We start from the raw sequence: 119,211 nt of genomic DNA on the forward strand, positions 1-119,211 counted from the left end.
TGAGGACAGAGCCAATATAATTTGTGATTTCTACTGAGAACACACAAAAGCATCTATCTCATGGTAAATAGAGGTGCAATGTATATGGGGAAATTAATTTGGGTCTTAGGGTGCTGGGTGACAGATGGAAAGCCCTATACACTGTGCCTGAATGAAAGGAACACTGTTAGGTACATATGGGGAAGCCCCTTGGGACCAAGGCTGCAGGATTTACATGGATTTAAGATGTTGATTGTGTAACAGCCATGAAATCTGTCTACAAAACCCTTTATATCTGTAAAATCTTCATTTAGTCACAGAATGTGATTACTGTGGCTGGCAATTTTCACAGTGGGTGCCTCTCATCTGTATTCTACCTGGCTGAGAAGAGGATGAACCTACCTGAATCAAAAGCCAAGTTTCCCTAGAAGAAAACTCCCATGGCAATAGAAGAGGAAGGAGTGATGAATCTGCCTATATTGAGATTTTTAACCAACTAGTTCATTGTCTTTGAGATGGCTATTCTTGGTGGTCATCTCAATTACATCTGGAATTAACTGGAATCCTGAAATGGAGAGCACACCTGTGAGGGATTTGTTTTTCTTTGTTTGAAATGGGTAGGTCTACTTCTAGTATGAGCCTTTAAGGTAAGAGGATACACGCCTTTGATCCAGATCTTGAGACTTAGAGATATATTTCTAATCTGAGTCAAACCTTCTGTTGGAAGCCGATATAAGAACATGTGAGACGGAAGCTTTTGCTCTTTGTCTGCTTGGCCTCACCTTGCTAGAAAGTTCATTCCTTCACTGGCATTAGAGTCTATTCTTCAGGATTCCATGATCTACTGAAGACCATCTGAGACACCCAGCCTTGTGGGCTGAACAACTTCTGGACTTTCCACTCATACCCAGTCATTGTTGTATTCACTGGATCACAGCCTGTAAGTCATTATAGTAAATCCCCCCTCCCTCAGTACCGTATATATGTATACATATGAGAGATTCACTTTCTAAGTTCTGTTTCTCTAGAGACACCTAGCTAATACCCTCTTGTATTACAACACTGTTTTTTTCACTCACTCAATAAATAGATGAAAAAATACTGCTATCAGTTCTTGAGTACCACCATGAAACTTCATGCCCCCATTACACAGAGTTAAGCTCAGAGAAAGCTTAGAGATAAGCATGCAGACTCAGCTTCATCAGCAAGACCAAGTATCGGCTTGTATGAAGAAATGGGAAAATAAAAAACAACAATGAACAAATACAAACAAACCAAGCAGATGGTTCTAAGTTTTAATGAAGTTGTGAAGATTTTTGACAAGGAAGACTAATTACTGGTAGCTTCTGTGAATCGTGCTTAGATGTCGCTTTGATAACTACTGTCCCAGCCCCTTGGAAGCCAGTTTTGACTTTTAAATATACATCTCAATTAGTGGCTCAAAAATATACAATAAGGCAATTAAATTTTTGTGATTTCTTTACAACTTTCGGTTACAGTAGTGGATAGTGAGTTCAGGATAGCATCATCTTGGTTATTATGTCACCTACAAAATGAGAAATGCATCAGGGATCATTTTGTTTCTAGTTTAAAAAAAAAGTGTGTCCCTTTGGAGTTTTGTGACTTTTGTGAGCAAAATTGTTTAGAATGCATTTTAATAATTGCAGCATGTTGGGATTAAGATCTCTATTTCTGTAGATTTTAATTATCCAGCCTGGTTGGTGACTTTATAGACCAATAGGAACTATTTGTATTAGTTGGTTATTGCACAAAATCTTTAGTAAACAAAATCAGGAAGTAGATTCCTAGCAATATTTTATTATTTTTCAAGTAAATGATTATTTCCTCTAAAAAAACCCACAAAAAACCAGGCTTTGACTGCTTTATTACAGTTTGTGAAAAGTTGTGGTGTTTGCTTCCAAGGTTTGGTTTGGGGATCAAGGAGTTCTTGTGCTTCTTTCTGACTTACTCTGTAGGACAAAGGTTACAGTAATGACTTGTGTGCTTTATGCTCCATTACATAACCATGTCAAATCACGTTTAAATTGATCGTGTTTATTTGCTTGTAAGGGTGTTTAGTCTGCACATATGTCTGTGCACTACATGCATGCTTGGTGGGCAAGGGGCTAGAAGAGTGTCTAATCCCTGGCACTGGAGATATAGATCATTATAAGCCACCAAGTGGGTATTAGGAATTGAACCCAGGTCTTTTGAAAGAACAACCAGTGTTATTAACCTCCGAGCCATTTCTCCAGCCCCTGTTACACCTGTCTTAACATCTAGTATGGATCCTTGGAATGCATGAGTTAAAATGAGTCAGTTCTCATTTTAATAACATTACATGGTTTGGGTTTTGTATTCTTAACTAAATACAGAGTTAGAATGAATTAGAAAAAAATCAAATGTTTACATTTCCCATTTGTATTTTATTTTCTGAAAATTTCAGACATTAATTTAGAATAATGTAAATGTTATTTATTTTGGCCATTAAAATAATAAATATAACAATAAGGGTGTTTTGAGACTGGCTTTATACTGCTGGAGAAAATAACACACAGAAATTTTTGTTACTACAGTCTGAGAAATAAGCAGTCTTAGCTAGTATTTCTTTAACAAGAAGCACACATATACAAACAATGAAACAGCAAACAATATTTTGTCACTATTATAAAGTAATGGTCCCCTGAAAGTGTTTCGGATTCTCCCAGCGGTCAGCAAGCCACTCAGGACTGCTGCTTAGTGGCACTCTCCTCATTGTCCAGAGGGTGGCAGTAGCTTTGACTCCAAGATTGGTGGCTTGGCTGTAACAAAGCTTCCCTCCAGTTTATTTTGGAGCGATTTCCTAATCGCCAAGGCAGCGTTTCTTTAGCAAGCATATTCTTGTGTTTTTAGCAGAGAAATCTTGAGCCCCCGCTATTTCGTTGGAGAAAAATACATTGCAAACTGTGCTACTCTTGCAACTAATCCCAGTATTTGTTTTAATCCATGTGTTCATTCACTAGTATTCAGCAAATACTTTCCTGCACTCCTTCCTGTCCTTTCTTACACCTTCCCCTCCCTCTCATCCCATCTCCTCCTCCTTCCTCTTCTTCCTCCCCTGACACCCACATTGTCCCTGAGAATGCCTCATGTAGGCCAGGGTGTCTTCAAACATGCAATGCTTCTTTGTCTCTGCTTCTTACCTGCGGGGGTTACATTGGTGCTTTCTGATTGACATATCCACAGACTACTGGGGCTAGTAATCCATGCTGTGTGCTGAATAAGTTCAAAGGTAGCTAAGAAAGAATAGGAAAAGATTAAATACAGACACCTCTTCCCCTGAGCTGTGTCTTCCCTTGGCTATGGTGACTTGGTTAAGCATTAGGAAGGAGATTTGCTCTTGGCCTAGGAAATTTCAGGCCAGATATGTTTTACTATTTGTGTAACATAGAACCTGTCATTAGGCATCAGTTTGTCTCACAGAGGGGAAATGGATACACACTGATGGTTAACGGAACTCCCACGGTGTGTTAGACTGAAACTAGGTCTTGGCCTTTGCTTTGCCTTTGATTTTAATATCCACATTTTTAAAAATTCAAAAATACATTTATTTTTGTGTATTAATACTTTGTTTACATGTATCTGTGTATTGCATATGTGTCTTGTGACCCAGAGTTCAGAAGAAGGCATTGTTTCTCCTGGGACTGGAATTACAGATGGTTGTGAGCCACCACGAAGTTGCTGGGAAGTAAATCCAGGTCCTCTGTATGAGCAACAAGCGCTCTTAAATGATGAGCCATCTCTCCAGCCCCAACCTCTGGATTTTTTTCTTTTAATTTTGTGAGTCAGTAAATACCACTATTTGCATCATCAACTTTGAAATTTCTATCATCTCAAAATAATTCTTGTATTTGTTCATGCCCTACGTACCAGTTTCAAAACCCTCAAGAGAGGAAATGGGGTGATTCAAAATGCATCACACCTGAAAACCTTCCTGACTTCCTTAGCTTCTCCAACACTGGATCTATCTTCGCCATATTGCCCTGGTACTCCATAAGTACCCCAAGTTAAGAAACTTAGTATCTTATATTGATCAAATATGTTCCCAGAGCTTGGAATATTTGAGCTGCCTAAGATCAGGAATCACCTCCCAGTCATCTTCATATCTAGCACAGTAACTAGTGCATTGGATGCCCAGTATAATCACTGCCACATTTCCAGGGGGCAATAGATGTGTGACAATGGTCTTGCACCTCTGGAGATCTCCAGTCCAGCCTCACAGTGACCCACTTAAAGGAGAACCACCCCAATGGGTACCACCACTGAGAAAATCTAGACTGCTCTCCATATTTCTCTGCCTCAAGCAGGGTTCCCGAGAGGAGCTGGGCTTCTCAATAATAATGATGAAGGATGTGGTGACGATAAGGATGAGGATGGTCTTCAAGCCTACCTAACTTCAGGTGTGTGGCCAAGGCTCCTAGCCTACCACTGACTCCAAGTAAGGATTGTGGAGGCTTACTGATCTTAGTAATCTCTTGGTTATCTCCTTGTCCTGTGGTTTTGCTGGGTTTCGTTTTTGCTCTTTCCATTACTTTTGGCATTAATTACAAGTATTTGCACCCACCATCTGAAATATTGAGTAATTTGTGCCTTCCTGTGAGAAAACATTCATCATGTAGAATTGTTTCAATGCTAACACTTACGTATGTGCAGCTAAGGCCCCAAGAGGTTCCCTAGACCTCCAACTCCTTCCATCACCAGTCAACCACAGATGACTGGAATCACGTGCATAAAGGTGTTCTTTCCAGAGGTCCTCATCAAAATTACAGACCTTCCATCAGAAACTTAAGGCTGACACCTTCTGAATCCAGGAACACATATGCTCACCAAGAATTTCTTGGACTCTCCTGCTGTGAGCATAGCTAAGAAAACCAACTCCACCCAGAATGCCCTGTACTAAAAACAAACTCCTTAACAGGAATGTTTAATGAACCCACACATTCCCACTGGGTGGTTTCCTTTAATGGGTGCAAAGCAAGGAATTACGAGGCTCTGTCAGGAAGACTTCTCTCAAGCCACAGCAGGACTGGAGGATTCATTGCTGGTATAATTCCTCTTCAGGGAGTCAAAGCTGAGTCTCCAGCCACTCCAGAGAAAAGCCCATTTAATTCAATACAAGGAAGGGTATTTTCCATTGAACAACATTGAGAATTTTGTGCTCTTCCCTCAAGTCCCAAAGCATGAGGTTATTGGTGCACATACACAGAAACTGTAAGGACTTGGGATGGAACCCTGCGTTAAAATAATCCAGGGGAAATGGTTCTGTTTGCTTTGCATTGTATTTGAAATGTGTAAATTTGAGATTATTTCCTTTTAAACAGTTTAAAATATATAATTCATTTGTTGCATATACAAAGCCTTGCTACTAACAAGTGTTTTTCTCATTTTCCTTATTTCCAATTAAATTTTTTAATTTGAATTGAAACAAGCTTGTTTTACATGTCAATCCCAGTTACCTCTCCCTCCCCTCCTCCACTGGCTCCCACCAACTCCCTATCCTATGCCCTTTCTGCTCCACAGGGAGGGTGAGGCCTTCCTTAGGGGATCTTCAAAGTCTGTCTTATCATTTGGAGCAGGGTCTAGCACCTCCCCCATGTGGTTAGGCTGAGAGAGTATCCCTCTATGTGGATTGGGCTCCCAAAGTCCATTCGTATACTAGGAATAAATACTGATCCATTACCAGAGGTCCCATAGATTGCACAGGCCTCCTAACTGACACTCATGTTTAGGGGGTCTGGATCAGTATGCTGGTTTCCCAGCTATCAGTCTGGGGCCCATGAGCTCCCCTTGTTGAGATCAGCTGTTTCTGTGGGTTTCTCTAGCTTGGTCTTGACATCTTTGCTCATCACTCCTCCATCTCAAACACCAATGACAGTTTATGCATGCTGGAGAGGATGTAGAGAAAGGGGAACACTCCTCCACTGCAGGTGGGAGTGCCAACTCGTGCAGTCACTTTGGAAATCAGTATGGCAGTTCCTCAGGAAAATGGGAATCAGTCTACCACAAGACCCAGCAATTCCACTCTTAAGCATATACCCAAAAGATGCACATTCATACAACAAGAACATCTGTTCAACTATGTTCGTAGCAGCATTATTTGTAATAGCCAGAACCTGGAAGCAACCTAGATGTCCCTCAACTGAAGAATGCTTGGGGAGAAAATGTGGTACATTTACATAATGGAGTACTATTTAGCTGGTGGGGGGGCAGGGAGGGAGAGGGTGATTGAATCTTGAAATTTGCAGGCAAATGGATGGAACTAGAAGAAACCATCCTGAGTGAGGTAACCCAGTCACAAAAAGACAAGCATGGGATGTACTCACTCATATATGGATTTTAGACATAGACCAAAGGATTACCAGCCTACAATCCACACTACCAGAGAAGCTAGGAAACAAGGAGGACCCTAAGAGAGACATACATGGTACCCCGGAGAAAGGGAAAAGGACAAGATCTCCTGAGCTAATTGGGAGTATGGGGTGAGGGGAGAGGGAGTTAGGAGAAAGAGAATGGGAGGAGAGGAGGGAAGAGGAGGACATGGGGAAGCAGGAAGACTGAGTCAGGGGAAGAACAGAGAAGAGCAAGAAAAGAGATACCGTAATAGATGGAGCCATTATAGGTTTAAAGAGAAAGCTGGCACTAGGGAAATGTCCAGAGATCTACAAGGATGGCCCCAACTAACAATCTAAGCAATAATGGAGAGGCTACCTTAAATCACCTTCCCAGATAATGAGATTGATGACTACCTCATATGCCATCCTAGAGCCTTTATCCAGTAGATGATGGAAACAAAAGCAAACATTCACAGCTAAACACTGAGCCAAACTCTCGTTTTCTTTATTAAAGCTGAATCAAATTAAATTATAATATAAAATACTTAACAAGAAAAAATCAATAGGTAATGTGGGAAATAAGACATCCATATGAGTACCTTACATTTCTGTTGAAAGAGACTACTATGACAACTTTAAAGCACTGACCATCTACCTATAAGAGATCTACATAAGCAGATGAACTCCAAGGAAATCAGTGTTGGTGAATAGTTTTAGTCCATTGTGGTGAGATGTACACCCAGAGCAGACACCATGCTGCAGTGAAAACATGAGTTACCAGTTGTTTAACACTTAGATGTCATTAGAGTCCCCACTTTTACACATTCTAAATCCTGATAAAATAGACTCCTTCTCTGACTAGAACACTCCCCTGCATGTGTTTCCAAACTAAAGAAATACCTTCCCACCCAACACTGATATGCTTAAAACCACTAGGATCTCTGGCTATAAAGAGTAGATTAATAAATATTGCCTTTAGAAAACTTTCAAGAGATATCCTATTTTAATTGTTAAATTAACTTGGCTGCATTGATCTCAGAATTACCAGAATTATTAAATGAATCCTTTAACTATATAACTCATTAAATATTTACGGTATGTGGGTCTTCCTCCAGGCGGAAGTTGGACACTGAGAGGGGAAAACAATGGCTGAGGTGTCCGTTCTAACCTTCAGGCTCTTGTCTTATGTGACAGTAGACTTCATCATACAATTTTCTCAAAATGAAGTTATTCTACCAAGAAGAATACAAAGAACATTTTCAATAACTAACTTTACATTTAGAAGATGAGAGAGATCTAAAGCAAAGCATTGAAACCCGGGGACATTTTCTGAGAAAATAGCGAAAATTCAACCAATAACTCACTCGACTTAAGCATAGGTATTGAGTTAATGATGGGGTCATTCCATAGTGGAAAAGCAAAAGAAACATAGCACCCATCCTCCTTCACCAAATGCAAACAAAAACCTCTCCAGATAGAACATGTTAAAATTAGTACCAAATGGCATCTTATTAAACGTGTGAGACACTTAGTAACATGTACAAATGAGAAATGAGCTGTACCAGGTAAGTGCACTGGATGCCTTAGGCATCTATGTGAGACTCAGTTCTGTTTTTTCACTAGAGATAGAAAAACACAACGGACACGGGACAGCTCCCTGCTCTGTTAAAACACAGGGCAAACGCAGGAACCTGCTCACCAGCTCAGGGCAGTTTTGCTGCAGTAGTACTGTGTAACCTGACAGTCTGAACCGTGTTAATGCCATGAGCCAGCCAACACTGCCACACAGTGTCAGTCATCACTTTGGTAGTCATTAGCATTCTTAGGTGAATATATTTCATGAAATACTGCCTTAAATAGCTGTTTATATGCTGAAGAATTCCTCACTAAAGCTGTATGTTACCTTGGTCAGAAAAGTAAACACAGTATTCATTCTATCTTAGTTTCTGTGTACCTCATGTAGCATACTATATCACACAGTACACACAAGGAGAGTTTGAGGAAAAAAATACATTAAAGGAAATATATAGTCTTGATTAACAGGAAAAATATTAAAAAACTGTAAGAACTACTTGTTTAGGAATTATAACATTTTCAAAGTGAATTTAAAGTCTTTAGCAAACACCATTTAAAATGTGGCAGGATCAGTCAAAGGCCACAACAAACTTTTAGTGCATTATGAGGTTTGAAAGGTTGACCATATGGTCATGAAGGCTGAAGAGGTGTACATTGTGATATTAATGTACACCCAACAACGTTTGCCAATTGGACATGTGTTGGTGTAAATCTAGGAGACAAGATGAGCTAAGTTAGTTCAGATCTCTGGTTTCCTCTGTGGTGCCAAAGATGCTGGGAAAGTGGAATCTATAAGCTTGAAAGTCTAGAAAAGCTGTTAGTAGGAATGTCTGAGTTCTGTTTTGTTTGCTGACCCAATGGTGGCAGTTAATAAAAAGATGCTCTCACTCTGCGACCCTTCAAGGGCTGTGGAGGACGATGATTACTCAACAGGAAAGCCGCCGTCTCACCCTCGGCTGTACACAGGAGGCTACGGAATCTGGCCAGCTGTTGAAAATTAGAGCAGAATTAATTTCACCACAGAAAGTCAGACTGATTTTAATTAGCTGTGTGGAAAAGATAAAAGAGTTGTAATCTTTCCTCTACCAGCATCTAAGAATATTGCAATGTAAGTTTCTAAGTTACAAGTCACAAATCATAAAGAATTGTTCTTTCAGTTCTCTTCATATATAAACAATGATGGATCTAAAATAAAGAATATAAACATTCTGCACTTGAGAATCAAAGTTGTAAAAGTAGGATGTGCTCTAAATAGTGCACACTGGCATTCACAGAACAGTTTTCCATTTGTCCCCTCTCTACTCTCCAACACACAGCTGACATTTTATGACAAGAATGTGCTCAAACATGCCTGATATTTGAAATCTGTTTTTCCATATAATACATGCTATAAGCATTTTTTGCATATCAATAAACACAAATTTACACACTACTTGTTCCAGAGCCCTGTACACATATTGTCTGTTATAAATGTGATTTATGAAATTCCAATTATCTGAGGGAATTTAATATTGTTTACGATTTTGAAAAAGCCTATTTCTGCAAATAAAGACTGGATAAATTGTCTGAGTAATCTTAACCTCATGCTTTGCAAAAAGAAACTGCTCATTAGAACAAGGTTTGCCATTTGGATTTTTGCTGTTTTGATGAAGACAAGTTAGTAAACTGTTATATTGGGAGCCTTTGTTATCTATAAAGTTTTAGCCCTTTAAACTCAGGGCCACATAAGTTAGGCTTCCATCCCCTTCATTTCTTGTACAGTATCAGCCAGGAGAGAGGCAGAGAAGAAAGAGACTCTCACTATTAACACAGCAGCTTATAACCATGGCCTGTGGATGCAGAGTCACCTACTCAGAAGCAGATTGGGTCTTCAAAAATGATATTCCATCATATCTTTTTAAGAAGCCAATAAGGAGACAAATGATTACAGCTTATGAATAGTCATTTGCATTAGAGTAGATCATTCTAGTTGAAAACTGGTAAGTCTTATGAGAAAGAATCACTGATGAAAGTCAGTGACAAAGGCTAATGTAATCCTGGTCATAACTCCAGTCAAAGTGATGGTGCTGGGAATGCATTTCAACTTCAAGACAGTGACCTATGAGCCTTCCAGAACAACACACTTCCCTGGTGACATCACTGATTGTTCAGAGGACCTGAGTTTTGTTTACACACACACACACACACACACACACACACACACACACACACACACACACACACACACACACGTGCCCTCCCGCACGCATGCACATACCCCATACAATTCCTCTGGAAGCTTGTTATGGATTCCTACGCCTGCATCCCTTTAACCTCACCGGTGGAGAACTGCATCTTACTGTGAACCTTTCTTCAGTCAGCATGCTCATTTACTAAGATTCCTAAGCCTCTCAGTACTCTCCATCACCTTGCCCAGCTAGGTAGGGCCTGGCAAGCCCTGCTGAGCTTGGTTTCTCTTGGCTTCGACATTCCTGGCTTGCTCAGATATCTTATCCCCTCACGTAGGTACAAGCCTACTCAGGCAGGAAACTTGCCCCTCTTTCACCACGGCTGACTCAGCATCCTCCCATTCTTGGCAGAGACATCCCAGCATTGCCTGGAGGCTGAGGTAGGTGTGACTGGCTTTGCTGGTTTCCTGGCCTCCACTACTAAGATCTTCATTTCCTGTAGTAACAACCTCAGCAAGATGAAATCCTTTTTTTTTTTTCAGAGTCCTCTAAGTAATTTTGTGTAACAATTGTGCTCAGTCATCTTTAAGAACTCTCCACTGCCTGCCAAAGTTGAGTAAGAATGAAAATAAGCTCCTTTCTGGAGCATAGTGATCCAGACACTGTGCTAATTGCCTTACTGTACATTATTTTACTTAATCCCCCAAATAACTTATCAACAATGTAGTTACCCCATCTCAGTAATGGCAATCTCAAGAGGCAGCTGGGGTATTTCAACAAATAAGTTATCTGTCAACTAAATCATCTACTACCACAGAAGTAAACTGCATTAAAATTTAAAAACAACCATCTTACTTTAATCAGCTTTCACTTAGCTTTTATTGTGGAAACATTAATAAAGTAGCAGGAATACTTCAAACACCGACACATGCTCCCTACTCAATCCACACTCCTATGGCTCAATGCGCTGACTTTGAGGAGAAATGTGGACATTGTATCATCCCAGTGCAAACATTTCAGAATGTATCTCTGTAAGAAGTAGCACTTCGAGCACTTTAATAGGAGCACAGTGTAACTGTGCAGCATCATTTCTGAGCCTTAGACTACCACCATCCTACTAACTTTTCTAGATCTTTCCAGATCAACATCTGCAGGTACCACACAGATACCACTTTTGTGAAGGTGATCTCAGAACACCTAAATGACAAGACTAGGGTAATTCCAAAAATCCAGACCTGGATCTCTGAACAAGAATTTGTAATAAGGCCTAGGGGTGCGCATTACATCAGTTTCTCCAAGGGGATTGCTTGACACACTCAACACTGACATCTACAAAGCAGCAGTCATATGTTCACATGCTCTTACTTCCAGAAATGCCCTTCTTTCCTTTACCCCACTCCACACACAACCATTTGATATCATTTAACTTTTAACCATCCCAATGCCTATTATTCATGACATGTCCCCGATGTCTCTCCCCTGAGAAAGTGTCTGATTAAGATTTCCACCATCCTGTCTTCCTAATGGTGGTGGTAGACACAGTCCACAGTGTAACAGTTCTGCACATATATTTTATCTTGTTAGATTACAATTTGTCAAGGATGAGGACCACCTTTACACATTATTTTATTCCCTGAACCATAACTTACAAAAAAAAAGCTCTAACATTTGGGAAACAATATTCCATAGCTTAGTATATTAATTTCAAAGACACAGAATTTGATATATGATCACAAAACACAAATTTTTCTCATAAAAATGGAATACTTTGGGTTTGCTTCTAGATAGGTCTTCCTAAGATCCTGAAGGTGATCTCCCTGTGGACAACTAAATATTCAGACACGCTATGAGAAAAGCAGTAGGAAGAAGTTGAATGTGGAGGACCACAGGTGGGGAATGCATGCTTGCTTAAAGGGGAAAAGAGGATGCTCCAAGTGAGGTCTGCTTCTCTAGCTAAAGGTCAGTACAGCGTACAAGGTATACACAAATGCAATGTGCACTTCTCTTGCAGGAAAATGACCAAATAGAGGAACCTCAAATTCTCTGCCCATATCTCTGACTCATCTATTAACTACACTTGGGGGACAGACTCCAAGCCAATCCACTGCAGTAAGACCAAGCCTGTGGCACAGGAAACAATATGATCTTCTGTCCCACCTCAAATAATTACTTGCTAAAGGTACAGAAAAAGACACTCATCAGAGGAAAACAACAGAATATAGGGTTTCTACAACCTAACATATCATACAATGAAGTGAAAAGGCTACATGACACCCTGATTCAAGACAACGGAGCACTTTCTCAATGAAAGAATAGCTAAACACTGTAACTTGTAACTTTACTCCAGGTTATAGGAACTTAAACGAAGTAAAGGAGAATTTCAAATAATTAAAATAAAAATAAGATTGAGAACCAAATAGAAATTTTAGAACTAAACATATGTCCTCAAAACTAAAATTTTCCCAATATAGAACTTTCTAGAAAGACTGACATGACAGGAAATAAATGTAAATGCATACAAACAGAAAACATTTATGATGGTTAACACATAAGCAACAATACTGAAGTGTGGCCTCTGGCTTCCATATACACCCACTCTCAACACTCATACACAAACATACATACTTGCAAACACACACACAGCAACACACACACACACACACACACACAGAGAGAGAGAGAGAAAGAGAGAGAGAATGGCAAGCGATTTGAACAGAGATTTCACAGGAGATACACGCATACACAATTAGTGTATACATGAAAAAAAACTCGGCATCACTAGTTATGATACAGGCAAACTAAAATCACACACACACCTGTCAGATAAGCTAAATTAGGAAACTGAGAGCATCAAATGCTAGCAGGGAAACTGAGCTACAAGAAATCTCATAAAACACTGATGAAAAGAAGGTAAAGCGATACTGTCACTTCAGAAAACAATGTGTTAGCACTTTATAAAATTAAGCATTCCTGGCTTAGTAATTACAGTTGTTAGCACTGGTTCAAGATAAATGAAAATGTGCCAATCCAAGTGTGTATATCAATTACTCCCATATTCAAATGTGAAACAAACTTGTTCATAGTAACACGGATTTGAATGTCCAGTTGCTGCACAGAATTTTTAATGTGATATATATATATCATATATATATGATGCAATTGACTTTACACCAATAATAAAAATGAGTGAATAAAACCTGTAATTATTATACTAAAGCCAAACACAAAAATTTATCTACTAGCCAGGCCCTGTGGTGCAGACCTGTAACTGAAGCAATTTTGAAGGGAGGGGTAGGGTGTGCTCATAAATTCAATGCCTTCGTAAGCTATAATGTGAATTCAATACCAGCCTAGGTAACTCAGTGAGTTTATCTCAAAATTTAAAATATACATACAAATAATATTTGCAGACTGAGGAGATTATACTTAGGAGTATATATGAATACATGCATATATACATACAGTAACAATGTAAAAAGAGATCATGAATTTAAAGAGAGCAAGGAGGAATATATGGAAGAGTTTGGAGGGAGAAAAGGGAGGGGAGAAATGTAATTATATAATAATCTTAAAACTGAAAGAAAGAGAGAGGGAGGAAGGAAGGAGGAAAGAAAGAAAGAGAGATTGAGAGAGAAAGAAAGGAAGGAAGAAAGAAAGGAAGAAAGAAGGAAAGAAGGAAAGAAAGAAAGAAAGAAGGAAGGAAAGAAAGAAAGAAAGAAAGAAAGAAAGAAAGAAAGAAAGAAAGAAAGAAAGAAAGAAAGAAAGAAAAGGAGGTGAGAATGTCGTTCAGTGGTTGAATGTTGGCCTAGCATGAGTGAGGCCCTGAGGTCTCCTGTCACAGCATTTAAAAAATCAGATCTATGTACTGTTTGATTCAGTTAAATGAAATCCTAGAAAATGAAAAACTCTAGTGACAGCATAAGAGTGGTTGATGGGCCTATGACAGGAAAAGAACAAGTGCAAAAAAAATCCCAGTAAGCTCTTTGGCCAAGAGATCTACCCTGTCTTCATTGTGATGGTTGAAGTATAATCACCAAAATCAGTAACAGGCACTCAAGTTTGTGACTTTTATAACATACAAATAATGTCATAATAACTGTTTTTCAAGAAAAAGATCAAAGCCAAGTATTTTTCACACTGAATTTTAGCAATTCGGTACCCTCATCAGTTAGGCTACTCCAAAGGGGCACGTAAGAAAAAGCCAGGTTTCAAAGAAATGAGAGAAATTTATTCTAAGTGCCAAAAGCAGTCTGTTTATTACTGCATACAGTTAAGCCAGGGAGTCAAAACTCAATAAATTGACTCTAAGAAAGAAAAGTTATTTAAATTAAAAATAAGAAAGTTTAAGAGATTTAAGAAAACTATATCAAGTTTAATTTTCTCTTTAGGTCAAATAATAACTTCACAAGAAATTGTAACAGAAAACCCTTGGGGGCAAGTAATATAGCAACAAAGTAAGGTGTACACTTCAAAGCTGGTAGCATTATGTATTGGAATTGAAAAACTAATACAGACAATATTTCTCTGTGATCTTCAAAAGAAAGAGATTCCGCCGGGCGTTGGTGGCTCACGCCTTTAATCCCAGCACTCGGGAGGCAGAGGCAGGTGGATCTCTGTGAGTTCGAGACCAGCCTGGACTACCAAGTGAGTTCCAGGACAGCCTCCAAAGACACAGAGAAACCCTGTCTCGAAAAACCAAAAAATAAAATAAAATAAAATAAAATAAATAAAAAAAAGAAAGAGATTCCAACATTGAGATTTAAAGCTAGTTGTAGACTGAGAATATGGCTCAGAAGGTAAAGCCATTTGCTACACAAGTAGGACAATCTGGGTTCAAGCTGTAGAACCCACAAATAGGTAGACGGAAAGATCTAACTCAACAGAGTTGACCTTTTTTCATCCACATGCACACTTCGGCATATACGTGCCCCCCAACCCCTCACATCTGTCTCACACATACATAAATAAATAAAATTTTTTACAGAATTAAATGTTTTAAAAATATTTAGATGAGTAACTTTAAATGAATAATTTAGGACATTTTGTCTATATACATAAATGCTGAGCAACTGAACAATTCTTCCATTTTTTTGCATTTTATAAGTTTCATATTTTTGGAAAAATTCAAATTTACAGAACTACTTCAAAGAGGCTACAAATATTCCCCACATATTCCAGACTCAGCATCCCTATTAATCACGTATTACATTCTATGCTGCACTCTTCATAACTGTTGATGTGACAGCAACTTGGCATCATTAATTTATCTCTCCTGTACTCAGACTGCCTTTGGTTTTGCCAAATAATGACTTTTCTCTACTTTCTTCTGTTTTTCAGCCCTGGGGGTTGCACTCCAAGTCTTGCAGGACACCAGACAAGTGCTCTTCCACAGAGCTAAATCTCCTGGCATTCTTTTGACATTTCTTGTTAGCTTCTCAGTCTCGTATCGCTTTTGACAACCCTGACATTTGGGAAGCAGTCCAAATTAAGTGTTTTATGTTATGGCCCCTAACAGGGCTTCGCCTTAGATTTTTCTTTCCCCATGATTAAGTTGAGATTGGAGTTTTTAAAATATATTTTTCTTCATTTCTTAAATTCCTTAAATAATCATTTGAATGGTCATTTAATATCTTCCTCAGTCTGGTTCATTGAAATATCTAACAGTGTCCCAGTTGCAGCCAATTTAAGTTAATGTTTCAAAGGAAATTGCCAATCCACAGGAGTTCTGAAATTAAGCCATTCACTCACATACTCTCATACATGAAAAGTCACATTAACAATTTTAGTTCAATGAGCCCCAAATATAACACAGCAGTGAATATACAGTTGAGGCTAGGGAATTACTTTTAGTAAGGTTCCTTTTATTATCAGTAAGAAATTAAATTATATATTTTCGCTAATGTTCTCATCTAAATCATTCACGGATTGGGGAAAAAAACAATAACTCAGTTATTTTGCAAGTGCCTTCAAAGAATAAAGATGGTCTTTAACTATGAAGGAAAGCATTATCCATGCGTCATCAGCCATCTTGAAGTTATAATACTTAACTAAGTTTTTGAAGTTTAGTAAATGAGCAAAAATCTGGAATTTAGTCAGTGAAAGGAAGAAAATTCACCGCATTTATAAGGCCACTGAATCAGAAGCAGGTCCTTGTTTTTCTCATTAGACGATGGACAAAATTCATAGGTCTCCTGGGTTTTTAACTGCATAGGAGTGCTTTGTCTGCATGTGTGTCTATGCATCACTGGCAAGCCCAGTCTGTCAAAGGTCAGAGGAGGAGGATGGATTCCCTGGGCCTGGAGTTACAGACCACTATGAGCTGCCACGTGGGAGTTGCAGCCAGTACTCTTAATTACTTAGCCATCTATCCAGTCCCAGGAGTCCTGGATTTTATCCAAACTTTTATGAAGTATTTTAATAAGTATGCACTAGGTTGTATTTGTCTGTAAACCTAATACAAAAGTAATAAGAGGAAACACTCAACACAAGCTAAGTGTTCACCCCAAGGGAAAAACGTGTCCTGAGATGACCTTGGAAAGCGAAACCAGACTTAACCTGACAGAGGTGAGCTGGAGAACACATAGCCAGGCAGATACGCAGGCCCAGAGCAGGAGGGAATACTAACTCACTGCAAAAATAACTAGACCTGCTGCTGTGAAGATTTCAGTGGCTAGCTTTAAAAAGCTAGACAGACATGAGACAGTCTACTAAGAATGTAACGTTTAGGAACATGCTGCTAAGGACTTACAACATCCTGAGACTCCCTTTATTTGACCCCATCCCTGTGAAAGAGAGATAAAAATTTACAAGGAAAAATGCCGAGTAAACATTTTGCCAAGGAGGGCGCAGGTGAGAGCAGCCTCTCAGCAATGTTCACTCAGGCAGCCCCACAAAAGTTCTGTTAACAAAAGCCAAAATGCAACCGTCATTACTGCAGTAGAAACATGTTTCAGGAGAGCTGCCCTCCTGAAGGTGTAAGTATATAGCATTTCCTCTCCTTGAAGCTATTGGGTATGCATATTTCTCAGGGTGCGGTGCCTGACACTGATCTCAGTGTTCACTGCTGAATCTGTGGGAGCAGCAATCTAGGGACTGAGGGGAGAACAAAGGATTGCCTTTCTTGAGGTGCCTCGATACTAGCTGTCCTCTCTGTATGGGGCTGTTTCCTTGCCAAAAAACTGAAACAAACAAATAACAAAAACCAAAAGCAAATAATCAGGCCTTCAAAATGATGCTTCACCCTCAAAGAAGCTTACAGGCAGTGGTTCTCAACCTTCCTAATGCTTTGATCCTTTAATGCTGTTCCTCATGTTGCAGTGACCCCCAACCATTATTTTTGTTGCTACTTCATAACTATAATTTTGTTTCCCTTATGAATTGTAATGTAAATATCGGATATGGGACCCTGTGGATGTCATGACCCACAGGCTAAGAACCACGTATAGGTTAAGAACATAACATTTCTGAGCAGTGATTAAAGTAAGGACTTATACAAAAGGTTATTTAAGAGTGATCAAAACTATGTGCCTCGAATAGTGGCACATGCCTGTAATCCCAGCACCTGGGAGTCTGAAGCAGAAAGATCCTATTTCAAGGTTAAGCTAGGCTACATAGAAATATCTGGTGGGAGGAAAGAATGAAGGAGAGAGAGAGGAAGGAGGAGTACAAGTCATATTTAGTCCAACCATTCACCTAATTAATCAAAGAAAATATCAGACTCCAAAATATGAGAGAAATACAAAACAGCATTTAAAAAATGACTCAGCATGCTGTTTCCCCTGAGAACATCACACTTGACTTGGAAGAATTGCCATACCTGTTGAGAGCTGATATTTATAGGCTGTTTTAAAACAATCCACGTGACACTCTCAAGGAGAGGTGGAACCGTTAGAGAACCAGGGTATGTCCAGTAGTCCCAGGATGGTGGAAGCAGGGATAATGGGTCAAAATTTGTGAATCGTGTTTGTTTACCCTGTAAAAATAAAGAGAATTAATACAGATTACAAATCACATACACACACACACACACACACATTCAGATTCTGTGTGATTACTATCATCCACTAATATTTTAGTAAAGCACATTTCTGCCTTGATCCAAAAAGGAACAGATGCAACAGCAAATTCTATGGATTCATTTAAGAAGGATAAGAGTCAGGCATATACCTATATCCTTATAGTCAAGAGGTAGAGCAAGAGGATCATGAGTTCAAAGTCAGCCTGAGCTTTAAAGGGAATAACAGACTAGTATGAAATATGTAGAGAGATCCCAGGTCAAGAAAAATTTTTATTTTACATAAATAGTCTTTTAAATAAGTTAAAACATAAATCTTGTTTATAAAATTATAGTATTAAGAACTTAATTTATTGGTGATTATTTTAGATAATGGCAGACTCTACCACATTGAAAAGATAAGTGACAGTAAATTTTTTCTTCAGTTTTAGACTGGTAAGTTGAGTCTTGCTTCAAAGAAAGCAGGAGAAGCTCTGTCTAATGTGTAAGATTTCAAAAGAAGGCAAAAGAATTCAGGAGCGAAGCAAGCTGTTAGTCATTAACAAGTAGTAATTAATTTTACCTTTTCCTTAATGGAATCCAAAATGTCAGGGATCTTTTGTAGTTGGGGATTGTGTTCCCCAATCTAAAAAAAATGTAAAATTTCAAAACAGAAATAGTTACAGTAGCACATCAAAAGGAGCATTGCATTTCAGTCCTTTAGTCTTAATCACTTTCTAAAAGCCAGAATCAGCTCAAGCCTACAGTGACTGTCCTAGAACAAAAGTTCTCTTCTACCTGACAAGTTAATTATGCCAGAAGAATTTGAACAAGATATTATGGGTATCCTAGACTGCACCTACAGTCTGGTTCCAAAGCTGGGAGCAATCGCTTCACATGTTTCAGACAGTTTACAAAAGATTTGTTTTTATTTTTATTTTATTTACTTTTGCATATGTGTGTATGCGTATTAGCCATGTATATGTGGATGCCCAAGAAGTCTAGAAGACGGTGTTGGATTCTCTGGAGCTGGAGTTACAGGCCCTGGTGAGCAATTTGACTAGAGGTTGAACACTAGTCCCCTGGAAGAGCATAGAATACTCTTGATTTTTGAGTCACATTTAAGATACAGGTTAGCTTGAGATAAAGCCTGTTTAGGAAAGTGGCTGATGATTAACAGCTGTAACATTCGGATCCAGACTAACTGGGCTACTACCAAATCTTTCATGAAATTTTCGATCTCCTACTTGCAGTCTTAAGTTACTTGAAGTCCCGGATCAAGGGGCTTTACCTTGAAGAGCAAATGCTTCCGAAACATATGCTTTTCACAGATAGGAGTGTTTTCAATCTACCTAAAGGTTTAAACCCTGTAAGATTTGAGCACCTTCTCTTATCACACCTGTATCCTCTTGTTACCACCTAGGGTTCATAGAAAAGTCCTGGCTTTTCCCAACATCACTCCCGGTCTCTGCCTCTCAGCCCCACCCCAGCTCCACAAGTTACAACATCACACTGATAATGAGGCATGGAAAACTAACACACCCTAAAGAAACTGTCCCCAGGCGTGATAACAAGACTTGCCTGTCCCCATGCAAATATCAGAAAAGGAGAAGTTGGAGACTTTTTTTTTTCTAAGAAAAAAGGTTTGAGATGATTTGCCAATATGGTCAAACATGGGCTTCAAGAATCCTGAGCTTGAATTTTCCGCTGTTCTAGGTCTCTAAACATTGAAGTCGGGAACCAGATGAGCCTACATTTCTTCTTGAGATTTCAGCTGTTACTTCTGCTGCTATTCTTGCTGACGCATCACTTGCTACTCATATACAAATCCTCAACTAGCAATATGGAAAAATAGTGAGATACTGTTTCCAAACTATTATGGAACTTTTTACTGGTCACTTAAAAAGGGAAATATTAAATTTAGAACTAGCTTGCTATCTAAAGCTAGTTGAATGCTATTTAGAACCAGTTTGCTCTTTAAAACTAGTTGAATGATATTTAGAACTAGCTTGCTCTTTAAAACTATTAAGGTGCAACAGCAGATTCTCACCTTTAGAAATACTCCCAGGACAGCCAGTCCATCTGACGCATGAGCTGCCTCTACAAAGCTGGGGTATTTGTCTGAATTCCAGTGGACAACATGGAGCTAGAAAGAAAGCACACGACATAGTTCAAACATTCACATAAGCATGGCAAAAAAATGTAAATGAAAATGCAAATGAAACACCGATGTAACTGTCTGAAGCTGGGGCCTCAAGTAGGTAAGGAGTCTGTAGTAGTCTGAATGTAACTGGCCCCCAAAAGCCCATAGGAAGTGGTACTATTAGGAGGTGTGGCTTTGGTGAAGTAGGTATGGCGTTGTTGGAGGAAGTGTGTCACTTTGGGGTAGGCTTTGAGGTCTCCTACACTCAAGCTACACTCAGTGAAACAGTTCACGTCCTGTTGTTTGGAGATCAAGATGTAGAACTCTCAGCTCCATCTCTAGCACTATGTCTGCCTGCATACCACTATGCCTCACCTTGATGATAATGGCCTGAACCTCGGAAACTGCAAGCTAACCCAATTAAATGTTTTCCTTTATAAGAGCTGCCATGGTCATGGTGTCTCTTCACAGCAACAGAAACCCTAAATAAGACAAAATCCTTTGTCCTCCAAATCTACTCATATAAAATGGGACCAGAATAAAAATTGCAGGGTCCTACCTATCTGTGGTAAACTATTTGAAAGCTCCCAGTTTCTCCAGTCCTACCACACTCCAATATTGTTCTTATGTGACCTGGAGCCTCTGCCCCTCACTGAAGTTACTGCAAATGATCAGGCATGAGTCAGATGGGGTTTACTGAGGTTCCTATAAAGTGGCTGCTGATAACAAGGTTACTTCTGAAACTGACCTATCATATATTTGTCATTGTAGTCTCACATTTTTGTTGCTGGGAAATGCAAATTCTCCTTATTATAAACTATTGTGGACCTAGTCATGTTTTTATTATTAGATTATTTGTACTGTTAAATGATAGCTACATACATCTGTAGGGTACCATGTAATGTTCTGATGTAGGGATACAATATTTCCATGATCATATTGAGCTGACTGACATAGGCATTTACTACCTTATATAAATATATTCAGATCCTTTGCCAAGAACAAGTTTGGATGGGGAAAAGAATGCTTTAGGTCAAAGAATCACAGGTGTCTGAACATGAAGAGAGGCAGCTAGTGCGAGGAGAAAGGGAGAGAGGTTTGAGAACTTGAGACTCTTGAAAAGGCTCTGCCAACTTTACAACTTAATTATCATGCAAGCAGACATTTGCAAAACCCAACGAAAACCTACATGTCGGAGCACATGAGCAATAGAGTATCCTGAACACAGAGGAATATAAAAAAACTGTAGAATAACCAAGATGACTACCACTTCAGTTCTTCTTGAGAGAAGGACAGAGAGAAGCCAAAGGGCATTATGCCATGCCCAGAAGATTTAGTTCCTATCATAAACATTGAAGGCCAGCCCATGTTGTTACAAGCAAGAACTGATGATACCAGGGACCACCTTAGATAAGAATCCTTAAAGATCTGCTTGGTCATTCAAAAAGGGAGCAATCATTCAGCCTTCATGCTCAAATCACCCTCACAATCAATTGTGTCACAGAGAGGATTTGGCAAATATAAATATATACTTTCATCCCCATCCTTAAAATTAAATTCCTCATCTTACAGGAAACTAATATGAAGAGTTTCTGATTAGATAAGAATTATCATACACACTCAACTATAAAACTATAAAATAGCGCAACAATCATGTGTAATTGAAGGAAACAAAGGGATATTCAGAAAGACACATACCAAGGTGGATTCTAGTTGGTGTGAGATAGTAGGGGGAAGGAAGAATCCTGAAAACACTGGATGTTGAAACAGGTTCACATGGCTCAGGAGACAAAGAACGTTCCGCTGTGGGGATGGGCCGTTGAGGGCACTAAAGTTGTTTCAAATGGCTTGGTGCCAATTACAACAACTCCTCAAATAGCTCGCTTAGTGAGAAATGGCATCAAAGAGTCAAGAGCGCAACTGGTTAGAAAATGGGTGTGTAAACACAAAGAAAGAAATCTCCTATGCTGACACCCTTCTGCTGACTAAGCAACAACTGTTTGAAATATGATAAGAAACCAGAGCAAGAAAACCTGTTTTTAAAAAAGGCCTCTTCTCCCCCATATAACCTTATAATACCTTCATGGAGTAACTGGTGTCACTTTCATAGTTTGGCTTTTTTTCCACATTAAAAGTAAACAAATTAACAATCTCTACTTCCTGACTAACAGGGATGTTGATTAGGGATGAATAACAGGTAATTAGCCCCCACAATAATCAGATTAAGATTCTTTCCACAAGGTGCAGTAGCACACAACTTTAATTCCAACATTTGAGCACCAGCAGAGGCAGGTAGATTTCTATGAGTTTGAGGTCACCCTAATCTATATAGTGAGTCCCAGGACAGCAAGAACTACGTTGTGAGACTCTTTAGGAAAACAAAAAAGATTCTTACATAATGGCAAAATAATTTCTAAATATAACTTAACTTCGGTGCTTTTAAGATGAACATTTGTAATATGCTGCCAAGTAGTATGACAAAAATCTACCATTAATGTGGAAATCTGAATTGTGCATCCCCTACATCAAGGTGTTAGCTTTCCATCTGTCCTGAGGTCATCCCTTTATAAAAAGCAAAAGTTTATTCAGGCTCACAGCCTCAAGGGTGTCAGCACACCATCAGCTAGCCCCTGTTTTTGGTCTGTGGCAAAGCAGTATATCTCAGCTGGAGTGCCTGGCAGAGCAAACTGGTCACCTCATGACCGGGAACCAAAAAGTCAAATAAAGGAGCAAGGTCCTACTATGCTCCTCAAAGGCACTCTGGTAATGATCCAAAGACTTCCTCTGAGGCTGCTTCTTTCAAAGGTTCATCAGCCTCCCAATAACACCACCCTGGAGAGGAAACTTTTCAATAAGTGGGTTTGTGGGGGATAGTTCAGATCAACCATTACAAGGATGGAGGATCCATTACCAAATACAGTTTCCAACACAGACTTTTAACCTATACTTTATATATCCACATGAAAGGAAAAAGAGTTTATTTGGGCCTAGGGCTCCAGAGAGTTAGAGTTCATGATGGTAGGGAAATACAACAAGCTGGTACTAGGCGTGGTGGCTGGAGCAGCAAGCTGGGAGCTCCTATCTCAAACTGTAAGCACAAGGCAGAGACAGTAAACATTAAATATGGCAAGACTCTTTGAAACCTCAAAGCCTGCCCTCAATAACATTATCCCCCGCCCGCAAGGCCAAACTTCCTAGACCTCCCCAAATAGCATCATCAATAGGGAACCAAGTGCTTAAATGCATGAGCCTATGGGGTTATTCCCATTCAAACCAGCACTACATGTGTTGGCACAAAATTTTTCATGATGAGATTTCTTTAACCTCTCTGTAATGCCACAAATCATAGTTGAAACATTACATTTTCATGTGTTGCGATTTAAAATGCCTGTTTTCTTTCCTGTTTCAATTTCATGATGGGACATAACTTGATTACAGCTATGTTCTTAAGCAAAGGTGTCTAGAAAAGCTAATAACACATTGGCGCCATCTCCAGAACTGAGAATGAAGGGATTTTTCTGAACTTTAGGCCAAAAGTGAGAGACTCCCATACATTAGCATTTCTAGCATTGACATCCTCTTTAAATTCCAGGATTGTATCTACAGCCTGCTGAAGCTCAGCATCCTGGCAATAGGCAAGTACCACTGACATGGCCTTCCAAGTCTATCATAGACCTCCCTAGTGACGCTAACTCCTGCTCAAATTATCGCTGTCCACCTCAACTCTTCCGCAATCTTCTGCTTTGTCTCCTCCTCCAACATCTGCCCCACAACAGCCTGTTCTCCACTTGGCAGTCAGATACGTTTTAGCAAGTAGGAAGCAGACCAGGTCAGTGCTATGCAGGGCAGGATTCTCCCCCTTTTCTCTCTTACCAAGCCCAGTCCTGGAAAGCAAAGCCTTACCCTTTCTCTTCCTTAGCTCGACGACCTCATGCCTACCTCACAGCACTTTTTGCTGCTGTGTTGCCTTTCCCTGGGAAGCCCTGTGAGTCAGGATTTTTCTCACAGTGCTTTCTCCTTGTCCCTTTGTCTCAACTTACACACCATCTCAAAGAAGCCTTTCCTGCCCTCCCCCACCTCCAGCTGCTCTTCAGATCACATGCTATCATCTTTGCCGGAGAATTGAACACCTATCACTTCATTCCTCTCCCCTGAGGACAGAGCAAGTACTGCAACACAAAACCCTGCAAAAACGGACACATGGGATGGCAGCCTCAGAGGCCAGGCACACATCAAACAAATATGGAAACTGGAAAAGAAGATGCATTTGCTGCATTTTCTGAACAGCGTTGTCCTGGGTGTCTAACAAAACCTCGGAAATATTAAAAGCTTAAGGGAGACTGTACCACCTGGTAACTAACTGCTCAGTCTTGCCTAGATAATTCACAGGCCAAGGTTGGTTCACTCATATAGACTTTGTTGAGTCACACAATACTTGGCTTTCATCTCTCAGTAAAGTTCAGAGCAATTTCATGGTATTAAGATGAGGGGTATATCACACTCTGTATTTTAAGCAGAGGGTTTAGTCAGAGCATTGGCAACGAATGAAGTTTTAACAAAAAGGACTACCTTACCAGAGAAAAGGGAACAAGACAATGGATCATTAAGTTTCTGCTTGAAAGGAATAGTGTCAGCTCATAACCCCCAGACTTGTTATTTTTTGTGTTATTGCTGTTTGGTTTTGTTTTATCAGATAGAATCTTGTCATATATCCTAGGCTGCTGGCCCGGAAGTCCTGATCCTCCTGCCTTGACCTCCCCAGTGCTGGGATTACAGGCACACAACACCGTATTAAGCTCAGTTTACTCTTTTCTGAATATATAACCAACGCTAAGCTCTCAGAGTTGGTTCAAGGCTATGAAAGGCCCTATTTGAAGCTCTCCTGTGAGGTGAGCGATGCTGTCTCAGACACAGGTGTCTAAGCAGTTGCGGAACTGCTGGGCTCTGGGAGGCGTCCCCTATGGAGCAGGCTGTGTGTGCCGCTTACCTCTGCAGCGTATCTCACTCCGTCGACCACGTGCTCAGAGCCATGGTCATCTGCGGACCCCCAGTGCAGGTGGAACTGGCGCAACCTGTAGCTTCCGGTGAGAGGCCCTCCACGCAGAACTAAATACCAGCACATTTTAAATGGTTAGCCAGAAAAACTACTTTTACCCAGCCCGTCAAAACCCGTAACTTCTCCCTGAACCACTAAACACATTCCTGTTCTTAAAATTTGCTCACTTTGCAGACACCGATACAACTTGATATATATTAAGAGTGGAAACAAACACTGGAAACAGAGCCCACCATGTAGATTTTGTGAAATTCTTAGCAAGTTACAACACACCCACAGACGGCAGAGAGAAATGAGTAGAATTCTCCAAAGTGAAAATCCGCTCTGTTTAACTGAAAGCAAGCCAGATTCTCTGAATAAGAATACGAAATGCAAAAAGGGTTCCTTGTGAGCTTGGGAGAGCCAAACAGCTTGTCTGATTCGATACAGGCTCTGCAGGATGTCTGGACGGCCAAGGTCTGAACTTTCTATATCTGCATGGTCTTGGACAAAACCTAACTTCTAAGCTGTGACTTGTTCATCTAACTACTGGAGACAATGACACAATCTCACTACCACTACTATGAAAATAGAAGAAACATGGTAAGCAAGGCACTTTCCAAGGCCGGGCACACAACAATACTGGGGATGTGCTACCCACTGCTACCATGGCATGCCTGTGGCTATAACCATAAATAGGGGATCACCTTCTGTGCTTAGAGTCTGTATTTGTGAAGAAACATAAGATATAGGAAGATATTAAATTATTTTTAAAACTCTAATATGTCTTTATCACTTTGAAGAAGTATATTTCAGTGTTTTCCTTCAGCAAATATAATCTCTAAGATTGTGTTAATAAAATTACATCACAAGTATGTAGAAACATACTTTATTACAGAGCAGCCCTAAACTAGGCATAGGGGCACACGCCTGTAACTTGGCTTACTGGGCTATTCAGAGAGTGTGAAGCTAGCCTGTGCAACCAACTAAAGAGAAAGAAAAGAAGGAAGGAAGGAAAGAAAGGGAGGAGAATGAAAGGGAACAGAAGAGAGTTGTAAACGATTTCTGCCTAATTCTGTTGTATGCTGCAGACATAGGGACAGAAAGGAAAAACATTGTATGCTAAATACACCATAAACATCACTAAACTCCACCAAGATACAGCAAGATTGGGTTAGACTGGGGAAACAAAGACTTAGCAACAGATATTTAAATTTCTCCTTAGAGAGTTACGAGTGATTTGTGTGCACACATCACACACACTCATTCTCGTGCACACACACACACACACACACAGTATTAAGTTTTAAAACTTATCCACCTTATATGAAAAAGCATTTAGATGTAGATATCTTTATAAAACATAAGGGTGGGTTAGGAGGGATGGCTCAGAAGTTAAGAGTGCTTGCTGCTGACCCAAGTTCAGGTCTCAGCCCCCATGTCAGGTGGCAGGCCACTCCAGGGGATCCAGTGTCCTTTTCTGGCCTCCACTAGCACCCACATGCATGTGGCGCACAAACACACACACATAAAATTAAAAATGATGCTGCCAAATGATACCTGTTTCAAAGCACTCTGAAAAATAAAGAAGAGACCACCTTCCATCAGTTGGTGAGCTTGCTCCTGCTTTCCTTGGTGAGACCGTACTTTTATTGCTACTCCTTGTGCTGTGCTGAATGAATGAAAGCAGAGACGGGGATCCTGCTACCACCACCACCTAGCTTAGTAACTGTCAGAGGAGATGCACAAATGTCTGATTGATTTGTCTTTAAATGATTCACCGTGATTGCCCTGAGTGACGCCAGTCATACAGTTGTTGCCCAGCCCTGCACTGACTGAGGATGGAATGGCACCTGAAGGAAAGTAGTCAAGGGCTCTATTGTGCTTTTCTTCGTTGCTGTTGCATAACAAAATCTGAGCTGGCCAAACAGCCATTCGCTTGCAGATAGAAAGGAGATTAGAGAGCCTGAGTAATCAATGTGGAATTGACTTTGGGAGGAGGCTCAGGCAAGCTGGCTCTGGAGAAAGAAAATGATACAAACAACACACATTGTTAGGGAGACATCCAAGAATAATGGCTGTAGAGTTCACAGTTACAGTCAGGTTAGCCGGCTTTGCCTGGCTAAACAGTGGAGATCTCTTTACAGGTTACATATTCAGACTGCACAGGTCAGTATTTCAGAAAAATATCCAAGTGAATTCATGATAAGCAAATGCCTAATTGTGGAGAAGACTATTTTCTGAATGGGAGTCTTCAAAGAAAAATCGGGTAAGGAAAAGTGAATTTAAAATATCTAGGTTTAGCCAGGCACTGGTAATGTGCACGTCTTTAAAGACAGGATTTGGGAGGCAGGAGCAGATGGATCTCTGAGTTCAAGGCCAGCCTGGTCTACAGAGAGAGTTCCAGGACAGCCAGAGAAACCCTGTCTTCAAAAACAAAACAAAAACAAGCAAACAAACAAAACCCTATATTTTTAGGGTCTGTAATAAGACAGCTAATCTGTAGTACAAGATTAATAGTGATAATTTCTTTCTTTTTAGCTTTCTTTGTGGGAGGGTGGGATGAGACAGGGTTTCTCTATGCAGCCCTGGCTGTCGTGGAACTCAGATCCACCTGCCTTTGCCTACTGAGTCCTGGGATTAAAAGCATGCACCACCACTGCTTCCTTTGGGTTTTTTTTTTTCGTGATCCTCCTACTTTAGCCTCATTGTCAGAAAGTTCAAGAAGGGTCTTAATGATTACCTGGCCCCGCCTTGATGTAAGGGGAGGAGCTGGGTCCTTCCTCAATTTGATGGGTTATGCTTTATGAAAGCCCATGGGAGGCGATCCCTTTCTGAATAGAGATGGAGGAGGAGTGGTTAGGGAGGGCGGGTAGATGGCAAAAGGGAGGGGAGAGGAGGAGAGGAGAGAGGGGAAACTGGTTGGTATGTAAAATGAATGAAACAAAGGTTATTTAAATAAAAAATCAGATATCAAAAAGAATAGAGTCGTGTGAGAAGATTGAGTGCTTGTGAGAAAACCCTAAGAAAATAAGACAAGTCTTGTGACCTCAATTTTTTCAAAAGCATAGAAATGTTCTTGGAATGTGTTGTGCTCCTCCCGGAAGTAGCAGTCATCATTGCTTGCTGCCCTTACCTCTATATGCCTCTGGAGAAAAGCATGTTTTTTCTAAGTGAGGCTCGCCCACCACATGAGACTTGCCCTTCCCACTGGACATTTTACTCATGTGGCTCCTCCTAACCTTCAGAGAATAAACTGTCTACCGCTTTGAATAACGTTGTTTATTGCATGAGATTTTAGTTCACCTTATTTACTGGCTCCATTCTCCCAGGTCCCATGGACAACTAGACTGATAAATACCTCACAAGGTATTGTGCCCAAATTCTGAACCCCCAAATCACCAAGAGGCCCATTTTGATGCAAAAGCAAAGAGTCTTTTATTGTAGATGTTTAACGAGCTAACCCTATTAGCTTGGGCCCTTCACCCCGCCACCATGGGGGATAACTGGAGAAAGACCCCAAGCAACCTCCAGGCAGGGACCTTAAAGGGCAGCGAAAGGCGAGTGTCTAAGGGTATGAAACAGTCTCAGGATTGGTGCACTTCACAGCCCAGGGCGGTTGCTATGCTCTGCATGTCACTGTTGTGCACTGTCCGTAAAGCACACCCAGAGCCGTAAAGCACAGCTCTGCAAGCTAACTTCTGATTGGTTCCTTGCCATGAGGAGGGCATCTGACCTTAGTGACCAGGACAGGAGCCGCAAGGTCATGCAAGCACATGTTAGCCTGTCATGGCTGCTAAAATGGAGGACTGGTCACTACAAAGGGAAGGAATTTGTGGGTATGCAGCACAATGGTGGGCTACCATCTCAGATGAGTAAATAATAAACTATTGCCTAGTGCTGGAGAAATGGCTTAGAGATTAAGAGTACTGACTACTCTTCCAGAGGTCCTGAGTTCAAGTCCCAGCAACCACATGGTGGCTCACAGCCATCTATAGTGAGATCTGATGCCCTCTTCTGATGTGTAGGCATACATGGAGGCAGAATACTATACACATAACAAATGAATAAACAAATCTTTAAAAATTAAAAAATAAATTATTGTCTCTGTTTTATTCCTTAAAACAAGTAATGATTTCTCCAAAGTCCCACATGCTATTATTTACTTTCATTCAGAATTTCCAAAAAGAAATCTTTTCCAAATGAAACACTAATGTAACCGGTCAAGAGATGCCAACCTGCCAGCTACAATGGAGTGGAAAGCTCTGGATGAAGATATCCTAGAACACCACAGGAGCCAGATTCAGGGAAGACCCCGAGAAAAGTGAATTCTGAGTCTAGAAAGGCAAGTATCACAGGCAAGAGTGGCCCTGTCTCCCCTATCAGGTTTTTCTTTCCTCATCACTCTCTTCTATATCCAGTAGGTACTCTTCCTAAAGAATTTCATGCCTATTTGTTCCTTTTAAAGGACTATTAACATCTGAAGTGTGAGTACCTACAGCTTAGGCAATGCTCAAGTGTGCATCTGTTCAACCAAGTAAAACCCTCAAGGACCACAAGGACAATTCTGTGCCCCGGCTGTGTTCACTGATAACATTCAGGGTTAATTTTTGGTCAAGAATGGCTTCCTGGAGCTGGAGATGAGGCTTACTGGGTAAGAGCATTTAAAAGTCAGGGCTAAGAAAGGTGACTCCCACCTTCAATCCCAGTACTCTGGAGGCAGAATTAGGCAGATCTATTTGAGTTCAAGGACAGCCTGATTTACATACCAAGTTCCAGATCAGCCAGGACTTCACAAGATGACTCTGACTTAGAGTAACAAACAAACAAACCACACACACACACACACACACACACACACACACACACACGCACACGCACACGCACACGCACACAAACACACACACACACACACACACGCAAGAAAAGAAAAAAATGTAGATGTGGCCATGAGGCACCTGTAACCCCAGGGGGTGAGAAGAGGATTGCTGGGACTTGCAAATTAAATCCTTGCTCCAGGTTCAGTGACTGACCCTGTCTCAAAGTTAAAGAGTGGGGAGAGGAAGGAAGGGAGGGAAGGGAGAGGAGAGGAGAGAGAGAGAGTGGGAGAGAGGGAGGAGACAGAGAGGGGGAAGACCTAGACTACTGCAGATTGAATTGAGTTGGGGATTTTTTTTCCAATAAAAATAATTATATTCATGAAGAAAATCTTTTCAAAGCATGATCTCAACACTTTTTATTCTAATATTAGATGTGAATAGGATTAGACTTTTGGTGGGGTTTTTTGTTTTTTTTTTTTTGCAAGCATTAGAATTTTTGAAATATTATAAAAGTATCCTGCTGCAGGCTGGGTGTTGGTGGCACATGCCTTTAATCCCAGCACTGGGGAGGCAGAGGCAGGCAGATCTCTTTGAGTTCGAGGCCAGCCTGGTCTACAAAGCGAGTTCCAGGACAGCCTCCAAAACAATACAGAGAAACCAAAAAAAAAAAAAAAAGGATCCTGCTGCAAATTATTCTGCTGCAAATGTGAATGGTAGCAACTTGAAATTTTGGATTGCTTTTCCAAACTTCTCAGTACAGCAAGCACACCTACTAACAGATTGACAAAACTCAAAACTGTAAGCCTGGAGGAAATACAGTTGAATGCATGTAATAAGGTAGGTTCTCCCTTTCTGCTTCATGTAAAAAGCAACATCAGGTTCATCTTTCTTTAAATATTTTCTGCAGCTCTCCAGAAAGGTATCACTGAGATGATCTAATCAAGGTGAAGAAGACACTTGTATAAGCTTACATTTCTTTACTAACAACAATGCTTTCTACAAAAGCAGGATATTGTGATTTCCATTATAAGCTGATGAAGGAAATGATTAAACTTTATAAATCCTTAGTAGGGAGCTAATGGCATGTCTCAGGATATAAAGGTGCTTGCCAGGCAAGCCTAATGACCTGAGTTCAATCCGTGGAGCCTACACTATACTCCATAAGTTCATTTATTGTATAGGTGCATACAAACACAAATGACAGGAAAGTTTTCACATATTTGCGTTTGGATATATATCTTTAACACAGTAGCATCTATACTTGGCAGCAGATAGGTTCAAAGAGTATTAAATATTCATTTTAAGTAAATAGTATTTTATTCTCCCTTTAGGTAATAAAGTGCCAAGTAAATTAAAATTTTACTTTGTGAGTCCACAATTCATATTGTAAAGGATATGACCCATGAACAAATTAAATATAATTTTTATTACAAGTAATAACAAATATAAGGATAGATGCTATAAATATTTCTATTTTTAAATTAAATCTCTACTTTCCTTCCTTCTTAAATGTCCATTATTAGGACAATAATCCATAAATTATGATAAAAGAGTAGTTTATATATCGCATCTATTAGCAAGAGTGTTAGAGTTATACATTTTAATAGAAAAAAATCCATAAAATATTTTGACAGGAAAAATTTTCAGAGTAATATAACATTAGTCAAACATATTTTAAAAAGCAAGTGCAAAATAATATGGCATGCCTGTGTATACATGTGTGGCCTTAAAATATATATATAAATTATATATATATTTAAATGCTGAGGAAGAGTGTCACACTGCTTACATAATAATAAACTGTAGGGATAGACTTAATTTTTATCCTACATTTCTGCATGTTTCATTTACTATACATACATATTATGATTGCAAGCACAAAAAAATTTTAAAAGCAAATCTCTTAGTACTATAGGTTTACTGAAATTAGTTAAACAATCCTGACCAAACACTTTCCAGAAACAGGGGACTAGACAAATGACTCAGTAGGTAAGGTTAAGAGTATTTGTTGTTACTATACAGAGGACCTAGGTTCTATTCCCAGCACCCACATGGGGACTCATAGCCACTATAACTCCTAGAAATTCCCACAGTACACATTCTTACATATAAAAAAATTAATCTAAAAAAATTTAGAGTTTCTAGAAAAAACATTAAAATCATTTATGAAATACTATTAAAACGTCAGTATTTTCACAGTTAAGTAATAATAACCTAAAACCATTTTTTAAATATCATCCAGCATACTTTTCCCCACAAATTTTCTCTACTATTTTATGGTAACCTTATCTTAAGGTCCAAATAGATAACATTTGAATTCACGAGAAAAAAATATGCTTCAATTTTGAAAATTCTAGAATGAAAGATGAGAGAATAAATCGAACTATCCAAAGTTTTACCACAACAAATAAACAAACAGAGCCAACCTGATTTGTCCTCTGAGTCATCGAAGTCAACATTGAAGGAATGGCCACTATTGCTGATGATTTTAGCTGAGGTAGGATCATACTTGATACTGAGCGGTCGGAGGGAGGAGTCATATTTCACTTCTTTGGTTTTAATCTCAATCGGAGACTGCTGATCACCATCAGCAATGGGGAAAAATTCGTTCCAGTGAATAGGGCCTGATATGTGTAGGACCAAAAGGAAAGAGCTAAGTAAGTTCTTCATTCAACAAACTGAAAGTTGATAACAAGCACCTTATCCATGCAGAACAAAGGTTTGGGTCCTCATCATCCACATGAATGCCTGGGGAGTGTGGCAGCTCACTTGTAATGCAGCACCTAGGAGGCAGGGACAGAGGGTGTCTGGAGCAAGCTAGTTAGTTAGACTAACTGAATCAAGGACCTCTAGACTCAGTGGGAGACCCTGTCTCAATGCATAAGGTGGTAGAGAAAAATGAGAATGACAGCCAAGGTCAATCTCTGGTCTCCACATACACATGCATATACACCCACATACAAAAAAACACTCATGTACACAAACAAGTCACCTACATACCCCCACCCCCCAAAAAAGATTAGTAAAAGTAATAGCCTCATTGTCAGGGCCCTGCTACCTATAGTTTAACCAAGGCTAGTGTTTTATGGGTATGAAAAGAGTTTTATTCCCTTTAAGTTGTTTTCAGATTTAAGATGTACTTATAGGTAAAAGAATATTTACATTTCATAATGTACTTCCCAAAGGTACCCAACTACCAAACGAAAACAAAGTACAATTCGTTGCTGCAAACAAATCCCATCTCAGAATCAAGAATGTGCCCTGGCTGCTCCAGAAGCCGGGAAGTGTCTGGAGTAGAGAGATGAAAAGATGATGTTAAGCATCAAAAAAGCAGTCATTCTAAAGATGCTGCCTGTTAGTTTTTGCTTATTACACCACTCACAGATATCCTCAGGTATCACTCTGCTTAGCTCAATTACCTGTGATGTACAACTGATCTACCCAATACAAATCTTTCACAGAGAATAATCCAAATACAATGGCTATGCTGTGTCAATAAATATAGCATTGTTTCCCACATGTGTTTCTGGAAAAAAAAAAGCTGCAACATGAACACATGACAACACACACTGCTCTGTGAATCAGATACTTTGGGTCATAGCAATTTTGCATTAAAAATCCTCAGAAGACACTGTAGAAAGGGCATTGCCTTTTTTTATTAAACCACTTCACTTATCTTTCTGCATGAGTACTCTTTCTGTTCACATTTTAGTTTTCTTATTTAATACAGAAAACCTTTCTATTTCATGGTCACCACATATAAATTAATCTAATGAGCACTAGATTTCAAATATTCGACACATGCATCACAATGTACAAACATTCTTACAAAAGGTAAAGGGTTGCTCTCACTTCCTAATCACTTTCTTCATCAATTCCTACCTATTCACGACCAGAGCTGTTTATAGGGAAGTCAATACTATGCAAGATAAAAAAAGAATGCTTGGATCAAATGGTCAACTTTACCTATTCACTTGCATTATTGTACCTCTTAAAAGATACCTACCTTTGTACATTTTCTAGCACATTTAAATTTAAATCCACTTAAATATCGTTCTTAAGTGAAAGACAGGTAGCTCCTCAGTGGTTTGGAGGATTTTTTGAGCATCTATAGTGATAACTAATGTTTGGTGATGTCACATGGCCAAACCATTAAAAATAATCAGAGGTTAGTGGAAGAAATGACAAATTGCTTGGGGACCAGGCACTCTGTCGAGAGTTCTCCTTGGTTCCATTTCATCACAGCTGTTCTCTCTTAGCTCAAGATTCCCTTAATCTGCCCAGTCACTGGTTTTGCCAATGACTAAACAAGAAAAAGCAGCATAGCTTGCTTAGCTAGGATGCAGCACATTTCAACAGAATTTTCCCAACAAAATCTACCTTCAAGGCGTGGTCCTCTTAAAACCACTGTATCTAAAAGAGAAGAACTGGTCTACAACTCCTAGCTAGAATGTCAAATGGAGACTGGAGAGAGGCTCAGCAGTTAGGAGCACATGTTCCTCTTGCCAGACACCTGTGATGGCTCACGATCATCTGTAATCCAGTCCCAGGTGATCAAATGCCCTCTTCTGACTTCCTCAGGTACCAGGATGCATGTGGTACACAGACATACATGAAAGCCAAATACTCATAAGCATTTTTAAAAGAAAATGAATAAATCTTTTTTCAAATTAAAAAATGAATAAAATGTAAAAATGACTCCTTGTTAATGTCTTTTCTAAGATGAACTTTTAAGTTTTCTGGAGGAGAATTTTATTGAAAACATCATTTTCTACCTATTAGGGTGCAATCAGGACCTACTGGGTAACACAACCTTATGACTGTCAAATAACAATAAAAGTGCTTCTATCAAAGGCAAAAATAAAACGTGTGAAGATTGTGTTTCCAAAACACAGACTAGAAGATAGTGAAATATTAGGATTGCTATTGTGACTTCAGTTAAAAAGAAATGAGACATAAACTTTATTCTTAAAATTCTAAAGTTCATCCTGTGCAATCTTAAAAGTAACATTAGTCATCACAGTCTCCATCTATGTCAGGGAAATGACTATGTCCAAGCTAATGAGTGAGACCTTGTCTTAAAACACAAAAAGGAAAAAATAAAAGAAAGGAAAAATGTCAGTAAACTTTGCATAAAATGTGCTGTAGAATCCTGTCCAATAATGCATATGCTAATTGAAGTTTTTAATATTATTCACAGACTCCATTTTGGCAGGCTTCTATCAGCGCGTTCTTGGTGTGCCTTTGCAATTCTTTTGAATAATTACTTGAAGCAATCAGTTCAATTCATTAGACCTAGAAGAAAAAGTGCTTTATCGATAATACATTAACGATATGAAGAAAAGTACATACTGCCAAGCTTATCAATAAGTACACTTAGCGACACATTATGATTTCTATAATCATTTGCTAAGCCTTGGTCTCTGAAAGGGTAGATATGGCAGGAAAGAACAGTGAAGAACAAGTAAGTTTCATGTCAGTATGCAAATTACAAGTTACTAAGATTTCTTCAACAGTTTCTGGAAGGCGTCCCGTGACTTAGGGATCAGTGCTCGTGTCGCCCTGAAGTTGTCCTTGTTTCCTCACAAGTATTTGACTTGTGACCTCTCAGGCTTTCTCCGGACTGTGGTGGGCTCTTTGAGTGAGGTGAATGAATACCCCAGTCGGCTCCGAAAGAGCGCATGGGGACCCCGGCCCCTGACTCCCATCCACCCACCGAGTTCAGAGCTCCCGCCGATCTGCACATGTCCCCGCTGGAGCCCTTGCTCACCGTTGTGCTCGCCGTATCCCCAGCTCAACCTCGCCATGGTCCTCGATGGAGAGCGCGGACCCTGTGGCCGAGCGCCCGCTCCAGGGAGCTGGGCGGGCCAGCGGGTGGAGGGCGGGGCCGCCCTGCCCAGGAACCCGAAACCGGAGGACACTGTCGTCACCCGCAGGGGGCGCCCGCGTGGGGTGGGGGTCCGTGCCCAAAAGCCAGAAGGGTTTCCAAAGGGGATTTCGTGCCTTCTGGGAAGTCGACACCCGGAGGACGCCCTTCTAGAAATGACCCTCCCAGGCAGGAGCTGCTGGCTAGAGGTGAAGAAAGATCTTGACTGGGAAACACAGGGAACCTTGATGGAAGTGGCAGTGGTGATTACACAGGCACACACATCAGTGCTGATAGCGGTAATAACTACCACTTAAAACAACTACTAGTTAGGAAGTGCTAACCTCTCGGGCCAGCCCTCCCTGCCCCTACAGCTCCATCCTTGGCAGTCTGCTTTACTTATTTCTCTGGTTCCTTTTTGCTTACTCCAGCATCTTGTAGGCTTGGCTCTGCATAGAAGAAACCAAACCTACTATATTCTTGGTGATTAAATCCCACTACACTTCTGACTGTTGAAAAAGGAAGGTTTTCAGACCAGATGTGTGTTCTAGCCTCCTACTGAACAGTAAAAACTAGCGCAAACACCTTGATGGGCAGGAGCCTGACATTAAAATAAGATGAGTGGTTGTTTAAATACAATCTTTCTCTGCTATCCACAGAACTGCTGCATGAAATAGGAATCCAAGTCACTGGAGAGCTGTGCGGTAATCATTGCAAAATACACACCACCAAATAATGATCCATTTAACTATTGCTTTTTGGTACCCCCTCCCCATTTAGTACCACATACTGCAGCCTGTCCCTCAGTATAAAAAGCATCAGAACAAGTTTTCAATGTACCAGTAAGTATAGTAAGCTTAATGTGCCCCCTGAATGTAAGCTGAGGGCTAACTTTCTGTTTTCTTCATTGTTCTGGAAGAATTGAGCTAGGTTTTGGTAATAACTCAGCAGTGTGTAATTTTTAAGAATAAAAGTTAACTCATATAAACTCTTACATAAAATATAACAATACTTTTATTGGAGAGGAGTATATACAGTATGTGCAGGCCTGTGAGATGGCTTCCCTTCAAGCCTGTTCACCTGGGTTCAATTCCCGAATCAACTCAAATGCGGAAGGAGAGAACCCATTCCACAAAGTTGTTCTCCGACATTCACATGAAGGCACCTGCATGCAAGTACCAGCACACACACTAGTAACAATAATAATAATAATAAATGCTTTAAAAAATACATTAGGACTGGGGAGGTGGCTCAGTAGTTAAGGACAACTTTGCTCATGCAGAGGACTTGGGCTCATTTGCCAGCATCCACACAGTAGCTCACAACAATCCATAACTCTAGTTCCAGGGGATCTGACACCCTCTCCTGACCAGGCATGCACATAATACACATGCATAGATGTAGGTAAAACATTTATGCACATAAAATAAGTCTAAAAAAGAAATTTAAAAGAACATACATTTTCCCTCAGCATGTATAGGACTTTTAGCAGACGCATTTTCATATTTTCATATGAACTGTATACGACCTCCCATATACTTCAAGATATTTTCCAGATTTGTTTTAATGCCTAATACATGTAAACATTTTGTGAATGATGGTTAGGGTGTATTTTCAGGGGTTAAGTCTTTTAATGTTCTGTCCAGATATAATTAATTTATGTATATTTTTATTTTAAGTTATTTAAATTCACACATCTCACAGATAAAGAGATAGGACTGTGTGTTATATGTGCACATATATACATTATGAATGTGAATGAATTTTTCACCCTATATGTATTTAAGATTACCAACATAAAAAAGTAAGCCTAGGTGTGTGATAGCTAACCTTGGTGGTCAACTTGAGCCATCTAGGAAGATGGAACCTCAAATGAAGAACTGGCCATGTCAGATGGGTGACCTGATCACATCTGTGAGGATATTTTCTTGATTGCTAGTTGATGTAGGTGAGTCTACCTCGTTGTGGGCAGTATCAACCCTAGGCATGTGGAATTGAGCTGTATAAAAGGCGGTCTGGGAGCAAGTCCGGATCATATTTCCCCGGGGTCTCTGCTTCAAAGGCTTTCACCTTGAGTTCTTGCTTTGGCTTTGCTCAGTGATGGGATGCAACCTGTGTGCTGAAGTTTCCTCCGTGAGTTGCTTTTGGGCACGGTGTTTATCACAACAGCAAAAAAAAAAAAAAAAAAAAAAAAGGCAGGGGACTAGGTTACTCAGCTAAATGAGTCCTCCAGTTCTGCCTCAGACCTGTGGGCAGAGACTTTCATTATTGATGACATAATTATTGGACATGTCTGCCCTAGTTTGCTTTCTATTGCTGTAATAAACACAACTAAAAACAACTTGGAGAGGAGAAGATTTATTTAACTTACACATCCAGACACAGTCCACCGTTGAAGGAAACGGAGGTATGATCTCAATCAAGTCCAGAACCTGGAGTCACGAACATGAAGCAGAGACCACAGAGGGACATTGCTTACTGGTTTGTTCTGCACAGCTTGTTTAGCCTGCTTTCTTTTTAAAATGTTTATTCATTTATTATGCATACAGTGTCCTGTATGCATCTATCCCTGCAGGCCAGAAGAGGACACAAGATCTCATTACAGGGTTGTGATCCATTATGTGATTGCTGGGAATTGAACTCAGGACCTCTGGAAGACCAGCTAGTGTTCTTAGCCGCTGAGCTATCTCTCCAGCTCTAGCCTGCTTTCATATATAGCCCAGAACCACTTACCCAAAGGTAGCACTGCCCACAACATGCTGGGCCCTCCCATATCAATCACTGATCAAGAAAATGCCACCACGGGAAACAATTTGGTGGAAGCATTTTCTCAGCTGAGGCTCTTTCTTCCTGTATGATGCAAGCTTGTGTCAAGTTATCAAAAACTAATGAACATGGTATCTCTGCAGTAAAAGAAGTGATGAAAAAATCAGTTTCCTGAAGCAGTTCCCCTAATATTCTTACTTCGCACCAACTGCCTATGCTTGTAAACCCAGACAACTTCTCTGGGAGGCAAGCCAGGTTCATTAACTCAAGTGACTTAACACCTCATGGTGACAAGTGTTCTAATATTAGTTCCCAATAATAGTTGTCCAATGAACGGATCAATGAATAAGCCAGAAATTTGAATTGGAACTTTTGTGCTTTGAATTTTTCTTTGGGTAGTCTGTTCACACTCCCAAAACTTCACTACATATAACCGAAAAAAAATTCAAAGTACCACTCACAGGAAACTGGGTAGATATACCAAAGAACATCTGCATAGTGGTCAGTCATCCAGCTGTAAAAGGAACAAACAACTCCATGAGCAATATGGAGTAAGTCCAGAGACATACTAGCTAGGAGAAAGAAGAGAAAAGACAAAAGAATGTAAACAATATTTGTTCAGTGGAAAATAAGAAATACATACATTAACAACTTTTTGACAAAAGCCTCTTATGAGAAGGTTCATTTAGTTTTATGTGTATGAATGTCTGCCTGCCCACATGTATGTATGTATGTATGTGTATATATATACACGTGTGTGTGTGTGTGTGTGTGCACTACATGCATGCCTGGTGCTTGGGAAGACTGGAAGAGGATGCTGGACCTCCTCCTGGAACTTTATTTACATGTGATTTTGAGCTGCCATGTAGGAGCTAAAAACTGAACTCAGGTCCTCTTCAAGAACAGCAAATGCTCTTAAACTCTGAGTCATCTCTCCAGTCCTGACCAAAAACCTTTGGAAAGATAAAGTCACAAATTAACAAAACTGGTTTCTCATATAAGGCAGGTATAAGTTGAATTGATGTTGGATTAGGAAAGAGTTAATTTGTACAATATCTTCTTGATATGTTATTCTGTTTTTCATTTAAAAAATGAGATCAGTGCCGAATCATAGCACAGGCCTGTAATTCCAGCTCATGGAAGGCTGGGCAGGAGAGTTCTACATTTAAGGGCATCTGGGTAAATCAATGAGTTGGAGGCCACTAAAGATAACACAAAATTTTGCCTCAGTAAAATAAAATAAAAGTAAAATGGAGGCAGGTAAATTATTTCAGAAGGTGAAGGAGCTTGCCGCCAAGCTGGCAGCCTAAGTTGGATCTCTAGAACTTGCATGATTAAAGGAAAGAATTGACTCCCTTGAGTTGACTTCACAAGTATGCCGTGTTTTGAGCACATGCACACACACACATGCAAATATGTAAGTGTAAAAAATAAGTAAATAAAATAAGATATTTTAAAATATATAATTGAACTGATTATAACTATATATATACATAGATATACATATATATATGATTGTACAAATAATCAATAGAAAATACACTGGAAACACCTACAAAAACCACTAGAATATTATTAGAGTTTTTTGGTAGATATATTTGTTGTGTGATACTGAAAGTATTTATGCACCTGTCATAAGACAGAAAAACTGAATTAGAATATTGACGCATTGTGGCTCATGTAGAGAAGCCTTCCAGCCAGCCTGGTTCCAGAGCCGCATCAGTCCCAAATAAACACACAGGAGGCTATATTAATTATGAAGCTGTTGGCCTTGCTTGTTTCTTACTGGCTAGCTCTGACTTAAGTATTTACCCCATAATTGTTAATCTAAGTATTTCTCTTACCAGAGAAGTTTCCAGGCTTCTTATCCATATAGCGGTTACATCTTGACTCCCTGTGTTTCTCCTACCCAGAGTCCTCTTCGACTCCTAGTCCCACCTATCTTGCTTCCCTATTGGCCAACAGTGCTTTATACAGAGGACTTAACCCCATTGACATATACACAGGACTTCCCCCATCAGGCTCATAAAAACATGAAGTTGTAGAAGCTAAGAAAGGATCATCCATGTGGAAAATTCTGTTCACTGGAGGATATTAAAAGTAGACTAGGACAGAGATGCAGAAAATTAAAGGGACATGGGAAGGAACAGGAATCTCTCACTCTGAAGTCTGACTGAGAGGGAAGAAGCAAGTCTAGCATGGCTAACAGCCTTCTCCAGGAAGGTTGCCTACATAAAGACATTCCTTTTAAGTAGAGCTTGCAAAGAAGTATGCTATAATAACAGTGATCCATGCTCAAGGCCTAGATGTATATGACCACACGCCGCCTTTTTTGTTTCCCCACTGTAAGCCTACAATTTTCTAGGCATCTCACAAGCAAAACAAGTAACTCTGTTTACATAAGAGCTATGAACGAGCTGCCTGGAACTTTTTGTTGTCTACTAGACAAGTGACAAAAAGTAAAAGGCCCCGATTTGTAGAAATTTAAGCTTTTTTACTATTCTCCAGCATAGTAATTTTATAAAACCAAAAACAGTTAGATGTGGTCTGTTAAGAGAAGCTTTTTCTTGCTAGCCGCTTTGGTATATCACCCGTCAGTCGCCTGGGCTCTGCCACATTGTAGTCCCCAAATAACACACAAGACGCTGTATTAATTATGAAGCTGTTGGCCTTGCTTGTTTCTTACTGGCTAGCTCTGACTTAAGTAATTACCCCATAATTGTTAATCTAAGTATTTCTCTTACCGGAGAATAGTTCCGGGCTTCCTACCTCCATGGCATTACATCTTGACTCTCTTGTGTTTCTCCTTCCCAGAATCCTCCTGGACTCCTAGTCCCACCCATCTAGATTCCTATTGGCCAACAGTGCTTTATTAACAAATGTACATGAATTCCCCCATCAGTGGTCTATGTACAGACCTGTATAGCTTAAAAAATAAAGCTCAACTTACATCAAGAATCTTGTAAAAGAAAATAAGACAGAAAGCCAACAAACGTGAGAAGGAGATGTAGCATGTATATACAGATACTGCAAAAAGAAAATCCTTTTGGACCAAAAAGTATTTTATATGATAAAATAGAGTTTTATTCTACACATAAAATATTGTCCAAAACTAGAAATAAAAGCAAGGACATAACCAGATGCTTGGAATTTGTTAGTTTGTAAAAAGAAATATAAGTTTGTGAAAAATAGGACTTAAAGATTGCATAGATGTGACTATTATAATTCCTAAGGCCAAATTAAGTACAACAAAATAAAATTAAAGCCCAATTCTCTATATACAGCAATAAGATTTTCTTAAAATTCTGATGTGTTATGGGAAACCTTTTCCTTGTGAGAAAGCCTTCCCGCCAGCCTGGTTCTAGAGCCGCATCAGTCCCAAATAAACACACAGGAGGCTATATTAATTATGAAGCTGTTGGCCTTACTTGTTTCTTACTGGCTAGCTCTGACTTAAGTAATTACCCCATAATTGTTAATCTAAGTATGTTTCTTACCAGAGAATAGTTCCGGGCTTCCTACCCCATGGCGTTACATGTTGACTCTTGTGTTTCTCTTACCCAGAGTCCTTCTGGACTCCTAGTCCCTCCTATCTAGATTCCCTATTGGCCAGACAGTGCTTTATTGGCATAAGACTTACCCAACACTGATGTTCCTACTGACATTTAACAAAAACATTACCTTGGAAAACAGATTTTGCACTTTATCTAGACAATTACTTAGGTTTTCTACTAGTTTTTCAGACTGTCAACTACTTAGGAAACAGAGTCTTAACAAAGTGAAGATGTATTCTAAAGTCCTTTTTTCCTAAGCTTTAAGTATATATTATCAAAAATTAAAACTAAAATTACTGTCCCTTCTTCAAGTCTGAAATAACTGCCCTTATGGACACTCAACACTCTTTCTTGGAGGTTGAAGTCAATGATGATAAAGAAACTAAGAAGATAGTCAATACTGTGGCCTTTGACTTAAGTCATTCAGGTCCCAGAAAATGATGGGACATCTATAAAAGGCCTTACAGCTCAGGCAATTCACCCTTCAGAGAGGTCATGGAGACCAAGTTGGACTCTAGCCATTCTACAAAGAAAAGATCATTGCAGAGAAAAATATCCTCAAGGCTCACATGAAAGTCACATGATTAACAAGACCCTGACCTATCCCAGTAGATGACACAACTGGTCATGGAAAAACTAAAGGACCCAAGAGGCTCCTTGTAAGTCCCCCAAAGTAACCCCTAAGGAGGTGCAGCTGAACTTAACAGTAAATCATAAAGGTCATTTTTGGCTATCTATTTGGTCTAAACACACAAAAGGGAAACAAAATTTGAAGACTGGAGTATCTAGAAGTAATACAAACCAAAATGAGCTAGAATTTGTAAAGGACACGGAATACTATTCTAGCTGTTATCGAATCTTCTTCATGGCATGATCATATAGCTTCTATTCTTATGTTATCTGTAGAGCCATAGGGGTTCAGTTGTCATATTAAAACTCTTCTAAATATTCCAAAAGGGCTTAAATTAAATGATACAGCCCAGAATTTCATTTAAATGTGAAGAAAAAACAAAATGGTACGAGTATACAGAATTGGATGGCTTTAAATACCCTTGCTTTGGGAGACACTTGCAGTATTGCTAAGGTGGATTGCTGCATGTGTATTCCAGATAAATTCACTAATGTCATATCTGCTTTACACAATCTACAAAACCACGTTCAAACTTGTTAGATTTGGATGGAATGGGCTGACTTCAAAGGACACTGAGACAGATTACCACAGCTGTGCAGTTTTCTGTAAGAATATTAATACCATGGACAGACAGAAGAGGAGCAACAGTGTGCAGAGGTTCCAAGGAGAATTCAGGTCCCTGTACCAGAGAGAGACAGTATGACAGTGTCTCTAAAGAGAATACACAAGACAGAGGAGAGAGTGTCTTCTTACACCTTTTGAGAATGGAAGATGGTTTCACAGCAAGAGTTTGCAGCCAGGCTCTCTGATTTCCAGGCAAGACGGGGCACCCCTTTAATGGCCTGGGGAGTAGGGCAGGAGATTCTCATTTCTTTAAAGTTCATTATTAGATAATGACTAACTAAACCTAACTTTAGGAGGAAATTCCTTTATATTATTTCTGTTTATTAGGACATTTTCTGATTAAAAAAAAAAGACCTATCAGGGTTCCTTACTGGCAAACCAAACAGGCTTGCTGGCCACCTGGACAGGGCAAGTCCCTCAGGAAAACATGCTTGTTCTAAAGACTGGAAATAAGAAGAAGCTTGCCAAAAATGAAGATTGGCAGGATGGTCCCTTTGTTCTAGCCTGCTTTCTATTGCTGTGATAGAACACCATACCCAAAATCAACTTAGGAAGGAAACATGTTTATTTTAACTTATAGCTTTAATAAGGTATGTGAGGGAAGGAATTCAAGGGAAAAACTAAAGCAGAGACCATAGAGGAATTCTGTTTACTGGTTTGCTCTCCATGGCTTGCTTTTGTGTACAACCCAAAACTACTTTTTCAGGAGTGGAACTACTCACAGTGGGCTGGGCACTCCCACATCAATCATTAGTCGACAATTCCTCCAGACTTGAAAGTGCTGGAGTGGTGGCTGGGCAGTTAGTAGCACTTGCTGATCTTGCAGAAGGTGGGATTCAGTTCCCAAGAATTCACGTGGCTGCTAGCAAGTATCTGTAACTCCAGTTCCATCGCCCTCTCTGACTGCTATGGGCACTACATGCTTGTAGTGTACATACATACATTCAGGCAAAACATCCATGCATGTGAAACAAAAATAAATCTCTAAAAACTAAAAGGAGTCTTCTACTTACATCCATAATTAATTATGCCTATCTTCTACAGTGTATACTTATGGGTCCCAACTGGATCCCCTTGAAGCAAATAATGAAAAAAATAACAAGTAAAGGATAGTCTAGACAAGATCTTGGTGACACAAAGTACCCTTCAATTTTCAATTTGTACCTTGTTTCCTTCACTCATTAAGTCCTGTGATTTGTGGAGTTGGAACTTAATAACCATAGAACTATCTTGTTGTTCATTTCATGGCATCAATAGTGTATAGAATTTTAATTTTTTAAATTTCACATTTCTAAAATTATCCTAAGATTAGGATTGCAAAATGCAGTCTCTCAGGGGAGAATTTAAGTCTTCCAAAGTTTAAAGGCTTGCTCAAGTGACCTAGATGCTATGCCAAAATGAGGATTCTTAACCCATAATTAAAAGGCTAATTTCAATGAGTCACTTGCTTGTCAAGTTTAAGATTGTAGCTTTCACCAGCTGTAGTCAAAGATTTCAGATTATAGTCTAAATTCAAAAATTTAAGTCTTTTATCAAATTACATAACTTTCTAATAGAAACATACCCATATGTTGTTTTATATTATTTCATACCATATACTATAGAAGTAAAATATAAATGACAAAAGAGGAAGCTAAGAGTATAATAAATGGAAATGAATTCATATAAGTGTGGGCTCAATGTTGAAAGGCACAGGCAATTCAGGACAAAATAATTAGCTACCAAAAAATTAGCTAATAGTCCCTTGAATCAGATCAGGTAAGTTAGTATTGCTTATTGCTATCTTCTTTCAACTACAACAGATAAAAATAATAAAGGTTGCTTTGGACATTCTCTCATCAACTCATATAATATTATTTACTTGTTCCTGTTCCCTAGAACAGGGCAGGCTATTCTCTGGCAAAAGGAGATACTGCCTTCATTCCAAGAAATTTGCCATTTGGATATGACCTTCCTAGTGTTGAAGACTTGCTGTACTAGCTTTGCACACCTAGCAACGCCCCCAGTTGTCACCAACGCACCTGTATATCTTGTGTAGCCTACATCACCCTCTCATCCCCTATGCACTACCATCCCCATTAGCATATGCCATATTCTAAGTTCTTCTCATTAGGGGAGAAATCACTTCCTGAAAATATATACATCTCCCATTTGCTAAGCACCCATTTTCCATGGCTTTCCTGTGGCGAATTCCTCTATATTCAGTTTATTTGCTTACGTTCTCTAAGGAAATGTAATGTGTGTGAGACAAGGAGAAGAAAAGAAAAAGGAGGGAAGAAGAAGGGAAGTGAAAGAAAGAAAGGAAGAGGGATGAAGGGAGAGAGAAGGGAGGGAGGAGGGAGAGGGAGGGGTGCGTGTATCCAAGGTATCAGTTCACCTTATTACAGAAGCCAACAAGTCCTAACGCATGCAGGGATGAGTTTGCAGGCTTGACAGGCTTGGTAAGCTTATCAGTTTCCAGACTTAGACAGGAGAATCCAGCATTTCAGTTTGAGTGCCACGATAAGAAAATGACAAAGCCCATCTTGAAAGCAACCAAGAGGAGGGATTCTATCTTGCTCAGGTCACCCTTGCTATAACTCTTATGATTTCAACTGCAGAGGCCCATACACACTAACAAGAACAGCCTGTTACTAACTTACTCTACTAAATCAAACACCAGTTTCTTTCCAGTCACCCATAGAAAGATCTCGGTACCTCAAGTTCCCTTCAGACTGATAAATCAACCATCACACCAAGGTCAGGTATTGAGAAGGTCAGAGTCTGGTCTCTTTTCTCACTGCGTCTTCTTCGATACTGCCGACAATTTCTGTGTTCACAATCTCCCTCACTTTGACCTTTGTTCCAGAACAATCCAAAAGAAACACCTTGTGTTATGAATGCAAGACATACATACATCTTTAAATTTTCACTAGTTACAATTTTGAAAGTAAAAAGACAGAGAAGTGAAACTAGCCCTCATGGTAAGTGTTATTTCACCCAATAGGTCCAGAATGTTATCACTCCAACATGAATCCATCTTTTAAAAACACTGGCTGTGTCAACTATCAACTCATCTTTCAGCTCAACTCTGACCTTATCACACATTAGTGGCTTTGTGATAATAAAGCTTTAAGACATTTTCTTCACAGCAAGCAAAGCGCTGAGCTTTCTTCAGTAGAGGGGTGTTGTAGGCAAAAAGAACAGCTCTTTCTGGTTGCAGAACGCTGCCTTCATATTTTCTTCCTGTCATTATCAGAGATTTTAATATCAGATAGATAGACCCTCATAAACCTGACAAGACACATGCATCTGCAATATACCAGTCAAAGAGAGAAGTAAGAATGAAAACCAGAGGAAGGATATTAACTCATTGGCCTACTGTCTTCAAGGTACTGGCATAAGGCTTAGGTTTAAAGATTGCATGGATTCTAACACATTAGTGACTATCTCCACATTCCCAACAATGCATCGAGTTCACATTAAGGAAAGAAATAAAAGCACTTCCCCTTGGAGTCATTTACCAAGAACGAATTCAGATTTGAGTTCTCTATTTCACTCTCCCTGCCTCTTCCATCTTCTGTCTGGCATATTATTCTTAATCTCTGCCTGCCTAATTGCTGTGGTATTACTCTATATATCTGTCTATCTTGTGTGTGACTGCTGTGTGGCTACTGTGTGACTGTATGTGTATCTAAGTGTGAGTGGTTTCTGCCTGTCACAAAGGACTTCTCTCTGTATTTACTAAACAGCACAGAAGCACCCAAGTGGGGAAGGACTATGATACTTTACAGAAATCTTTAACAGAGTGTTAAGAGGGATCATGTCTCTGGCCCCAACTTATCCCAACTGACCCAGGTGACAAACATCATTGTTTATCAACCAATTGCTTTCAACCTGTTGGTAGATTTCAAGAACTGAGTTTCAACTGCTGTTTTTGCTGATTTCAATAAAGGATACACATGCATATTCTGGGACAGGGATATAGAAAGTATGTAGCTTAAGATTGAAGCCCTGCATTGGCTTAGATAGTAAAAGTTGATTACATGGGAAATCCAAGTCAAGAAAGGTTGGTTGTTACATTGTTCCCTTAAAGGCAGGCTAAAAACCAACCAACCAACCAACCAACCAAACAAACAAACAAACAAAAAAAAACAGTTTGAGCTCACAGCAAGCTAGCAGTTTTAAGTCTTCAGTGGCTTTGAGGTGTATTATTAACTTTGAATATGAGGCCTAGCAAAAGTTCGAGTCTCTTAAGAGTATAAGAGATATTTTCAGAATATTTACATGGCCACAACATGTATGGATAGAAAAACATATGCATAGCTAAAAAGTCCCATCAAGGGTGGTCCTGTCCATCATTGACTCATCCTTATCTTATTAGCTGCAGTCTCTCCTGCAAGGTGGTCTGGTAGATTTCCAGAACTCTGTGAAACTTCATCCTTGGAAGCATTTTTCTCCTCCGACTGATGCAGGGCTTCATCCTTTCCCTTCCTTAGCAACAGATTCTTGGGGGGAAACTGTAGTTCTTGAGGACCAAATGGTAGGAGCTCAAGTCTCTTCGCAGACTCTTTGCTATTGTGAGGACAGTTACATGGTTCCTACTGAGCTAGTATTAGCATCTCCTGTCCACAGCATACCCTTTGTGCATCAGCAGATTCAGAGTCCTACCCCAGGCCTGCTGGGCAGCTCAATCGCTTCTCCATACAGTCCACCCTCATGCCACTATGCTGCTAAGTGGATGCCTTGCCTCTCTCCACAGATTATTCACCACCTGCCCACCTTGGCTCTCCTGACAGGGGACCCTGTGCACTCAGTGCCCTATTTCACACAGCCTATGTTTTGTTTGGGTCCTTCAGCACACAGTCCTAGCTCTCCTATTTCTCACAGTGGCACTTTCTGATTGTTTGGCAACTATCAGCCAGCTCTGGCCCATGCAACTTGTTATTCACTGTTCCAAGCACACCTTCCTCAATGGTGTGAAGCCAGCCTTGGAGATGTGCTCCTCTCTAGAAACTCCCATAGCTACTGAGTATTCATTCCCACTGTTTTTGCATACTCACCTTATGTTATAGTTAATAAATCTTTACAGTGAACCTTTCCTGCACCATGTAGTATCTGCCCCCTCAGTGGACCTTGCAATCATAGTCTTTATGCCCTTTTTCTCATACAATGTGTTTTAAATATAGTGTTTACTTTAATTGCATACCTCAGCTCAGAGCATCCACATGAGGCTACTGGCTCTAGTTACTGAGTAACTATCACAGTGCTGAGATTATCTTTATTGTATGTGTAGGTGTAGGTGTAGGTGTAGGACATCCACGCAGGTGCCCAAGGAGTGTTGATGAGGGAATCGAATTCTCTGGAACTGAATTTGCATGCAGTTGTGAGCTGCCAGTGTGGGTGCTGAAAATCAAACCCGGGTCCTTTGCAATAGCAGCAAGTGTTCTTCAGCACTGCACCATCTCTTCAGCCCTGGCAGCATAGTTCTAGGTCCATGGAATTCTATTCATCCACTCCAACATGAGATATCTGAGTGGAGTTTGTGGTAATCTGAATGCTATTGGCCCCCATAAGCTCACAGGGAGTGACACAATTAGGAGGTATGGCCTTGTTGGAATGGGTGTGTTACTGTGGGGTTGGGTTTTGAGGATTCCTATGTTCACAGTGACTCAGTTCATTTCCTGTTGCCCACAGATCAATATGTATGACTCTCCAGCACCATGTATTCCTTTACAAGAGTTGCCATGGTCAAGTGTCTCTTCACAGCAAAAGAAACAGTAGCAAAGACAGAGTTGAATTATTTTATTGGTGATTCAACTTTCCTTTAGTTTCTCTTCCTTACTAAATGCCACTGAGAAATAGAGCCATGTGGAAATGTATCAAAATAAGCCAAATGATGGAACTTACTCATTTGTTCAAAAGCTTGCACACCAATTGTGTGTCAGACACTGTTTCAGCATAGTGATCTAGAAGCTGCCCTGGGTCAGCCTCCTGCATAATTCACAATGATCTCTTAGTTTCAGTTCTTCGTGAATCATCCTCTTCACTGAGTTGGAGCTGGCATGAGTCCCGAATGAAAGGAATAGAAGTGGTGGTGGTGACTCCAAGCCCCAGTTATAAAAACTGTTAGCTTTTCCTGATGCTCTTGGTCTGAAAGACATGCGATAGCTCTATAAAAAGATTCACTGAGGAAGGACTTGGGACATCATGGGTCGAGTGGGGACAAGTTTGCAGCTGTTCATGAAGATCCTTGAAAACAAATGCTTCAGCTGTAGTCAAGCCATATCTGACTGTGTCATCTAACTCAACCTTTCAAAGGACCCTAAGTCAGAACATGTAGCCTACTAGTACTGTTCTATTGGCAGGCAGCACAAACCTGGGAGAGTAGAGCTTAAAAATGAAGCAAACTAAAGTCTCATGCAATAGCCAACTTTATTCAGGGCATCAGACAATTTATATTCTGAGGGATAACCATGGACATGAACAAAGTTAACATGAGTTTGTGCTGTATACACAGTTACAGAACAACCCACACTTGGAAACAGTTTTAAATAACAAAAGTAAAATGATGGGTAATCTGAAGTAAAATATACTCTTATTTACTATACCTAGGAGAGCCATGAAATCACATGCCAAGAACAACCCATGTTATGAAGGAACAGAGATTACAAGACTATTGCTTGTTTACCTGGGGTTTTCTCACAAATTCTCAGAAATCTCCTCACACAGCTTCATTCATGTGTTAAGACAGGCTAAGTCTTGCCAAACTCTAGGCCCAGAGACTGTAAAATAGATAATGGTGATTGGTGTTTTGAGTCACTAAAATGTTTGATGATTTGCTATGTCACCTTAGAAAACTAAAACAGTATCAAACAAAACAAGATGAAAAGATATGCTTGTATAAAACATTCTATCAAGAGATACTGGGTGTTGGTGGCGCCCACCTTTAACCTCAGCACTCAGAAGGCAGAGGCAGGCGGATCTCTGTGAGTTCAAGGCCAGCCTGGTCTACAGAGCGAGTTCCAGGACAACCTCCAAAACAATATAGAGAAACCCTGTCTCGAAAAAAAAACAAGCAAACAACAAAAACAAAACAAAACAAAAAATCCACCAACACAAATCAGCCTGGCATGGCAATGATCACCTTTAATCCCAATACTCAAGAGACACAGACAGGAAATTTCCTCTGCATTTGAAGCTAGTCTGATCTATATAGAGTGTTCCAAGCCATCATGGATGACAGTGTCATCATGGATGACAGGGGTTTTGTAAGTTAGTTAGTTATTGTTTTTGTTTTTGTTTTGTTTTTTTTTTTTTTTGGTCAACTTGACATCTGGAAAAAGAAAACCTCATTTGAAACAATGCTTCTTAAGATTGGCCTGTAAGGAAATCTGTGGGATGTTTTCTTGACAAATGATTGACACAAGAGGTCTCAGCCTTCTGTGTGTGGTACCAACTGCTGAACAATAGTCAGTCAGGAAGCATCATTCCTCCAAGGCCTGTGCTTTGGGTCTTGCCTCCAGATTCTGTCTTGTTCCTACCCTGATTTCCCTTCACTCCGGACTATAAACTTTGGCTAACGTAAAGCCTTTCATCTCTAAGCTGCTTTTGGTATGGTGTGTCTTACAGCTATGCCATGAGGGAGTGTTCTAAACAGAAAGGCCAAAGAACAGAAACATATCAGGTGGATTAATGGGCAATAAGGAAGTAGCAGGGGCAGAAAGAGCTCCTGAAAGTCTTGGCTGTCTTCTGAATGCTGTGGGGAGTTTGGGATGAGGAGCACTGGGTCTGGTTAACACTTTAGCACTAATCCCTCTGTCTACCAAAGTGAGAAGACCAGTTAGGAGGAGATTTAGTAAAGGCAGAGAGAGAAATGTAGACTAGGTTAGAATGTGGCTATGGCTGGTTGCTGTTTTTATATGCCTATGAATTTTTTTAAAGTCAAATATTAGTGAGTCTTAGCTTGATAGTTTACAGTCTCAATTAAACTTGGTAATTACAAAGCATTGCATAATCCCTTAAAAACACTTTGTTATCCTAAAATTTAAAATGTCAAAGTGTAATTTAACACTACACTGCTTTTTTTGCTTTTGATGGTTTTCTGTTTGCAATGTATATCTGATAAACATCGGATAATTCTTCTACTTTTAAAAGATTACTTGAATTTTAATTCAGTACGACAAAAATATGAAAGGATTTCATATACCTCTTGGATATTTTTTATCATCTTTCTGATATGTACTTGACTATTCTTAGTCTTTACTTATTTTATAATCAAGTCCTTCTTTGTTACTATAGTGAGTTCAGGTTCACGGTTTCCAGGAATTTGGCTGGGAAATCGCTCTGGATAAAATTTCTTGGTTAAATTAGAAATGTTATAGCACACCTATTGTTTCCAAAAGTGTGCTATAATGTTGCTACAAGAAGACAAAATTTTCTTCTAGATGTGTCTTTATCATGATAACAATGAAAGTGCTTGAAAATCATGTGTAATTCGATGTTGCCAGTACTTCTTTGCTTTTTTTCTGCAGAGAATTTATTTCATTAAGCAAAAGCTCATGCATGTGATGGAAATACAGTAATCTGAATGGGAATCTGAGTGAAGAGTGCATGAGAGAGGTAAATAAACACGAGTAATATGGTGTTCTAAAATAGGAAACACGAGCCAGGTGATGGTGGTGCACACCTTTAGTCCCAACACTGGAGAGGTAGAGGCAAGCAGGTGGATCTCTGAGTTCAAAGCCAGCCTGGTCTATAGAGCAAGTTCCAGGACAGCCAAAGATACCCAGAGAAACCTTGTCTTGAAAAAACAACATACGCCGGGCATTGGTGGCGCACGCCTTTAATCCCAGCACTCGGGAGGCAGAGGCAGGCAGATCTCTGAGTTCGAGGCCAGGCTGAACTGACAGCCTCCAAAACAGAGAAACCCTGTCTCGTAAAACCAAAAAAATATATATATATATAAATAAATACATAAATAAAATAGACAACACACAGTAAAAAGTAAAAGTTCATGGTCTACTTCCTATAGTTTTTTATCAGTTAGGTGAAGTGTGTCACTTTACATTCAGCTACAAAGAATTAACCATCTCTTTTCATTAACTCATCCTTAATTTCCAAATATTTCTAGGAAGCTGACCTACAATGTTGAGGATTCTATATAACTTAAGCAATAAATGATCATTCATTGACTAGAAATAAACACCCCTGTCAATGAGGGCTTTAAAACAAGACTCATCATTTCCACAATCAGTAATGAACCTTTTTCTGCTCCGATTTCAGGTTTGTAAAAGTAAGGCAGAATTCACTTGCCAGGTAGTTTTACTGCTTATTTATCTTATGCCCCTCCAAAACAAAACAAAATAAACCCCAAACCAAAATATAAAACAACAACAAAAACTACAGAGATTCAGATTATTATATACAACTTATACTGACTATTTCTTCATACATTGGATACTAAAAAAGCCAGAATTAGCTAGTGCACAGTCATCCAAGGGCCCCCTTTACCTCCTTAGGGTTCATAATTGTGTCCTAATACATGGTCTCCTTGCCTGCAATCACAAAGTAAAATCTTAAACTCTGTCCCTCTCTCTCCTTCCTTCCTCCCTTTCTTCCTTCTTTCCTTCCCCCATTAGTTCCCCACTCAGTCTAAGAAACATTACTCTTATATTAGGAAGAGAAAAAGATGGCAACAGCCCAGGGCAAGTTAGAGTGTGAACAGGTTGTGGAAATCATCTATGTTGGCGGCAGCATATGCAGATGACAGAAGCCTAGGAGAGTAACAGGACCCTAATAGAGGTGAAGAGGTACCTGCATGGGGTGGGGAAAGGAACTACCTGGGAACAGTGAAGGAAAATAAACTAAAGGAGTTATAAATGAAGAAAAATGGAAACCAAGCCACTTACCCGTGAAGAAAGAAATAGCAGATTAGTTATAAAGTTTAAATCTTATGGTAGCCAACTGAAAATGTAGGTTTTGGCATGAGATCATGCTTTCAACATACAGTATCAACGGCGGTTGCTGAGTTGTGTTGTATTTATTAACAAGTATAACAGACTTGTAGTATGTACACACAGGGATATATTGGCCAGATCTATCCACTGAGATGTGGAAATGAGACACCCCTGCTCTTGGCTTCTAAGTATTCTTAACTAAAGGAAGCCAGGGTTCTTCAGACACTTGATTGATTCTAGGCCTGGAAAAGCAGATCCCAGAGGAGCTGAGAAGGCATCATTACACTAGAAAGTAAGAGGTGGTCAAAGAATGTAGGTGAGGTCCTGGTGAAACAGTTGAGTGCTTGTTTAAAGGCACACCCTCTGACCCAAAACGAGCCGTGTAAGCATTAAAATATTTACAACAAAAAGATCCTAATCTACTACATAAGACAGGAACCCACAATCCCATACTGATATAAACAAAAAAGGTGAATACATGAATTGGTACAGAAGAAACCTTTTAGTTACAATGGAATGTAGACTGTAGAAGGATGGTAATAATCAACTCAGCATATTCTAAATGCATTGGAAGACAAAGATCCCTCCGAGGTTGTACTAATGTAGAAATTTTTAGGCTGTTGCTCCTAAGGCAAGAGCAATGAATGGCAGGAGACACAGACCTTAAGCACTCCCATAAGACCGTTTCTCACTCTTTTCATTTCCTCAGCATCTAGGGAAATTCATCATCTTCCCTAGTTTTACATCCCACTTTAATAAAGTGTCCCCCACACATCTGAGATCTTCATTTTCATCCCAGAGCGTCATTAATCATCAGAGGGAAGGTGACACAGATGTTCATCTGTTTTCATGGAACTTTGTGATGGAATATGCCTTTAGTTCTTTGAAACTGCTTACCGCTTAAAGCGCAAATTTCAAATAATTCAACTGATTATGATTATACTAATGGGCTGTTGATCTTCTACTATGGTAATGGATGAAGGTTTTAAAAGCTTTAAAGTTGATAAAGAGACAGGTACAAGATATTTTCGGCTTTTTATGCTGTGTGGTCCTGATAGAACCCAGCTTTATCATTGGGCAAGGACAGCAGGCCAGAGCACAGTGACCTTAGTTGTGTGTCATAAAACACTAGCTACTGACACATGAGTTTAATAGAACACTCACATGATACAGTGTGCTGTTCCCATTTTCACTCTTCCCCATTTTAAAATGGAAAGTTGTTTTTAGTTTGTGGGCTGTATAAAAGTGAACACTGATCTCGATCTGTCCCTTGCTGTAGTTTGTAGATTTCTGTGGTGGGAGTTTCTGTTCTGCCTAGCTCTGCCGCCCTTCAGCCCCAAATAACTACACAGAGGCTTACATTAATTGCAAACTTATTGCCCGATGGCTCAGGCTTCTTATTGGCTAGCTCTCTCTTAATTATTAACCCACATCCATTAATCTATGTATTTCCACATGGTCTTGGGCTTACCGATGATGCCTGGTCCCCCTTGTTCCCCAGCAGCTACATGGCCTCTCCCTGGTGGCTCCTCTCCTCCAGAATTCTCCTCCTCTGTTAGCCCCGCCTGCACTTCCTGCCCGGCTACTGGGAAATCAGTGTTTTATTCATCAACCAATGAGAGAAACATATGTACAGAAGGACAACCCCCATCAGATTTCTACTTGCAGACAATCAAATCACAACTTTAACATGTTTTCAGGATTTCTTTAATAAATGGCATACTTTTGTGTACACTCATTATAGTTTTACAGATATTTCTAAGAATCATTATTAGTGCATCCATAATCTAGGTTATGGTGACCTCTTGAAGAGAATAAATGTGTTCCTACCTTCCTTTGAGGTCTTCATAAAGCCTGGATGCTCAGACCATTTTAGGAGAATAGAGCTGGTGGAGAGAGTACGACAGAGTAGATTACTGATCTCATTTCAGAGCATCATTAGTACAAGGCTGGTTTTGAAGAAAATAGCCCCCAAAGGGAGCTATTAGGAGGTGTGGCCTTTTTGGAGTAGGTCCCTTTGTGGGATGTATGTCATTGTGTAGGCAGGCTCTGAGGTCTCATGTATGCTCAAGTCAGAAACCACTTCCTGTTGCCTGCCTATGAAGATGCAAGGACTTTCAGCTCTAGCACCTTGTTTGTCTGCATGCTGTCTTACTTCCTGCATGATTTAATGAACTAAACCTCTGAACTGTAAGCAAGCCACTCAAATTCATTGGTTTTTCTTTATAAAAGTTGCTAGGGGGTGTTGGTGGCACACGCCTTTAATCCCAGCACTCAGGAGGCAGAGGCAGACAGATCTCTGTGAGTTTGAGATTGGCTCCAAAACAATACAGAAAAACCCTGTCTTGAAAACAAACAAACAAACAAAAAGTTTCTATGCTCATGGTGTTTCTTCACAGCAATAGAAACCTAACTAAGACAGTTCCCTAGACAACTATAACTTTGGTTATATGTGATTTTCAATTATGTGCAATCTCTTTTTCCTTATTACCTTTATTTAATCATTGAATTGCTTCTAAGATGGTTGTGTTAGAATGCACCTGTATGATGAAGCATTTGTGAGTCTCAGAAAGAAAATGTGACTGTCAACCTTAGTCAACTCATGCGATTTAGAATCACCATGAAAATGAACCCCTGGGCACACCTGGAGGGTGGTTATTTTAGATTTGGAGTCAAGGCCCACCATGAATATGGGATACCATTCCCTGGCCTAGACTCTCAGACTAAATAAAAAGGAGCTGAGTGGGTGCATTCATCTGTGCTTTCTTACTGTGGATGCAACCTGATCAGCTGCTCCAAGGTCCTGCTGTGATGACTTCTCATCACATGGACTGTGAGTCAAAAGAACCCCTTCCTTGAGTTACATTTGCCAGGTATTTTGTTAAAGCAACAGGACAAGTAACTAAAATAGACATGCATTGTATATATGATTTTATTCATTTCCAAGGTTGCCAGAAAAATTAAGTTCAGGTCAGCCAGGTGTGGTAGTATATGCCTATAATCTCAGCAACAGGGGAGATCAGCCTGGACTAACGACAAACCCTGGTAATATGACCTTTGTAAATGCTTTTAAAGACTGACAAAAGTCACCAAGCATGTTTTTTCTATACTTAACAGATCATATAGTTCACAGACTAAAATGGCATTTGGAAAGTTAGTATGTTCTTTATCTTTATCAGAGTAATGTCCTGTTCTTGTTTTAGAATTCACTACCTCTTTACAATAATTCTATGAAGTAAGCAGGAGAGTCAAAACTCAGGGACAAATGGAAAAAAAAAAAACTTGTCCAAGTTAGGTCTGGTATCTGCAGTGTAATCTTTTATCTCTGATAAGTAAGATAAGGATTGTTCTTCCAGCCATGACTGAATACAGGGAATCAAATGATTATCAGGAGTTTGCTGGTTATAATACTTAAACCAGTTGAACTACCAGGCCATTTTCCAAAAGCCCCTTAGAGGTGCCTTAGAGGTGTTTTCTTCCCAGTTTCTAGATAGATGGTCACTTGAAGCACCAATTTCACAGCATTCTGAGGAAGCATCACTAAGTTCAAGCAGCAACATTCCCACTGGCTCAAGTTGGGAATGCATTAGAGAAGGACTTCACTACTCAACTAGGACCACTTAATGTAATAAAAGTGGTTATCCAGTAGGGGATGCTGAGCAAATTATCAATGTCTGAAGTGGACAATAGTGCCTACACAGGGAAATAAATGAACTTTTCCTACCTTGCACTGTTGGCTGGTAGAAGATAAAACAGTCTAATGTCTCCTTATCTTGTATAATACCTGTGTCTACTTGTATAACTATACTATTTTCTTGGTAGATGTCACAGTTTTAGACTAAAAGCTAGCCTCAACAGATTTTACCACTAATACCATTCTTTTACATATGCTGCTTTGCCTTTTACAAACATGTCAATAACATCACATTTAAGGAACATAATCAGGTCCCTCTTATTTGTATCAGTATTTATAACTGGTTTTGCAAAATAATTTAATGATTTTCTGTAGCTTTGATTTAGTTTTGACTTCACTTTCACCCCCACACAACGGAGACTTTTATTATTTATTTTTTGCCTTGCTTGGGGCAAGGGAGCTCTGACCTAAGGGCATCATCAAATATGGTATGAACTTCACAGGTATTTTGAATTTGCATTTTAAGGTACTTTAGAAGTGGATCTTCAGAAAGAATACGAATTATAAATAATGTGTCAACAGGTAATTATTTCCTTCCGGAATTTATTCCTTACTTTTCTGTGACAGGTATAATATAAAAATAGAGATTCATTTTAAGAGTTGATCATCACTCTACAATCAGATTTGGTGGAGGGGGGGTACTTGAGAGAATGCCAGCTGTGGTGGACCGTTAGAAGTGGCTTCAGCTCTGGGCCTGAGTGATGCCCTGGTTTGATTTATTTTGGTATAGAGCAAATACTAAGCCGTTTTTAAATAAGTGAAATGTTGGCATCTGTATGTAATTTTGAATCTTAGTAGTATTCTGACTGCTGTTTGCTCTATACCAAAATAAATCAAACGGCTTTCCCTGTGACATCTAAGTGGAAACATGTGGAAACAGCTATGTGAATAGCTTCTTGGAAAATGTGAATGGATTTTTTGAAACGCCCTAACACGAAATGTGCAGACCCACAAAGAACCAAGGTGAAGGGATTTCTTCTGAATATTCTAAAAAGTTCCTCATGAACTCGGTATATATACATATATATTTATATATTATTGTTAATGATTCCTTGTACATCTGCTGTGTTGTAAGAAGCTTTCTTTTAGAAACAAGGAAAGAATGCGAACTTTTTCCTCAGTGATGCTGGTCCAGCCCTGAAGCCGCCCGCGGTCGCAGCGCCACCTGCCGGACATCCCAGAGCCCGCAACTTCGGCTGGTGACTGCCTGCTTCTCAGGGCAGAACTCCAGACTTCCGGCGGCACTGTCTGTCCCGCCCCGGCTCGCCCCTCGTGGGACAAACGACCACCCCCTGGTCAAATGCCGGGAAGCTAGCGCGGCCGGCCTCCCGAGGTAGGTGGGACCTCACCGGGTAGGAAACCTCGCTCCAGGTGCCAGCTTAAACCCGTGTTGAAGTCGACGGCGGCGCGGGCGGCTCCTTCGACGTGGGCGGGGCCGCAGAAGGGGCGGAGCTCCGCCCTAAGGGCCTAGCATGAAAGGCGTGGCTAAAAGGAACGCCGACTTACGTAGTGAGCGTGGCCCCGCTCGGGGTGGTTCCCCCCTTGCAGTGGGTGGGGTTACGGCTAGAAAACGCTCACGTAAGTGGCTGCTCCTTCCCGGAACTTCCTGTGTCTTGAGTTTGTGGATGGCGTCATTGGGAACCTGAGCAGCCGCGTGAGTTTTGCAAAGTTTGGTAAGACGCTTCCGAGGTTTTCAGACGCTGCGGGGTTAACTGTTGGGGGTCCGTGCAGGGCGTGGTGGGACTTGTGGGTGAGGCGGCTCTGAGGGCTCCGGTCAGCCGCCTTCTCCTCCGGCTGCCCGCTTCTCGTGGGCTGTGGATGGAGCCGCCTGCCCGGGCTCGAAACCTTGCTGCCCCATGTTTTAACCGTGTCTTCATCACAGCTTCCCGCAGTCGGCTGTCCCAATCCCTGGGTTCAGTTAGGTTGTTGGTCTTGAACCTTTGTTACTAGCCTGGTAAGCGTCTCTCTTGCCAGGAGGGTCTGTAACACTTTACCTCCGTATGCTTTAGTGATTCTGTATATAAAATACAAACTTACGATTTTTATTACTTACGGTTTACTCCTGTAATCGTGTATTTTCTACTATCATATATTATTATTAGTAATATATATTATTTGTTTATTTTGGGTTTTTCGACACAGGGTTTCTTTGCGTAGCCCTGGCTTCAGGCTGTAATTTATAGAGATCTGCCTGCTTCTGCCTCCTGAGAGCTGGGATTAAGGCCTTAACTACCACTGCCTGGCTTTTTTTAAGGAACAAACAAAAACCATTAAATTATGGCAAACTTCCATCATTAAAAAATCTTTAAAATATGAATAATAGTACTTACCACAAAGGACGGTGGTGAGGAATAATTAAGTTAAATCACATAAAACATTAGTCCAGTGACTATATATACAGTAAAAGATCAATGTTAATTATTAATATTTTAATAATTGTCCTTTAGGTGAATTCTTTTTTTTCTTTAAATTAGAAACAAGTTTGCTTCACATGTCAATCCCAGCGCCCTCTCCCTCCCTTCCTCTCCCGCCATCCTTAGGTGACTTAAAGACGTTACAGGCTTAAATCTATATTTTGCCTGAGCAAAGAAAACAAGGCTTCAGGGTAAAAACCATTTCTACAGAGGTATCAGGGAAGTTGTTGAAAGGCCTGAGGGAGGTAGGAAGTACAAGATTAAGGAATGTTTTTGATGGGGAGTACTAGAGAGAAGAAAGTAGAGCAAAAAGGGAGAAGAAACCAACAAGTATACAATAGTATATTAGTGTGTGAACTTAATTTTGTTGCCAGTTACTACTGTTACGATGCAGTACAGAAAAAGCTGTTGCCAGTGTATGTGGATGGTACCAAATTCAGCCAGTAGACATAACTTGGGTGTCCCAGGGCTGGTGCTGGGAACACAGAAAGATTGAGATGTGTGTGCCTCATTCATACAGCAAAATGTCTACGAGTGGAAGACAAGTAGCAGCTTTTAAAGTAATCAGAACTAAGATGGATTTAAACATTTAAATCATTTGGGGCTCAAAATATAAGCAGTTTAACTGAATCCCTTTCTTTTCTAGACAATGGCCAAGAACAAATTTAAAGGGCAGAAGTCCAGGAATGTATTTCATATAGCCAACCAAAAACCCTTCAAGACCAAAACCAAAGCAAAACCAGTTACTACTAATCTTAAGAAGGTGAGTAAGTATTCCATCCCTAAGTAACAAAGTCCATTGTTCAGTAGTTTCCAAGTACATTTGCTTGGAAACAATAACTTCAGTCCTTCACAAAAGGCACTCAACTTGAAGGAGCTGCCCTCAAGGTACTGGAATGATGGCTCAGCAATTAAGAACGTTTACTATGTTTACAAAGGACCAAGGTTGAGTTCCAAGCACCTAATGGGGGCTCACAACTAACTCTAGGGCATCTATCCGACATCCTTTTCTGGCCTCTGTGGCTCCCTGCACACACACACACATAAATGGAATCAGCTCTCCAGGATGTAATAGTTGTTTCTCTCTCAAGAACTGGGATACACTTTCTAAAGATTTGCGATTTCATAATTATAAAGGAATTACGGTGGGGTAAGACAGGTGTCTAGAGTGAGTTTTCCAAGTACTTGCAGAGACCTGAATGAAAAAGAGCTAGTAAATACTAGAGTGGGATTCTTTTCTTGGAATGTAAAATGCTAGAAGTTTTACATGTTGATAGGATCAGAGAAAGGGCATTTCTAAGTGGGTAATTTGGGGTTAGTATCATAATTTCTTCAGAAAGTGGCTTTATTAAATTTATGTAAATGATAGATTGAAGCCAGTCAGCCAGTTAGGACTTTAGTCAGCTTAACATCTGGACTCACAGTGGGTCAATTTATCCAAGTTATTGAGCAAATGTTGTCAAGAGAAGATAAAAGCATCTAAAGATATGACTGAGTGATAGTGGAATACATGTTAATGCAGAGATAAGGTGGACTATGAGGATTGCTGAAGGTTTTTGAGTGAATGGTACTGTGACTTGAACAATTGGGCTGTAAGAAGGTGTCTCATGGGAGCAAGGGGGAGAGGTCCATTGTTTAGAAATCCTGCAGATCGGGACCTTGAGATGGAGAGCCATTTGATTAGATTTGTTGAATTCATGTGATTCCATAGAGGTCAGAGCATCGAATCTCTTGATAAATCAGGTACTTGTGGTGTTTCTGGATGACAATAGGGAGAGCTGGTGTTCTCATGAAGAATGTGGTACAAAGGAGCCAAAGGCTTTTAAGGAGACACTGGTAGCAACATTGAATACACCAATTCTTCTCTGGGCTTATACTCAAGAGGGCTACTGCACATTTGTTAAGAGGTGTCCAGAAAAGGACTGAAGAATTTACTATTTGAAAGGAATAAAAGTATTTGATCCAGGTTTCTTATTTTGTGATTGAGATTAAACACCATAGTCAGGACTGGTCACATAAATTTTTTTAAATGTTTTTGTGTATCATATGCTACTTCTATGTAGTCCTGCAGAGTCAAGAGGGTGTCAGATCCCTAGCAATGGAGTTAGTGGTGGTAGTTAAGCCACATGTGGTTGCTGAAAACTGAAGTTGGTTCCGGCTCCAGATCACATATTTTGATCTGTTTATTTCAAAATCTTAAGTATGAGGCAAATCCATATAATAATTACTTTTAAAAATCCAAACTTTCTGACTAAGTTTCCTAATAAGACAACAGTAGTATTTATGTGAATTATCAGTTTGGTACGGTCAAGAATTTATTAAAGACTTTTTTCTTAAAAAATTTTTTTAAATTATCTGTGCCATATGCATGGCACATGTAAGAGAGGGGTGTCTGAGATCAAAGAGCATGTGTTCAGGATATAATTTAGGCTGCCAGGCTTGCAAACGCCTTTACCTGCTAAGACATCTAGACAGACCAGTACTTTAATAGTTAAGAGGTAATATAATTTTTTTTGTCTTTAACAGATAAACATTATGAATGATGAAAAAGTCAACAGAATGAATACAGCTTTTGTAAATATACAGAAGGAACTTGCAAATTTTTCAAAAAGCCTTTCTCTTAAATCTATGCAGAAAGAGCTGGTAAGTAGAAATTAGTTGCTTTCCTAACTATATACTGAAGGCTCACACAGTATAAGTGTGTAAGTGTTACCTGGCATTTTGGTATATATAGATAGCACTTTTAAGTCATATTCAGGCTCAAACACTAAGTCTTAATATAGAACTTACTGTATTTCCAAAGGTAAACTAGAGTTAAGCTAGGTAACAATTTGTTTTCAGGGTGGATTTAGTTTGCTGTTACTTAAGCTGTTGGGTTTTTTGTTGTGTAAACATTTTTTTCTCTTTGATTCCTCAGAAGCACCATGAAAATGAACCAGCTAATGTTGATGAAGCAACAAGACTAATGGCTCAATTGTAATGCAGTGACAGTGTATCCTACTCCTCCCAAAGATCAATAAATTCAATGTTTTATACAACTTTATTTTTTGATCTTGTTAATATACAGGTATTGGCACATTTTAAAAAACAAACTACATAAACAGATCTTTCCTATACTCTAGGAAAGTGGAATGTCAGAAGTCAACAAACTGAGAGAATTAAAGTGCTAAACCAGAAGGCACTTCACAAAATCTGTTCACTCAACAGTGACGTCCCTCACTTTACATGTGGCAGTGAATGTCTGTTTGAAGGACACATAAAAATAACTTTGTGGCAGTAAGAACATAAAGACAAGTGATCTTATGGACAATGTTTCGTGATGGCCTGAAGCCTGCTTTAACTTTCTTCTCAGGAGAGGAAGCTACAGCAGAATTCGGCATTGAAAGAAACTGATATAATCAATGAAGGGGTATGCTGGTAGACAGTTCATCTTTTCCCCTGAAGCCGTCAGAGCCCTCTCAAGTTTTGTGAAGTAAAAAATAAAATGTTAGGGAAGAACATTTCAGAATCAGTGAACTAAAATGGTGTTACATTCATAATTTTAAATACTCAGGTTATTAAGAATTCTAAAATGTTATAGTTAGAGGTAGATAACAGTCCCAAGTTTCCATGGAATCTAATAATTTAGTATCTGAACATCAAACAAATCACAGACTCCTTCATTGTCATCTAAATTAAAGTTGTAGTCATCTGCTGGGGTAGGAGAAAGCCGTAAGAGAGGAAACACTGCAAAGGAAAAAGATTTCAGTGTTACAGTTGGTTCTACATGAGTTATGAAGATTACTGTAAAATTTCTCACATTGTGAATCCAAAACACAAAAAGCCCAGAGGAGTTATTAATTAGCACACTACAGATAATTGGTTCTTAGTAATTACATAATTTTTAAAATAAGTTCATAAATTTCATATGACACCCTAGCTAATGTTAGTAAAAGTTCAACTTGAATTGAAATTGCCTATGATGGAAGTACATACAAAACTTGACTGTGACACACTATTCAATTACTTCTGGGCTAGTATGTGAATAGTTTTTAATAAAAGTATTCCTTCTGGGTTCTTTCCTTAAACTGCAAGGAAATACAAATTTTAAAAGATACCCACGGTAATCTTGAATTACATGGTATTTACTCTCTAGGATAGTGATGTATATCCAGCAGTAAAATCTTTAACCACTTACCATCAGAAGACATCAGTTCATCAATGATGTCTCCACTAATAGATCCTATTGAAAAACAAGTATGATAGAGGCAATTACATTTCAGCAGTGGTGGTCACATCACTAGACCATCATGGAAAGACAATTTCATGAGTACCTACTTTCTTGGCATTACCTTTAAACTTGCCAACTGAAGACAGGAAAAGACTGCCCATTCTTCTAAAACGGTCTAAGTCTGAGTCTGCTCACTTACACTTCATTTCTCCTGCTCATTTTGTCTCCATATCTTACACATCAAAATTTACTTGCTCTCCTTCAAACACTTCTCCTACCTGCTCATTACTTCTCTTTCCTATCCCCCAGTGGCACTCTATTCTAGTCTTACTTACATTGTCTCAGATGTGGTAACTGCAAACATCTCTTCAGACTTGCTACCCTCTGCTTCCCAAAAGAACAGTTTCCAAGTCACCCTCCCCTCATGCTCACCACTGCACAACTAACTTCTACTTTCCTCCATACAAATCTGGCTTATTAGCTAGTATTTTCATGTGATTTTCCAAACCTCGAATGTGGCCCCAAGTAATTTCTCTCACTATACCAAATGGTACACAGAAAGTACTCAATTCTCTCTCCTCCCTCTCTCCCTCTCTCCCTCTCTCCCTCCCTCCCTCCCTCCCTCCCTCCCTCTCTCTCTCTCTCTCTCTCTCTCTCTCTCTCTCTCTCTCTCTCTCTCTCTCTCTCTCTCTCTCTCTCATGTTCTTTGGAAGCCAACATACCAATTGGGTTTAAGCTAAAGCATATTAGTACTTTCTTAAAGACTACACTTTCTCTTGTGCATCTCTTCAGCTATATTATTTATTTATTTGGTTTTTAAGACAGGGTTTCTCTGTATTGCCTTGTATCCCGTCCTGGAACTCGCTCTGTAAAGAGATCCGCCTGCCTCTGCCTCCCAAGTGCCGGGATTAAAGGTGTGAGGCACCAACACCCAGCTAGTAGAGTCTTACAGAAAGAAGTGGGATGTATATATGCCAACACAAAGTTAAAAATCAACCCATGTCCCAATTAAAATCTAGCTTCACTGTTACTGATTGTGAAATTTCAAAGTAGAAACAGTGAGGTATATCCCATTAGCAATCAATACAAATTATACAATACAGCTTTCAATATCTGCAGTGACTTCTGTATTTGCTCAAGAAACAAAAGTCCAATATAGTCTAAACATTGTAACTGATTTTATGTGCACATAGACATACATGCATTCAAATGTGCATTTCATAAGACACCCTAGCTAATATTAGTAATAGTTCAGTGATTCAGGTAGGGAGCTTGAAATTGCCTGTGATGGGAATAGGTATAAAACTGCTGACTGTGACATACTGTACAATTACTCCTGGGTCTATGGAAATAACTTTCAGTAAAATTGGTAAGTATTCCTTATGAGTTCTTTCCCTCAAAATGCATATGCATACACTCATTATGTCTACCAATATAGAAATACAGGATCTACTTTAAAATCTTCCTTATAATACCTATTCTAGTGACAAGCATATAGAATATAGAGGATACTAAGTTAAAACATCAAATAAGCTTATTTTGTCTCAGATCTGTTTCATGTAGTATTTATATTTTCACCTGAAATTTTTAGATCAAAGGCTTTTTACCAACCTGAAGATATTTCTGTAGCTGGTGTCTGCTGGAAACTCTGGCTTCTTTCAGAAACTTGCTGCTCAGGCAGGTTCTGAGCAGCCATGGTGGGTTTCTGTGGAGTCACTGACGTTAAGGACTGGGAGGAAGGCTGTGTGAGGTCATCAGGTGGGGGAACAGGAAAAACCACCGGCTTAGATGAACTGGATTCTTTATTTATAAGCAGCACATGGATAGGTCCTGAGTGACTCTTTAAATTTATGTGGTATTTCTTTTGTCCATTCTGACCCTTTGAAGTTATTGGGCATAAACAAATGAGTATTACCACCGCTAACTTGAAACATGAAAACAAAGACAGGCAAAGTCATTAGGATCTAACAACTAAACTCCCATGACAAAGTCTCACTGAGTTGTAACACAGGAGAAAAGACCAAGTAAAATGGAATACTGAAGTCTGTAAACCACTTGCCCCCAAAAAGTAAACTTTGCTAAAATGGCATCATCAAAAAGGTAGTTGCAGAGTTCTAAACAATCACTCTGGCCTGTCCTCTCCTCCTTTCTTTTGTTTTCTTATCCTTTCCTTCCACCTCTTTCCCACCCCTCAATCCCATCTTTACTTGATAGACTTTTACTATGTAATACAGATCGGCTTCAAACTCAGCCTCTCACATGCTGGGATGATTACTACATACATACACCACCATCCATCTTAATGTCTGTAATGTTACCTGGTCGTGGTCAGTAATGTTCTACAAAGTCTCCACATGCATGAACTCCAATCTCTGGAGAAATCTACCATGACTGGTCATCTCAACATCCTGTTTGAGTTTACAAATTTCACAAAGCAAAACTTTTCTACCCATTAATCAAAAGACACGACTGATGTCCTACATAGATACAAAATTCTTCCTTTTTCAAAAGGTAATTTGTCTTTTGAAGCTCTATAATAATACAAATCCCTAAATTCTTGGAGTATAGGGGAGAAGGGGGGTACAGATTCATTCAGCTACTTTTACCAAAGTATTGAAGATACCCAAATTCAGATATCAGTGCTTTCAGACATATGTCTTAATACAAATAACTCAAGTGTTCAGACTCTATTTGTTCTTGTTTAATTAACAAAATGCATTTATTTCTCTTGAGACAGTAGATCTATTTCTTTACTTATGAAAGCTATACTACATACCATTTCTGGAATAGGTACTTCAAGCTGTGTACCAGAAGGTGCCTGAATGGCCAACAGTGTATCACCTGGCAAAATAAAATATGTATATTCAACAGTCTTTACATGGAAATTCAGTTTATTTTTAAAAATGAATTTGGCAAATTGACTACTCTGTGTGGGCAATACACGCTACCCTTTTAGTCAACATGCATAATATAAATGCACAGAATTTTGTTATAATTTTGGAAATAGTCTCATCTACATTGCCATTTCAAGCATTAAATATGGGAAGCAGAATAAGATTCCTGATTATAAAAACAAATTCATTTAAGTTTCCTCACGAGTTCTCCGGGTTCCACCCGTGACTAGTATCTGTTATACATGGTTTCATGAAACAATGCTTGTGTTTCAAGTGCCTACGCTCCTGTGACCTTGAAAAGGCTGCTAAATCCTGATTTAAGTTCCTGTGCTCTCCCACACATAAAGTAAAAGCTGTGAAAAAGGTTAGTGCCATGAAAATAGAAATGTAAGCAACCTACCAATGCAGCACGACAGAGAAATACAAAATTATTCCCAACTCCTGAAAACACCGACAAGCTGAGTGTATGGGCAATTGTGAGAAACTACAGGTTGTTCAAAGGAAGAACGTGGTGGCTCAGGGCTTAATTCCAGCACTTGGAAGGCAGTGGCAGGTGGATCTCTAAATTACAGGACAGCCTGGTTCACAGAGTGAATTCCAGTACATCCCGGGCTGCATAGAGAAACCATGTCTTGAAAACCAAACAAACAGATAAATGGAAGAATGTAAGAAAAGGCTGACAGTACTCACCATGAAAGCAATTGCAGATGTCTTCATGAGTTACATAGGAAAATGTACTGTCTTACGAGTTAAGGAACGACATTGATATCAAGGACTACACACTTAAGTTAATAACATGAGGTCCAAATTGAAATTGAAGGTGCTGCAACATGGTCTTCAGAAAGACAAAGACAATTAAAAGGTCTGTAGGCAGAGTTTCAACAGTTTGCTCTATAAGTAGTCATTCTGGTTTCTGACATCTGAGATCTTTGGCTGTATGATGGAAGATAGTACATACGGTAGGGGTGAGTACACACAGAGAGTAGATAGGAAAGAGCGTCATCACTGAATGGGGAGTGGCTATACAGAGAGTGGATGGGAAAGAGCGTCGTCACTGAGTGGGGAGTGGCCATACAGGCTGCATCTTCTTGGATAACTCCTTGTCTTTTCTGAGTTGCATAGCCATAGAAAGAGAGGAGGCTCTGGAAAACAAATATATTACACTCAGGTCCTAGAGACAAAAGAGTCACAGGCCACAAGGGAAATTGAACACTGTGTTTAGAAGACAGGAGAAAGCATTAGTCCAGAATCTTTTTTGGGTCTTCATATGAAAAGCAAGGCGGGAAAGGGGAAACCCTTAAGAATCGGTCAGTTGGAGTAATTTTGGCCAACTCTTTCCTATAGGATCCCAGGTTGCCTTTTCCTGGCCCTGGGATGAGGAAGTCAGAGGAATATTGCCTCCTGGGTGTGTGGGCCACATGGAGGTTGTGGTGATTTTTTTGTTTATGATCTAATAAATAAAGCTTGCCTGAAGATCAGAGTGCAAAGCTAGCCCACTAGTCAGTCATAGAGGCTAGTCAGTGGTGGTACACACCTCTAATCCTGGCCCTTGGGAGACAGATCTCTTTTAGTCAGGGCCACCCTGGGCAAAACCAAATTGATCTAGTCTAAAAGAAACGGACTTGACACTTGGAGTGACACACCTTTAAGCCCAGCACTAAGGAGGTGGAGACAGGAGTGATATAACTGGGTGGAGAGAGGAATATAAGGCAGGAGGAGACAGGAGAGAGATGTAGTCTGAGAACAGTGCAGTCTGAGGATGCAGTCTAAGCACAGCATCGCCCCTTTGGTCTGAGCATTGGTAGAGGTAAGAGCTCTCTAGTGTCTGGCCACTTTGATTCTCTGATCTTCAGTTTTAACCCCAATATGTGACTCTGAGCTTTTAATAAGAACAATTATAATTCATGCTACAGGAGGTGCTATGGCTCATGACTGTATAGTTTACTACAACTCCATTCCTGGCTGAGCCCTTGTCATTTCTATGAATTGGCTGAATCCAGGGCAGTCTTTTCCCAGAAAGAAATATTTTTGACACATCAAAATATCACAACTATGGAAACTATAAAGTATATATACAGTCACAGTCTAGAGACTTGTGCATGGCCAAAATCTTGTAAAACAAATTCTAGATTACTTCATTGGTTTCTGAATCTTCAGGTTCCACAGGACACAGCTTTAAAATTCCCATTGTTCTCACATGATTATGGAGCTCTGACCCCTACACAAAAGTAGCAAGTAAGACAACATGATGAATGCATTGTATAAATTACTCAAATTTTCTGTGAGGTGGGGAAAAATCTATAAAGTTCTGTAAAAATACAGGTAAACAAACACACAAAAGAAATCTCCAAGGTCTTTAAACATGGAGAGTGATGTATAAGGAACACAGGGCCTATGTAGCAAGAGAAGGCATTCTTGGGTTAATATTAGGCAGAAGCATCAAGGACTATAAACATGGTACTCCTTTAAACTCTAATTTTTCAAAACTGAAAGCTGCTGAGTTTTTAACTGCCCTAGAACTGGACATAATTATCTAAAGCGACTTATATGCCTAGCAATAATATACAGATCCCTGTACTAAGCTACAATACTGCATCCTGTCAGCATGCTGAAAGAACATATTATCCCCCCAACTACAACACAAGAATGTTAATACTACACAACTTAATTGATGGTACTTTTAAAATACCAGTCTAAGTTATTAGAAGATTATAAAATGTTACTCACCTGTAACACTTAACTGCATAAGCACCAGATAACTGATTTGATACTGAAGAAGCACTGCATATACACTCTGCAGATACATTTATATAAAGCTTACTCAGAAGGATATCTGTTATTAATGGAATCTTCCATCACATTTTTGATGCTTTGCTGTAGCCACAATTTCTGCTGGTCGAGTTCTTTTTCCTTCAATTCTAGATCTTCAATTTCAGCTTTAAGAAATCTTAATCTGTCTATAACTTCTTTAGTATTACAACCAGCACCTACGCCCCTTAAAAGAATGAGAATAATTACAGGATCAGATATCCATTTACCATCATTTAATTTTTATAGTAATAAAAGTGACTTATAAGGTTAATCAAGATGAGTTTACACTTTTCTGATAACCACACATTAAAATCTTTACAAATTTTAAACATCAAAGCTCTAAACACAGTTGCTGGGAAAACTTGCTGACAGGGGCCTATAGAGATGGCTCAGCAGTTAAGAGCACTGAAGGCTCTTTCAGAGGACCCAGCACCCACATAGCAGCTTACAATTGTCTGTAACTTCAGTTCCAAGGAACCTGGCATCCTCACATAGACATACATGCAGGCAGAATACCAATACACATAAAAAGTAAATCTTAAAAGAAAACAAACTAAAAAAACAAAAACACTTTCAAATAACAACAAAAAAATTGAGTGACAAGAAGCATGTTTTGGAAATTCTTGGTATATGCTAGAATGGCTTTTTATCACCTGGAAGGCCAAGCTAGTGACTGAGGTGCCAAAACCACATCACAGCTCAACACTTATATTTAAAAGCCTTTTGATGTACAGTGAGGTGCTGGTAAAGTTAACTGTAAACTTCTAACAAAAATTCTAACAAAACAAAAAACTAAGGCCAAAGGAAGTACTCTACAAACAAAACGTATTTGTCAGAAGCACACAATCATGTCATAGCTAATACATGAAACAGTGGAGAGAGCAAGGAAACATCCAACACATAGTGGACAGACAGGCAGGACAGGAGAGTCTGTCTTGAGGAAGAGAAGTCTGGTGTGATTAGCCAGTTAAAACTGAGCATTTGGGAGAAAGAAAGGATTGAAGTTCTATTTCTATCTAGTATTGGTTTGGGATAGGATTTGTGACTTACTTCCACTGGATACTGTTCTTTGATTTTTTCTCAATTAGATCAATTCCTTCTAAGACATTGGTGATATCATAAATTCTTCGCTTTTGCCTTACAGCCAAAGTATCTGCAGCCTGTTTAGAGCAAAGAAAGTACAGTGTATATTTTAAAGTCAGGGAGAAAGTCCAATCCCAAATATGACCCACTCAATATCTTGAAAACATTAGGCAGGTATATTTTGAAGCATTTTCTATACTTTGCCAATACCAGAGAGATTATTCCATTTAAACACTAGCAGATGTTGGTGAGAAGAAAAATAATATGGTCACAATATAAGGCCCCCCAAAGTAAAACAACAGACTAGTAGTTTTTATCACCTTGTGGAGACTAAGCTGAGGTGGAAATACTAATTGTTAATCTTTGTCACTTCCTAATTCTCATCAAAAGACAGCCTTATTCTTATGTATCTGGGTCTTTTGGCAATTAAGGATAAGGGGAATCAGTTATATGCATAAATTATAAATTTGTTTAATAATGGTCTGCATTTTATTGAATAGATGAATTATTCTTCACCAACAGTATTAAATCAACAAGAAATAAAAATATCTAACATAGTGGTGGTTCTAGCAATGAATTTGAAAAAACATGGTGGTTTCTTTCCTAGAAGGTAAGAGAAGATAAGAGTAACACAAATATTATCAGGTTATGAACCAGATAAACATGAAGAATACCACACAGTTCCTGTGATAATCTCTCTACTTGGAAAGAACTTCAGCTGTTTTCTGAGTTAATAGCCTATATCATAAATGTAGAGTCCCACTACACAATTCATGGTACTAAAGAAAAGTAGTTAAGTGGCCCTCCTGACAATTTCCAGCACACTGTCTAAATTAACAAATATAATTTAGAAGCCTAAGACATGGTTACCAGCTCTTGCGGGCCAACATTTCTTGACTGACTCACCCACCTGTCTTCATTAGGCTTCCTACTGTTGTGATAAGACACCATCACCAAAAGCAACCAGGAGGAAAGGGTTTACTATATGTCCCAATCACAGTTAATCATTGAGGGATGTCATGGCAGAAACTGAAGCTGAGACCTGGAGGATTGCTGCTTATGAGGTATTCCTCACAGCTTCAGCCTACTTTCTTATACAACACAGGCCTATCCAGTCTAAGGATGGCACCACCCACAATGGTCTGGCCCTCCTACATCAATCATTAGTTCAGAAAATGCTCTACAGATTTGCTTACAGTTCAGTCTGATAGAGGAACCTTCTCTATTGAGGTTTCCTCTTCTCAGGTGGTATCTCTTCTTGTGAAAATTGACAAAATACCCATCAAGATGCCTTACATCCTGGTCTTTCTAAATGGGACTTGTGCCTCCAACAAAAGACCAGAAGAGTAGGATGTGCATCAATGGGAGCAATAGGCTTTTTAGAATCCTCAACTCTGAACTGGCATTGTCTAAGACTCCAGAGAATATCTACAATCTAGTCTCCAGAAGTTTCTAGACTCTAGAGAAGCAAACACTAAACAGAACCGGGACTAGCCACAGTCTTGTAGTAATTGGCAGCATCTTTACCATCTCATTTTCCTTCACAGAATTTCTGTTCTTGAGTTTGAGTTTATTATGAAGAGCAGCAGTCTACTGCAAAGTAGCCATAAAAAAAATCCAAATTAAGAATGTTCTTGCTTCTCTTTGAAAAGGTTCTCAAGAAGTGACCCAGAGTCCTGCCAGCAATGGTTCTGTGTTTTTAGTAAGTATGTAGACATACACCACATCATTCATAGCCATAGCAACAGCTCCTGGTATCTGGTGTTGCACTGTACACATAGGATCCAGACCACAAGAGCTGTTTTTTTTTTTTATTCTTGAGATTGTAATTACATTTCTTCCTTTCTTGTCTCTTTTCCTAGTATCTGGTGTTGCACTGTACACATAGGATCCAGACCACAAGAGCTGTTTTTTTTTTTTTATTCTTGAGATTGTAATTACATTTCTTCCTTTCTTGTCTCTTTTCCTAGTATCTGGTACTGCACTGTACACATAGGATCCAAACCCAAGAGCTGTTTTTTTTTTATTCTTGAGATTGTAAGTACATTTCTTCCTTTCTTGTCTCTTTTCCTAGTATCTGGTGCTGCATTGTACACATAAGATCCAAACCCAAGAGCTGTTTTTTTTTATTCTTGAGATTGTAAGTACATTTCTTCCTTTCTTGTCTCTTTTCTTCCCTCCAAACCCTCCCATATACTCCTCCCACTTGCCTTCAAATTCATGAGCTCTTTATTCACTGTTATTGCATGCATATAGAAATGTATAATAATAGGTAAGTGTACATATATTGTATATTTCTAAATGTAACCTGTTCAGAGCTGACTGACAGCACTGGACAATCAATTGGTGTGCTCACTCTTCCCTAGGGAGAGCCACCTCTCCTGCTCCCAACTTTCTTTAGTTGTCTATAGTTCTCTGTGTAGGGCTGAGGCTTTGTCCACTCTGGCATATTTGTTGGCACCCTTCCTGTTTAGCACATGTGTGAACATTCACAGAGGGGAGATTTTATGGGTGTGGTTTCTGGTATCACTAGGAGAGAGACAGCAGACCTGGGTCATTGTGAAGGTTTCAGTTTTTAATTTCAGTGACATGGAAAGCCACTAGGCAGCTCTGAGCACAGGGGTGATTTGACTTCATGTTTGAAAATGTCCTGTTTGCTATAAGAAGAATCTTGTTGAGGAGAAAACAGAAGAAAGGAGATCAATGAGAAAGGAATGGCAATTATCCATTACAAATAGGAATATAGATGGAGTAAACCAAGAAGGTGATGACCAGTGGTGAGAGCCTGGGTATAATCTGAAGGCTTCACAAGCAGCAGTTCCCAGGAGAGAGGGGCCAAGGATCACTCATGGTTTTTGTTTGTTTTTTAATATTGTTATTTATTGTGGGGGGGTGTGGTATATGTGCCACAGCTCATGCATGTAGGACGGGACAATTTTGTAGAGTTGGTGTTCTTCTACAGGTCTGGCAACAAGTACCTTTATATACTGAGTCATCTCCTTGGCTCAACAGAGTGTTTTTGACTTGAACTGCAGGTGAGGAACACCACTACAGGAATAGGTTTGAAGCAATATAAGTAAGGAACTTAACCTTGGAGACTGTGACATCCAAAAGTTCCCCAGACATGAAAATGTAGGCCACAAAGGAGACAACAAAACTAGAAGGGAGGCACAGGCTAGATATCAATTTGCTTGTCCTCTGGAGACAGGCATCTCAGCAACAGTCGGGATGCACAAGATCCACCTAGCAAGGGAACAAAGGGTGTGAGAAATAAAGAGCAATCTGACACTACCACATCAGGGCATGAGTGCAGGGATCATGGGATCCAAAGGAAGAGAGTGTAAGGAAGAGGCTGAGCTTGTCATGCACTGCATTGATGCAAGTTTCAGAGAAGATCACCGTTATCTTGCATAGAACTAATTTTGGCAGGGAAAGGATCAGAAGGAAAGCTGTCATAGACAACATCTTTGCAGTATTATGCTGTAAGGAGGAACAGTGACAGAAGGCCATATCTGTAGGAGTTAGGGGTCTTCAAGAATTTTTTTCCTGTCTCTTTCCCTTTTTCCTTTTGAAGATAAGTGCTATTTCAACCTGTAGGTATGCTGATAGGAATGACCTGGCAAACATAGAGAGATAATTAACAACCCAGAAGGAAGAAAGGACAGTCACTAAAGAGACTATTATGAGTCAGAGGGAAGGCATATTAGGAACTTAAGTTTAGCACTAGGCTGAGTACAAATACAGTTTCATTAGTAGACAAAATCATCAGTGTTGGGGTAGAGGGATGGGAGGAGAAAAGAAAGTGAAATACTGACATAAAATATTGACTAATAAATACAGAAGGAGTGTAAACACTACTACTGCCCTTCAAAGTTTGTGGTGGTCATGTGCTGTAGACCTTACCTTCCCACAGTTATGAATTTAAAGGACACTCAATATATTAGTTATTTTTGTGATGCTGTGATAAAACACCATGACCAAAGCATCTTAAGGAAGAAACTTTATTTTGGCTTATGGTTACAAAAGGCTAAGAGGCCATCATGGCAGGGATGCTTGGCAGCAGACAGGCACATTGGCCAGAGCACAAAGCTGAGTGAGGGCTCACATCTTGAAACACAGCACAAAACAGACAGCACAGACCGGAAGTAGCAAAGGCCTTTCACTCTCATACTTCCCATAGTAATGCACTTCCTCCAGCAAGGCCACTCCCCCTAAACTTTCCAAGCAGTACCACCAACTAGGGCCCAAGTGTTCACATATTTGAGTCTCTGGGGGCATTCTCACTCAAACAACTACATGCAACATCACTGCATTTTTCTACAGCCCTGGAACTGCTCAGGAATACCAAAAAGGTAGTGCTGGATCAGAATTACCACCCTCATTCCAAGCTTTCTATTTCTACTGTGGCTGGTAGATGGGGCATCAAATTTATTTTTAAAAGATTGTGTTTTCTATTGTGGGACTTGATAGCCAAAAACAAAACATAACAAAACAAAAACACAAAAACAAACAAAACTATAAAGGAAGCCATTAAAGTTGAATCTATCATACAACCAGTTTATGGTAAAAAAATAAGCAAAACTATCTTCCCTCTAAATATTACATGTTTTCCTCTCACAAACGTGAGGCAAACACTGTGTACAGAGAGAAAAATATTCGGGCTTGGCATGCTGTTACTAGGTGGACAAGCCAACTGAAGCAAAAACTAGGACCAATGAGGCAGGATCTAACTGCCACAATGTTGCATTTGAAAGACAGATTTCTTGTACTTCAAAGCAAATTCTTTATTCTCGTTGAGGTCACAACAATTAACATGTAAGCATTCAATAGTCTAGTGACTGGGATTTAGAAATTTACATTAAGGTAAGAGTCGTAATCCAAAATCAAAGCAGTGTAACATCAACGCTATATAAAACCAAAGAAACTGGACCTAAAACCAAGGTCAAGGGTGGCTGAAGTAATGGCTCCACAGTTAAGAGTGCGGCAGGACCTGAGTTCAGTGGCCACCACCCATGTGGAGCAACTCACAATGCCCTCTTCTGATCTCCACAGGCACCTGAATAAACTAGGCAGACACCTACACAAGCACATAAAGAAAGGAAAAATCAATTTCAAACTATTAAGGGGGAAGGATTTCAAGTGATACACTAAGATGATCCAAAAAACATCTTAATGATAATAAAAACCACTTCAGATGTGGCACATGGTGTGGTGGTTTGAAAGAAATGGCCCCCAAAGGGAAGGGCACTGTTAGGAATTGCGGCCTTGTGGAGTAGGTGTGGTCTTGTTGGAGGAAGTGTATCACTGTGGAGGCAGGTTCTGAGGGCTCATACATGCTCAAGACACCGCCCAGTGTCTTATACTACTTCCTGTTGTCTGTATAAGATGTAGAACTCTCAGCTACCTCTCCAACACGATGTCTGTTTCTATGCTGCCATGTCCCACCATAATAATGGACTGAACTTCTGAACTGTAAGCCACCACAATTAAATGTTTTCCTTTGTAAGGGTTGCTGTGGCCAGGGTGTCACTTTACAACAATAGAAACCTTAAGACACATGACATTTTATGCCGATCCATTTCCTTAATTATTACCTAATTTCAAGCACAGCTCATTTTAACTAATGTGCAAAATGCTTGATTTTAACCTAAAGCAATAGGTTAATTGAGGAGTTTACAGGTGTTATCTAATGTAAAGCTCACAATAATTCTGCAAAGTAGGTGTTCTCATTTTATAAAGAAGCCCAGAAAGCTAACTAAGGATGGCATTTGACACCAGTCCTATATTCATGCAATAAAACTGTGTCAAAACATTTTATACAACTTAAAAGACTTTAATGCGGGCATACGAATTTAGTGCATGTACTGCACAGGGAATTCAAGCAAAGCATTACTATAGGCTCCACTGAAGGGACTAGACCCTCACCCAGTCCCCTGCTTTAGCAGCCATGACAGGCTGCAGAAAAGACCCAGCAAGACAAAGGCCCCTGACTCAGCACACACCTTAGTTTCAGGCCTTCTGATCTTGCAGGAGCTGCTATACTCACCAGGTCAGATACACTCCATGTGGCAAGGAACCAACCAATCAGAAGTTAGCTGGCCGGCTCTAGGTGTGCTTTATGGTAAAAGCGGGGTAACAGTGCTGTGCAGAGCATAGCAACCAATCAACACAGGAAAAGTCGCACAAGCCCGGAAGCGCACCAATCCTGAGACTGTTGTGTACCCCTAGACACTCCCCTTGCTCTACAAAATAAATTCCCCACCTGGCTGTCTCTTGGGATCCTTCTCATGCCAGCTGCCATGTTGTACAGATGAAGGGCCCAAGTTGATGGGGTTAACTCTTTAAACAATAAAAGGCTCTTTGCTTTTGCATCAGAATGGGTGTCTTAGTGATTTTGGGCACAACACCATAGCGAGTAGATAAAAATGGCAGAAAAGATTTTAATTCCCATGTATTTGCTTACTGAGAAATCAAAAAAACAAAAAACAAAAAAACAAAACCTCATACATATTTAATTCTATGCCTGTGCAGACAGAATCTCATGAAATGGTGTTAAAACATCAAACTGTAGGGTCTGAAGAAACGGCTTAGCTGTTACAAGCAACGTTGCACTTTCAAAGGATCTGGATTTGGTTCTAGTCCCCACATGGAGGCTCACAAGCATGGGTAACTCCAGTTCCAAAGGATCCGACCACTTCTTCTGAATTCCACTGGCACTGCATGCAGGCGGTGCACACAGATACAGGTGAGGCAAACAACAGTACAAAGTAAAGAAGTCTTAGAAAGAAAGAAAGAATAATCCGGAAACTAAGTGCACTTACCAAACATGCAAATCCTTAGGTTAAATTCCTAGCACAAAAAAGAGGGAGAGGATTTTTTGCCCCAGAGATTGTTAAGATGCTATAAACCTGTGAGGAAACTGGAGCACTTAAGGTGAAGGCAAATTCCTGGGAGAGGCCTCTCTGTTTTCAATGTGTCTGTAGGGGCCATAAATCAACAAGGAAATGAAATACCAAAGAATTGCTGACTTAAGAGCAGAAGGGCCCCCTCCTGAAGCAGCACCATTTATTTATACAGTAAGTGTTTCAATCTGCATCAACGCTCTGCCCCAAAGAAGCCGTACCTAAACATACCTTCTGTGTTTGGCCACTGACTGCTACTGTATTTATGTATTTTGAAATATATAAGCCTTGAATATTTTTCTGATGCTATTTTTAATAAACTATGTATAAAAAGAAAAGTTCAGTTCTATTTTTCTTACACAAGTCATCAAAGAATAATTAAAGAGAAGAAAAAAGGTATTTAATAGTGTCTATTTAACTAGGAAAATCATAGTGATCCTCTGCAATCTATAAATTGAAATCTAGAGATTGTTGTCTGCATCCACCAAGTGTATAGTTTGAAAGTGCTTTTATATAACAATTATTTTGGCGGGCACACAAAGGTTTCACTGTGACCATCTGTCATATTTAATCTTTTCTTATTTGATGCCCCTGGCCCACGCCCTCCCTTACATCCCATCTCTTCTTCTCTTGCTGTGGTTTTACACCATCTTCATGTGTGGTCTGCCCTGTTGCTTCTGTGTATCCAAATTTGCTGTCACAGGCAAACTGATTAGATTCAAATAGGGCACATCCAGATAGTCATTTAACTCAGGTTTCTTTTTAAGAAACTACCTTGAAATGGTGGGGCACTAAGAGTTTTGAAATGGGGGAACACAATTCAGTCTATAACCTCATTAGCCAAATTTTGTTCTATATTGCCATATCTCTGGCAGACATTCTCCTGCTTTGTTTCTAAGAATCTGAGTACTCTTAAATGCTTCAAATGAAAATCATATAACAAACAGGGTCTGGAGAAATGGACCAGCAGTTAATAAGAGTATTGGCTGCTCTTCCAGAACACCAAGGTTCATTTCCCATGACCCACATGATGGCTCTCAACCATCTGTAACACCAATTCCAGGGGATCTGATGCTTTCTTCTGGCCTGTGCAGGCTCCAGGCACACATGTAGAACAGACAGTAATGCAGGCAAAACACTCATATACATAAATATTTTAAAAGAGGAATTGCACAGCATTTGCCTGATTACTCAGTATAAAGTCTCAAGGATCATCTCAGCTGTACATGTCAGAATGTCTTTCTAAAGCAGAATGGTCTCTCGCTGTGCCTACTTACCCCAACTGATTGCCAAATGAAAGACATCTGAGTTGCCCATCTTTTGACTATTTGAGTTAACACTGACATGAACACAGATTCTACAAATACCTCCTGCTCCAGACCCCACTTTCAATTCTGCAGGTATATACCCAGGAGTGGTGCTGTCCCAAGAATCCTAAAGCAAGTACCGAAGTCTTGCCATGATCCATACATACCTCCCTATGCGAACTACCTCAAAAACCTTGTTACCTACTATAAAGCCTGAGGTTGAAGTATGTCTCGTGTAGGGCGTATCAGTTAGGTCATTTGTTATGTATGTGTCTGGATCTGGGAGAGAAATGCACCAATACTTAGGTGTCATTCACTTAATTGTAACTTAAGTAATCATAATGCGTAACATACACAATCCAGATTATATTTGCAAAGCTCAAGAAGGCACCAAGATGGCAAATAAAGAGACCCCATCTGTAAAGTATACTGAACAGAAATTTCAGCACTCATACCCACACTCGTAACAGTTCATCTTATTAAGCTACAGAAAAACAGAACACTTGTTCAATCAATAGCCACAGAATCTGCCATCAGTGCCCTCCTTCAGATAGATGCCCGCCCATTGCCTACCATGTTACTTTTACACCAAAGGAGTAAAATCACGCATTTTTCTTTACAAAGAGGAACCCATGATGCAGAGAGACATATGAAAACTTAACTATATTTTTAAGGATTATGAAAAATACAGTACAGCACAGAAAACAAGTCTAGCTTCTAATGTCTTCCATCACTTGACAGACCTAACCCAGAAGTTTAGTGTATCAGGGTCACATTAGGATGGAAATATTAGGCTTACCAATTACATAGTCCTGAATATTTTACGGCCAGTCAGGATACTTGATGGAAAAGTTAATATATTTTTATATTTGTGATTTTCACAAAAATTGGATTCTTTTATTAATTAAAAAAGTATGTGCAAAACCTGTATCAATAGCTTATACAGTAAAATGTTCTTTCCTCAGTTAGAATAAATAATAATAAAGAACACACTTTAAAATTCTCAAATAGAAATTTATTACTATCAGTATAAGACCATCTTCAACATGTATTATTAGACTATCTTAATGATATTTCATAATGATGTACTATGAGAAACGTCACTAGGACTGCCTCACTGTGAGTTGTTTTATATGTAAGATTTTATATGTATTTAAATAAAATGAAATGTATGTATAAATAAAATGTTTTTCTACCTAGGAAACAGAATAATACACTGATCTCTGTAAGTGATTAACCCTTATTACTACAGAAATCTATGAACCTTTCTTTAGAACAGCTCCAACATAACTGAAATACGACTCTTGAATATCAAACTTCTGCTATTCGATGCCTGAGTCTGCTGCAATACAGGTGAAGGAAGCCAGACTACAAAGTCTGGGAGAGCGTCCTACACAGTTCACCTTTTTCGGGGTTTTGAGCATGTTTCAGGATGAACCATCAAACTCCAGTTTCACCCGGAATGCCCCGGAATTCTTTTTTTTTTTTAACTTGCAGTCACTGGCTACAGATGAATTTAATTCTGAACAGCAGATTTCAATGGGTGTTTTGTAACATCAGGGGTTTCTCTGTTGAACTCATTACTGCCAGTGAAATGGAAAACCATCCCATTTGAATGCATTACAATTGGAATACTGTAGATGCTCATTAAAGTACTTTTAAGGAGGGAAAGAGGTTGGGGGAAAGAGAAAAGAGGGGGAGAACATGAATGAGAGAGAACACAAAGAATTTTCGAAAGTGGCAAAAAAAAGTCTAAGGAATAACATTTCCAAGTAAGAGCAGACGCCCACTGACATCGACACTAAGGAAAAGAGGGGGCAATCCCAGTGCCAACAAGCCATTGCCTCCCACTGGGCCACCAAGAGGAGACTCAGCAGGAGAGTTCTGGAAGGCAGGCTTCTCAGCTCAGACACTATTACCATTGCCTTGGGCACAGAAATGAGGATAATGGCTTCAAGCCTGGAAGGTGTCATGGTACTTAGTCCCTGGGTTCTGCGAGTTAGCAAGGCAAAGGAGTCAACAGAGGGGAGCCACTGTGATTGTAGACTCCTAAGCAATTTTGTTTGTTTTGAAAGTATTAATTGACTTTTTCTGAACCCCAGTGTACTGGCCGAATTTTAATTCACATGATCACATACTCCCTTTTCCCTTCTGCGCTGTAGAATCCTTCCAAGTCCTGCCAGGAACAGTTAAATCACTGTGCAACTGAACAGCTTTAGACGAACGTTTGAAAAAAACCTGAGCCGTAGCAAAGAACGAAGCCAAACATTCTTTGAAAACCAGATAAAGTTTACCACACAGTTCCAGCGCTTAGTTGGAAGTCACAAAAACTCCTCTCCACGCGATCGCCGATCTCCCATCTAGAAACCCGTGAGATTCCAAATTACGTCAACAAACGCAATCTCACTTGCTAACTGTCGATGAAGGGTTTCCTCTTCTAAAAACTATTTTAGCGGGGAGGGGTGGGAGGTTTTCTCGTTTTCGTTTCCTTCGGAAGAACTGGCAGCAAAGTTCTTCAAACAGTAATAAAGTCCTACAGAGAGGCTCGTTAAAGGCATCGGTTCCCAACAGCAAACCAACCCCGAGTGGGTCCCGAGCAAAGCGCCAATTACTGGGTACCCGGGCCTGGGCCGCCGCGCTCAGGGTGCTCCTTTGTGGCCGGGGCCGCGCGGCTCTCCGCCGGTGGGGGCCCCGCATCCAGCCCGCCCCCGCCCCCCTCTTCCCGGTCCGCCCCGACGCCGCGGTCCAGCGTCCCGGTCGGCGGGTGGAGCCAGCTCCTTCAGGCCTCGCCGCCCCATTCCCGCCCCCGCTCACCGCTTTGAGATCCAGGACGCCGTCCTGCGCCTCCTGCAGCAACGACACGAACTTGGTGGTGAGCAGCCCCAGGCTCTTCTCGTGCCGGCTGCTGAGCGCCGCGGACGGCTGCGACGATGGCGCCCCAGGAGGCGGCGGCGGCGGCTGGGCCTGGGCCTGCGGCGTGGGCTGAGCAGAGCTCCCGGGCTCCGCCGCAGCCATCGCCGCCGCCCGCCCGTCCGCCGGAGCCGCTCGGCCGCCGCGCAGACGGGGTGCGCGGACTCAGCTCCCGGCCCTCGGCGACCCTCGCGTCTACCAGCCGCCCGGAGCCGCGAAGCACGCGCGCGACACCAGATTGCGCCCACCGCACAGCGCGCGGAGTTGGGCGAGCGACCAGTGCCGAGAGGGTGGGTGGGCCTGAGTTTAAATGGCAGGAAGTGACGCCGCCCGGCGTTGCCTAGAAACGCACTCGCGCGGTGGGACTGGGGGAGTCGGGCGACCCGAGCGGTGCCTCGGACTTGAGGCTCTCCTGTCCCTTCTGTCACTTTTGCACCTGCGTCAGGTGCAAGTGTCTTCGCGGGAATAAGAGAAAGCGGAGTCAATCCTCAGTCCTTTCCGAAGCCTATTGAAGACGGAGGATTCCCAACTCTTGCTTTACCTGCCTTTGAATAGAGCTCTTTACCAAATTATATTGCTTTGTTTCCCAGTAGTTTCACTATTTGGGCACTCGCAGTGTCTTGTGCTTAGTGATTATATATCCTAAACTATGGATGGATAGTGAAATCGCACAGGTGTGACAGACAGGAGGAAGTGTGTTCCCTCCCTTCATTTTACTTGCAAACTTGAGACACAGGATAAAGATCTTTGACAAATTGGTGTTCGCACACTTTGAGTATTGTTCACACTTAATATTAGGTAACTAAAAACATCATTTGGCAAGAAATAATGGAGGACATATCCTACATGACAGAAAGCCTAATTTAACAAGAGAGAAAAAAAATCACCAAAATGAGAGGGAAAACTGACAGCATCAACTAGTAAACAAAAATGTTTTCCCTTCACAGACATTAGTTTATTAGATATTGTTTTAGTCCGAAGAACACAATAAACTAAACTTGGGATAAAGAATCTAAAATGAAATGAAAAGTTCGTACAACGACCTAGATAATTTTATACTAAGCAAATCAACAAATTTTACAAATACTGATTATAAGTGTTCGAGATTTTAATTAAGGAACATTCTGCTATGTGTGCTAGGTAGAAATTAACGTGAAATAATTTCTAAAACAATTTATGTGTGTCTTATTTAGGTCAGGCTGTCATACTACACCATAAACTGGTTGTTTAAACTATAAAAATGTATATTCTCACGATTCTGGAGGCTACAAGTCTAAGATTAAGTCATAGGAATTGCTGAGTTCTAGTCAGGAGTCTCTTCCTAGCTTTGTGGATGCTGGATTTTTGCAATGTCTTTCATTTGTATTCCTCTTCTTACAAAGGCACACATGCCGCCATTAAAACGTCTACTGATAATGAATGATCTCCTAGTCTCCAAATGACATAAGTGAGGAAGGAGTTGGGGGCTTAGAGTTTTAAAAGGTTAGTTTTGGGGAAGCAAGCATACATTACTTTTATCACAATTATCTGGGTAATTTTGTAGACACATTTTTATATACTAATTTAGATATTTTAAAAAGACCAATATGACTATTGACCTTAAACTTTTGATTAGTAGTTGTTCAAAGTTTTCACAGTGGACTTTTCATTAGTTTAAATTTGCTGGCCTTCAAGTATTAATGCATTAACAAATTAGCCAACATTTTAATTAGCCATAAAAAATCTTTTGTGTTTTGTTGTCTGATATTCTAAAATACAAAATAATTACACTGGTTTCCCAAATCTCAGAGAGAAAACTGTTATAAATGTAGACTTTTGCCTTTATTCTTTTATTTGTTGTAAAAACATTTTATAGATGTAAAATTTATACACAATTCAGTCTTTTAGTGTGGGTTGTAATATATAGAGCTGTGCAACTGCCACCAGCATAATCACACACAGAACAATAAATGGCGGTGCTTGAGTCCAAGCCCTCAGAAGCACATCCGCAATTGAGATGAGAACATGACCTGGAGGGGGTGTTTTTCAGTCTCAGTCCTCACGTGCACAGTCACCCTGCGAACAATGAACAGCACAGTGAAAAATAATGATGTTTCTTTTTCCCCAAACATTGCTGAAAATGAGAGCGATGGTGAAAAGTTCTTTTATTACTGCTGGATCTTTTTGAGATTTCTGCTCATTAAAAACCAGAAAACAAATAACCTTTAAGATGCTACTGGTCACTAATTGCACACTGTTCACTTAACAGATACTAGGTGATTAAAACATCATGCTTTTTGTTTCAATCGGCCTTTGATTTCCATGCCTTTTGGTTATGAAGAATGATTGATTACTACACATGTATGCCTGCCTTTTTGGAGGAAAACCTCAGAACTCTTTACCTCAGATCAGTGTTCCAACCAGATTGGCTAGCTCCAAGGCAGATTTTTGCGCACTTGCTAGTCCATTGGAACTAACTTGTATTTCACTGACCAGTGGAGCACCATTTCCATGTCAGCAATCTTTCAACAAATTTAGGCTAATCACATAGATTTGTAGGACAGACATTATGATGTGCTATAATACTGAATAAGTTTCAATACATTTTGGAAAATAACTGCAATTCAGGACTGGGTAGAGTGGCAAGTATTTGATGATGAAAAGAATAATTTATGAGGTCACAACTAATTGGATTTAAACCATGTAACATTTGTAGGAAATCACATGTGTCATTTTCATATATATAGGATAAATTAAAAATATGTCCTGTTTTGTCATAGTAAATGTTTAAGAAAATACAAGTTTGTATTTGATGATGGGAGTGCTTTGGATTGAACCCAGGGCCCTATGCATTCTAAGTAAGTGCTCCAGACACAGCTGAGTGAGTTTTAAATGAACAGTTCTATTCAATGGTCAAGAATAATTGCAACTTTCAACTGTTAGGCTGTTAGATCTCCTTTGAGCTAACAGTCCATCAAAAGCTTCTATATTAGCCATTTTACCTCTTCGTAGTAATTTTTCTAACACCAGATTTGGTTATTTTTCCTTTCAAATACTTATACAAACATCTACCTGCTGCATTTTCTACATTTAAGAAGTGTAGTTAAAACATATTTCAAGGGCAGTTAATTTTCTTATGACACTGCTCATAGCACGCACGCACGGCACAGCAATGTAACAGATAATGCAAAGGGCCTTTTGAAAGTTTGTATCCTGTAATTACAAACAGCAAGTACAGATTGTATTTAAACCCATAATTTGCACAGAGTAGAATGAGTTTCAGTCTTATACTCTTCTGTTTTGCCAAAGAGCATACACAATAATATGTAATACAAAAATATTGTCCTGGAAGAGTGGCATTGAGGATGTTTTCCATTTTGACATCAGTTTTTAAAGGTAGTATTCAAAGCAATGGTTTTATCAATACATTCACATACATATTATTTGAGTCTCCATTCTCTCTTCTCGTTTTATTCTCTCCCACTGCTCTTCTTGTACCACCCCTTCTACAGTTGTTTCTTTCTTCCCCTTAGTCCTTCTGCATTACTGAATGCACTACATCACTTTATTTCCTGACCCCTGCATCTATCTGTTCATTACCCTCATCATGAAACATGACTTACAAATATACATGCACCCACAGAAACATATAAATGTATATGTAGTTTGAAATTTAAATCTTGCATATGAGAGGAAATGCGATATTTTTCAAGTCTGTTCCATTTTGCTTAACAATGATTCTAATTATTTCAGTACAAACGTCATTTATCTTTATAGCTGCATAAAATTCCACTGTGTTTATGTTTTCCATATTTTCCTTTCCTTCTGTTGATGGGCAGCTAGACAGGTTCCATTTCCTAGCTGTAGTGAATAATATAGCAATAATCACTTGTATGATATGTTCACTTAAGTGTCCTTTGGGTATATATCCAGGAGTGTACAACCGTATTACGTGGCAGGAACCTCCATGCTTGACATCCAAAGTGCTTGCATGAGAATGCATTCCCTACCATCGGGAAATTAAAGTTTCCTCTTCCTAGCACCCGTCTCATCTCCTTATCACCAGCATTTGCTCTTTTTCTTGAGGATAGCATTCTGACATCTACCTGCTGCATTTTCTACATTTAAAAAGTGTAGTTAAAAGATATGGACTAGCAAAGCAGTTTTATAATTCCTTCATGGCGAAGGATGTTGAACACATTTCAGGTACTTATTGGCTATTTAGCCCATTTATTGATCAGATAATTAGAATGTTTTGATGCTAAATTTTTGTAGTTCTTCATATATCTTTCATTTTAACCCCCTAATACCCAGTTGGAAAAGCTTTTGTTTTCTTTTATAAGCTGTCTTTCAATTACTCTGATGGTTGTCTCTTTGGCTGTGATGAAGCTTCTTAATTTCATGCAATTTCTATTTATTAATAAATCTTGGTGTTATTTCTTCTACTATTTTCAGAAATCCTTGCCTCTATACCTTGAGATGAATTATCTATGTTTTTTCTCTGGAAGTTTCAATGTTGTAGATTTTACATTAGGCCTTGATCCATTTTTTAATTGATTTTGTGTGGGAGAGTTGATATTGACATACTTTCTTCTACATTCATAAATCCAGCTTCCCCAGCAGCATTTGTTACATGATGATAAAAAGGCTGTTTCTTCTCTAATGTTTAATCTTGAGAGCTTTATCAAATGTTAGGTGGTTTTAGCTCTGGGGACTTACTTCTGAGTCCTCTGCCCTGTTTCTTTGGTCTCTGTTTATTTTCATGCCAGTGTTATGCTCATTTGTTACTAGGCTCTGTAATGTAAATGGTTATCATATTGGGCATATTGGGCATTATGCATCTTGCATTGTTCCTGCTAAGGATTGCTTTAATTATTGGATAGGGGCTGTTTTGAATCTGTAGACTGCTTTTGGTAGTATAGTCATTTTTACAGTATTAATTCTTCCAATCCTCCAGCATGATCTTTTGATCTTCTAGTGTTTTCACTTATTTCTTTAGTATCTTAGTTTTAACTGTATAGGTATTTATACAATTAGACCTGACTCAATTTATTCTATACTCTTTGTGGCATGGAAATTTTAAAAACTGTATGGTATTTGTGTACATGCATACACCTGTATATATGGAGGTCAGGGAATAACTTGTGAGGATCAATTTTTTTTCTTCCACTATGCGAGTCCAGGATCAAACACAGGTACTCAGGTTTAACACCAAGTGCCTTTACTTCCTGATACATCTCACCAGCTCAGCAATGAGAGTTTTGATTCTCACCCTCACTAGCATAGTGTTTATGACCTGAAAAGTGAAGCTTGAAGCCATACATATTCATGTATAGAAATGATATATTGACATATAAAGAAATCTAATTTGTTATAACAAAAAAATCAACAATATACTGGAGGGGCTGGAGAGATGGCTTGGCAATTAAGAGCACTGGCTGCTCTTCCAAAGTCCCTGGGTTCAAGTCCTAGCACCCACATAGCAGCTCACAACCTTCTTTAACTCTAGCTCCAGGGCATCTAATACCCTTTTCTGGTATTCATGGATATTGGGCACACACATTATGCATACATACAGGTAGCTAAACATTTATACATGTGAAATAATAATAATAAAAAAAGAATCTGTTTAAACTCCAGCGGTTTGTAAGTCTATTCTTGTGGATAAAATGGAAAATCAGATTGTGGTCACTTAATGAAGATGGTGTTATTGAGACCTGTCTCTAATCCCTAACAGTAAGTATGGCTACTGGGCAGCAGAAAGAAATTTCCAGCAGAAGGAAATATTACAAATAATTAGGGTCACCCTATCATTCCCATTCTTCCATATCTGCTTTTAGAGTGGAATGCCCATATATGGTAAGTCAGATGAGTTATCCAGATTTCTTGATAAAGTTTGTCAACTGAACCATTACCACAGTGTTGCAACTTTGTTTTTTTACCCCACTATAGGTGCATTTCTCTATTATTTGTCACAGATATTTTACTTGTCTTATAATAATAATATTAATCTTAAGACATTTAGCATTGGCCATATCAGTAATGTGTAAATGGTACTAGAGTTGGGTTCCCAGACAAAATGTGAGGAGTTAAACAGTTGTCCTTGAAAACATTCAGGACCTTGCCCCATACACAAATGTATTGGGATTCCCAAGGATAACAGGAAGAGGGTTATCTTTGCTAGTTATTACACAAATGATTCAACTAGACCTTTGAATCTAACACCTCAGTTTTCGGGCTTGGCAGTTTGGGAAAGTGAATCATAGCTTTGGAAATTTGGTTAGTTGCATGTATAAGATCCAAGTTGGAATGTAAGTACATATTAGAACCCAAGTTCATAGCACAATATATAAGTTCAAAGATCACTAAATTTAGTTGAGGTACTTTTAAGTCAAGAATTTAGATCCAAAGATAATTGCTGGATAGAGTTATTGTAGAATCCCCTAGGTTCATAAAACCAAATGATTTCTAAAACTTCTGATATTTCAGTGAATTATGACTTATCTGACACCTCCCACCCCCAACCAATGGGTAGTCGACACTGTTTGTTTCTAATCACATCATGATCTATATTGCTATTATGAACTTAACCATTCCATTTTTTTCTTCTCAAATATAGGGGAGCCCAGTACTCTGTCACAAAGCAGAAATGGTGTACTTAGGATTCCCTGTATGGTAATAATTAAGCCGGGTTCATGGAATGTTTACCTCCGTAGAGCATTATTCTCCATATTATAGCACTTATGTTGACAAATCTGAGCCAACCCAATCCTGAGCCTACCATCAGACAGAAAACTTATGAATGCATAAAACTGGAAGTGTAAGGCATTGGTTCAGATAAGAATTAGACTTACTGTCAGCTACCATTTCAATTCATGGATTATGTTTAATTGAGTATCATAGAAAAAAACACAACAATTGCATATAATACCATCCATCTGGCATATCCAAATGCATACAAACACGCCTTGACCTCAAGCAGAAATATATTTCCCTGATATTTGAAATAGTAGCAAAGGTAGAATCAAAAGGATGAGCTATATTATACTGCAATGACAATCTACAAAATTCAAACATCATTTACACTAAATTCTTATTGAACAGAACCAATTGTACAGCCTATCCAACCATAATCTAATCACACAAATAGACCAAGATATGATTTGACAACTAGCACTACTAATGACATTTGTGATCTGGGTGGCAGAAAATACTGTTCTGGCAAACTGCTCTACCTACCAGAAAAAGCCACTATATGTGACTATATCTGCAGTGAAAGCAGGCAAGTTAGTTAGACAGCTATACAGAAACTCCAGTAGAGCTCTAAAGGCTCTACTTAAGTTTCACAAGGCAGTGATAGGGAGAGAGTTGACATAAAGAGCAGATCTCTGCGCCAGTGCTTCCTCAAAGTGAACACACATTCCTATCACCCAGTGCTTCTGTTTAAAAGGCTGAGCTGGGGCCTTAGAATCTGAATGGCTGAAAAGCTGCCAAGTTATAGTGATTCTCTTGGTTCTCTGTACTTATGTTGAATAGTCAAGTTCTAATTGTGCTATTTTTCCAGAACACAATTAAAGAGCAACAGAAAATCAGTTTGCAATGTCTTCCTACATAATACAGACAGCAGAAGTAAACCATAAAGATCAACACTAGGAAGGTGATGTAACACAGTATAGACAGCGTATTAGTAAAGCGAAGGACACATAACATGTGGATTCCCCTTTTCATCTCTCTAGATGCCATTTTCTATTCCAGAGGGGATACGTAAGTACCTGAGTACTTTGAACTGGCAACAATGTAGAAAAATGACTTAACTAGGCCATACAATAAATACAGGAAAGAAGAACTACAAGTTTCTAATAATATAGATGATTTCAAAATAAAATGGGAAATTTCTAAGCAACATGCCTCTTGTCTTCTATGGTATCAGGAGACACCTTACAACAACATATTTATGAAATGTTTCAGCATCTGCTTTGTGGAGCTACAGTTTGACCTGATTTCTAGTCATTAACTGATGTTACCTGATAAATTGAGGTATGTTTATTGTGTCTATAGGTGTTTTCTTAGTGTTAGCTTGAACTACTCTTTCAAATAAACTCAATTCCTTTGGAAAGAAGTTTGGGGCTGGCTCTATGCAAACTTAACAGATTCTACTTCAGGTACTAGATGAAGACAGGAAGCCTTGGTCTGGGTCTTCTAAATCTACTTCTGCCAAGAGGTAACCTCTGATTTGTGACCCAGTTAAGTGTTAATAACTAGACTTGTAGCACTTTTGATGTCATAAATGGGTGATGGATGGAAGCCATAATACAGCCTAATAACTTGTAGAAGCGATGAATAACCCTAACAGCTTGTCTACTCTGGTGACATTACATCCCTTGGCCAGAAGCAAAGAGAAGAAAGCTGACTTGCCCACACTCACAAGCATCTAGTGGAGTCGCAGTGCTGAAGATGCACTGTTCCTCCTGCATACTGCCAAGGCTTTTGCTATTGTTACTGAGTTTTTGTTGAATAACTACTTCTTCAATTGCTGTATCTAATTAGGACAACTTCTAAAGTTTTAAACCACTTTGACCATCAGGATTATTTTCTGGGAAGGAAGTCAGTAAAGCCATGTTGCCATTCAAATGTGGGGCCTCCAATGTGGCTTTTTGGTTTCCCTACTTGAGTTCCCTGGTGACTGTGTGTATGCCATCATGCCTAGCTTTGGCATTATAATGATTTGGAGGGGGTATAGTTCATCCTCTAGTGATGGTTGTGTGTGAGCACTAATCATTTTTACTTTAATAATATGAAAAAATGCCACTATAATATGAACAAAACATACACTACAGGTACCAAGCTTCTGCTTTTTTCTGATATCTTCTATGGCATAAATTTAACAAATGTAATTTCTGTCAGCTGGCCAAAATTTTATATACAAATTTATCCACATAATTACTTTTTAATCATTCCTTCAGTGGGTTGTCAGGTATAATTTCCTTTCTACCTTAGTTTCTTTAGCAACTTTCTTAAAGTGGGTTGACTGACAATGTGTTTTGAAGGTTTTCATTAATCTACGAATATCTTTATGTCAGTCATTTTGAATTCTTTCCAACCTGTATTGTTCATGATGAGGCCTTTCCTTTTCCTTCCCAAATTTCTCCAAGTTTGGCTGACATTTCTATGGGTTAAATCTTTTTAATCATGATTTTTTGATAAAAATTTATCTGTATTTAAAGTCAAAGTTAGTCAGTTTTCAGCTATTCTTTATTTTGTTTCCAAGATGCCTATTATATATGTTGTGTATCTGACATTGGCCCACAGACTGCAGTATGTAGCTCAACTATAAGAAAAACAGAAGACCTTCCTTTCAGGAATACTTAAAAGATTATTTGAGTTCCATTTCCTTTTTAAGATTTAGTTTACTGCCGGGCGTTGGTGGCTCACGCCTTTAATCCCAGCACTCGGGAGGCAGAGGCAGGCGGATCTCTGTGAGTTCGAGGCCAGCCTGGTCTACAGAGCAAGTTCCAGGATAGCCTCCAAAACAATACAGAGAAACCCTGTCTCGAAAAACAAAACAAAACAAAACAAAAAAGAAAAAAAAGAAAAAAAGATTTAGTTTACTAACGACCCTAGTTTTCAAATGTGTTATATTTACTTCTCTCAGAAATGGCAGGGGTAGGGACATATATTTTCCAATGTAAGAGGTGACAACAGAGAGCTAGCAGTACAAGATATGTTAGGAAATGAAAGGAGTGTTTCCAGCTGCCCAGTCAGAAGTCTCTTCATGAAGTGACTGAGGGTGTGAATGGAGGTAGACTGCAGTGCTCTTCTGGATAAGACACTATTTATAAAAGTACAGATGCCACCTTTAATGGGACAAAGCAGCAGAAAAGAGGAAACTAAGTCATGAGGAGATTCCTACACCTGCTTTCTGAATGACAACACATTTTTGGTTTTGTTTTTTAATCATATAATCTTTAAGTATTTTTAGCTACATGTTATAGACACTTTAAAAGAACAGATCTACGTCAACTAAAGGGCAACCTACAAATATAATTAGTTCTGCACTAGCACAAGGTTAATAACATTGATTATTTTTATCTCCTATTCTAACTTTCCTTTACAAGTCTGCAAATAAATGTGTAATTACCAACAAGGTACAAACAGCACAAAGACAAGAAAAAGTGCTTTAAGTCTAGTTATTATGATAGATCCTTCTAATATATATAATTATCAAGTTTATTATAAAAAACCTACACATACAATATTTCAAGTCTCTTAAAATAAATTCATAATGAAATGTGTAGAAAGAGACATTTCAAAGTCATAGCAGTTACTACTGTTACAGTATTTAATCATTTTTACAATAGGTTTGTTGGTCCATTTCAATTAAAATTTTTTTTCCCACCAACATCACATTTCTTTCTGAATTTCACTTAGAGCACAAGCAAGTTGCTTAATTTTTCCTTCCAATACTTTTTTGTTCTTGCATGTTTCTTCCAGAAGTCCTCGCATTTCTTCTTCAACTTGTTGAACCTAAACCAATGTATACATTTTACATTTTAATTTTCTAAAAAAAAAAATTAAGTGCATTTTGAAAAGTCAATGATGTATTTTGTATACTCTATAGTTTGTGATTAATTAAATGAAGTTAGTAAGATGCAACTTTTTTCAAATGATAAAATGGAAAAGTATATAAAGTACTTTCATGTGTATTACCTATTTAGTTCTCTCCTGAAAAAGATAGAGCAATGTGTTTTAACTGTAGCTTGAGGTTAGAAAATGTGAAATTCCTGTTTAACGGAGAGAACAGAAACCCATTTTCTGATTCCATTATCCCATTGCCCTAAGCTGCCTGTCAATGCCGAGTTCAACTTAAACACCCATCCCTTAAATATTTCCAATTCACATAACTTCCCTCCCAAAGCAATCACTTCAATTTGGTCCCTCCAGCATTTTAAAAAGTTCTGTTGGGGTTTTGTCTTTCACCTTTGAAGTATAATTTTATCATTCATTCTTAGCCCCCATTCACCTAAGACTCCTATATTGCATAGAACAGATTTCTGCTTGATAGAATATGCAACTCACCATGTCTGACACAGCTACTACGACCACTTTTTCGGCCAAGTCATTCTTCATCCTCTTAATAGAGCTCCTAATCTCTATTCTCTTAGAAAATGACCTTTCCTAATTTATTTTAATTTTTTAGATTTATTTTATTATTTTATGTGTATGAATGTTTTGCCTACATATATGTATGTTTACCACAATCATGCTTAGTGCCAGTGAAGGTCAGAAAAGGACACTGATCCCATGGGATTAGATTTACAGCTGGTTGTGAGCCACCATGTGGGTGCTGGGGTTAAAGCTTGGGTCCTTCAATTGCCTAGTGCGCTCAGCCTCAGAGCCAACTCTTGAGCCCCAACCTTTCCTAATTTGAATTGTTTCCTGTCTGTGATACCTTGGGATCTGTACACTTCCTGTGCCTGCTTATTTCAAGCTCTGGTTCTATTTTTCTAGCTTACTTTTACATTAAAAGTAATTTTGTTGCTTTAGTACACAAGGCAGAGTTATGTCATTAGAGCAGAGACTGTGGATGACTCATATCATATTCCAGGTGGATGGAAGGACCCACTTAATCTTATAATAAGGAGCCAATCGGTGATTCCAACTCTATCAGGATCAGGTAGAATTTAGCATCCATTCTGTTCTTTTCAGAGGCTTGGGAACAGCAACTGATTTCTTAGTTAAATGGTAGAGATCTTCGGGATGATCAGGAGCAAGGCCTTTGGACTTAAGAATTCTCAAGAACTTATTACATCATGAAACAGACTTGTGCAGCACCAGGGAGTCCCTCAGGATCATCCTGAAAAGAGAGGCTTGTAACTTCTAACACAACACAAACTTGAACATGTGGTAAACCTCAAGAAGCAAGGCTCTCCTGAGTTTCCTATCTGTCAGAAATCAACAAAAGAAAGCAATTCTTCAACACTTGACCAAATCATGTTGGTAGTAGCTCCAACATTATACTTTCAGCCAAAAGCCTAATTTGTGTTTTATTTGGTATTGCCCACAGTACCCTTGTATCATGTTAAATACCTAAAATTGCCACTGACTTCATTCAAGTGGCATAACTTGGTCATTATGCCCTAAACTATTAATTATATAAGACCATTCTCCCTTTTTAGGATCCTAAGAGTGATTCTATTTAATCACATTCTAATTGAGAATGACTGTGCCTTTGTCTCTTAAGACTTATTTATGTGTGCCCATGTTGGTATATGTCTGGATGGGTATGTGAATGTGAGCTCAGGCCAGATTAGGGCACTGGATCCCTCAGAGCTGGAGTTACTGGCATTTACATGGTATGGCAATCTGGCTTTTGTTATGTGGGTAATAGTATCAGAACTCTGGGCCTCATGATTGCTCAGTGTTCTTACAGCTGAGCCATCTTTTCCAGCCCCTCCCTCCATTTCTGGAGGGATGACTTTCTGTTTAGCCTAGCCTGGCATGAACATTTCATGTTCCTGCCACATCTCAAATATTGAGAATACAGGATAAGTATACACCACCATGCTTTCCGTTCTTCAATGCTTTTTGGTTGCTTATTTCTTAATCTTGTATACCTTAGCTTTTGCTTGCTTTTTCATACTACTTGAAAAACAACGAAAAGGTTTTTGTTGTTGTTGTTGTTTCCAGACAGGATTTGTCTGTGTAGCTTTGGAGTCTGTCCTGGAACTCACTCTGTAGACCAGGCTGGCCTCTAACTCAGGAGATCTAACTGCCCCTGCCTCCCAAGTGCTGGGATCAAAACCACTGCCACCACTGCTAAACTAATGAAAAGTTTTTAAGTATCTTTGAATCTCATGGATCTCAACAGATGGTCCTATCCGAATATTTGTGTGACTGTTAAAAGTATCTTGGTCTGACCCATTATCTTACTCAGTAAAGCACCTGATGTCTGATTCGGTGACAACAGAGACTCATTCTCATCAAGATGACAAAGCTCATTGACTTAAACCAATGAATAGGTAAGGGATTGCTGAGAACTTTCTCAAGGCAGTAATAGACTGCATTCATACTTTCCCTTGCCATGACCAAAGGATGTTCACGGGAGACTGCCAAGATCATGGACCATGAAAACTTACTACTACTCAGTTCACTAGAGTTATTACCTATAAGTGACGGCTTTGACAATATCTTCTTTAGTAGTTATATCATTAAAATGTGCACCCTCTTCTCTTTTAGTTTCCAAATATCTAATTTAACCATAAACAATTAATATTGATTATTAAAGTAAATCTTAACTCACAGTACCTTTAAATTCGCACAATCAATATATTTCTGCTTCTCATTTGCTAGTTGTATTATTTCCGCTTGGTGAGCTTCAACAATTGCATCAACTTGTTTTTTAAAGGCATCGTCCATGCTTTGAAGCTTTTCTACCGCATCCCTTTAAAAAGAAAAGTAGACAATATCCCTAGGCATATGGGTACACAGAGAGATTAAACAGGCTTTTTCTTGGGTGCTGTGAGAAGTCATCTGCATACTCTGTTATTAATAATACTCTGCACCTTGAAATCAAAACCAGCCATTAAATTGCAATACCTATTTTTCAGAGTTTCAATTTTATAAATTATTTTAAAATATTTATATATTACAAGGTTAATTCTTATTTCCCACTGAATATTTTTTTAGAATGAAACCAAAAGTGGTAGTTAGCTACACATTTTCTTTGATCTCCTTTAAAACCATTTCTCTTGCTAATTGCAATTTAAATCTACACTGCTCTTGGCAGTCAAATGACTGGTCTGAGTTCCATTTACATCAAGCAAGATTTTATTCAGATAGTGACAGTAATGTTAGTAATAAAATGCCCATATAGTAATAATTACTATATTTTAGGCACTATTCTATAGGGAGAAACATGTTTCTATAAATTCATAATGAGTTATGGAGGGAGAACTATTACTTTATATTTTATAGATGGTATGAAAATAATATTTTAGCTCATTAATTATACCCTCCATATCTTTGGTATTTTCTTTCTTTCTTTACACGAATTTCACATATGCCAGTGTAGTATGTATGCTTAAACAAGTCCCACATCCTTCATGACTTAATGCTTACTTTTGTAGCTCAAGACTTTTGTCTCTCTCTGCTGTAAGTTTCCTTTCCTTGTTTTCAAATTTTTCTTTTACTTCTTTTACTTGTGTTTCAAGATGAGTGAGTAGTTCTCCTTTATCATGCCATTTCTGATTTAGTGTGCTAAGAAGATAAGAAATATTTAAAATTAAGTGAGGAACATGAGATCATTAATCTAAAGCTCTCTCAGTGGCAAGTATTATACAATACCTGTAAGCTTTTCTGATTTCTTCAAGTTCTAATTCCTTTGTTTTCAACTGCTGTTTTAGTTTTTCCTTTCTCTCATTGTGTCTTTCCAGTTTTTCAATTACATTATCTAGTTGTGAACATTTTTCATTAAGTTGTTCTTGAGTACACTTTTCTATGAAAACGATCTTTTCTTGAAGTAATTTGATTTGCTCATCTTTTTCTTGTAAACACTTAAAAAAAAACCAGTAATTTACTTTAGATGTTGCATATGGTACAAGTTAAGACCTAAAAATATACTGAACATAAAACATTAAATTTTCTTGTGATTCCTAATCTTTTACTGATATCTCATATTTTGTTATTTCAAAGGCAATAATAAGCCAGTCACAGTGCCACATGTCTTTAATCCTAGCGCTGAAGGCAGTGACAGGCAGATCTGTGGGTTTCAGGCTAGCTTGGTTCCTAGCCAGCCAGCAATACATAGACCTTGTCTCAAAAAAACAGTTAAAAACAGATCAAAGTAAAATTCAAGTTAATAGCTATCAGATGGTACTTTTAAGGGCAAGATGAGAAACTTTAAAAGAAAACATGATATTCTTTCTCTAAGTTCAGGATCACAAATATAAATTATTATTTTTCAGAACTGCCACCAGCCTTTTCCCAAAAGAAAATATTAAACTTACATCTTTTAGTTTTCTGATAGTTTCAGTTTGGTCCTCAATGATTTTGCACTTTATTCTCAATGCATCACCGTCACTTTCATGGGCTTTTCTCAGAGATTCATTTTCTCTACATAAACTTTCAAGTTGGGCTTCTAACTTCCCACGACTCTGGGGTACTGACGAGCCTAAGAAACAATTACCAGTTAGAAACTTAATACACCTTGGGGATTTTTGTCCTCTATGAAAACCTAATAAGGTGAAAAAGAGAAAAATATTACTTAAGATGTAAGGCATACAACAATCCAAATCAACAGGACAGAGAAAGCCTTCTAAACATTTCATCTGTTTGTAAACCCTGTATAGGTAAAATGAAGCAAACACAATCACATTAGAAATTACTATAGAATGAATAAGCAATGCTTTACTTTGACCAATATCTAATGATTCATAACTTTTAAGCTATCTGTAAATGTCTAGACAGAGTATTTATTTTCTTATGCTGTAAAACAATCAGAAAGGGAACAAGACCAAGGATTTACCTAAAAACTAGTGGTTTTCATTCATGCACAATTTTACTCCTATCCATGCAAAATACCGTAAATGTCACAAATATGGATGCTTTTACTATTAATATGGAATAGTATCACCACAGTATCCCATGAAAATATACAATTTTAATGTTTTTACTTGTCAGTGAAAAATAAATTCAAATAGAAAACTAAAAGTATCAAAGCTACCATTCCCTCAGCTGCTCTTTTCTCAGCCTCTGGAGCAGCAGCAACTAAAGGCATGTACTTCTGTGTCTGACCACTTTAACAACTTAACTGCTGAAATGATTGTTTACTTCCAGAGGCATAAGCTCCTGTGTGGCTGCGAAATGAGCATTTTCCTGCCAGAAAAAGTACTGCCTTCATCTTAGCACTGGGAGGCAGGGAACCACCTTTTCACCCCAATATCCAGATGCATAGATTTCACACAATAGATGTTTTCCATGTGAAAACTTCAGACGTACCTGGATGTACCAGTTCGTGTCCCCACACTTTTCTTTCTGTCCTTAAACCATAAATCAGCGACTCCTTGGCTGCTAGCTCAGAAATAAGCTGGGTTTTTTCATGCTTAAGAATCTCTATCTGGATGCTCTTCTGCTTGTCATCTTCAATTAAAATTTCAAGAGTGTTGATTTGGTTCTGTAGCCCCAAACACAAAATCACTAGTTACTGCACTCAGTTATGAACATTAAACACAAAATCACTAGTTATTGCACTTAGTTATGAACATTAAACACAAAATCACTAGTTACTGCACTCAGTTATGAACATTAAACACAAAATCACTAGTTATTGCACTTAGTTATGAACATTAAACACAAAATCACTAGTTACTGCACTTAGTTATGAACATTAAACACAAAATCACTAGTTACTGCACTTAGTTATGAACACTAAACACAAAATCACTAGTTACTGCACTTAGTTATGAACATTAAACACAAAATCACTAGTTACTGCACTTAGTTATGGACATTAAACACAAAATCACTAGTTATTGCACTTAGTTATGAACATTAAACACAAAATCACTAGTTACTGCACTTAGTTATGGACATTAAACACAAAATCACTAGTTACTGCACTTAGTTATGAACATTAAACACAAAATCACTAGTTACTGCACTTAGTTATGGACATTAAACACAAAATCACTAGTTATTGCACTTAGTTATGAACATTAAACACAAAATCACTAGTTATTGCACTTAGTTATGGACATTAAACACAAAATCACTAGTTACTGCACTTAGTTATGAACATTAAACACAAAATCACTAGTTACTGCACTTAGTTATGAACATTAAACACAAAATCACTAGTTACTGCACTTAGTTATGAACATTAAACACAAAATCACTAGTTACTGCACTTAGTTATGGACATTAAACACAAAATCACTAGTTACTGCACTTAGTTATGGACATTAAACACAAAATCACTAGTTACTGCACTTAGTTATGAACATTAAAACTATCTACGCTGCACATTTTTATTAAAGTACCTCTTTCTTTTTATATCTTATGAAAAAGTGCTCTTTAAGCAATTAAAAAGCAAACACTATCAAAATTTATATCAAAAGTTTTAAGACACACATTATAAAATAAAATGCCAACATCTAAGGCTTCATTCTAAAGTTGTTTTACTCTATAATTGTTAAGAGAAAAACTGAACCTACAATTTTTTAAATTTCTCATAAAATATTTAACAGTCTATAACTTACTTTCCACAAGTTGAGTTCTTAGGTGAAATAGCACAAGCATTAATGCACATGAATTTAAAAACCACTGAGGTTAATTGTATCAGAAACTATCACTACCACCACCATTCAATTAATGTGGTAATACAAGTGGTGTTTTTCAAACCTTAACACCTTTTGAATATCACTTCCCCAATTTTTGTTATATCAGTGTACAACTGGTAACACCTTCAGATATTTTGATGAAGGCAACATCATCTAAGAAATCATTAATTTTATCAGGCATATGTCCCTCATGAACATCACAATGGATGGCTAATATAATCTCCAAGGAAACGACACTTCGGATTCTTGCCTGTAAATTTGCTGCTGCTTCCTGTTTCAATTTGGAGACTTCTGAGAGTTTTGTCTTTTGTTCCTTCACCATACAGGTCAAATCTTTAATTAAAGAGGATGATTCATTTTCTTTGCGTTGAGCCCAAATAAGAGCATGTTTGCTCTTGGCTAACTCAGTTGCAACATCTTCAAAACCATCTTGAACCTGTATTTCAAAATCATACCATAAACAGGGGCTTCCTATCAGAAACAGTTTACCTTTTTCATTTTAAAACCTTGAGTTTTAGCAAAACAAAACTCAGACGTAGCTTGTTTCAATTTACTAATTCCCAGAAGATTAAACCTAGACCCAGGGAGTTTACTCCTCATTTGTCCAGTTACCCAGGAAATTAACTAATGAATGAATGTTAAGAACCAAGATTCTTTTGTATAACACATACTCACTGAGCAATTGCTTTATGTCAGCCACTGTTTGGCACCACACAGACTAATCTGTCTTCTACTAGTTAGGGACTAACAATATACCAACAGGAAGAAACTATGCAACATGAAAATATATAGAAAGCAGATGCTTTTACTGACAAAAAGTTTAGAGGGATGTAAAGTATTATAAGAGGACCATTCAATTTGAAATGGCATTGTTATTGAGAGCTTAACAGAAGATAACAAAGGATGTACATATTAAGGAAGGGGCTCTACGCAGGAAGGTGCTCCAAGGAGCAGTACCAGAGCTGGTGATGTGAGAAGCATGGGTGACAACACGAAATCAGTTAGAATACAAAGAGTTCTGATTATTGTTCTGAATAAAAAGAAGGGCAAAGGAGGTGAGGCGTGACAGAATCTCTTACATTTTAATACAAACGTGGTAAAAAGAAGACAATATATTCTAAAAGCATTACAAAAAAGCTCTTGTGGTACTGGTTATAGAATAGCAAAGAAAGGGGGTCAATGTTGGCATAATTTTTGACATAAGCACTTAGAAGGCTGGGAATAGCATTCATGGAGATGGAAAAACTGTTAAAGTGTAGGAATTTCAGTTCAATCAAATGCTAACTAAGCAGGAGGCCACCTTTGGCCTAGGAGGGTATGAGGCACTGGGGTGGCACAGGGGAACTGTAAGCTTTGCTGGCCTCTGCTGTACAAGTTCGGTTTCCCATTCATATTCTGATTCTCACTTCATCTCACCACTTACTAGCATAAGTTTTTCCAACAGCAATAAAAATAGCTATTATTTACATGAGAAAATGAAAGCCCTAAGAATTCAATTTTTTAAATATCACCTAGTCATCTAAATGGAGGTAGATTTCTAAAATGTGGGCCTTCTATCAATAGAGCTATATATCAATTCTTACATCTTTAAACCTTCTGGCTTCAACAGTTAAAGCAAAACGGAATTCGTTTTCTAAATCCACATACTGCTGGTTTAATATATCGATTTTTTCTTGGTATTCTTTTACTTCTTGTTCATGCTTTCTTTCTTCTTTGGACATTTCTTTAGCTAATGCATCCTGGAACTCAGCTTCACTGAAAAACTCCCTAGTTTCAATTTCTTTCCTGGAATGAAAACCAAAGCAATGTGGTTCAAGTAAATTAAAACTCAAAGGTCTTTTAACATTTCTCATCATTGCTTTAAAACTCAAAAGTGATACTTTGGTTAGAGACAGAGAAAGTTCATAGTCTACTGCTTTAGAGAATACCAATTAATTTTACCAATAGTTATTTGGAAGTCAATTAGCATAGCTTCCTCTCTATTGCAGAAATGTAGACATAAGATGCATTGTGATAAAACTCTTCCGTTCATGCTGACAATAAAGTCACACATTTTTTAACTGCTAGCTATTTCTATAGGACTGAATCTAAAATGGCAAACATGGTATTTTCCAAGAGTTAACTCTGATTTTAATCTTTTTTTCATTACATTTATTTGTTGATTAGGTGTATGTGTGTCATGCACAGAAATTGATAGGACACCTGAGGGAGTCAGTTTTCTTTCTATTGTGTGCAACGGTGGAAATTCCACCCAAGCCCCCACCCCCAGTGGTGCTCAAGACCACTCCCACAGAGTATTTAAACTGTCTCCCAGAAAATAGACTCCTGGGTTTTCTCGTCTCCATTTTCCATCTATTCTCTGGGGGGGGGCTGGAAGGCCATCCAGGCATGTTGTATCCATTAAACATAGGCTTTTTCTAATTCAGCTTATTTGGTCTGATTTGGATTGCTGCATTGGCAGAGAGGCTTGTTGGGGTATAGAAACTTTTCATCTGGAGGTTCCACCGAGGGGGCTGTTTTGGAACCAAAGCTTACCAGTGGTAGAATTACATTAGGCTTTGGACTCAGCCATAGACTTGTGAAATGGGCACGTGCCATTCGAAGCCAGATTCCCAAATGCCCTTGGGTTGCCTTTTACAAAATCTTTTAAAATTGGGGCTGTCTGACACCATATGTCCTAAACGCTTGATTTCTCCGTAAGCTAAGGCCTGGCTGCATGCAATATGTCCTTGACAATGGGGCGCAATGGCCACTGGAGAAAACTTTAAAATTTTTCCTCCTCCATGGTCTTGAAATGAACAGAACTCTCATATGCCCACCGTTTAATACTGCTCTCTTGTCCTTCCCTCAGTAACCAGCATCGCACAGCACCGGTCTTGTTGGCTAGAGTTAAGGCACCTCCAGTTTCCTGCCTATCTGGGAACTGGGACCCTAAAAATTCTGCCCTGACCTTGCTGCCTGAGACACTGGGCCCTCTCCCAGCCCCAAGCCTGCCTGCTGAAGCCCTTCCTATGGGGCCAGGCCACATGTTCTATTCAGTGGTCCACATTCCTCTCATTCCCCATATCCATCTCTTCCCTCTTCCTTTCCCTCCAGGACAATGGTAACGACTTCCTCCTCTTTACCCACCTTCCTCTTTTCCCCTTCCCCCTACTGCCCATCCCTATTCTTCCATGGCCCCTCCTTGTCCCCTATACGCATTGACCTATACTTGACCTAGCCTCCCCAGAGGAGCCACAGTCCTGGCCACCCATTTCATCTCTCAATCAGTGCCAGATATTAGAAAGCGATTTAAAAAGGCTGAGGAGGGGTCCCCAAAGTCCCATACAGGGATTGGTAAAAACCGTTTTCAATGCCAAGAGGCAGCCGAGTCCTCCTGAAAGACAAGGCCATGCTCCAAGCCCAAGCCTTAGCAGCTGCCCTGAGGCCACAAGGAGTACAAGGGAAGTTGAGCACCATGAGGCTCCATCCTGCTGGAGCTCAACCCAAGTCACCTTTGACAGGAGCCAGCTACAAATGAGAGCAGGATGGTCACTTGGCAACATATTGCCAGCACCCTTGGGCGCTCGTGAGGCCATGTTCTGTCGGCCTTCAGCCTGGACACTGGACATCAGAATGCTCCTGTGCGGGCTAGTCCTCGATGACATCCCACAGAGGTCCAGTCTCGCCAACACCGGCAGCTCAGACTGTGCCAGGCTTTGAACTACTCAGCCCGGTGGAGGATTGACTCAGCCCAGATTTGGCAACTCCCACTGCCCTCTTCTAGTCAAGGGTAACAACACAGATAGCAGGTAAGTTCATTACTTTTCTTTGGGACCTGGGAGCTACCTATTCTGTTTTGACCTCTCACTCGGCTCCTACAGCTCCCTCTGCAATTCCTGTCTCAGGGATGGATGCAACCCTTCCTTCCCATTTCAGTAAAACCTGGGACTGTTTTAGCTGAAAAAGCTGTCGGCTTCCACTCATCTACTTATCCCTCTCAGAACTGATGACATTTCATGACTAGGGTACCGATAGCTCATTAGTTCATTAGTTTGTTTCCTGCTAAAAGTATGGGCAGGTGTGTCTCTTTCATAGGCTTAACAGTCAGGGATTAACAGGTTTCAGATGTAATTCAGAGGTTCAGAGCTTTAAATTGCCTCTGGCTGTCTTCTAAAAATGTTCACGCCTTTTAACCTAAAGCCATAGCCTTTTGCTAGGTCACCAAGACGTAAATCTGATCCAACTGTCTTACAGATGCCTGCAACTCCCTGGGAGTTCTTCTACATCAAGAAATCTGGTCTGACAAAAACAGTCTCCAGAGCCCATTTTTGCCCCACCCATTTTCCAGCATATGTTGCAGGTTCACTCCTCTTGCCTGGGCCAAGGCCAACCCACTGTGGGTCCTGCAGATAAAGCCAGCACCTGTACCAGCTCCTAGGACTTCACCATCGGGACCACCTCTCCAGGCTTAAATGGAAACCTATATAACAACTGGTTTTCTAAGATATCCCACTGAAGGACACGCCTGCTCTCATGTCTCACTCATTCACCCTTGCCTCTTCTGTACTACCAGAACACTTCTCCATTCCCTTCATTCTGGTAGTTCTCATCATTCCCACGGGGCCAACGATAACAATCAATTTTTCCTCCTAGCAACCTGACTTCTCTGCCTCCTCAAGGAACAGGTGCCTGAGGTCTACAGGATGGCAGCTAATGGACCGCTTCTTCACTCATACCACCCTCTGAGCGTGGTCCCACTGATTCCTGCCATCTCCCACATCATCCCTTGTCGGCAGGAAGAAGCCAGACACGAATCCACGAACTGGCATCCATATACCCCGAGTCTGGGATGTTCAGGTGGAAGCTTCACCCCAGCCCCTGGTACCCATATGCCCAAAGAATCTGGGATGTTATGGTAGAAATTCCATCCAAGCCCCTCTCCTATCTCCTAAACCCTGCTCATTTCAGAAAGCCAGCCAAATGAGGGCCCCTCCCCTAGAGATGCTCAAGACCACTCCCACAGGGTATTTAAACTGGGCCCCAGAAACCGGACTTATGGTTTTGCCAGTCTCCTCTCTAGGGGCTGCAAGGCCACCCTGGAGCTTTGTATCCATTAAATGTGGACTTTTTTTGATTTGGATTGCTGCACTGGCAGAGAAGCTTATCTAGGGAGAAGCTTTTCAATGTGGCTAAGCCATCTTGCAGGCCCTCCATGAGTCAATTCCGTCAGACTTCACTAAAGGTCAGTTGCTGGGTGGGAAGGAGGGGAACAGAACCAGAGAGTTCCTTTTACACTTTTAATGTCAGTCAGTACTGTCTTCATACATGTTTCATTCACCTGTGTTCCTGTTCTTTCAATGCCAGAAGCTCATGAAGTTGCTGCACTTGCTCCTTTTCTTGGTGCAGAGAAGTTCGAAGTAAGTTTATTTCTCGATCAGCAGCTGAGGCTTTGAGCTCCACCTCTTGGATAAGTCTCATCTGAGGGAAGCACACGAGATTACAGCAGTCCCACAATTCTCATATCCACCCCCGCCCCCACCCCCACTGCTAGGTCTTAGAGTCAGCCAGTAGTCTCATTTGAGTGGAGTGCAAATGGTTACAGCATTTACATAATCATCTCCCCATTTCTACTTTACACGCAGTCAGTGTATTTAAAGGTCCAGGACAGTTTAATTAGTTTAAAAGAAAAGCCACAGGGAAGGCAAGCTGTAAACCTTGGCAGCTGCCTGGATGAGGAAGACAGAGAAGAGGAAGAGAAAAAGCCATGCTTTTTTTGAGTTAGGCATGGTGGTCAATCAAGCAGGCTGCCAGACACATGGTGAGTGAGAGAGCGAGCTTTGAGGCCTGTTGAAGCTCAGAGTTAGGGAGACCATGACTAAGGTCAGTATCTGGAGAAAAAAAAAAAGATCAGAAAAAAAAGGCAAAGTCCTTACACAGAAAGGCTGCCAGACCTGAGAGCTTCAAGACCTAAGAGCTTTGTGGTCACCCAGTAACTGTCCCTGATTTTATTTCATGCAAGCACCTCTAAATGTTGATTAAGTGGCATTACCTAATAACTAGGCTGTTTTCAAACTTTATTGAATTAAGAATGCTATAGTAAGACAGAGTTGAACCATCAAATATACTGGCACCAATTTGCACCACACTTTTTTTTTTGGACAGTGATTCCATGCCAAAAGCATGAAAGTGAAAAATCCTTCAAGTACTCCACAGATTTAAAAGCTATCTCTAAAAAAATATGACTCTACCTACCTGCAATATTTCCACCAACTCTTGTAACTGCTTTAAGTAAGTGCTGGTAGAATAAAGACTTAATCCACAGGCAGTGCAAGTACTATATTAAAAACAACAGTGACTTAATTTCTGCATAGAGCCTGGCTATGGTATGTAATTACTTTCAGGGAGGAAGCCATAAATCCTTCCAGCCACATCATGGATTGACTGTGGGAGGCCAGCTCTCAGATCTGCTCCAGGGTAATAAAGAGAATGCCTCAGAGTTGGGGGTGAGGTGGGGGCTTAGAAAAGATTCTTATCTGAGGGTTGCTAAACTTTTCTATTTTATGGCAAACACATGCTTGTTGCTGGTAACCTAGGAAAAAAGGAACAAGCACACTTTCCTGACGGTAACCTTTCTTTGACTACAACTTAGTCTCTCTTTATTGACATCTCTCTCCTGATCAATTAACATTTTGCTATATTCAGTTACATCTCTTTTCTATGTAGCTGCATCTTCCTTGCCTCCAGAGTTACAAATCTCCAGTCACAGCTTTACAGCAGCTCTTTCACACAGCGCTCTCTCTCTGTCTCTCTCTTGTCTCTCTCTCTCTCTCTCACACACACACACTTCTAGACTATCCATTCGTTCTCACGTTTCTCTCATGCTTCTTCATCTCACACACTTTCTCTTCCACAGCATCATTCTCCTGCACATCCCGACGCAGCTTCCTCCTACACACAGCTGCTGCTGCCCAGCGTTTCTCTCTCTCCATCCCCACTGCTACTCTCACAGCAAACTCTGGACAATTTTAAGTGACATTTTCAGACCCAACCCATACTTTCTCTTAGGCTAGGAATGTCACATTGATCGGCCAGTGAGCAACTGTAGCCTTGCACGTAGCTCTAATTAGGCAATGGTTCCCACATAATGAACAATTGGCTGAACCTTGAGGTTAGGGAGTATGTGCAGACAAAAGTTGCTTCAGACTCTGACCTTGAATCAGCAAAACAACACCTGGGAAAATGACCTCATGTATGTGTGTCTAGGGGCAACCAGCCTGCTTTGAATCTGCTCTTAAGTCTAAAGTCAGCTGTCTGTGTAACAGGCTCTTTGTGACTGAGAATCTTATGTCAGTCTTGGCAATGTAAAATATCCTACAATTATTTCTATTCATCAGATTGTAGAGGATCGTCTTCCTGACCATCCACAGCTATGCATTTGCCCAAAAGATGCAATACTTTTACACACAAGCAGTGGGAATACACTCAAAGTTGTTCTTAGGGAAGAAATGAAGTGTCTCATGAGAAATTACAGACAGGAGCAACCAGTTTCCATAGCCAATGACCCCACAGCCTTGCCAGATGGGACTCCAGAGCAGGGCCTTCTGTGACTGATGCTCCCATGGCTTGCCCTCTGCAATGGTCCATTCAGAGATACCTGTGCCTGCTGCTGCTGTGCTTTCTGCTTCTCCATTTTTTCCAACGCCTTTTCCAGGGTCCTCAAGTGTCTGACATGATCTTCCTGTTGATCCTGTGCTTTCATTAACTCAATAGTCAGTTTCTTAACTTCATTTTGGAGTCTCTGAACTACAATTTCAAGTTGAGCCTTGGAATGTCTCTCTTTAAAAATAGCATCCTTTAGCCTGAAGCATAAATTATATACACAGTGGTAAGAATGTTTCATGTACAAAAATAATGAAAAATGTCATCAATGTTAAGGTTTAAAATAGTGATCAGTATCTGAAGTATTGTGAAACTCCAATTATACAAAAAAAAAAAAAGACTACAAAGCAATAAATGCATTTGTCCAGATTCTGAAACTAATGTTTTGCTATAAAGGAACATTCATCAAAATTAAAGAAACTTAGATAAACTTTTATTATTCCACAACAATACTTTACCCCTAGTGTGTTTCAGCTTTGGGCTAGATGTAAACGTTTAAAAAGCATTCAGTATGAATAAGGTATAGTCACTGCCCTCAAGGAGCTCAGTATCAGAGGAGATATATATTTGAAGATCTACAATAAAGAAGATATCAATACCACTGGCTTTGAGACCTAAGAAAGAGGTGGCAGAACAAGACAAGAAAAAATAAGAAAAGAATTAAGGAACTTGGCCTATTTGGAACCAAAGCTAACAGAAAATGAGTATATGATAAGAGACTCGGATTCATAAACCTGAAAGAGAAATTTGCCACTGGCAGTCCTTCACAAATATGGCACTCTACAAAGCATGTCACCCTCATCCCACGCTGCCTTTTCTTCTTATTATATTTACCTGACACTTCCCTGTACAAGTGATCAAGAATATGTGCCCCAAACTCCTCATTTATGTAACAAGGAAGCACTAAATCTTCACATCAAATGAAAGCCACATATATTTACACCCCCGCAACTTTTCCCATTCCAATCCAGGAATCTTTATGCTCTATGAGACACCTTCGGGGCCGTGTTTTTCCCTTACCTGTCTGTGGTGATGAGAGCCAGGCTGTGGACATCTTTCTTCTCGCTTGCCTGCTTATGCAGCTCATCGATATAATCCATTAGTTTCTTTTCCGCTTGCTCGGCTTTCCACCTCATCTCTCTCTCCTGGTCTAACTGTTCCAAGAGGGACTAAAAGAAAATAACAATGCTTCACGGACTGGGAAAAAGTTACCTAACTTCCCACTGCCTCAGTCTTTTCATTTGTTTTACAGTAACAGTACCTATTGGAAAACAGGGAGAATTTAACTTTAAGCACACAGAATAGTGCAGGGCACATAACCGTATCAAATGAGGATTCGCTGCTACTGTCATGACAGTTGTCTAATCCCACTATTAGAGTATATGTTGTAGGGTGCATGGTCGAATAACCAGTACTCCCTACCATGTAAAAAGAGGGCAAGTTAACCAATACATTAAGCAAGTCTTGAATTTTAAAAATAACTTGAGCATCTCTGAAGCCTTTTCCAAAGCTGGGTCTCAAGGACAACCAAGACAGAATACTGCTTTGAGAAAATATGGAGATTTCTTTTGATATTTGAAGGGATACCACATCCCCCTCAAACTAGAAACTATTTCTCTGGGAAATAGGAACTGGAAATTCCTAATGGTTTCTCCTTCCAGAAGAATGTAACATCATTTCAAGTGATCTGACTTTTACCAAAAGTAAAAGCAGTAGTATTACAAAGTCTGGAAATTGGGAAGGGTAAAAGAAGCCAATTCCTATTACTGATAAAACTACAAACATTTATAGCTCATAAAAAATGGTTCACTTTCTAGGACTCTGTATTTAAAACTATGACTATTAAGTTTTTCTTAATTTTCTAAACCATACCCGGTAAGTGTTGTCATCCGAGACACTTTTGTCTACTTTAATTATGTCAATCTTCTGCTCGTCTAAGTCTCTTAAGCTATTACAGTTTACTAAAGATGATCTTACGTATAAATCTTTAAGGTAAGGCTGTCTCATTTTGCGATTACAACTGTAAAGAATAAAATGCAAAAAATAATTCAAAGTACAGTTTATAATGTTTTCCAATACAAACACTTGTAGTCACATATCACATATGTAAGTAATATTTTTTAAAAACATATGCAAGGGCCTGAAGAGATGACTTAGTTGTTAAGAGCATTAGCTGCTCTTTCAGTGGACCTGGGTTGAATTCCCAGCATGCCCATGGCAGTTCACAACCATCTGTAACTCCAGTCCTAGGGGTCTGATGCCCTCTTCTGATTATTAGTGGGCACCAGGACATGGTACAAACACACATGCAGGTACAACACCCATACCTATACAAAAATATATTAAGTAAAGTTACAGGAAGTCGGCAAGCTAATTCATAAAATTTATAATGGGTGTGCTTTGTTGACATACTATTTAGAGTCAAGATTCTTAAAAAGATAATGATTTTTATATGTGTAGTGTCCAACATATTCAAGATGAAATATATTATGATCATATAATACAAAAAATTGGAAACAATTACCTTATGGAACTTAAAAGCTAAAACTTGATACAATATAGCAGAATAAACAGATTCTATCAATAGCCAGAGTAATAAAGAGTATATCCTTATTATTGGAGGACTGAGTGGGTTCTGTACATGAAAGTATAATTGGATCATTTGGAAGAATTGAAATAACAAAGATTACATTAAAAAAAAGAATAATGCAGGAAAAAGTACAGTCTTTTCTGAATAGCTACCATGGTTAATACCCCTGCTATGAAAATAGAGACATCAGATTTTTACAACCACATGTCAAAGACAAACATTTGTCTCTGATCCTAGCTTAGTTGATACTGTTTAGCTAGGCCTTGGCCTCGTGGCTAGATTTGCCTACATACAGAGTAGGAACTAGGCAGGAAACACAAGTGCATCATCCTTACTTCCCACTGTAAGTAATACAGTGGCATTTTGGTATTACACATTTTTTTAACCTTGGTAATGATAAAGAAAAAGCAATCTTTCATATGAATATACAGTTCTTAAGTTTCTGCAGTGATTGGTTCCAGAACCACTCGCAAATACCAAAAATATCTAAATGTTTACACAAAATGGCATTGCACTTTTATATATAACATGCATATTTAAGTATAATTTTAACATCCAATACAATATCCACCACAATACCTAATATAATCACTTTATTATACTATATTATTTAGGAAATAAAGACAAGAAAAAACAGTCTGTGAATGTACAATCAGGAGCAATACTTTAAAGCTAGTGAATGGTTCATGTCAGCAAAGATGTAATTCTTTTTTTTTTAAATTTTGTTTGATCAGTATTGGGTTGAATCCATGAATGCAGAAACTGTAGGATATAGGAACAGATATCTGACCAACTCTAAAGTGTCCCGGCTGAAAAGGAAAAAAAAAAATCTCTGCTGTCAGTAAACCGATAGGTTTCCCATCACAAAAACATAGGAAGCCAGCTAGTTACTCCTGCCTGTGACCCTTATTTGGATTACTAAGACAAAGCATGTACCTTACAAAGGCACCGTTGGTTTTACCGTGGTGCTTAATAGTTTGAATAGTTCTGGCATAATACGGGATTTTTGTTCTTCTAGGAATTTTTCGAGTGTACTCTTTTCTGTTTCCATAGTCACTTTCAGAAGTTACGTCTGTGTCTCTCTTTGGTCTGAGGTCTTTCTCGGGAACATTATCTATTAAAGAAGTAGAAGTCTAAGAATATAAAAAAAGAACAAAGAAATAGAACCTGTTAAAAGTTCTGCTCAGTATAATTAAAATGTAAAGCCTTCTAAAATATTAAGACATTTTATAAGATGAAAGATTTATAAATTATGTATCTTTGAAATTGAAGGCAAGAGATTCAGCTCTGTCCGGGGGGTTGGGGGGGTAGGAGGGGACGACAAAGAGCTTTTAGTAGCTCAAATCTCTTACAGACAATTACAAACTCTGGGAAAATGGAAAAGAAACAAAACAAAAACAGAAGTTAAAACTAAAGACATCAGAAGTGAAAAAAGGTAAGACTAGTCTGGAGGGAGCTGGCACTTACAAAATGGAATTAGACCATGTTTCAATCTGAGACTATCAGCTTTCTATGGAGAGACTGTAGCCACCAAATATAAAAAGTAAACTTTTGGGTTGAAAGGCAGAGGTAATAAAAGGTAGTTTTTAAAAACAAATGAAATATGAACTGATACTTAATAAACAAAATTAGAGTTTAAGTCAAATCAGATTAATGCTAAATAATGCCAACATTTTTTTTTGAAGACTCTAACAGAATCTAAGAGTCCTGACACACAACATTCAGTGTCCAGGATATATTTCAAAAGTGTTCATTAGGAAGATTTAAATGAAAAAGGCACATGAGAGCAAGGTATGTTGGTATATTCCTGTAATCCCAGAACTCCAGAAGCAGATAGAAGACATCACAGTCAGTATGTGTTAATACCTCATCTTAAAAAGCTAAGGAAGGAAAAACTAGAACGCTCATGAACTGCTATTAAGGACAAAGAGTACTCCAGCAACTCTAACCCAAAATATAAGATAAGGACAAGCAACTTGACTATAATGTTCATAGTCATATCATTCAATTGCCAGAGGAAAACTAGTCAAATGTCTATGAACTGATACCACATACACAAATCAATAAAGTATTATTGGCAATACAAGTATTAACACCTGTGAAGGAAGGCAGCAAAAAAAAATTAATGAAAAACATATCCCATTGCTTCCTACCATATATATTTCTATATATAATCCTATGTCACACAAATAGAGATATACTATTAATATGATGTTTTGGTTGGCCAACACATTTAATTTCTACTTCATACTTTCTTAGCTACTTTTTCTTTAATGAACATATATTGACCTTCAGAAAAATAAAAATAAATTACTTCATTGAGAAGCTGTAAGATTTGATCATCTAATTTCTGAAGCTTCATCTCATTCTGAAAATCGTTTTCATGATTAATTTTTTCTGGTTCAGAAGATGGACACACAGATAAAAGCGAGGCCAAAACATTATCTTCTGGTGTTCTGGTAAACTCCTCCAATGGCGGCAATATGTCCATGGGTGGTGTTGCCATTGGCAGATTATCAATGACCTATGACACAAAAACAAACCCAAGTCCTTTAAGGTTCATATTCTAATACATTAACACTTGCAGATATCTTTCCTCTTAGAAAAAAGCGCCAAAACTCTACCTCATCTTCACTTATATTCAGGGGGGAATCAGAAGAAACTAAGTTATCCAAAAGTCCTTCTAAGCACTGTAGGCGTGATGAGTTTATTTCTTCCAAATTTACTGGCTCACCAAATATGTTCTTACAATCTAAGATTCTCAGTTGCGGCAAAGTCTGGAGAATGATTGCTCGGTACCCTTGGAAACAAAGTGTTCAAAACCAAAGCATAAGTATTGTAAAAGATTATTTCTAAAACAAACCAAGCTGCTACAAATATAATACCTGAATGATAAATCAGTTCCATGAAGCACTAACCAGGAATAAACATTAAGTACTCAACATCTTCAACACACAATCACTAAATACACAAGAGATGAAGCCGCCTCGTCCCATTCCTGATAAAATTAGATCACTGAAACGACCTGGCTGAAAAGTTACCTCGTTACCTCAAGATTATAAATGCATGAAACCAGCAGCATTTTACTCTGAGAAGGAAGATAAGCAAGGCTTTTGTATATTTTAATATGACCATCACACAATGAAAAAAAATGGTACTTAAGAGTGGCAGAATTTCCCACAATGACACATTAGTGAAATATCCCACCTTTCCTTTTTAATAACACATAATCCATATTAGGATATGCAATTATCAAGTGCTCAAGAAAGAAATATTCACTTTTCTTAAGGACAATTAAACAACGTACCTAACAAATTAACATAGAAACTTTCAATTTTGCTCAAATAATTTCTTCCCTTCCTTCATTTTGTTTTAAATGTATCTCGGCATTTTGGCAGTATGTATATAAGTTAATGAATGTATGTGCCTGGTTCCCACCGAGTGCTGGGACTGAAGGCATGTGTCACCAACAACCAGAATCATCCTTTATACGTTTAACAAAGAAACAATTTAGTTTTTCCCATTAATTTCTTTATAATTATGTATTACTAAACATAATAAAAACAAAAACAAACAAACAAAAACAACTCCAAAGTGCAAAGTTTAAGACTGAGATGGAGTCATGAACACCATCTTCAGGCAATAAAGGCTTTTGCATTTAAGTGTTAGAAAAGTATCATATTAAATTAACTGTTTCCTACCTGGTACAAGACAGATAGGATTACCTTCTCCATCTTTCTCTAAAATAAGGTTGGTTAGGAAGTGCAAGCCTACTGTACACTGAAGTAAGTGATGGATACTATCTATATAATTACTATGTAGGTCCAAATATCTAAGTTTATACTTCAGTCCATGAAGAGGCATCAACCCTGCAACAGGAAAAAAAAATCTTTTAAGGCAAAGGAGCAGTATATGAAATAATTTGAGAAATTTCATTAGTTCTAACTGGTAACTCTAAGAATTTTTTAACTTTTAAGTCATATTACTTTAATAAAAAACAGGTAACAATTTAAAAATCTTCTTTTGCTGACCACATGAAAAAAAATCAATTTTAACTTTTAAGATACAAGTCATTACAATCCTTCATAACCAAACTGTGTAATGTAGTAGACACTATTTGCTTTTATTTTTAAATTAAAATTTAATTAAAAAGTCAGTTCCTTGCCCAACCAGTCTATTTCATGTCAATAATCACATCTGGCTACTGGTAGCCACACAAGAGGGCACCACATCCAGAAAGTTTCCATCCCTGTCTGGGGTTCTACTGGAATTACCTCTTTCTATGTGAGTACAGTGGTTAATTATTTAAGTTTAAGCATAAGCCTCCTAAAGTAGGCTTTCCTCACTTTAACTTTTTCTGCTACGGATCACCCTCGTCTTTATCTCTACTTTTTACATGGGTATGGTTTTGACAGCAACAATAGTTTTGATAGAAGTCTATCATTTGGGTAAAACCCTTGGTCAAAACATCATTATTCTTTGGACTTTTCCAACCCTGAGCTAACCCTCACACACTGCAGAGGTTTAACATTATGGAACAATAAGCAAATTCACTTACCACTAAGATCACTTATGTGATTATAAGACAAATTCAGTCTAGTCAGATTAACTAGTGCTTCAAGTCCTGAAAACAAGGTGGAGGGGGAGATAACATTTATAAGGGTTAAATAAAGAAACAGCATCATTTCAAGTTGATAGCAGTGAAATCAACTACTAGGTTTTGGAGTAGTTAACTACTTAAAGAGGCAGTTTTACAGAACATTTTTTCACAGTGGGTTTTATGGTCAATTTCCAAAAATTTATGATTCTATTAACTCAATTATTCTTTGGAAGAAAACAGAGGTACATACTTTTTTCATTTTTGTTTATACAAAATACTACATGTAATAGTTTACAAACCTTCTACTCTTGTGATCAAATTGCAGGACAAGTTTAAAGTGCATAGTTTTGTCAGTGTGTTTAGTCCTTCAATTTGAGTTATTTGATTGGATGACAGATCTAAATGTCGTAGATTCCAAATGTGATCAATGGCTGTGATCTTGGAGATGTTATTACAATGCAGATTGATGGCATGAAGGGTTGAATCTAAAGACAATTCTGATATACTATAAAAGAAAATGTTATAAAAAGAGATTTAAAAAGGCACGACTAAATAGTTAAAATTAATCACATAGCACAACTATGATGAATATGTGTTTCATTCACTTTTAGAAAAAAATCCTTCCTATTTTGCCTTGCAATATTTCATTACCATGCAAACTAATATTTTGGTTCATTTATACAAAGAAAGACAAGCAATTGTGGGTACTTTCAGCTTGCATATGCAAAGTAAATACCATATATACTAAAGACAGAGTTCAATAGTCAGTAATGATAAAGGCTCCTGAATGCTAACACACCATTTCACATCTCTGATCTGCTTTTTTCTCTATGTTGAGGTACTGCAAGACCCTGTGCCCCATATATATGTTTCTTGGAACTTTATACAAGTTCTTCATACACATGTATTTTGATCATATTTACTTTCTCTCTCTCACCTCTTCCTAGATTCATTCTCCTTTCCTTTCCTACCCAATTCTGTGTCTGTTTTGGTCTGTTTGTTTTCACAATCAAGGCCAATTTGTGCTGCCCAAGTATCTGTGGATGTGCAGTCTTCCACTGGAGTATGGTAGACTTATGGGGGGGAGGGAGAGAATGACATTCTTAGAAAAAACTGACCCTTCACCTTCTAGCAGCTAAGAATGAGCAACTGTAGCCTTTAAAGCTGTTTCCTTTTCTCACTTAATTTTCACAACTCTTAGCAGCTGGTGCATGTTTATAGCAATGAAACAGGCCAACAGAGACCTGACATAACTCCAGATCTTATGCACGAGTTTAAAATTTTATGTTCTTTACTGTCTGTGATAGCTAGTTAGTATAGAACATAGTTGATTTCTAAGAAAACCACCGCTTATTGCTCTTTCTGGTGGGAAGGCGCTTGTCCTCTCTAACTGCAAGTTGGAATGCATTTCCTCTAAACAGAAATCATGTTTCTACTCCCTCAATTACCACTTGCAAGTGGAACTTGCCTAGAAGGACATGGTAGTAGTTCCACTGAACTACAGTGCACCGTTGAGAGGCCCTAGATGAATGCAGTTAGGAAGAACACACACACCGCTCAAGGGCATCTGTGATAGATATCGTGCTGGCTATTATAAAGTTGCAGGGAACCTACTAACAGTCGGCAAGGAAGCATTTGTAAACCTCAAACCACCAATGTCTAAAGGTGCCTGTTCGAATAATTTGCCAATTACCTTGCTTCTATCATTTACAAAACTATTTAGGGTCATGTCTTGTGCTATTGCCATCTGCTCTTAATAGCCATTATTTTCTGACACTTCAGAATGTAATATTGTTCACTAGCTGCACTGTCAGACAAGGTATACAACGCATCTAAAATAAAAAGTCTGCTTATTAGGAAAATGACCCTGCAGATTTGTTGTGGGCAGTAGTAACATATATAACATTCACATAGACAACATCCTGGAAATGATAACCAGGTTATTAAATGTAAATGCAAGCATTCCTTTGAAAAACCTCTTCCCTGGAAAACCTCAGATCAGGACTGAGACTAAGCTGTTTTATTATATTATAAATGCCAAGGTTCAGATAGAGTAGGGTACCTCCACAAAGACACGGAGGCTTCTGCAATAGGATATCCAATAAGGGTCTCAATAAGGGCCCAGCCTAAATGGTGTAGTAGCAACCAGAGATGACCTCCAACCAGACCAATGATTGCGCAACTAACACTTGCAAGTAAAAACATATGGGCAAAGGGGTTTGTTCTGTGTCTCACTGGAGCTTTCATGATGAGATTTTTAATTTTTTCCTTTCTTATTTTTTTTTCTCTTACTTTTTTGGGGAGGTGGGGGTTGCAGGGACAGAGGGAGGATTCGAAGGGACCAGAAATGAACGGGATCAAAATGCATGAGAAAGATACATTGAATAAAAAGAGGAAACAGAAAGAGAGAGGGAAGGGGAAAGTTAGGAAGGAAGGAAGGAAGGAAGGAAGGAAGGAAGGAGGGAGGGAGGGAGGGAGGGAGGGAAGGAAGGAAGGAAGGAAGGAAGGAAGGAAGGAAGGAAGGAAGGAAGGAAGGAAGGAAGAGAAGGCAGCATGAACAGGGCCAGTGAGAAAAGTTATGTGCGCTACTTTCAACAAGTATACGGATGTGTGTCTAATGGATCCTTGGGCAGAAGGAAATTAAAAACGCGTGAGAACTGAGAGGCGAGAACTGAGAGGCAAGAGCTGCGGGCAGGGAACTGGGCAGGCTTACTGAGCGGCTGGCCCCGGGTGCAAGCCCCAGATGCCACTTTTCAAACTCACAGAAGGGAAACCACAACAGCAACAGATAGCGGGAACCAAGGGGGGGCGGCGGGGCGACAAGGAGGAACCCCAGGCTCTGCGAAGGGGATACAGAAGAACCCCAAACTCTGCAGAGAGGGCCGGGAGGGACTCCGGGCTCGGCAGGGAGGAAACCGGGGCTGCGGTGGGAAGGGGTCCCCGCCCCAGTCCGTCCCAGCCGGCCGACCCGAGGTCCCATCGGGTGGCGGCAGCTACCTCTGCAGGCCTTTGTCCATGAAACACATATCCCCGCAGCTGCTGTCGCCATCCTCAGGTTCGACTTCGGCGTCCACCGCCGCCTCCATGGTACCGGCGACGGGGAGTGGGTGTTAACCGGCGCCCAGCGCTGGGTCCCAGCCTGCTCACACCTCCCGAGCGCTGGGAAGCAGGCGGGGGCGGGGCGCGGACTCTCCAACCGCCCGCCGCACTTTCCCGCCGGGCGCTGCCGCAAAGCGGGCCGCTCCAGCTGCCCGAAGGCAGCCCTGGCTTTTACGGCATCTGCCTTTAAAGCACGCCCTTCCCGCCTGTGGGCTTGGCAATGAGTGGGTTTGTTGCAGATTCGTGTACATGAGCTTTACTATAGTCTACTGCCTTATGAAGGCTCTTACTCAACAGTTTGTGCTTCGTGATATGCTCTTACATAGTGCTGGTTCCCTTTTTGGTCAAAGCTTCTCCTGGTAATTCGTTAAGTATTTGTGCAGTGTCGTTATGTATGTTGGTCCCCATGCCCCCCCCAAAAGTGCTTAGTTTTTCTTCATAAAAAATTCACACAAGAGACACCTTTTATGCCTCCGCAAAGCAAGCACTCCCAAGATACTTAGCTGGGCTGTACCAAGGTAGGATTGGCAATGCAATGGGTTTACATTGTGAATTAAAAAAAAAAAAGTGAGGTGTTTACAATCATGGAATGATAATAAGTTGACTCCCCCTTTCCTCCCATATTATGAATTGATTTCTTTTCAATGTATTTATTTCCACAGTCCTTCAAAAAAAGGCTCACTAAATGGAAGGGGGCGCTGACAGCATGATGAAATGTATTTTAATAGAGTCAAGGCATTTGTACACCTGTTAGTGAACAGTTATGGGAAAATGTCCTGATAGTTTTTGGTACAGTGGGGAAAAACAATCTACAGCCTCAAGGATGTTTAATGCCAAAGGGGGATTGCAAAGATAACAGAGCCACCAAAATACAGTTTTCTTGGCAACCGTGCATGTAACTCGTTTTGAGACTGTTCAAGGCTCAGTGATTCATTTCATGGCAGATTGTTCATGAAAATATTTTGTTGTTTTTACAGCAGAAGTTTTGAGGCTGTAGAGATGGCACAGTGGTTAAAAACATTTGCTGTAACCACTTCAAGGACCTGATGCTTCTGGCTTCCACTCATGTGTGTTCCCATATACATACAAATAACTGAAAATGTAGTCTTAAAAACAGTGGGGGAGGCTGAAGATATGGCTCAGTTATTGAGACACTCAGATCCTATTCTCAGTATTCAAGTGGCAGCTCACAGCCACCTGACTTTCCATTGTTAGCCATCATGGCAACATGATGCTTCCCAACTGCTCTGGGATTTCATGACAGAATAGCAAATGTCCACCTTCATGAAAACAAACAACAAATTCTGATACTGAAGTAGGTAAAGAAGAAACCAAATTTACTGGTGATATAACTATGAACTAATGTGACCATGATAGAAACCACTGTGGAATCTTTACAAAGTCAAGAAGTACCATATGCTCCATCTTTTTAAATCTTTTAAAATAGATCCAAAGTATCTAAAGCAGCATACCATGAACACTTGCACACACATTTATGGTATTACAATCGCTCAAAAACAAAATTAATAGGACATCCACAAGAAGATAAGTGGATAAAGAAAATGTAGTAGATATACACATCACAATTTTATTCAGTTTAAAAGAAGTTTCAAATCATGGCAGTACATGTAAATTGCATGAAACAGAGTATGTATTAAATGACATAAAGCAGGCTAAGAAAAGTATCACATTTTCTAAATTACATATTTGTGCATATATATGATGGGGGTTGTTCTTATGTGTATATGTTTCTCTTATTGGTTGATGAATAAAACACTGATTGACTGTAGAGGCAGGAAAATAGGCGAGGCTAAGAGATTGAGGAGAAAGACAAGCAGAGGGGAGAGAGAGGCCTCAGAGATGCCATGTAGAGGCCAGGAAGATAGGATGCACCAGGCATTCTCTGGTAAGACAAGGGCATGTAGAAATACATAGATTAATAGTTATGGGTTAATAATTAAGAGAAAGGTAGCCAGTAAGAAGCCTTAGCCATAGGCCCACAGTTTTATAATTAATGTATCTCTGTGTGCTTATTTGGAACTGAAGGGCAGCAGGACCTGGCAGGAAAGAAACCTCTATCTTCATATATATGTGAGTGAGGATTCCTTTGTGGGAAGGTGGGAGCTAGAAAGAAGGAGGGATGGAAGAGATGGTAGTACGGTGGGGACAATAAGACAATTATAAGGAAATATGATGTAGATGTCACAATGAACCTCTGAACAATTGTACAACATATTTAAAATTTTCAATTACTTTAATTTATGGAAATAATGCTATC

The 119,211-nt window shown here is 39.3% G+C and overlaps 4 protein-coding genes across 15 annotated transcripts; 1 reads left to right on the forward strand and 3 right to left on the reverse strand.

Moving 5' to 3' along the window:
• Positions 1-6,839: 6,839 nt before the first annotated feature.
• Positions 6,840-58,593, reverse strand: Ca13 (carbonic anhydrase 13). 6 transcript variants are annotated; one of them, XM_040741377.1, is made up of 10 exons: positions 58,507-58,593; positions 55,294-55,349; positions 32,511-32,708; positions 25,217-25,335; positions 20,137-20,232; positions 18,670-18,732; positions 17,910-18,065; positions 8,814-8,912; positions 7,519-7,582; positions 6,840-7,106 (listed from the first exon to the last, which is right to left on the reverse strand). In XM_040741377.1, the coding sequence occupies exons 2-10, from the start codon at positions 55,310-55,312 to the stop codon at positions 7,045-7,047; spliced, it is 876 nt and encodes a 291-aa protein (XP_040597311.1). In that variant the 5' UTR covers positions 55,313-55,349; positions 58,507-58,593; the 3' UTR covers positions 6,840-7,044. The 6 variants fall into 6 exon arrangements, with proteins under 6 accessions (XP_040597311.1, XP_040597310.1, XP_040597309.1 ...); XM_040741376.1 differs by lacking the exons at positions 55,294-55,349; positions 58,507-58,593 and adding an exon at positions 35,855-35,963; XM_040741375.1 differs by lacking the exons at positions 55,294-55,349; positions 58,507-58,593 and adding an exon at positions 35,801-35,943.
• Rbis (ribosomal biogenesis factor) lies at positions 58,363-62,609 on the forward strand. Of its 4 annotated transcripts, none has more exons than XM_021225280.2 (4): positions 58,363-58,490; positions 60,218-60,334; positions 62,098-62,214; positions 62,489-62,609. In XM_021225280.2, the coding sequence occupies exons 2-4, from the start codon at positions 60,221-60,223 to the stop codon at positions 62,549-62,551; spliced, it is 294 nt and encodes a 97-aa protein (XP_021080939.1). In that variant the 5' UTR covers positions 58,363-58,490; positions 60,218-60,220; the 3' UTR covers positions 62,552-62,609. The 4 variants fall into 4 exon arrangements, with proteins under 4 accessions (XP_021080939.1, XP_005066861.1, XP_012966438.1 ...); XM_005066804.4 differs by lacking the exon at positions 58,363-58,490 and adding an exon at positions 58,697-58,830; XM_013110984.3 differs by lacking the exon at positions 58,363-58,490 and adding an exon at positions 58,698-58,811.
• Positions 62,598-81,991, reverse strand: E2f5 (E2F transcription factor 5). Of its 3 annotated transcripts, none has more exons than XM_040741374.1 (8): positions 81,593-81,991; positions 70,537-70,646; positions 69,509-69,670; positions 67,366-67,409; positions 66,558-66,622; positions 65,393-65,522; positions 63,749-63,793; positions 62,598-63,297 (listed from the first exon to the last, which is right to left on the reverse strand). In XM_040741374.1, exons 1-8 carry the CDS (start codon positions 81,791-81,793, stop codon positions 63,188-63,190), a joined length of 867 nt encoding a protein of 288 aa, XP_040597308.1. In that variant the 5' UTR covers positions 81,794-81,991; the 3' UTR covers positions 62,598-63,187. The 3 variants fall into 3 exon arrangements, with proteins under 3 accessions (XP_040597308.1, XP_005066862.1, XP_012966437.1); XM_005066805.4 differs by having other exon boundaries at positions 65,393-65,660; XM_013110983.3 differs by lacking the exon at positions 81,593-81,991 and adding an exon at positions 73,660-73,812 and having other exon boundaries at positions 65,393-65,660.
• Positions 81,992-83,498: 1,507 nt separating this feature from the next.
• Lrrcc1 (leucine rich repeat and coiled-coil centrosomal protein 1) lies at positions 83,499-117,058 on the reverse strand. 2 transcript variants are annotated; one of them, XM_005066803.4, is made up of 19 exons: positions 116,832-117,058; positions 114,134-114,339; positions 113,793-113,858; positions 112,936-113,103; positions 111,859-112,034; positions 111,549-111,758; positions 110,171-110,367; positions 108,517-108,664; positions 107,665-107,813; positions 106,640-106,844; positions 104,324-104,463; positions 100,587-100,788; positions 99,254-99,439; positions 97,664-97,838; positions 96,673-96,836; positions 96,011-96,219; positions 95,786-95,923; positions 94,973-95,108; positions 83,499-83,743 (listed from the first exon to the last, which is right to left on the reverse strand). In XM_005066803.4, the coding sequence occupies exons 1-19, from the start codon at positions 116,918-116,920 to the stop codon at positions 83,720-83,722; spliced, it is 2,988 nt and encodes a 995-aa protein (XP_005066860.1). In that variant the 5' UTR covers positions 116,921-117,058; the 3' UTR covers positions 83,499-83,719. The 2 variants fall into 2 exon arrangements, with proteins under 2 accessions (XP_005066860.1, XP_005066858.1); XM_005066801.4 differs by lacking the exon at positions 83,499-83,743 and adding an exon at positions 91,286-92,191.
• Between the last annotated feature and the right edge of the window lie 2,153 nt (positions 117,059-119,211).

The sequence above is a fragment of the Mesocricetus auratus genome, unplaced genomic scaffold (genome assembly GCF_017639785.1).
Source record: "Mesocricetus auratus isolate SY011 unplaced genomic scaffold, BCM_Maur_2.0 Super-Scaffold_6730, whole genome shotgun sequence".
In the NCBI taxonomy this organism is placed as follows: Eukaryota; Metazoa; Chordata; class Mammalia; order Rodentia; family Cricetidae; genus Mesocricetus; species Mesocricetus auratus.

Excerpts from the sequence above, each read along its gene's own strand:
- Rbis (XM_021225280.2), top strand. The coding sequence starts at position 60,221 with ATGGCCAAGAACAAATTTAAAGGGCAGAAGTCCAGGAATGTATTTCAT. Across the intron at positions 60,335-62,097 it reads TTACTACTAATCTTAAGAAG|ATAAACATTATGAATGATGA; the intron begins GTGAGTAAGTAT and ends TGTCTTTAACAG. Across the intron at positions 62,215-62,488 it reads AATCTATGCAGAAAGAGCTG|AAGCACCATGAAAATGAACC; the intron begins GTAAGTAGAAAT and ends TTGATTCCTCAG.
- Ca13 (XM_040741375.1), bottom strand. The coding sequence starts at position 35,891 with ATGGCGAGGTTGAGCTGGGGATACGGCGAGCACAACGGTGAGCAAGGG. Across the intron at positions 18,733-20,136 it reads TCCTGGGAGTATTTCTAAAG|ATTGGGGAACACAATCCCCA; the intron begins GTGAGAATCTGC and ends CATTTTTTTTAG. Across the intron at positions 7,583-8,813 it reads AGCCCTTGAAGGGTCGCAGA|AATAACTTCATTTTGAGAAA; the intron begins GTGAGAGCATCT and ends TCTTCTTGGTAG.
- Lrrcc1 (XM_005066801.4), bottom strand. The coding sequence starts at position 116,920 with ATGGAGGCGGCGGTGGACGCCGAAGTCGAACCTGAGGATGGCGACAGC. Across the intron at positions 113,859-114,133 it reads TTTGATCACAAGAGTAGAAG|GACTTGAAGCACTAGTTAAT; the intron begins GTTTGTAAACTA and ends CCTTGTTTTCAG. Across the intron at positions 99,440-100,586 it reads AAGCCAGAAGGTTTAAAGAT|GTTCAAGATGGTTTTGAAGA; the intron begins GTAAGAATTGAT and ends TTTGAAATACAG.
- E2f5 (XM_005066805.4), bottom strand. The coding sequence starts at position 81,793 with ATGGCTGCGGCGGAGCCCGGGAGCTCTGCTCAGCCCACGCCGCAGGCC. Across the intron at positions 66,623-67,365 it reads CATCTGCAATTGCTTTCATG|GTGATACACTGTTGGCCATT; the intron begins GTGAGTACTGTC and ends TTATTTTGCCAG. Across the intron at positions 63,298-63,748 it reads TGAACTGATGTCTTCTGATG|TGTTTCCTCTCTTACGGCTT; the intron begins GTAAGTGGTTAA and ends TTTCCTTTGCAG.